Source organism: Botryllus schlosseri, chromosome 10 (assembly GCF_051294905.1).
Source record: "Botryllus schlosseri isolate E-star chromosome 10, Bs_hap1, whole genome shotgun sequence".
Classification (NCBI taxonomy): domain Eukaryota; kingdom Metazoa; phylum Chordata; class Ascidiacea; order Stolidobranchia; family Styelidae; genus Botryllus; species Botryllus schlosseri.
In genome coordinates, this window is record NC_137245.1 from 27,436,067 (window position 1) to 27,550,543 (window position 114,477).

The window sequence follows — 114,477 nt, forward strand, 5'->3', positions numbered from 1 at the left end:
CTTTCGCGTGTTTGGCAAAATTTGTTTCGTTGTATACACAATCCTCGCATTAACAGTGTTGTAACACGATTCGACGCATGATCTGATTGATTTGGTGAATCTATTAGAAACAGAGCCAAGCCAAGGAAGGTGTATGTACACCGGGCATTTGTTAGGGCCGAAAACTGTAGGTTGTCTGAATTTGCGCATTTTCTCCGCAATAGCAGAGTCAATGATGCAATCGGGATATCCATTTTTGGACAGAATGGATCTAATCCAATCTAATTCTGTGGACAATTTGTCTTTAGAGCAAATCATAAGTGCTCGATGCACAAGGGTGGAGATCAAATTTAATTTACGCTTTTTCGGGCAAAAGGAGTTCCACCTAACATAATGACCGGTGAATGTTGGCTTCCGATAGACTGATGTGGTGAATTGGTGACCCGTTTTTTCCACCAATACATCAAGAAATGGTAGGGAACTATTTTGTTCTTTATCTACTGTGAATTTAAGGGATTGGTGCATTGAATTTAACGTATCGAAAAAGGCATCACACTGTCGCTCACTTTGAAAAACTACAAACGTATCATCAACGTATCGATAATACATGAGAGGTTGATCAGGGCCCGAGAATAACTTATTCTCATGGAACCCAACAAAAATATTCGCGAGGGTAGGTCCCAATGGTGAACCCATAGCAATGCCGTCAATTTGCTTATACATCATATCGTTGAAACTGAATTCAACCGACGACGTTGATATTTCAAGCAGCTCCAAGAAAATCTCCCGCGGAATTGGAGGAGGTTCAAGATCACCATTGTAAAGAGTGTCAGCGCAAATATTGAAAGTTTCAGTCAATGGCACATTAGTAAATAAACTAACAATATCGAATGAGCTCATATATACATCATTGGGATCAAGGCCGAAATTTCGAATTTTCTCAACAAATGTGAAGGAGTCACTTAAGCAATTATCTGAATAAACAGACCGAACCGGTTCGATAATTGCGTTGAGCCATTTTGCTAAACTATGTTGTGCCGAACCAGACATAGAAAGAATCGGACGCAGTGGCGTGTTAGCTTTATGTATTTCCAGTTCTCGACAGAAATAAATCACACTCCGCTTTGTTGATTGCAGCGGAGTGACAGATGTACTCCTTAACTATTATCGCGGCTCGGTAATGAGAAGCAAACAGACGTGGACAATGGACATATACAAACTTTTCAGATTTTTAAAAATAGATAGGAATTAGAATTGTAGCTGCACAGCTTTTTCCAAAATTAGAGTAGATTTAAAATTAATGAATTCGAGTAAACTTGGACATTGAATCACGTTCAGTTAATATCTAATCATATAGTTCATTCTCGTGGGCATGTGAATAGCAAATGTCTGTACAGCAAACTTGGCTCGTTTCGCACGATACAGTTCTCCTGTAGTATTCACAGAAAAACCAGGAATTTGATTAGAATTAAAATTGCAGCATGAAACAATTTCTCAAATTAGATTAGAAATACACTTAGAGCAACGAAATGTTTCATAAATTAGATTAGGATTAGATAGCGGCATTTCGCTCTAATTAAAGCAACCAGAATTATACAGTTGTCAAGTCTGATAGCGAAATGCTATACATTCGCGGCATCGCCGCAATATGGTACAGGACTTAGAGAGCTATGTAATTCTAGTTATTTAATTAGAGCGATATGCCGGCAATCTAATTATAGTCTACTGGTTTTACTGAAAATGCTACAGAAGCATTGTATCGCGCGAAATGAGCTAAGCATAGTGTACAGATATTTGCTATTCTCATGCTTATAACAATCAACTTTGATTTGATGTGAACTGAACATGATTTTTGTTGTATTTGTTTCCCATTCGGAATTTCATTCATTCAATATCCAAGCTATTTTTTGAAATCCGTAATTCCGATTATAAGCTAATTAAAAACACTGTATAGCTATCATTCTAATTCTACTCTAATTTGGAAAAGCTTGAAACTTTCCAGTCGCCCAACTCTCTTCTATGTTATAGCTCTGTTAGGTCGAAGATCCCATTGAAATAGTTTCATACCGGTGCTGGTCACATTAGCAATTGCGATATTGGCGGACTGAATTATTTACTCAAATCCTCACGCAGAAATGCCTTTATGAAGGCAAGCACGGCTTGCAAAAGCATGGCATGCAGGTGCTGTGTAAGAAGTAAGGTGTGATTCATCCTGTAGTTTATATTAAAGGATAAAGTTGGCGAAACTGTCGTCCGTAGTGTTTTTGTCGATGCTGTTGTTGTTGTCGGTATACGGTGGACCGAGTTATTGTGTTGTGACTCAACATTCAACAAACTCGACAACAACCTTGGGTCACGCTGGAATATGGTACGATCAAAGTCGGGCAACTATATGGAAAATATTAAGCTTTTCCAAAACAAGATCTAATTATAATTATAACTATACATTTTGTGAAATTAGATCCTAGTTAGGATCACTGAATTCGCATAAACTTGGATATAGAAATAAATTCCCAATTAGAAAGAACTAAGCCTACAATCGTAAATATTGAACGACAATGGTCGCCCTATCTATAAAGCTATATTGGTATACACGCCAGTGTGTTTTTTTTAAACATTTTTCCTTACAGTGTTCTCTTTCAGAAATTTTCATGGTCTGGTACCCCCCTCATATTTTATGGGTTTTACTAAAGACGATTGGGCAGATATCGAATTCGGGTTGGCCTTGTCGGGTTAGGACTTCACTAATGGAACTATTTCGGAGTGGAATCGCTCCCGATGACCACTCAACTAATTAACGATCAAACAATTGTATAGTCTGTTTTGGGATCAAATCGAGGTTCCTATAACCCTATAGGGAGATTTTGCAATCTAAAAGTATGCGAATGAAGCGTAAAACCCGCATTTTACACGAAATGTAGTAGCTACTGCATTTGTGGAAATCATACATACACAGTCGGTATATTTCGCTCGAAGCGCGACGAAAAATATCGATATTTGACGAATTTGCATTTAAATTTGCATCGAGATCGAGATAGAATTATAGTTGTAAGAACTACACCAGGGGTGGACAAACTACGGCCTGGAACATCGTTTTGTGCGGCCCGCGGAAGCCTCAAGAAAATATAATGCGTACAAAAAACGTAATTATTGAAGCGTCATGACAAATATTTTTCTTAATATATTTCACCATGGCAATAATAATTATAGTCTTACTAACTTATTGCTGACGCAATAGCCCGATTGCAAGGCCCACGCATTTTCGTAGAGTTTCAATTGTCAAACATCACAGAAAGTCGAAATGAGAATGACATAATCGGATGAAAAGTGTGATTTTGAGTGCGTGAGTGTCATTGGCAAATCCCTCAAGTTTATTACTTTTAGCGCTATACTTGGGAAACCTATTCGCGCGTGTGTTAGGTACATTCGTCCTTGATGTGTGTAGAATTATTTTATAATTATATTATCTATATATTGTAGAAGTGCATTTAAGGCAACTAGATGCTGTCTGCATTGTGTCTCCTGGAGGTAAACCAAAAGTAGAATCAGCAAATCAATGTACAGACCGTTCGTCACAGATTCAACTTCACATCCTCTTCTAAGAATCGGCACAACCGACTTTCATCCCCAATTTTGACAAATTCGTTATTGAGGATGACCGTCAGTTAAAAAATATTGTCAATGTTTCTGACGCGTGTATGTTATGATCAAATCAATGTTCGGTTTGGTTTGTTTTATACATCTACTTGTATAATATCTCCATATTTACTCAGTCACTATATAATAAATTAAAAATAGTGCGCTAATAATCTCAATTTGCAAAAGTGCGGCCCGCGAATGAATTCGGATGTTGAATGCGGCCCACGAACTGAAAAGTTTGCCCACCACTGCACTATACCATCGACATTGTTAGTTGTTACTACATTTTCTTCCCCCACATAGCTTCCCAGATCCCACATATCGCCCTCCGAGTGTTTCCGACCCTTTGAAATGCAAATCGACCCCAGACCGGCCGCTGACGGCAAGCTTAAAAACCGCTGATCTTATACGCAATACATACAATCACTGAAATATTTGTTCGGATTTGGTATGTCCTCGCTAAATTTCATGTGCGCGCCAATATTTTGTGACTACAGTTCAGCATTGCCTCACCCGTCACTTTTTTATCGTTTACTCGCTTTTCGGATCGGGGACAAAAGTTGAAAAGTAACCCCTGCCTTAATCGGGCCGGACAGCCAATCGACAGACTGTTCCCATTTTCTAATTTGTATGAATTTCTTTGTGGATTTATAGCGCACGCTACAATCGCTGAGGATACAAATATTTCATACAAATGGTCTCGCACGGTATCATGCAACCCAATACTATACTTGGGCGTAACTTCCAGGAGTTCCAGCTACATAGGAGGTAACCTGCAATGAGCCCGAGTGGCTAGTATAGGGTTGGTAGTCACTTCTATATTGCAATCATTAAAAGACAGGCGTACAGCTGCAAATATCACTCAACATCTCGCGTACATGTATGATTTATATTAGCAATCGAATGATTACAAAAATTTAATCCAAGGCGATGGGTTGCTTGAATAGGCTTTGTAAAGAAATGCTGCTTGTCATTGTTCTTCTACGAGCAAACGATATGTTCGTGACCAGACATATGGTCCGTAACGCAGTATTGCTTGTTAATATTATTTCGTAGTCTTTGTGAAACTTAAAATTTAAGTCAGCGTCCTTTTACAAAGCAATTGGTTTTATATGCAAAATGATAGATTGCGATTACTTGAAAATGTTGTAATCGATTGCGATTACTAATCACGATTATTGTATTTCCTGACATGTGGCATTAGGCTATTGAAAATGGTCGGTAACAAAATGAATGCTGCGCGCTATTCCTAATATATGTATATCGATAGTAGTTAGATATGATCAATCACCGAATCTACGTTGTTTCACGTTTGCACTAACTAACAATGATGCCGCAAGTTGCATGTTATACCAATGAGCGAAAACCGTTCATTTTCGTATCTTTCAGTATCAGATTCCGTTCAAACAAAATGTTTCGCTGACGCAAAAAACTGCTCTTACTGCCAGGCGGCAGACTGGGATAACTATAGCAAATTTTCATCTTTTCCCCGTTTGATTACAATTGAATTAAAGCTGCATTTTTTCAGAATAGAGGATAATTAGAATTACAGCTTCAAGTTTTTTTCAAAATTGGATTATATCTAGAATTATAGCTACATATTATTTTCAAAATTAGATTAACATTAGAATTATAGTTAGTTTTTTCAGAATTAAACTAGAATTACCGAATTCACTAAAACTTTGACATCGAATCAAGTTCGGTCCATATCAAATCAGAGTTCAATGTGTCATAAACACGAGAATAGCAAATGTACAGCAAGCTTGTCTGGTTTCGCACTACACAGTTCTCCTGCAGCATTTACAGGAAAACCAGAAATTAGTTCACTATTAAAATTAGAGCAAAAAACATTATACTAATTAGATTAGAATTAGAGCAAAGAAACAATTCACGAATTTCATTAAAATTAGATTACTGGCATTATCTAGTTGTCAGCAACTAAGAAAGAATATTGCATACTGCTTTCCGTAAACACGTGGGTATTGATTAGGTGTAAAATAATCTTCATTTTGTGGATGAACATGATACTCCCGCGGCGTGGCTACAGATACTTGAAACTTTGCGTGAGATTTTGTTGAGAATGACCTCTTGTTGATTTGACACGCCACTTCTAATCTAGACGTAGTTATAGGTGGGAAATTATTTTCCTAAGCGCCCAAATAACCAGAAAATACTGAATCATGACTAGCCAAAAGTTTAAACTATATTCCGGAGCGTATTCATTTTATTTCTAAATGTAAAGCATCGAATGACATGATTTACAATTTGCATGTACTGCTCAGTGATGTGCTAATATTAGGTACTGAGAAAGTGAGAGTTTCTTTACAGATATTAAAATCACGGACTGCGTAATTCGTAATGTAACAATGGCAACCATCAGCTTTGAACCACACTATACAAAAACAGTAACGCTGAATTTGGAATCGACATTTATTCAAGTTGAATAATACAAGTTTTTGCAGACTAAAAAGACTTTCTACATCATATGCAAATCTTACATTTGTATTGTATATATTTATCCATCATTACTGTTTTCGTATAGCACAGTTCGAACCGTTTTGATGCGAATTGTCTAATCTGTGACTTTAATTGTTACGGTATGCTTTGGTGTGTCGGTTGTATTTTTCATACTTATTACGCATACGACGTACGTGGGATATTCGTACACAATTTACGCGTAGAGGCAGGTCTTAAAGTGAACTCATTTCCGGTTAAGTTTATACACTTATACACTGTAACCTATGGTTTTAATCCATGCATACACATTCAAAAGTAGTTTTATGTTCTAAATTCAAAGCAACGTTACGCAAATTTAACTGATCATCGGTCATCGGTATATATTGCTGGATAATTCTGTTTGTGCAAAAGTTATCGAGACGACAGATTTCGCGTCATCGTGAGAGGCCGTTCACACTTTCTTTTGCGTGCCTTGGAGCTGACTTTGATCAAAATACGGCAACCTCGTTTGTGCGAATAGAGGGGGTCTGTGTACCATTTACAATAGTACATTGAGCTCAAGCGATCTTTTCGCCTCGATTATTCAAATTTCATGCCGGTTACGCCATATTTGGTGATACGATTGTTGATATACAATGCTATTCCAATTCTCTACTAATTGTTTTCGATTACCCCTGACGAGTATAAGCAAAATATTGAATATATATCATTCAATGGCATGTTGAAGTTCTGTACCTCCGAGAAGCTCTTTAAGTATATATTGTCACGAGTTGTTATTCTGTGATATTCGACGATGTTAGTATTGTATATAATGATTACCAGTTCAAGTGATATACATATACCACTACATTGCTATTTCTATAATGCCGACCTGGAACTATCAAACTTGCCGCCCATTGACTGTGGAAGCTCTTGAGATCGATCATCGTTTCCTCATGACTGTTGAGCGGTTTTAAGCTGATCAAATAATTATCAAATTAGGGCGAGATCGCAGAGGGAAATAGCCATGCTTAGATCGTCAACGATTTGCCCTGCTAACGTGCGATGATCATGATTTGATCACAGAATACGAGGTATTTGGTGACACGACCGCTGATATACGATGTTCTTTCCAATTATCTGCAAGTTGCTCACTATTACGCCTGCCGAGTGTCAGCCGAAAATAGTTTATTTCAATAGGAATATAGTATTCGAAATTCTGTACCTTCAAGAAGTCCGTTAGAATACGAGGAGTAAAACGCAAAAGTGCGATATGACACAAGGAAAGGAAAGAAAGGTGGTTTAATGCACCTTGGCGACAAATTTATTCGCCACATTCCTATCGTAAATTAGGAAGCTTTATTACAATTTAATTATAAACACTGTGATATCTCACGACGGGATGAAATTATCCTCGGGTTTCTCGAATGGTTCTATTGCGAGCGCTAACGTAGCTTCATTTCGTGCTTAAAAATTTCAATATTCGATGGATGGCAACGCAAATCGACCCTTCGACTTTGCCGAACTTTTTGAGATAACTTACTGTCTTGTCGGAAGAAAATGTTAAGAAATATCATTACATAATCAGACTTTATCACTTTATCAACCTTTCCAATCGCGACAAGCCCCGTAGTTGCAGAGAAACACTATGAAATCCATCGGTCATTTCGTAAAAGGTCATAGTCACTCGCTAAGTTCTTACTGATGAAAATTTTACGAGGAATAATAATTTCCAAATGCTTAGCGACCAGAACGTGCAACATATTCGATATGCAGATGAAGAGAAAGTTTCGTAAATCGTAACGAGTTCCCCTTTCTGCAGATATTACTGTATCCTCTGCGCACTGTTCAAATTCGCAAGGTGATGTCGGAATATATACCTCCCATACCCATTTATCATTCCGAAATATGCGCTTGTGTGCAGTGAGGTGTCAAGTTAATGTACGCATACTCAATATATTTTGCTAAAAACCAGCTCCATAAAGCCTTGAAACTGACTGGCTTGGATTCGACCGGGCGTTCCAAAATTAACTACAACTACTAGTTTATAATCACTGGTCTCGAGTGGTCCTGAGAACTTGATGGAAGCACTATCGCTTTGATACTGTCCGCCTTTGATAATACTGGAGATTTGGGCGATTAGAGGAATTTGTCCTGAGAGAGTCGATCAACATTGAGCAAACACCTTTGAAATATACATTACTGCGATGGTGGCGATTGCTATTTTCGCGCCGTTTATAGTTAATGTGTTTTCGTTTCTCAAGTGTAAGTGTAGTTGGCAATAAATAACCTCAGCTATGCGGCCGCCATTCGCAGCGATTGGCTAAACCAATACATATATTTCCAAATTGTCCGGTTAGATATACCCTTAAGTACGTTTCTTGCATGCAATTTATATAATTGCTGCTATAAGTTACTATAACTAAACCTACTATGCATGTACTTGTATGGTGTATAAATTGACCTCTAAACTCGAATCTATCATCACTATCCGATAAGGAATACGGTGTCTGAGTTTTTCTCGACAATACTTTGATGAATTGTCGCACGCCCGACAAGTTTTGCAACGTTTAAGCCCTGTTGAAGAACACACGCTTCTGTTGTAACGTGATTTTCATACACTCGGTGCACCGAGTCTAATTAGAGGGAAATGCCGCGCGGTAGTCTAATTCTACTGTGAAATGTTTCTACGCTATAATTCTAATTCAATTCTAGTCTAATTTGTGAAATTTTTCTATGCTCTAATTTCGATTCTAATCTAATTTATGCTAAAGCGAGAACTGTTCGGCACAGACATTTGTCACTCCGTCATTTGAGAACGAACCCTGATTCGCGAATTCAGTAATTCTAATTATATTCAAATTTAGAAAAATAACTGTTAAGTTCTAATTCTAATTCTAATCTAGTTTCAAAATAAATATGTAGCCATAATTTCAATTCTAATCTAATCTGGAAAAGCTGAACATTCTCTAGTTGTCCAACTCTGGTTGAAACCAGATTAAATTAAAACAATATGCTTAGATTGGATTAGGCGTAATAACAACAATTTTAGATACTGTTAGATTGTGAATATTGACTTGCAATCATGTTAATCGAAAAATGAGGCCACTCGCAACGCACAAAATGATAGCATTTGAGCGCATAAACCACAGTTACACGCGTAACGTAGAAATTGCGACACGTCTTCTTGAACATAGCGAAGAGATCGGTTTGGACGCACGACGGGTTGTCGAACCGACGCTCGAACCAACCAATGCTTCCCAACCTTTTTTAGTGCGCGACCCACTTTTCATCCAAATTTCATTGAATAGTATATTCATATGGAAATGAAACCCGACTATTTTCGGCTGACACTCGTCGGGGGTAACCGTCAGCAACTAGTGGAGAATAAGAAGGAACATTGTATATCAACAATCGTATCGCAAAATATGACGTCACTATACGATACGTGATACGATTGCTGATATACAATGTTCTTTCTTATTCTCTACTAGTTGCTGACGATTACCCCTGACGAGTGTCAGCCGAGAATATTCGGGTTTCATTTCAATACGAATATACTATTCAATTGTATACTGAAGTTCTGTACCTCCAAGAAGCTCTCCAAATTTCATTGTGCGGCCCACCATGAGATATAACAAAACGGACTAAAGCGTGATTCAGCGCCAAATGCGTCGTTGTTTTTGTTTTGTTGTATTCGTGTTGTTTTTGAACTGAGATGGTCAATTACACCAGGACGATATTCTTTATTATGATTCCGTAGCTTCCGACTTCTAGCACGGCCCACTTCTTGGCCTTTTAATCCACCGCTTACGCGGATGACTTGGAGGAGCCTATGTATATATAATAAGTATAGGGCAAGTTTTTTCAGCTTTTGCAACTCTTTTTTGCAGCTTCCGTGGGCTTTCTAAATTCTCAGAATATATGTAGTATGGTGTCATAAGCTGTTTGGAGGAATCTCATATTGCAACTTTTTGCTATTATTTATGCGACTTTTTAGTGCAACTTTTATCAAGTTTTGCGCAAATACAAAGTAGGGTTTAAAAAACATGTTATGAAACTGTGTCTAGTATGGTTTTCTATTTGATTTGCTTAACAAAGAGATATGTAGTGAATTAGCTTGCATCTCAATAACATCTATGACGCAATGGCGTGCGAGAACAAGCACGAACCTGGACTATACCTGAACTATATGTATATAGATCGCTTGATTAATTCACTGTCGCTAAAATTTAAAGTCCTTCCCCCGCCCAGGCGAGACCACCGAAAATTACATTTTCACTTGGTCACAGTTTGAGGCTATTGGTTTTGTTAAAGTCGCCAACACTGAATTTTGATGCATTGCCTTGGCAACGTTTACAGACCATGGAGGGTTTGGGGTATGGTATTTGGCTTGTTTACCGACATCTCTTTGTTGTTTGGCTATTTGCGGAAAATTGCTTCCATTACACTGGTCGACATGATTTTTGTTTTTTAGCCAAAATGGTGACTACTAAGTCAATTTTCGTACGCTGATTACGAATATGAAGTCGCTTTTTGTCTATCACGTCAAGAGTTTTTATAATCTGTGATTTCAAATTTTGTATTTCAGTGCTAAGAACAGCCTGTTGTGTGACGTATTCCTTGCTGTTTGGTCATAGCTATAACTCTTGTGACGTCATCAGAGGTGCTAAAAGTACGTACCTTAGGTACTCAAGTAGAAGTAAAGAAGTAACGGTGTCAATTTCTACTCAAGTAGAAGTAAAAGTAACTTTTTGTAATCATGTAAAAAAGGTAGTGTTCTAGGCCTAGTTTTTGATATAAGTATCAATTTATTAATATTTTCCTCCTTTCAAAACATCACAAGATTGCGATACAATGAAAAGATAGAAAGGCGTCGAAACGACTTGGAGTAGTCTCTGAAATCAGACACCCACATGGGCCTAGGTGATGTAAAGAAGACATGACGGGATGAGAGAATTGTGACGGCAAATTCTGAATCAGCATGGTCAAATTAGATAAACTAAGTTAAGTTAAAAACCAAAAAAAGTTGAAAAATGTCGATCGAGTTATTTTCTTGCTGCGTATCGTAAATGCTGCTTATGTAATTTTGGCAGTCTTGCCAGGCCGTCCGTAAAATATTGAATTACCGAATTTGCCAGCTCTGCAGGAGCTGACAGCGAAATGCTGCCGAGTGTCATGGAGATTTCAAACCTGACTGACATGAAAATGTATGCATGATCGATTGAATAGCGAAGACAGAAATGAAACAAGCAGATGGCATGTAAATCTTAGACTGTTGTGTTACACAACGGACCTGTTCGAATGTCTCATACTCAAACATTTCTAAAAATATATAAATGCAACTTTTAACTGCAAATTTCGTTAAAATTAAGTACAACTTTCACATGATTTTTAGTGCAACAAAAACTTGCCCTAGTAAAAGAATTCAGTGGTTCTCAAAGGGTGGGCCATGGCCCACTGGTGGGCCACGGAGCAAATTGAGGTGGGCCACAGAGTTTAGAAATTAGAAATTTAGAAAATTTCAGAATTAATGTAAGTTTAGTTTTATTTCTTATGCTATTCGATAAAAATATATTCGTATTATCTAATTATACGTAGGCTACATAAAGCTTTTCATCCGACTTTGATTAGACGTAGTGGCGCGTATGAAGTCAGCCTGTACAAATCCAAACGCTGGCTTTTTCTACTGGCTATGACAACCTACGGCTAACAGCAACTAAAATAGTTTCAAGCGTATAATAACTGGAAGATAATGCTGAAGTAACCAAGTATTCCGGTAGGGTCATATGTCGTATGCCGTTGAAAGAGGTATGCAATGAACTCGCAATGAAGTGCAATTGATGTACAGATTTACTGTACTTCGGCACGCCGTATTATTGTAAGCTAAAAACAGCCATAATTGCAAATTATTAGTAACTTCTTGCGGAGGTATACTGCACCTCCACAACGAATCTTATTGGATTGAGGATTTATCGGAGCGCATTAATCTTTGAAGTCGGTTTAAAATGTCCGGCCTGGAAATCATTGTACATATGAAAGAGTCACAGGAATTGATTGTATCATTGGATTGAATATTCTGACATAACAACTTCAGTTGGTTTGGTACAAGACATACAAAGTACATCATGCATATTGAAAAATCTTTCTTCACTTCCCTGTAGTACCCCATTCACCAATGAATTGTTCAATGCTGGCCCAGAATGATTATGATATTCCCCGCAATAGTATCACTAAAGTCTCAATCACATAGTGGGGGGATCTGATCATTGTGTTTCGCGACGCGAATGGAGCAGCGGACGAAAATAATCTATACTTAGGAGTTTTCGCTTATGATCTACCAGGGCCGTAACTGCCGCACCCACACACCCACTTGGGGGAGCTCGAAGGGGCCCAAGATCATTCCACTTGCAATTTTTTTCACGCTTCGTGCGAATTCATATCCTGGGAGATTGAGATTTAAATATCATCAGTTAGAGAAAAATGCTCATATTTTAGAGAAATAGGCATATGGGCGCCGTCCATGACCACGCATTAAACAGGATTATGACTCTAAGATATCAGGTGGGCCACGGCACATTTTTAAACCGGAAAATGGGCCAAGGCCAATAAAGGGCTGAAAACCCCTGAATTAGATATACCCCAAACACTTGTGTAATGGGATTATGGAGTTGACCTCTGTCGGACTCAAACCCGCAACCTATTGGTGTTGCGGCTGCGAATCGCAAACATGTATCGCCACGCACAATGCGTCGTATGGGTACAAGATACAAGTTGCGCGATAATTCGGGAATACAGTTGTATGAAGCAGACAAGAATTATTACACGTAGCATATGATTGAGAAAGCCGTATCTTTTACGTTGAACACAATGGGGTTCTGATTAGCTTGGGTCGCGGCAATTACCTAATTATAACACCAAATCCAGTTGGATTGCTGCATTACTCGACCAACGTACGCAAAGCTTCTGGAAGAAGGAATTAATTCAAATTCTCAGGCACACACAATAACACACTGTTCAATTTCTCGCTCCAATGAAAATTGCTGTCACGAAAAACTGGCTCACGAATTATGGTGAGCACGAGAAAGTGACTTATAGGCGCAAAAACAACTTACTTGAGAGCAGAGGTCTCAAACACACGGCCCGCGAGAACATTTTGTGCGGCCCGCGACTGCATTTTGGAATTTCAAGAATTCAACAATATATTCAGGTGCCATATATCTTTTTTAGATATAAGAACTTAAAGTTCACGCTAAACCTACTATGAAAATTACTGAAATCTCAACGAACTTCACTATCACGTCACTTTTAAAAGCTACCATGCGGTAGAAGATCAGCTATTACGTCACATTTCTAGTTCATGATGATAAAACAAGACGCGTTGATGATTCGTGACTGAAAATTGTGATTTGTTTTGGTGCGACCTTTCGTAAAATTACTCGATTTCGGATTGACTGGGTGATAAAGTAAAACGTTAAAATCAGAGAAGGACTGGCGACTCGGAACGTTGACTTGGTAATCCTACGGACTCAATAATCTATGAAGCTGTCATGGGAACAGTAATATATCAAAACGCCGAGGCTTGCGTTGCGTAGGGTATGTAGCTATCTAGCTATCTAATCAGGTCAGTACGGCAACCATTGGAATTTTGTGACCCCCGTGTCGTATAGTTGGTTACATGCTAGGTGTTGTTTATTCTCTTTATCCATGTTATTATCGGTAGCGAGCAAGTTAGTAGTATATACGCTCCATAGCTGTAACACCAATGAATTCTTCGGCGATTGGACATTTCTATTCCAGGGGTTCTTAAACAGGGTCCGTAGACCCCTTCGGGGTACGAAGAACCACATTAGGGGGTAAGAGGTGTATTGTGGAATTATTCCTATATGGTGTGGAATATTTCCTTGGCCAATTTATTCCACTGGAAAATAGTCTTCGGGCCACGCGCGATTTTATGTGAATGGGCTTTCTGATTTTAATATAGGTACCATCAGAAATTGTGTTGAAAATGGACAGGGGCTACGAGTAATCTAATTGGAAGCGCAAACGGTACGATCGATAAAAAGGTTAGGTAGCAATGCTATTAATATTGCTCAATAACGATTGTATTTAAGTTGTTATTGATATGTTCCAATCATAATCGAAGAAAAAATCTAGCGCTGATTTAATTCGACTTTGGCAATGACAGTAACAATTGCAAGCCAGGATTAGGCTACACCGCTCAAATGCTCTGATATCAGAGCAATCTTCAGTAGCTTTATAATATTCTACATCAGGGGCGGGCAACTTCTCCAAGTCGGCGGGCCGGATATAGGAAAATCAAGTACTTGGCGGGCCGGATTGCTGAATCGATACATTATTCGCCCATTTATCTACGTATACAAGGAAGAAATCGTATTTAATGAATGTATTATTTTAACGACAGCAATGCAACTTCAAAGCCATTTCTCGCCAATAAGGACGAAGACAATGTGGATTTGAGAACAGCACTCTCATACAGCAGAGGTGGCCAATCTTTTTCCCAGTCACGGCCGCATTTCGACTACTCATGTAGCCTACGGCCGCATTCCAGAAATAGTCGTAATGAACTAGCAGGACGCCAAATACTCATGTTGAAGTGTCTATGTTTATTTCCGGCGAACTCCGTACTAATCTATTAAATATTGTAGGCTGTTCAAGTGTTCATAGTCGCGCAAAGCGCGAAAATTTTTTCAGATTCATTAATGAATTTCGTCATGAAAATTAGTAGTTCTACATATTATTTCTCATCCCATGTGATCAGATTCACCGGTAGAGTTGGTGGAGGGTCGGTCAGGGCAGGCCAATTATTATTAGTCACTTTGTTGCATGCTGTTCTTTGCATGTCTTGACCTCCAATCAGGATTGTCGGTATAGTGAGGAGAACACGATTCCGAGTTGGTATTTCTATATGTGTCGCATCTGTTCGCAACTGTACTGTGGGGCTCTGATTGCAAAGTGCGCAACTATATTAAAATCGAAAAATACAGTCGCATTGAATCGCGCGCTGCGCGAAGAAACTTTCAAGAATAATTAAAATCTTTCAAGAAATCGGGAGTCAATTCAAATTCCACGTCGACGGCCGCCAACACCTACTAATTGAATTACAGGTCCACGGCCGCACAAATTTGCTTCTACGGCCGCAGGTTGGCCACCCCTGTCATACAGGTACCACCATGTCTGCTTCTCTCTGATCAATCAACACACGGTGCAATCCTTCATCAAGATTTCAAGGCGTTCAATAAGCCCGGTACCCCAAATTTACCAAGATATCAATGCATTAGGATTAAGTAGGTGACGAGATAGCGTGGTTGTTAAACTGTGCGGCCTGTCTATCTCGATATTGAACTCATGCGGGCCGCGGCCTCGAGATTTGAAATTGGCCCGCGACCCGTTTTCAGTTGGCGACACCTGGCATAATCGGTGTCTTACAAAAGCCTAGAAGTGTGGGACGTGCTACAAGTCGACGGTTACGGAATCAAAAATAAGAAATATCGACCTGGTGTAAATGACCATTGTCGTCGACAAACACCATTATTACCACAAAGGACATTAGGGTTCGGTACATCGTAAATGCCGATAATGCAAGTCTTCTCGCTTCGACGAACTTACGCGTAAGCTCCACCCTCGCTCGCTGTGCATACATGTGTATAAAAACATACAATCACTAAAATGTATGTGAGCAACTAGTGGGGAATCTCGGAACACTGGGGCCGGCGGGCCACATTATCATGTAAGACGAAAAACTGTCCGCGGGCCGGACAAAATCCCTTCGCGGGCCGGATCCGGCCCGCGGGCCGTATGTTGCCCACCCCTGGTATAGGCGATCCTACCCCTAACGTTACACTGAAATTTTCAGTCAAATATCGGATTATGGATGTGCTCCCGGCGACAAGTAATGATCCGAAGGTCATTGATAGGGAGAACGCCTTTACCCTAACTGATGGGGGCTGATCCATTGTCATCCCGATCAATCTATGGGATAGACAAGCCATGAGACCATCTCTGGTCGACCAGAACACTAGGAAAGAAGCAAACACTCCTACGATAGTGTGAAAGTGAAAACTCAATGAAAACGCGGTTAAACCAATAGTTGAAATTGCAGCAAAGCCAACAAAAGTCCCTCTAGGGTTTGAAAACGTGTCCAATATTTGACCCGCTGCAACCGAGCCTAACGATCCGAATAATATCCCCACAATCAACACAGTTCCAACGTCCTGGTGTGTCAGGCCCGGAAACTCATTCAGTACCAAAGAGGGCAGTAGAATCGAGCCTAATGAATTGTCCAAGACAACAAAACAGTGTATGCATTTGCATATATATAACAAGATACTGGATTTGCTAAACAAATGCGCAAGTTCAGATAATTCATTTTTAACACTGTAAGACTTGACATTTGCAATAATTTGTATTTCTTCATCTTGGCGCTGTACCTCGTACGGCGGGGGCTTATCAGTGACAAATGTCCATGATATCAGACAGCACACTACTGACGAGATAACAAGTGTACCAAATATCGCGATGAACGTTGTTTTGAATTGATGCGTCAGATCCTGTGAGTGGCCTATCGTCGTGGTTGTTACGATATTGGACACAAATGCTGACAGTCTCCGAACAGCCCACGGTATCGACGAAGCTTTTCCTCTTTCGTGGAGCGGGAACCAGTCTGAGGCTACCGTTTGGATGAGAGTCATAAGTGCAGCCGAGGATAAACCATTCAGGAACGTTCCTGCCACGCACAAACCGATCCACCGTTGCCACACTCCGACAGCGTTCATGAGAGATGCAATCGCTATTGCAAGGGAATCGCATATGGATACATTTCGAAGTTTCATCCAACCGCCGAACATACACAGTCCTATTCCGCCAGTCATTCTTCCAACAAAGTTAAACGTAGATAGTAAATCCGTTACGACTGGCTTGACTCCAAAGTATTCCGACGCCACATCGTTGACGAAAGAGTAGCAAATCGAAAAGATGTCCAGAAACAGTATAGAACAGATCAGCAAAAGAATAGCCCATCTTTTCCTGGAAACGTGATACTTGCCTCTTGATGTTGTGACGGGATTATTCCCAGCTCCACCGTCAGAAATCGATACGTACTCAATCGCCATAGTGTGTCGTGAATATAAATCCCGACTGCGTACAATTTATTCAGAGTAAGCGATTGGTTTCCTAATAGTATTCAATCTATAATTTCGAATTTAGAAACGCACAACCCATGTGAGAGTATATAGTCTCTAGCAGTGCTCTTCAACCTTTTTCGTCGTGATACACCCTTTTCACGTTTACTCAAAACTCGTACACCCCTGACCACATACGATATAGGCCTACACCGATTCCGTATAGTAAGCCGCATTTCGATGACATATATAGCATACTGCCGCATTACAGTGGAGTGTCTTCATGGCCCATATGTGCAACAAGTAGCCTACTCACTACTCTGTTAAATTGACTACTGGAAACTTTACACCACTGATGGCCCTTGAGGTGTTCTGTGTTATCAGTGCATGATTTCTTAAGATCATATACCTCGCGTACAAAAGTCGATCTTATTCGAAAGCTACTGTCGCGCTGATTCCGAAATTGTTCATTAAAATTTCATCAGGGTAATGGAACCACCCTGAAATAAACTTCAAAGTATGAAAATCGCAATTGTTCTAACTAAACAATCGCAACGAAGCAGTACAATGACCTTTGCGCGGTTGCGTTTGTATATTGTCGGACAGTAGCTTTCGAATAAGATCAAAGTTATTTAATTTGAGCGCTCGGATCGCCAGCCATGGGATTAGAAATTATGTTGCTTCAAGATTGCTGGGCAGTAAACATCTCCGGGCAAGCAAGCGTGACTATAAGAATCGCGTATCCATCGTAGGTTGGTAGGTTATTTATCTATAGAATAAATCAACCTACAACATTAATTGTCTCAAAGTGCAATGAAGTATAGGCATATGGTCGACAAAATGCCAAGTTATCTTTTTATGATGTAGAACTTATATGGCATTATGTTCTTTCTCGTCGTATAAAAGGCACATATTTGAATTTCTCACATATGGTTCATATCAGCGATGAACGGATAGTGCTCTTCGAGAATCCGAATCCCTCCGACAACTTTATAATCTCAGAGGAAATCTCCCTCCGACTCCGAAGAGCTCAATCCCAGACTCTGAGATAATCCGAAGAATCTCGTCAACTATCCGAAACATCTATATCGGTAGAGGTAGGCTATTCAATAACATTGTCGAAGAATCCCAAATGTACATCTCCGATGAGAATAGTTCTGCATTAGAATGTCATAATAGTTGTATATCTCTGAAAGCAAACGAAAGAAAAAATGAATCGAAAGTTGTACTGCCAAGCATAGGAAGGAACTAGCAAGGGTAGCACACAGAGAGAATACCGTTAACTTGATGCTGTGTAAATGAAGTTCATCTCCCTTGGGAGGTATTGCATCTAAGACCGTAGGCAAATGGCAAACAAATGATTATTAGAACAACAATGACAAACCATAGGCATTATTAGAACAGCAATACGATTCCCAGAGATTATTAGAACAACAATGAAAATCCCAGAAATCGTTAGAACAGTAATGTCTAATCACAAATATTTTTATAACCGCAATACAAATACGTAAGGAAGAATGTGACTGTAGAAGATTGCAATGACACCAACGTGGAAGATTCTGGAGATCTTATGTCAAAATATGGTGACATTCAGCTATGGATTCAAAGACTGCTGCATCTCAATGCAGAAAGCAAATGATGCTATGCGAATGATATTGGGCGCCTTCAATTTTGTGAACTACAGACACTTCTCTACGAAAATGTCTTTCTAGAGCACTAGGTTAATATAGCTCATGGCCATGGCCAATCGTACCACTTTAACCAGTTATCATTAGAGTGGCAAGCATGGTACACATGGTTATGTGTTTTACTAAATGAATGTGATAATGTGGTTGGCCTTATAGTATTGTCTACTCTCCAGTCCCCAATTGCAGTGCAGATGGCTGCTTTTTATTCACTTGGATCCTTGGCAAGCATTTTTGCATGTTGCCCGTCATATTACAAGGTGTCAACTGTCTGTGTTTTGGTTTGTAATCAATAGTCACTTCTCGTCAGAGCTATCCAAAGATATCCGAGGCAGAAGTTACAACACTCCGAAAATCTCCGAAAAAATATTTGTAATTATATCCGACTCCGCTCCGAATGTCACAAAGTCGGCAAATATCCGGTCCGAATGCTATCCGAGTCCCTCCGCAGCTCACCACCGGTTCATATACTGTTGTGGTGTCATAATGAATGATACTAGAGTCGAAACCTAATACCCGATTCGCAATTGAATCACTTAGGTAATCGATTTTGCCCTGGCCTGTAGGCCTACTTATATCGAAAAAAATTGTCTGTTTTGGTGGGGCGAGAGTGTAGATTTGATGGGTATACGTACGTAGTCGGGATAAAAATAGGGTTATTATCTTGTACAAACTACCAATCTAGTTAGGTGACGGTCTAGTACAGTGGTTCCCAAACTTTTTCGGCTTTTGACATGCTGCAAAAGCTAGAAAACTCTCGCAGCACACTTGGTCCGGGAAAAGATGCTTTCAAAAGGGTCGATGTTTTTTTTTATTACGTGAACCGAACATATACAATAAAAAGGAGGCTGAATTGTTCACAAACTTAACCGCATTTTGTAATGCGCGACCCTATATATTAGAAGGATTTTTGTATATGGCGAACAAAACCACTTGCGTTGTAATTGCTTAACAAACATAATCAACAACAATAACCCGCATTATGTCATTGATTCCTAGCACAGAGTCTCTCGTTTACAGATTTTGATCTCACTCAAATATGAAAAACCATGCCCACCTAGTCATGAAGATGTACATTTTAACACAATATTGATTGCTTTTGCACCGATTATGGAATAGCATTTGCTAGCAGACAGCTAAAAATCACACAATTTCTTTTCAAGAAATAGCTTTAAATTTTCGTAAATCAATTAATTGCTCTTCTGTGGAAAGATTGCTTGATTTATTAGGAGGCCATAACTATTTCATTGTCACTTGTGCTTATTTATCAGCTGTTTAAGAAGATAAAACGTCTGTAAATCGCGTATACTAGTCTTCGGGCTATGTATACAGTTATTTTCGAACACCCCAAAAATGTTTGCGGTATACCTGAGAATCTGTGGCGGTACACTACTGTGCCGTGACACCCATGAGTTTGCGAATCACTGGTCTAGTAATTACTGGTTTTCAAGTAGATCCAGTTCTAGTTGCGGATTGAATAAATAATTTAGCTCCCTAACAACTAGAAATCACGTGTCGTGTGGCGTGAATCATGGTACCATGTAGCGATATGTTGTGTAATGCTCCCGAAGCATCCCGAGTCATCACTACTAACAGTGGCGTAGCCACGGCTTGAGTTTTGGGGTAGGAACCCCGTCTATTTCAAACTCGAAAGCCCGTCCTTTTGAAATGCTGATTAGATCTCCAATATGCTAAGCTCTTTTGCAATTCATTGATACGTATTATCGGTTATCACTTGTATTTTAGTTAGTTACGGATTGTTAAGGGTCGTTAGCGCTACTTCTAGTTGCTCATTTATGGAGTGACTGATCCTTGTGACTTGATGAAAAAATATGTCACAATTCACAGATCGCGAAATAACTACGTAAGCGCTTTTGAGGGTTTTGTTATGACACTATTGTATTAGGTTTAGGAATTCTCCTCGCACCTTCCAACTCCCACCCGAAAATTCGTAAGACTAAGCAGTCAGTTTTTCTTTGCAAATGATTCGACTCAAAAGACCTCCTCTGATTTACGACGTTACCGATTCTGAAGGAAACCACGTTCTAACACTCCTGCTTGCGACTCCGTGGACATTTTCCGACGGCCTATTATGCAGTGATCCAAGATCGGTTATATAACTATAAATCTAATAGTTCATGCACCCTGAATACGTGACAGGAAGAAGACAATAGTCGTAGAAGAAATCATCACAATTGTATAATTTCCCCGTTATTGTAACATGATGTTTTATTTTGTAGCACACCCAAAAGTGTACTGATCTTAGCGACTGCGGTATATTAGCGCCATATTAATCACGTTTGGCGCTTCGTTCTAGCCAACATCATGATGAAAAGTGACAATGTCGTCTTCACGTAGCAAACCTAGCAAAGAATTGCTGTGCCAAGAATGCCACGCCAGTCAAGAATTAAATTGCTATTCCGCGAATTTCGTAACCACAGATGAACATACACTCTCGGAGAAAAAAGTTCCCATTCGCACCCGTGTACCTCCCGTGATATACGGGTGGGATTATGCACCTGTGATACACGAAACCGGAACCTGCCTCAGACTTACACCACGGTATAAATCAAACACAAAAATGAGTATAGCCATTTTCGCGACTATAAGAGAATGGTCGCTGGAGGCTGTTGGAGTGCTTTATTAGTCCAGGGATGGGAAACCTGCTTGTACGGAACTACCATACACCGACATTGGGGCGCCGGCCGTAACTTCCCAGAACTTATCAAGACCTATATAACGTTTCGGACTTTCGGTCCGCCTGCGACCAAGTATAAACTGCATTGCCAAAGTGATTGACGGCGATAATCATTTGTCCTCAAAAACACAGCACGCTCTTCTAAGCGTTCGATGTTAATATCTCCTGTACCTGAAATCCACATATGTTGTGTCGATAACTCCACGGGCCATGGCCAGTGGCCATGACCATTGTCGGGGGTGGACTTACAAGGTGTTGTTTAGATCCGGATCCTGGAGGTACGAGAATCGTTTCATGAGATATAAGGGATACGACCGGTATAAAAGGTTGAGAAACACTGAAATAATCTCATTGTAAATACATTTTAGCGGTAGCTCGAGACCGGAGAGTCGAATACTCGTCAGTCCTCAAGAATACCGGACCTCGATCTGACATGCATACCAACCTTGCCGACACATGCGTCATTCATTTTCATCACTATAGTCGTTTTACATCATCCCTTATTTCTTTCCATCCAGTGTACATGCCTCTCCCCTAGGATATGGTGCGTGTCTGATTTCAAAGACTAGGCTTATACGCAAGTCATTTCGACGCCTTCCTATCTTTTCATTGTTCCGGAGACTCATGGTGTTTTTAAATGATGAAAATTATTATTAAACAGATTTTTTTAACTTTCTGAACTCATATTGATCACCAATTCGGAAACATCACAATTTTAGCACGTATTATAAATTTTCGTTTGCCTGATGACGCCATCGGATTCAACGCCCAGTTGTTCTCAACGAGCTCTAATTTCTGCACGCATGATGTCGCCAACGAACTTCAATTTCCGAATAAGTCTTCACCACAAAGACACGGATGAGGGATTGTTGTCACAGATAAGTATGGGTTCGGTTCACCGCAATCAATCTGCCATATATTTATTTATTGATGCGGAAATGTCGTGACTGGGAAAGTCGCAGAGGTTTTATTGAGCAAACACGTCCTTTATATGAATTCCTGGTTTCGGTAAACAACATGAAAGACAGTTTCCTAACTCAAATACGGTTCCAGATGGAATTTTAAGAATTGTGTCAGGCCGAGTATCATCTTCACAATTCAGTTCTTTCAAAACGCAATTCTAGTCGAGCATTGTTAGTTTGTCAGTCCCTGAGTCCGTAGAAATAAGCTGACACGAGAATGGGGCTATAATAACGGTGCTTACTTGAATTAATGTCGCTCGGTAAGAAGACTATTAAGAATTGATATTTAAATATAGTCACAGGAAATGACACTAAGAAACAGGAAAGGTCAGTAATCCATCAGAGCCGAGATAGAGATATTGTCGAAACTTTACGAAACGATCCTATGACACATATAGCGCGGAATTTGACAATAATTACGTTTTATTGGAGAGTTTTGGATAGCGGTTATTTTAAGCTCTAATCGACCGGTAATAATCGGCTTTGTCTACGCGAAAGTGTTGAATTATGCTTTGCGTGCAGGCTAGGGGCGTGTATTTAGTTCTATAACTTATCGACCGTAGTCCTTGTGTTCATTGCGTTTTTGTATTGCGATAGAGTTTTGTGGTGTTTTGAAAAGATGAAAATATTAATAAACTGAAACTTATACTGAACAGAAGCGTCTCACAGCAGAGAGAAACGTATGTTCCACATTCGAGTGTTTTAGTGTCCATCATTAGATCGGCTGTACGCAGGTCCATCAGAATGGCAAAGAACATTTTTTAGTCCTGACTGTAGCGTATACCTCTATCCGGTCAAAGACAGGTCTAACAATCACTAATATTAACTTTCCAGCTAAAATGGAGGTACGACGTTGTCTTGTTGGTATCGTCTTCGTCATCAGCTCTCTTTCGTTGACATCATGCATGCCGAAGCCCAAGGAATCGTTCAAACAGCCACGTGCTGTACGATCCAGGCTTCCAATCACAACCGTAGCGGTAAGAAGACCAGTTACTTGCTTCTGTGATAAGATATAAAATCGCATTTCATCAAAAGTCACGCATTTTTGTACGTTTGAGGAGTACTCAAGTGGGTGGTTTGACTACTTACAGTACTTGCTTAGGTATCAATTTTTTCTGGGTAATTCCGCGTATGGGTGAACGTAGTTTTCTAGGCATACCTACTTGTTTTTTAGAATTTTTATTTTGTAAAGTCGAAAGCAGTTTTAGTATAAATTCTGACCCTTTTTACGACGGAAATTGACGTAGCAATTGCATGAAATAGCCCCTACATCACGATAAATGAATATATTTTCGAGGATTGCACATATTTGTCTTGTCTTCTTGCTCAATTTGGAATTTCTGCATACATACATTATCATAGGCAAATGTAAGCAGTGCGTGACATCTACCTACACCTTTTCGCGACTATGTCCTCACACTATGTTTACCACTGTGTAACAACAGAAATGTTGGGAGAAAATCCTCAGACGCAACGATGTGTTCTTGCGCAAACAAACAACTCCAAATCGAAATATTTGTTCGTAAAGTGTGTCGTGATAGTGGCCAGTTCTACATCACAGGATTATTTGGTATTTCTGGCCGTATTTCATTACACGTTGTGACAATCCCGTGGGTTGATCACGACTTCAATGAAATGTCGTTTCCAGTAGCCTAACGTACGTAGCATTGTACTCTACACGTTTCATATGATGCGATACGACCAATCGAGGGGTAAAGCCTTCCACAGCGGAAAATAGTCTCGAAACTAGAATTACCGTTGATAAATTAACTTTTAGTGGCAAGGAGCGCATAATTTCAGTACTCGACAAAAGTCATCTCTCACTAACCAACTCGAATCATAAGATCTATTACTGTATTCAGATTTGAGTACTCCAATCATTGTACCTAGCCCTATTAGTGACCGCTCATCTCAAAATGCTTCATCTCTTTCAGAGGTACCTCGGGAAATACGGGTACATGTCACAATCGTCGACCACGCGAAGACTCGCTAGCATCACGGATCTGCTCCCGAGTCAAATGGCGGGACCAATAAGGTAAAATATTCGCGGACACATGAATCGATCGCGCGTTTGAATCAAAGACAGTCATTGCTTTACGAGGGGTCTCTAATTTCCGGAGGGCTCAAATACGCTTGCTACTTACTCAATTGGTGATGCTTCTATATTAATTCCACTTCCAGTTTACAGATTTTATGCAAAACCACTTACTTTTCGAAGTTTGAAAGTAGTTTTGGTATGAGTTTGCTTGTCTTTAATGAGTGAATTCGTGATAAGAACCGCGCAAAATATTGCCCTCGTATATTTTCGAAGATTCTACCCATTTGTAGTGTCATTATAGTCGCCATTACCTTCGAAAAGGTGTATGTTGCAATTTCGAAAGAACACACATCCGATTAACTGCTAAATGTATTTGACAGCTCGACCAAACCTACTTTTGAAAATACCTGCTTGATTACTTTAACGCGAAAAGACTAACTACTAGGGTTGTTCAAAAATAACTTTTTCTTCGTATTCCGGGGATTCACTGACTAAATTGTTAGGCTGTCTAAAAAATCGCGGAACACCCAATTTTGCTCGATCTCAACTGATAGATATGAACGCACGGGAATTTATATAAATTTTGAATTTGTTATAAAAAAATCAAATAATTTTCTCCAAATTTGACTGTCAACCCCATGATATTGCTATATTGCATAAAAGAACGATGCTCAACAATTTTTTCTCACTTCCAACCGGTAGAAGCGAAGTTATTGCAGTTGAAAATTTTGGATTCGCAGAAATAGCCTGTACGATGGGCTATCCAGGAATTATTGAGGGAAAACTTAAATAACTTCGCTTCTACGGGTTGGAGTTGCGTCAAATTTGTTTTGCATCGTTTCCGTAGACAACTCAATAATTTCATGGGTTTGACAGTAAAGTTTCAATTTTTTTTTAATTTTCTCATTATGAATTCAAAATTTTCAAAGTCTTGAGCGTTCACATCAACCAGTTGGAATCGAGCCAAATTTGGCGGGCAGCGTTGTTTTAGGCAACCTGACAATTTAATCAGTGGATCTCCGGAATCGGGGGAAAATGTTATTTTTGAGCAGACTGACTATACTCTGACCACCTCGGATCGCGACTCAAATTAAAATTTATTCCCGAACCATCAGGGTGTTCCAGAAGATGGCAGGTCTGGAGGAGAGCGGAGTTCTGGATGACGAAACCATGAGGTTAATGACATTGTCTCGATGCGGCGTGGAAGACACTGTGGGGTCGCTTTCGATGAGTTATCATGGTGAGTGTTTTGTATGACTTTTATGAGGTAAATGTTCATACAGTGTGCGTGTGCTGGCGTAATCGGTCAGTAACAAACTCTACTTCATACGTTTTTGGACTATACTCAAGTAGGGTTTTCCTATAATTGCACTGCTTACTCAAGTATTTTAGGCTGTTTTCAATCTACTTGAACAATTTTCAGGCAAAACTTCCTGCTTTTCACACTTTCGATTTTGCAAACTAGAAAGTAGTTTTTAGATAGGTTACTATCACTTGTAGGAGAAATATTGTCATATCGTCTTGGTGGAATATATTTTTGAAAATTCCATCATTTGCAATGTCATTATATTTACACTCCAACTTGTATGGCGTCATTTTAGGCCTCGTTTTGCCTAATTAACTAGTCTAAGATCAGAAATACTTGAAGAAGTAATGCGTCAGGGTCTAACATTTAATTGAATTCAATCCAATTCGAATAAATTCCGAATTAGGAAGAAATATAGCAAACGTCAGGTTCATGCAGCTCGTTCTCTTGTGAGCACCTGAATCGCAAAGATCTGTTTAGGCCTACACCAAGCTTGACACATTTCGTGTAATATAGTTCCCTTGTAGCATTTTCAGGATAATCAGAACTTAGATTAGAATTACAATGAGATCATATAGAAACATTACACAATTAGATTGAAATAGTATGACCAGCAATTTGCTCTAATTACAATAAGACAACTAGAATGATCTGTTGTCCAAGTTTGTTCTGTTCCTGGATCTTTTTACAGTCGGTTCCAAGTACACATCCTTCATCTGGTCTTTCTCTGGGCGATTTTTTGTAACTATTAGCACCGTTTGATTATGCTTGTGGCATTACAAAATCTGCGATATATGGCAGGATATGACGCGCGGGGAAAGTACGAGGATAAGACGAGGAACCGGAGACGCCGAAGAAAAGGCAAAGGCAGGGGAAAGGGAAAAGGAAGAGGGAAAGGCAGAGGGAAAGGCAAAGGCAAAGGCAAAGGCAAAAGCCGACAGAAGCGCTACGACTTAGCGGGTTGAGTAGAATTTTACATTTTTTGTCATTTTTACATCCGGCACGACCTTATCGCGTTCGCGGGGTCGTGAAACGTTTTGAATTTCAAAATAAATAGTTACCATCTCCTAGTCTTAAACTTGAAGTCTTTAACCTTGACAAAGTAAATAAATAAATTTAGAAGTCAATAAAAACACTAGTGCAGCAACAGGTTACTTGTTGATCTCAAGCATCACATTACCTTGATATGTAATAACTAATTATTGTACAGTACTATCATGTTTATTGTGTGCTGTATTTATATCATTTTGTCATTCTATATACCGGTTGTTGTACAAACCAATGCTCTAAATAACATAACGTTTCTTAATTTAATTTGTGTTAATCAATTAATGAGCTATCATGTTTATTGTGTGTTGTATTGATATCGTTTTGTCATTCTAACTAACGGTTACTCTATTCACCATTTTTTAAACTAAAATAACGTTTATTATTTTAATGTGTTGTAACTAATTAATTATTAACTATCATATATATTGTGCTCTGTATTTATAGTGCTTTGTCATGCTAAATACAGTTTACTGTAGAAATCAGTTTTTTAACTCAAATACCTGTTCCTCATTTTTATAAATGGTTAGAAAAACATAATTTTCATTGATTTTTCAAATTTTACCACCGTTTAAAAAAGGTTGGGAACTCCTCGTCTAGAGCTCATGTACAATTGTGCAATGTATGCGTTAATCTCGCTTCGATTGTTCTTTCAGGCAGCTCTTGGTCTAAAAAGAACTTAAAGTACGCGATCGTCAACTACACGCCGGACATGAGAAGGCCAGAAGTGAATCACGCTATTGAAAAGTAACATAAATGTCACCAAAGCGCGTAGTAGACCGACCAATCACGTTGTCTCATGTCTTATAACGTAAACAGAGCGTTCGAGTACTGGTCTAACGTGTCGTCGCTGACTTTCGCGCCAGCTAATGACCCGTCGAAAGCGGACATTAAGATTTCCTTCGGCGAGGCTAATCATGGAGACGCGTACCCCTTCGACGGCGAAGGTATGTTGCAACTATTAGAGGAATCTAGTTGTCATATTGGGCCAACTTCAGCGAGATATCGGCAATATAATTCTAATCTTATTTGTGAATTATTTTTCTCTGCTCTAATTTTATTTCTAATCTAATTTCTGGTATTCCTGAAGATGGTACAGAGGAACTGTATAGTGCGAAACGAGTCAATCCTGCTGTACAGACATTGCCATTCTCATGCTTATGTGACTGAGCTGTGATTGATACGAACCGAACTTGACTTCTGTTTCTAGTTCGGACTTCGGAATCGAATTCAATTTCCAAGTTTATGCAAGTTCTGTAATTCTATTGTAATCTAATTAGGGAGAAACTGCGTAGCTGTGGTTCTAATTCTACCCTAATTTGAAAAAGATGAAAATTTTCTCTCCCTCTTCCGCCTAACAGGAGGCACGTTGGCGCACGCCTTCTTTCCGGAAAGTGGCGAGGCTCATTTTGACGACGCAGAAAGATTCAGCCCGCAAGGCCAAGGTCAGTTCAAATGACTGAAGATCCAACTAAACGACCCCTAATCAATGGAATAATATATTTATATTGAAATAAACACGAATATTGTCGACTAGCCCTCGTCAGGGGTGATCGTCAGCAGAGAATTGGAATGAAAGTTGTATATCGACAATCGTATCACTAAATATACACTCCTAATCAATTCCTTACTCCTCCCGTACAGGAAAAAATCTGCTGATCGTGGCAGCGCACGAATTCGGACACAATTTGGGTCTCGGCCACTCGACGGTACCGGACTCTCTGATGGCCCCGTTTTACCAAGGATACGTCAAAGACTTCGAACTAGACCGTGACGATGTGGCGGCCATTCAGAAGCTATACGGTTAGTGTTCAATTTCTTGTGGCCTTCGCCTGTTGGACTGGAGTTCGGGTTATGAATAATATTTTTATGATTTCCAAACATCACAATATTGCGACAGAACGTTAATAGGAAGCAGTCCAAATAACTTGGATCAGATACCGTGAAAGCCTTCAATTCTTTAATTCCTAACTTGGAATCCTTGAGACCCCGATTAATGATATCACAGCCCTCGAGACATACAGTAAAAAAACTACACAGGCTAGCTGAATGAAATTTCTGTGAAGTCGCGATCATCGCACAGCATTGTCACAAAGTGCAATGAAACAAGTATATGTTGGGAAAAACGCCAAATTATCTTCGTGCTGTCGATTGTCATTATGTTCTTCATGGTCGGTAAAGTTAATCTGAGCATGCCGTATAGTCCACAATCTCCTGACGTCATGTTGAGATACTCGAACTCGAATTTCGACTCGAAGCCCATTCGGAATCGAATAACGATTTCGTCCAACTGTATAGTTGTGTACAGACGTCTGGCCGATATGCTGCGTTCGCGCTTACCGCTATTTTTAGCCGCGCCGTGAAGCCTGACCAACACATCAATATCCGCACGCTCATGCACGAATACAATTCGCAGGACACTCCCCATAGATAATATGACTCATCGCCGAGCAATACGCGAGGTTTCGTTGAGCTCCGGTGAACGATTCGATTCGGGGGCTTTGTCTCATTCATTCATTTAGTCGTTTATTATTATTGTTTTCATCTTTTCAAAACACCATCAGATTGGAGATACAATGAAAAGATTAGAAGGAGCATTATTTCAATCAGACACTCACCTTGACCTTGAGTATGTAAATAATAATAGGCATGCAAACTGAAATAAAAGTAGCAGAAGATATCATAAATCGGATAAACGATCAAAATGCAGTGACGTGTGTCGGGAGGCGAAGTCGGTCGGTATACCAGATCGTGGTCAGGTAATCTCGATCGCCGACAGTATTCATTCAGGAGAATTTGCTTATGTCTTGACTTTATTTTGGTCTTGGGCAAGCTAGAACTATGTCTTAGTCGTAATCTGACGTACTCAATATAGCAATTTGCTTTCATGTGATTCATGCCGAACATGTGGTAGTTGGACGAGGACACTCGTATGTTGCACTGATGCGCTTTGGTAGTTAAAGCCCTTTGAATTCGAATTCTTCAGGAAAAAACGTCAACAGAGATCTGGAACGTCCGAGCGATCCGCCAACACGACCCCCCACCAAAAGACCGCGTGTCACAAGGACGACAGCGAAACCACGGACAGATGAGCCAGACAAATGCCTCACCGACATGGACGACGTGATATCTTGTAAGCTAGATTTCTGGTTAAAAAAATATCATTCGTTTCATTGACGACTGCTACGTTGAAGTACCAATCAGGCGTGGCCAACATAGTAAGCGTTACTACTCAAGTGAGAGTAGAAGTAAATCCAATAAACTTTACCCCAATTACAAGTAGAAGTATAGCGATAGCGATGTACAGTACTTGTCGAAAGACTGCATCAAATGGGACTAGAAATGGAATTATCTGAATTCTTGAACTCGACACCCGGAAGACCCGGTCTAACGTTATTTAGGTTGTGGCTGACTATTTTTAGTAATCCTTGCCTCGAATTCCAGAATTCGCGTCATTTATAGCGTTTTTTAGTTGTGCCTGTACAATCGCCTAAAACTATAAAGGAGGACGTTCTGCCAAAAAGGATGACATTTAGGCGTCCTCGGAGGACATTACTGAATCCTTGAAAATGGAGGACAAATCCCAAAACAGGGCGAATGATAACCCTACTTTTAGTCGTCAATCGTAAGTGGCAATTTTCGTTGTAGAAATAGAAGTTGCGATGATAAAGACGTGTCAAAACTACTTCAAATGGAAGTAAAACAGGAAATGCCTGAAAAGTAGTCGAGCAGTTTCAAAAATTATATAGATTTGACCGAGGGGTCGCATAATTTGACAGGTAATCAGAGGTGGATACTTTCGAAATTGCATGATGTATCGCGACTGACGCGAAACGACTGTTGACACTACAAACAGACGCATTCACGAATGTGTATTTAGTCACCGGGCTATTTCACGCGGTTTTCACGATAATTTCTTTCGTGTATGTGACGCAAACTTACCCGAAAACTACTTCCTGCGTTTCAAAATACAAATTCTATTAATAAGGTAGTTTTGTTTAAGAAACTATCCAAGAAAAAGTGTAGGCTGATTCAGAGATATCTGGCTGTAGTTTCGAATATCTCCGAAAAGGCATTCTTAACGCACAACCACTACTTGTGTAAGTGATGCATGAACCTGGTTACACCGGCCTAGTAGAATTATTTCTGTACTGACCAACAATACTTAGTCAAAAACTATTGCGGTATTGTGAATAGATCTGTGGCGAGGTCTCGAAATAAATATGCATTGGCCGGGAATGGAACCCGGGCCTCCCGCGTGGCAGGCGAGAATTCTACCACTGAACCACCAATGCGCAACGACTACCGCTCGGACCACATTTGGTGACAATACCATTGCGGCCGCAATTAGGATATCACGTATTCGTCTAAATATGAAAAGTTTTTTTACGCATTCCGGGGCGACCAAACCGCGCAAAATAAAGTTATGTGACGCAAGCTGACTTCGGTCGGTTTTGCGAATCTTTTGTGTGTTTGGATTTGAAGCGAAACGGATGGCGTTGGCACGACAAGCGATATTAGGGCCACCGCGGGACCGGAATTTGCTTTAGTGTCAAATTCCACGGTTCAATAAGCACTCTTATGTTATTTATTTGCAAACATTAACTCGAGACGAACTTGATGTTTGTCAACCCAACCGACGCTTCTGCAGATCCGCTCTTGACTCTAGGCTGCATCTTGCTACATTTATTTTGGGAAATGAGGCGTGTTTGCCGCTCTGCTCTATACGCAAGGTCGGTTTGAATTCGGTTAAGTAGCAGAATCTTGCCGGAAAATTAGTTCAATTCATAGTCACCAGTTCAAATCACCACAATGTTGCGATTAAATGAAGAGATAGTAGTAGCCGCTCAATCCAACACTCGCCTTGGCCTAGCTAAAATCGGGTTACCATATATACGTCCCCCTTTTTTCAGGAAATCGACAATGTCCTCCGAGGGCGCCTAATATCCTCTTTTTTGACTTTTCGTCCTTCTTTATGGCTTTGGCAGCCAGGCCATTGTTTGCACAACTGAAAAAACGACATAAATGACGCGATATCTGGAGTCTGGAAGTGACCTTTTTTAGTCAACACAAGAGTGTTGCCCGTAAAAAAATTCAAATCAACTGTTTTCTGGTCTGGTTATCTAATTTTTGTGATTTGTAAATATTGTCCGCTTTTCCGGATCCCAAAATTTGGTAGTAATCCTAAGCTGGAACAATAGGTCGACAGAGTAGTCATAGTTGGTACTCAAGTAGAAGTAGATTGTAGGGTCGTAAATATTTACTCAAGTAGGGGAGATGTGGTACCGATGACACACTGGGACCGAAAAAACTTGAAAAATTCTCCGTGATAATCCCATGATCACAGTACGCGACTTCGTCTACAATGGCATGCTGGCAGAATATTTCCTCACATGCAAAAAACTTCGTCTTGCGTGAGTTATGGGGTATGTGACAAATGATTTACGTTTTAGGGAATGCAAAGTAAATTTGGATCGACCGATACATTTTTCTGTATCACCTCCCAAGCTAACAAACCCGCAATAGTTTTTAAGGTGGGGAACCTATGGTACCATAGCCAAATCAAGCAAAATAGTTGGACCAACTAATCACTTAACAACAGAAACACGTCTATACATATATAAAGGCTGTAAATCATAGTTACCTGTGGTGTTTTATCGCTATTACGAGGTATTTGAAAGTCAAAATGCCGATTTCCGGTGATATGTAGGTGGTATTAATTTTGTAAGTTTCGGCGGAAATCAAAACGTGATTTTATCTCAACATTTGAGTTGATATAATCTATTTTATTATTGTAGGTGGCGACGAAACATTCTTCATTGGCATGCTGTAGCTTAGATTATAGTGCACAACAGAACAAGTTGAAAAAATTGAGTCTTGAGCGTATGTCTCATAGGTCCCAGGGTCGTGTGCCATTGGACCCACCGGGTGGGGACCGATGACACGTTCGAGCAACAAATTTCAAACGTTTATAAATATTTTTTGAAATGGAGGATATCCATGTTAATGTCCGCGATAGTTACATCTTGTATCAAAGCGTTTGGACAGCAAAAGATCCCCTATTCTCGGCAGAAGATTTGAGGACCAGAGATCATTTTACAATTTTTGATCCATCGGTACCACATCTCCTCTATACAAATAGAGGTATAGCTATGCCCAAGTAAGTAAAAATTAAGTATATTGCAAGCGCATTTGTGCCTGAATAACCGTAGACCTCTAAGTAGAAGTTGTCTAACATCATACCAGCTTGAGTAAGTAATGCAGCTAGGCAGAACCTACTTGAGTACTTCGAAAAAGTAGAAGTACTTCGTTACTGACCACCTCTGCCTATAACTCAACGAGTTATACAGGAATATCAGAAGTTATTTCATGAGCGGTGGCGATAAATTGTGTTTGGTCTACAAATCCGAGCATTCATGAATAGGGATGCCATTGTATTGCCATATGGAATTGACCCTTTCTACGAATTCAATCGCACGTAACGTGGATCTTGTACAGATCCCCTTAAATGCTACTTAACTATCTTGCGTGTACATCATTGGTTCTAAACGGGGTTCACGAGAATCCACGGATTCACTGAGCCAGTCTCAATGATTCGCTACATATCAATAAGACGCATACCCTGATCATAGAACATAATTCGCACTGATCTGCGATATATAATCATTATAATATTTCTCTTTTGTGTGAAAACCGTGTTCAATGGTTTTTTTTTTAATCTAAGAACAGTTCATTCTATGTACCAGCGTTCAATAGTAATCTATTAGGCGTGAAGGTCCGTCCATTTTTTGCGACTATAAGCGTATATTTGGGGTTCTCATGACGGCTTGTAGATTAACGTATTCGCCAAGTCAGTAAGTTAAGAACCACTGATGGTCGAAGTCTATCATCACCTTCAGATTCCAATACTCGATCGGGCGTGACGACGTACGCGTTCAAGGGCAGGTATTATTACAAGATAGACGACTACGGCGTCGTTTCCGGCTACCCGAAGAAAATCAGTCGCCGTTGGAAGGAAATGAAAAGCAACATTCACGCCGCCGCTTTTTCGTCGAGGACAGGAAGGACTTATTTCTTCTACGGTCGGTTTGCATGGCCCCTTGGTTTCGGCCGACTTGTGGTCAAAACAGTTGCAGCAAACTGGTACAAACTACTAATGCAGTTAGCTAACGGTCAACTATAACAACTGTTTTCGGGGTAGTTCTGGTGCTAGTTCAAATTGTGGATTTTGAGAAGTGAGTAGTTCTAGTTGTAATTGCGAGTTTGGAAAAGTGATTAGATCTAGTTCTAGTTGCGCATTCTGAAAATGCAGTTGTGCAAGTCGGAGTCACTGATGCGAATTACTCAAGAACCCAAGTAATCGCCAGTAGAATATAATAGGTGTTTTGAACGACGGCGTGCCAGTATGAATGACATGAAAAGATCAAACATGCACCCTTCATGCGACCACGAAGAATATATTGCCAATTCTACATCACAATAAAAGATTGTTTGGTGTTTTTCGACCATACCTATTTCATTGCACTTTGTTAAAATGCTTGGGATTGATTGCAAATTCGCAGATATGTCATTTCCAAGCGCACGTAGCTTTGTATATACTGCATGTTTCATATGCGATACGAGCGATACGAGCAATCGAGGTTTCAAGGCTTCCACATCAGTAGAAAATACTATCGACACTATAAATCTCGTTGATAATTCACCTCTTAGTTTAAAGGAATGTGTACCTTAAACTACCTTTAGTACTCAAAAACATCATCTATCACCACTGGATACTCAACTCATTGCGCGCAGCCCTAGTAGATATATCAGAGTCATTACCGCCAAGGCAAATACGCCAGGAGCATCATAATACAGAAGTCATTACCAACAAAACTTTGAGGCTATATAGGCCTACTATATACGCTTCAGATCCATAGCGAAACTATCGTAAGCCGTTAAAGGGGTGCCAATCTGATATATATTTCGTTCTCTCATTGAAGAAAAATAGTTTTATGCCTATAGCGTGAAAGTACTGTGTCGATTTCAGGCAAGGTCGTCTACGTCTACAAAGGAACGAAATTTATGAAAAAGCTCTCCGACGAGCTCACGCGGATATTGCCAGACCACCCGAAAGCCGCCCTCACGTACGGAGCCGACGGCCAGATCCACATTTTCAAAAGTAAGTCCACAAACCAGAATTTGACAACAAGAAAAGCTGCCCAGGTTTGATTAGAATCAAAATTACTAAATTTGCAAATACGACAGAAAATATGCTCAGTTTATATTAAATCGAAGTTCATTCTCGTAAGCACGAGGCAAATATGTACGACAAGCTTGGTCCATTTTTCGCTTTGCAGTTTTCCTGTAGCATTTTCAGAAAACCAAAATCATATTAGAATCCAAATTGGAACACAGAAACATTTCACAAATTAGACTGAAAATATATTAGACAATTAGAATTGTCTTGACGTCCAAGTCTGCTAGAAACGTCGAGTATAGTCTCCATCACCGCGAAAACTTTAACCCTTTTCCACAGAAAAGAACGTCTACATCTTCGACGACTACAAAAGGAAGGTGTCTCGAGCGAAACACATCAGCAGCGGATGGAGCGGCGTGCCCGAAGACATCGACGCTGCTTTTACGTGGGAGAGAAACGGTGTGTTTCGCGGGAATTGTGAAAAGCACGATTCATAACCATATTTCTATTACAGGAAGGACATACTTCCTGAAAGGAAACGACTATTTCCGGTTTGATGACAAAGAAAGACGAGTTGCCGACGGATATCCGAAAAACTTCAATCGACATTGGCTAGGCTGCGCGAATCGACGCGAATGAGGTATTCATTATCTCTGGCACGACCTTGCAAAATCGGCAATTTTGATGAGCTGGACCCGCAATAGCGGGAGGTGATGTGTCTGAGGTGTTATGTTTTTATTAATGACAACATAACAGACTATATAAAATGAATGTGGCATATGCCTGTAGACGCGCTCCATATGTCTGATATGTTGTCTGGTAATCTTGAGAGCTGCTTTGTATTCAGTGGTTTAAATTTATGGGTTAAAATGGTGGTATGGTTATTCTAATCTATAGCATGGTTAATTTAAATATTGCCTGTGAGGGAATTTAGTGAATGGCGATCTTATTCCAATGCTTTTACCGGTGTGTTTCCAAATCCTCAAATCTAGACTGACATATACGCACTACCACTAATATGTGTTCAACATTGTGAAATAATATAATTTTCATTTCGTACAATGTAATCATTTGATATTCTTAAAAATGAATCTTCAAATTTTACCAGGATCGAAACAACGGACTAAAGCAAAGGAATGAATTTCTCGCATCAACAACATAAAAGCGGATTTTCTGCAATGTCTACACGATATTAAACAATACAACGGGGCATTTCCTGGGAAAATGGGCATTTTCGACGTTTGTGGAAAGTTTTTCTGAACTCATCGTGTCGTCGTAAAACACTGGATTAGGGACCAAATTATCTCGTTGTTTAAAACATTTCCAGCTTCTACATATCGTATATATTTGGAGTCGCTGCGATCAAGTAAATGCTAACGTAGAATAGCGACATGCAATGACGTTCGGGTCATTGCTTCGACGTATATCACGAGAAAGAATATACACCATTTTTATATACCATATTACCGAATCACGTTGTTTTTAGCGGCAACTTTAATATTCTCAAAACATTGATCCAATATGTTTCAATGGTAGATTTTGGTTATGTGCAAATTTCAAGATGCAACTTTTGCTTTTTATCGTGCAGTTAACGATTAACCGGACATTTCTAACTCGATTGACATGAATTCGTTGATGAAACAGATATGAGCAGATGTCCAAATCTAAAACCAACTCCGGTAATGGTCCATAGTCCATATCCGATCCAGATTAACCCTATCCAAATCCAACCTGACCTCGGATGTGTGACTATATAGGGCACATATTCAGTCTAGTATGCCGCATTTTCAGTCCATTCCAAGTGGTTTATATATATTTGTATGCTATTTGAGCCCAACTGTATATATAGGTCTATTGTTTTCTTCCAGTAGCGATATAACTTTACAATAACTGCTTCTCAATACTTTCTGACCTCTAACAATTCTCGTCTTATTTCACGTCTTTACCTACGACCTACGATGTATGAATTTGATATTTCAACAGCCTATCCGTACAAGTTCCAACACAAGTATTATTATTCTATGCGTGTCTTTGATTGTAGTGTTGCCAAGACTACAGTAAGGAAAGGATGTTTGTATTGTGTGTCCCTCAGGGCCAGCCTGCTCCTCTTAAACTTATACAAATGAGTTAAGCCCAAATGCACAGTGCACACTGGCTCTCACGAAACGACAAAACAAGAGAAGCGCGCCTTTCCACAACGAATCTATATGCACAAATTGTAATGGTTACAAGCTCATTGAGAAATCATAAGGTATGAAAAAACAATCAGTCCCTAAGGAGAAAACGGAATGATCCCCACTTGATTTCTGCGGGCCTATATGTGAGGCCAGACGGCATCGGCATAGGCTTTCATACATGAGTTCCGTGTTGCGTACTGAGTAAGGTTACCATATTTTGAGCTCAAAAGAGGACACTTTTTATAAATGCTGAAAGCTCCAGCGCCGGACACTAAAACTGGTGATTTTGAAATTTTTTCGACCGATAGGAAGGTGATAGGCTCGAGTCGCGATTTACCTGATTTTTTTTTTACGAAACTCTGACGTTCGCTGTGTCGGAGTCGCCTTATTTCATGGTATTTTAATCCTTTGAGAAAAAGAGGACAAATTCCCCAAAACGAGGACATTTAGTCGTCCTCCGAGGACATCTTCCTGTCTATTCTTTGTATCGCATTTTTTGTGGTGTATTGAACTGATAAAAATTGCTAATAAACCAATGATGATGATGACTTTCAATTTATTTTTAAAAAAATAGGACAAAAACTCTTGAAAGAGCACGTACGGTAACGCGGTACTGAGGCCCGGCATGATCACCATGATGAGGCTCAAGTGTGTACTTAAATTGAAAGACACACAAAGTGATGGGTGATACATCTTGCGGCAAAACGAAAACGAGCCCACTTCCTAGTTTCCCTAATTGCGCGAAGAGTCTCCTCAACTGGGAAACAATCGGTTTGCGACTGTTGATTGTTGCAACCCGTTTTATACACAACACCGACAAGACAAAAGTTGGAGAGCGATGCAGGTTTTTGTGACGCTTATCCGTGTAAGGGTTAATAACGATCGCTTACAGTGGTAGGACTACAAAACACATAAACTAGGGTTACCATATTATTGTGAAGCAAATGCCGGACACTATTGAGCGCCCACTAGCGGATTTTAAAATGAGGTATAGCACATTGTCTGTCAATATGACGTCACACTAGCAAAGCATTTCCCATCGACTGTATTCAGAAATGGAGTAAAACATATGTCATCATTTGGGCCACTTGTAATGGGAGCTCTGGTGATTGCTATACTTGCTAGAGTCTGCAATAGATTTTTTCACGGGTCGGATGAAATCCTCTGGAGGGCTTTATCTGACCTGTCGGAATTTTGTTTGACAGTACCGCTATACTGTTAGGTCGGTGCGTGTGTTTTAACTTGGTACGAAACAATATTTTTCCAGCCCCTTCCGCCAGAATAAGCACTGATCTTGGCAGGGATATCTAGAACTAGATATCTAGAAGTTCCAGATATCCCTGGATCTTGGGCCCAGTCAAAAATATTGATTCTTCCATATATTAGGCTACTATAAAATGCACCAGCGGGTTCCGCATACGGCGATTTCCAACCTTTTATGGGCGAGACCACATTTCCAACTTGAAAATATTCCGTGGCCCGGCTCAAAACTTGATAAGCTGGTTACTAAAAAAATTCAACTTGCCCGGACTTCATCATGGCCTATTTTGGAAGCTGATTGCGTCAAACATCTCCGCGATACCCAAATAAAGGCAAACGACCCAAATATTTGGAACCAATGTCTGTGACTGAAGCATCCAATCGGCCTTAACCAACTCTAAGAATATACCGTTAACTTATAATTACGATTTGAGTTAAACTTATTTCAATAAACGATGGTCAATTTTGATTGCATTTTTTGCGAGGGCGGTGCCTGGACCCCATACTAATATCATATAGCCTTTATAAAGGCTATGCTAATATCAATATGCGTAGCACTACCTCGCGCGTAGCGCGAAGAAAAAACTCGAATAACATAAATCAGCTTGAAAATAATATAATTATGTTTGTTTACGAAAAACTTTTGAGCCTACTTCAAGCCTTCAAAATTACGGACATCCGGGCATATTTTAGAATTTCCTCCCGGACGCAATTTTTTCAGTGAAATTCCGGACATGTCCGGGAAATTTCGGACGTATGGCAACCCTAACATAAATGCTATTTAGGAGACCAGCGCACCATTCAAAATCGGCAACTCCCGCGAACCGAGCCGGCTTTCTTCATAGCTGCGTGTGTTAGGCTTACCATATTTTGGAAATCTAAAAAGAGGACACTTTTTCAGAAATTTGAGACTTGCAAAACCGGAGAAAAAAAAGGTCACTCCGTTTTACACTCCGAAATACCCGCCGGTGCGTCAGTTCTGTGCTAATTTACGGCATATCACTCGCAATTTGTTCTAAATCTTACCTAAATTTTCAAAAAAGAGGACAAAATCTCAAAAAAGAGGACAAAAGGGCGTCCACCGAGGACGCTTTCAAAAAAGTCAAAAAAGAGGACAAATCCTCTAAAAAGAGGACGTATGGTAACCCTAGCGTGTGTAGCATATTCTGTTGATCGGAATCAGTGATAGGTATTTCTCACCTTTCCGATTCTTTGTTGAATCCTTAGCGAGTTATGTATATTGTAACTCAAACAGTGGGCCTACTTGCCAATATATCGGCTAGGATTCGATTTAGCATTGGTCCTGTTTCTGCTTAGCGATCGGTAACAATCAATGATATTATATATACGCCCTGGAGAGAGAATAATATATATTTCCTGACTTAGTGCGATAGTGGCATTCCATTGATAGCAATTTAATTTGATTTTGCACAGAGACCGCACCTTTCCAAGATTCCAAATGTCACATCCCTCATATCGAAAGGACAGAGAGCAACTGCCTTACGCAGTGAGCCATAGCCATGTAATTTGTTTACGATTCACACGAGTGCACATCGCACTGGACAAATTGAATTGCAGCATTGCAGAGAACAGCTCAACAGCGCAGAAAATTTGGAAGATCAGTTTTGTATAAGCTACGAATAGCTACTCTGTTGTAGTTGCGAAACTCGGACTGGAGTTACTTTGTCCTGTTAAATAAGATAAGATATACGATGCCGATCAAGTCTGAAGCAGCAACCAAAAGGTATGCATATGCGGTCGTATACCGGTATCCCATGTTATTTAATTCAAGCGGATTTCAACCAACAGGATTTACTTGGATTACAACGCCACGACGCCTCTCGATCCAACTGTTGCAGAAATTATTGTCACAAACCTAACTGAAGCGTGGGGAAATCCCAGCAGCTTATACCCAGAAGGTATACTTTTCTCACCTTGAATTATATTAAATAAATTCATATTTTCGGCTGACACTAGTGAGCAGGGCCGGCAGGGGTAATCGTCACTCGTCGGCAACTAGAACTAGTATAGAGAATCGTGAAGAAATAGTCGGGCTTATTTCAATACCGGCATGAGTTATCCAATTTTATATTGAAGTTCTGTACCTCCAACTCCAAGAAGCTCGTCAACACTTCAAGTAAATATATTATTAATAAAATTAGTTAGAAATGATATTAATTTGAATGTTTCAGTGATAATTAGAAAATTCCATTGATAAATTTTGATAGTGTATAAAGCTGGTTTTGAGGTCAGTTGTTATCATATTTCAGTCACTATTAGTTAGGGCTACCATGCCATATGGCATATGTACTCCTTTACCTTTAGGAGGATTTCTCTTCCGAGGACGCCTAAAAATGTCCTCCTTTTTGGAAATTCGTCATCCTTTACAGTTTTTAAAGCTAGGCTAATGGACAGGGTCAACGGAAAATTGCTTTAAATGATGCGAAATACTTAATGCGGACGTTCGAGCGGTTCATTCTGGACTGGAGTCAGGTCGGGGTAATGTCAACACCAGAGAAGTATCGTTAAAAGTTTCTTTCTTAGTCAACACAACAAGATTTCCAGTAATTATTTCAAAATCAGCTGTTTACAATTTTGGTAAACTTACTTCTATGATTTGATAAAAGTGTCCTCCTTTCCCGATTACAAAATATGGTAACCCTACTATTAGTGGTATTGCAATGGTTTCTGATATATTTTCCTTTCACTTCAGGAGTAAAAGCCAAGAATGTAATTGCAACTGCTCGTGAGCAAACTGCCAAAGGTATCGGAGCTGTGGCGTCAGATATACTATTTACATCCGGTGGAACAGAAGCAAACAATTGGGTGATTTCATCTACCATTGAACATTTCAAGCAACGCAGTCAAGCGGAATCCAAACTCAAACCTCATATAATATCAACTACAATCGAACACGATGCTATATCGCTTCCGTTGAGTCATTTTCGAGAGAAAGGAGAAATCGGTGGGTAAATTACTCAGGCTTGTACAAGCTAGTGGATTTTCACCAGGGTTCTAATGACTTGAGTCACGACTCGACTCGAGAGTCTCAATTTTTTGTTGACTTGACTCAAGTCATTTTCTTTAAATTGGATAATGACTGACTCGACATGAGTCACTTTATGTATTGATTCAATACTACTTGATTCTCTTGAACTATAGATTACTAACCTATGGATAGATACGCAACCGCTGCTGGTTACGCTTGGGCAAGCAGTATCTCGTATTGCTGAGCAATCTAAAAGCAGCATAATTGGTAGTGCTGTAGCTGGTGACCAAAGCGCTGAAATTTAATGTAATTGGTGTTAATCGAAAGCTAGTGTCGCACTGATTCCGAAAATACAAATTAAAATCTTGTCAGGGCAATGGGACCATCCCTAAACATCCCGCAAATTCTGAAAATCGGCATTGGTAGTCTAACAATGGCAGTCCCGCGACACAATGAACATAACAATGTCAATTTCGTCAAGCGATTGTCTTCCATAACTTCTATGAATGGTCTTATGTCTAATCTGTCCGTGTTCAGTTCACACTGCCATTGTATTTACTGTAGCATATGCTGATACGAGTCTGAGTGAATACGCCGGTCCATAACAAAAATTCCTACTTTTAGATGTCACTTTCGTGCCAGTCAATAAGGAGAGAGGATTTGTAACTCCAGAAGATGTGGTGAACGCAATCCGTCCCAATACATGTCTCGTCACTGTGATAATGGCAAATAATGAGACGGGAGCTATCATGGTACTGATATTGATTATGATCAACCTTCTTTTCTTGATACTGAAGGGGAACTTTGGATGATAGATGTTGAGTTTGCAACTTTGTTCTCTGAAGAGACACTTGGAGGAGACTTGGACAACTAAATAATTCTGGTCGTCTAATTAGACTAGTTGAAGCAAAATGCTGGTAATCTAATTCTAATCTAATTTGTGAAATGTTTCTATAATTTTAATTCTAATCCAATTTCTGGCTTTCCTGAAATTGCTATAGAACAGTATAGTGCCAAACGAGCTGAGCTTGGTGTACAGACATTTGCCTTTGTCATACTTATGATGAAGAACTTTGATTTCGTATGAACCAAACCTGGTTTTAGTTGTGTTTATATCTGATTAGGAATTGAATTCAATTTCGAAGTTTTGGCGAATACATTAATTTTAATTCTAAAGTAATTTGAAAAGCTATCTTGGATGTGCAAAACTTCAATTAATATTTTCTGTTCTCCCAGATGTCGCCTGCCCACGTGAATTGATTGATAAATCATATGTGAATTTGTTTGGTATTTAAAATCATGAAAATTTCTGTTTCTCAAGCCTATCGCGGAAATTTCAAAACTTGTCAAAGAGCGAAACAGTTCCGTCCTGATTCACACTGATGCAGCCCAAGCCATCGGGAAGATTCCTGTAGATGTCGGCTTACTGGGAGTGGATTATCTTACGATCGTTGGCCATAAGGTAGAGCACCATCTTGTGTTTTATTCTATATCATTCTTCAAAGTTGTGCATTAGCGCTGTTCAAAAATAATTTTTTGTTTCCAAATTTTAGCGGCTACTTGATAAAATTGTTGGGTTGGCTGTAAAAACGCCACACATCAAATTTTGCTTAATCCTAACACGTAGAAGCGCAGCAAAATAGTGGAATATTTCAGATTTGTCATGAAAATATTTTTTCAAATTTTATTGGCAATTCATGAAATCATTAAATTGTCTAAAAAACGACGCGAAACGAATGTGGCTCAATTCCCACCCGTTGTCACTAAGTTATTGGCATAGGCCTACGGTAGATAATTTTGTTCAAAAAAAGTAGTAGCCTATTCATGGTGGGAAATCTGCCATTATCAATTATAGAATTATCGCGTTGGAATAGCCAACATAATAATAGTGTAAACTATCCAGTAAAATTCGGAGAATTATGAGTAATGACACTAAAAATAGGTGAAATTTTCGAAAATATATTCGGCCCTCGTGTTACAGGGGCTATTTTGCTGTGTTGTTAACGATAATTCATTCATATCATCGATACAAACATACAAAAACTACTTTATGAAATCCAAAACGTGCAGAGTAAGTAGTTTTGCTAGAAAACTATGAAGTAGATGTGAAAGTAATGTACAAAGATAGCTGCTTGAGTAATTTAAGTAGTGAAACTAGGTAGAGCCTACTTGAGTAATCCAAAAGAGTAGAAGTACTTCGCTAGTAATGACCACCTGTGGTTGTCTCTAGCGGCCGGAAGTCGGAACATATTTAGCTGAAAGTGAACCAAATATTTATTTGCCAGTCTTGTGCAAACTACTGATCTAGTTAGTTAATGGTCAACTAACTACTGTTTTTTTTGTAGTTCTAGTTCTAGTTAAGCTTGTGGTCATTAGTAGGGCGATTATTTTTTGACATTTTGTCAAAATTTTAGTGTTAGGGCAAAAATTGTCAAAATTTTCCTACTGTGAATCAAAAACCGGTAAAGTAAAATAATTAGGTATTAGGGCAATATGGTGTGTTGATCAATACACCTCAAACATTTTTTCAATTTTTAGATCAATTTTTGTTTGTTTTTATGTAAAAAATAATCACCTCAGTTATTAGTCTTAGTTCTAGTTCTAATTGCAAGTTTTCAGTGTACAAGTGCAAGTGAGTGCTGGTAGTTCAACTTCTAGTTCAAGTCTGAAAATCCAGTAGTTTGCTCGAGAGTGAATCACACCCAATTACCCATGGATACTATGAATATTTTTCAAGATTTATGGTCCAAGAATCGGCGCGCTCTACATTAAAGGCTTGCTGCAAAACGGAGGAGCTCCCTTGTATAAGATTTTCCACGGCGGTGGACAAGAAAGGAATTTAAGGCCTGGCACGGAGAACACAGCTCCGATAGCGGGCCTTGGCAAGGCAGTCGAAATTGCTAGTGACAGTGTGAAAGAATTTGCTGCTGCGATGAAAATGACGAGAGATCATTTGGAAAAAAGACTGAAGGTCAGTGAAGCACCTGTGCATATTCCTCGCGTATTCGACTACAAACAGGGACTGATATGGTCATAAGAGAGAGCTGGGCACAATGATTAGAGTACTCTGTGGTTGTAATGACACGAGTCATGACTCGACTTGCGATTTTTTGCTGAATTGACTTGACTCGAGTCATTTTCTCAAAATACGAAAAATGACTCGACTCAAGGCATCTATGTACTGACTCGACTTGTACTCGGACCAATTCATATGACTCGAGACTCGGGCAACCCAGGCCGAAATTCATTGTGATTTCGAAAATTAGTTGAGTTACCACACTATTGGTATTTCGTCTATTAGCACTGGTACTTGAAAATGCGACCAGAAACTGTGGAAAGTGAGGAAAACTAATATATTGTGAGTGCACAGCATTTGATATCACCGAGCAGAGTTGTTAAAAGTGGGTTTACCAATACTTTATCTCGAAACTGAACACTGGACAGTCAACACAATGACGTGGACTCGAGTCATAACACTATGACACGGACTTGACCGTCTGCTCCCCTACTTGGACTTGACTTGGTGGTGAATTGAAAATGACTCGACTTGAGGCAAAATTATGTAAGGGAGATTGACTTGTGACTCGGATCCTTGCGACTTGGTTGCAACCCTGGAGTACTCGAACCGCGACTAATAATTCTCATGATTTGAGTCGCGTGGTAAGAGATGATTTTTTTGTGTACTGAAATTATAAGCCCTTCTTGGCTAGGGGTTAATTTATTGACAAAAATTATAGTTTCAATACTATTTGCCACTGTGAGGGCTGTAAAGTCCGGTTGGTTGTATCCCAGCAACCAGCATACGAAACAAGTCGTACATCATACAAAGCTACACACGTGGGAATGGCATATCTATGATGTCGTGATGAGCCCATAGCATTGTCACAAAGTGCAGTGAAACAGGCATGGTCTACTCTAAATAATACCGAATATGCTTTAATTCATCGTAGAACTGACATTCTATTCTTTGTGGTCACACGAGAGGTACACATCTGAACTTTTGACATTGATCCTGCTGTGATGTTATGAGTGATAGTCACCTCGACTCAAAGACCAATACTCAATTCAGAATCGAATCACTCTGGGACTCGATTTTGCTCAGCCCTAGTCATACCATGAACAGCACATCCAGCATCTTTTCGAATTAATGCTGTGATTTTCTGTTTTAGGATGATTTTCAGGATGCTGTAGTCTTTAATTGTGCAAGTTCGTGCCGGCTGCCAAACACATGCAGTGTTGCCTTCATAGGTAAAAATCGTGAAGGTAAGCCTTTGATTGGACGTGCCCGTGTGTCTACAAAACTTCACAGTACACATAGTAACATGCGGCAAGTTAGCGCAGCGGCATGATCTACAGCTGCTACAAAACCAAAAGTACAATCAGCAAATCTATGAACATATTGCTGCTCACAGACTCATATTTACATCCAGTTCTAAGAATCGGGACAACGAACTCTCATCAGTCATCACTAATTTTGACAATGGAGACGATCGGCTTATAAATTATTGTCAATGTTTGTGAAGCGTGTACGTAATCATCAAATTGATGTTTTTTAATCAAAGTAGTCAATTTATAATTAGTAAAATCTGAAATCTCTTCAGCAGAAGTGGAATCAGTCTAAAATCCTAACCTCTTCCGAGTTCGGAACTCTACAGCAAATTATGATGGCTGATATCATGAGTGACATATTTTATTGACAGGATACAACCTCGTCAAGAAGATCTGCGGATTTTCATGCAGCACAGGCTCGGCATGTCACGCGAACGAATGCAAACCGTCACAGATACTGCTGGAATTCAATATTCCGTTTGAAATAGCTGCTAATACTCTTCGATTGTCTACTGGCCGCGAGACGACAGTGGCGGACATTGATAAAGTTGTAGACGAGCTGAAACATTTGTTACTACCATAAACGTAGTAATATGATATAAATATTCACGGTGCGCATACTAATATATATATTCCAGGTGTGATTCTGTTGGTTAGAGCTCTATTCGAGTGCAATACATTTCATTTTGAATGACTTTTTCGAAGTTAGGTGGGACTTAGTAAATGATATGGACAGAATTGCCAAAATTGAGGCAGGCCGTCTTCTGTGCTTGAAACGGAAGGGAACCTTATACTAGTTCAGTTCGGCTAATTGAGAATCTCATATCAAGTGCCACAAGTTAGCGACGCAATGGAAAGATAAAATAGGTTCCTCCTTACCTACAAACATGGAAAAAAGAGGACGCATTAGAAGGGAAGAGTCATGCGCAATGCATTCAATGAGAAATACTAGCTATGATGAAATAGTGGCTATTAAAATGGACAGGTGATGAAGTGGCGTGGTATTAGCGGTAATGGTACAGGTGAAGTCGGTCCGGAAATCTCGATACAAACGCTGCTTTTATTAAATATTTTCTTTACTGTACGATTCCGCAGCGAAAAATTCGCCAAATTCAGCGGAATAGAACTGATACATGTGCCAAATAACCGCTGCCCCATCTTATTGATACCCAAAGCAAACGATATACTTGCTTGAGGCTCATTATGCCCGCGCATGTATCTGGGTTACCCTAAATTCAAGAAAGGGAGTTACCTATTCGAACTATTGTTTCAAGAGAAGCTTTCCAAAACTGTTCAAACCAACCCCCTTCTTAGCCCATAGCCTTACAATAGTATATATCGTGACATCGACAAAAATATGTTGTATTATATATTATATTCATGATATCTCCCAAGTATACCATCTTTTCATTTTATCGCATTTTTGTGATGTTTTGAATCGATAAAAGCTGAATGACCGTGCGTATATTGCTGACATCGACAATTAATATCCACCCGAATTACCGTTATCCAAAGCCCGTATTCATTATTCATAAATCCAAATCCTGTTTGGTTTCGAATTCGAACTTTCAATCCCAACCCAAATTAAGTAGTGACTGAAAAGTCGCACCAAATCAGGAAAAAAATAGGCAAGGGATGACCCAGGAGGAATTTCTCGGATTCACTTCAAATATTGGCACTCTTCAACGAAAATAGCTCTAAATTTTCGTGGGAACATTATCGATTTTTATGAGGCCAACGCTCTCGATTTGAGGCCAAACGACATGATTTTGGCCTCAAAAGCCGACTAGCAGCCGTTTGCTGGAAAGGAAGATTGTAGTGGAATATGGATTGGCAAAGATAATGATATAACATGTTGTGGAAGTAAGGGGTGTTGTCGTTATGTCATTTTTCCATTGCATTACCTACGTCTCACATATCCATCAGGTACTGTGCAGCATTTTCAGAATGAATGCTGGTAATCCAATTCAAGTCTAATTTGAGCGAGATAGTGTAATGGTTATGCGTCCGGAGTAGGGGTTAAACCCGCTCAGAGGCCAAACGCCAGACGCCAAACGCCGAGCGGCGGCCGAATGTCTATACGGCGTTTGGCGTCTGGTTTTCCGAGACGCCAAGTAGCTATACGGCGTTTGGCGTCTGTTATGTTCAGACGCCGAGTAGCTATACGGCGTTTGGCGTCTGATATCGTGAGACGCCGAGTAGCTATACGGCGTTTGGCGTCTGATATGGTGAGACGCCGAGTAGCTATACGGCGTTTGGCGTCTGCTATGTTCAGACGCCGAGTAGCTATACGGCGTTCGGCGTCTGGTATGTTGAGTAGCTAATAGCTATACGGCGTTCGGTGTCTCGGTAAACTGAGCAGAGGCTAAATCCTTTCATGGCGCGACTATTGAGTTCTCGCAACTACATGATACCGAAGATTGCATATTGTTACATTTTTTTCATAATAAGCGTTGGCAGAATCCCAAATGATTGTATGCTCACATTCAAAAAAGACCTACTTGATCACCTCCTGTCGTTATACTACTTACTCGACTCACAATTGTTTTGCTGACCTGAGTTATTTTCTTAAAAATGGATTTACTCATTCTATGGCTTATTCAAGAATAGTATATCAGGACTGATAAATGAAAAATAGGCCCTAAACCTGCCTTTTATCTGTTACAATAAACATGTTCAGAGTGGGAAAAATGAACATATGAATTATCCGAGGCCTTCGATATCACCCCCGAGAGTTCCACAGAAGTGACCTGAACTGGATGGGGGAACATTAAACACCATGACTTGGACTCAACTCAGTGCTCTCGGAATTGACTCGGTGGTGAATTGAAAATGACTCGAGTCAAATTGACTTGGTTACAACCCTGTCACCACCCCATATCAGTGTTGGGATGACTCGCTAAAATGACTTGACTTGACTCGAGTGAGTCAAAATGTGCAATGACTATTGACTCGAAGGTAGTGACTTGAACCCAACCCTTTATTTGTACACTTGCAATGAATTTCAGACCCAAGTCTGTAGATACAGTATGTAATGAAACCACAATAAGAAATATGCAACGAATACCACATTAAAAATTATCAAGAAACAAGCAACAAAACCACAGTAAAAGTCACAAAGAAATAAGCAGTGGAACCACAGTAGAAGTCACAGAAAAATAAGCAATGGAACCACAGCAAACGTCATTGAGAAATCAGCAGTGGAACCATACTAAAAGTGACCGAGATATAAGCAATGAAACCACAGTAAAAATCATTATGAAACAAGCAACGTAATCACAGTAAAAGTCATTAGTAAATACGCAACGAAACCACAGTAAAATGTCCCCAATAAATATATCAACATCAGAATTTACATCTGGGTACATAGCATGCAATAAAAATCAGGCTCAGGTATCTGCTGTCCCGACCAACAGTGCTCGTGCGTCCATCGACCACAGCCGTCACACGCATCCTGGAAACAAGTTGGAATCAATATACCTAACAAATGTAATCTCGTAATTGCTTAGGAAAGATGTGGTACTGATGGATCAGGGTTGTAATGACTCGACTCGAGTCACGATTTTTTGATGACTCGACTTGACTCGAGTCATTTTTGAAAAATACGGAAATGACTCGACTCGAGTCAATCTGCGTATTGACTCGACTTGGACTCGAGTCATTGCTCATGACTCGAACCAAGTCATATGACTCGAGACTCAGACGGCAAGATCGACATTTCATTGTGATTTCAAAGAATAGTAAAGTAACCACCGTATTGGGATTTCGTATATTGGTACTGGTACTTGAAAATGCGACCAGAAACGGTTAAATGTGAGGAAAATTGGTATATTATGAATACGAACCATTCGATATCACCAAATAGAGTCATAAAAGTGGGTCTAACATGACCTTAACTGGAAACTGAGCAGTCAACACAATGACTTGGACTCGGACTCGAGTCATAACACCATGAATCGGACTCGAACCTCTGCTCGATGACTTGGACTCGGACTTGACTCGGTGGTAAATTGAAAATGACTCGACTTGACTCGATTCAAAACTATAAAAGTGAGATTGACTTGTGACTCGCAGCCTTGTGACTTGGTTACAACCCTGCGATGGATCAAAAATTGCAAAATGATCTCTGGCCCTCAAATCTTCAGCCGAGAATATATCTTTTGCTGGCTCAACACTTTGATCCAAGCTCTACGTACATGAATATCCACTTTTTCAAAAAATATTCATGAACGTTCAAAATTTGTTGCTCGAACGCATGATTGGTCCCCACTCGGTAGGTCCTAAGGCACACGAGTGACACAACCATGGGACCTGGGACCACCTTCAAGAATAAAATAGATTATTTGATTATATCAACTCAAATGTTGGAGTAAAATCACGTTTCGATTTACGCCCAAAACAACAAAATTATTGGCACATACATATTACCCGTAAATCGACATTTTGACTTTCAATTACCTCGTTATAGCGATAAAGCACCACAGGAAACTATGATTTGCAGCCTCTATATGTGTAGGCGTGTTTCTGTTGTTAAGTGATTAGTTGATTCAAACATTTTGCTTGATTTGGTTATGGTACCATAGGCCCCCCACCCTATAAATATGGTAATTGAATTGAAAATAGTCAACTCGAGGATGGTATTGAATTAAAAAAGATGTGACATTATATACCATGATACAAGCCCTACACTTCACATTAAAAATAACGGCTGGTTTGTTAGTGTGAAAGATTCTGCCAGAATGCATTTGTAGACAAATTCGCGTACTGTAATCATAGGATTATCTCAGATAATTTTTCAAGTATTTTCGGTCCCACTGTCTCATCGGTACCACATCTCCCCTACCCATTTCATGTTTTTTTGGGTTTTGACCACTGCATTCAATGCAATAATCTCCCAATTCTTATTCATCTGCATGCAAAACATACTACGTATTTAAAATGGTTTTAATCCAACATTGACGAACATACCCGTCGCATCAAGTAAGATTTGACAAAACTGCTGGCGGTAGCTTTCGCAAGCTCGTCGAGAATGATCAAAATCCAGGTTCGCATCGGGTAGAGTTCGGCGGCCTATTACGTGAAAGTAGATTGCAAATCAATTTTCTCAAATCTCAATACGTGAACGCATCACAAACCTTCAAAGCAAGTACTCCACAATTTCATCCATCTTTTTGAACATCAATCCTGGTCTTTAACCTTGAACTTCTCACAACCGAAGATCATTTGGAGTATACTTGTGTAGAATTTTACGGAGAAATATGGAAACGAAATTTTAAGTGTGTCTTGAATACGATCTCAGTGACGCGAACTGTTGATTTACCACAGCATACGTGAAGTGGAGATACAAAGGATTTTGCAGCTGTTTCAGTATAGTCTAGAATCAATCACTAACTAACTATGGGCCTACTAGAAAACAATAAAATATCTTGTTACTACACGTCACATACTGTAATCTTCTTGCGGTAGTTAAGTTTCCAGCAACAAATCATGCAGTATCTGTAGTAACGTGACTGACGATCTGTCTAATACGAAACGTGTATGTTCTCAGGCAGCCAGATCTTCAGCGTCGACCAAGCACCGAAGCACACGCGATGTCGTCACTTCGTAGCGTAGCGTGTACGGTACAGTCAGTGTACACTGTAGAGGTACACACGAAACAACCATCAAATCACTTGCCCACTGGCCAATGATATGGCATGCTTTGCTTAGATTTAGCTGCAGAAAACTCCTGTTCAAGCCTCCACCTTCAAATCAAACCCTATTCTCAACATACCAGATGCTGAACGCCGTATAGCTACTCGGCGTCTGAACTGACACCAAACGCCGTATAGCTAATCGGCGTCTGAACATAACAGACGCCAAACGCCGTATAGCTACTCGGCGTCTCAGAAAACCAGACGCCAAACGCCGTATAGACATTCGGCCGCCGCGCGGCGTTTGGCGTCTGGCGTTTGGCCTCTGAGCGGGTCTAACCCCTGTTGTGCGTCCGGCTTCTCGAGCGGACGAGCGGTAGGTCGTGGGTTCGATCCCCGGCCGGGTCATACCAAAGACTCGAAAAATGGTATCCGCAGCTATCCTGCTAGGCGCTCAGCAATCACGGATAGCATGGAGGAGAAAAAAAAACGGGGGCGCAGACTAGATGACCTCATGGGGCCGTATCGCAACTCCGTCGCCAAAAGCATCGATGGTGCAGGCGAGAAAGAATATCATATCTCTCTCTCTCTCTCTGTGAAATGCCTCTGATATAATTTTAATTATAATCTAATTTCCGGTTTTCCTGAAAATGCTACAGGACTAGAAGAACTGCATATGTAGTCACAGTGTGCAACGAGACCACTGTAGTACAGACATTTTCCTTCCTCGCGCTTATGAGAATGAACTCTGACTTGATATGAACTGAAAATTTTGTCATATTTCTTCCTAATTCAATTTCAAAGTTTTTGCGAATTCGGTAAGACTAATTCTAGTCTAATTTGGAGAATAATGTGTAGCCATAATTCTAATCTAATTTGAAAAATATGAAGATTTTCTAGTTTCCCAACGCTGTCTGTACCACCGCGTTACCCGCTGTTACATAATACGGAATACGAGTCTTGCCGGGGAATATATGATCAGCCTTACTCAGTAACTTGATATTTACAGAAGTATCTGCAATTTACATTATTCCTTGTATAGCTTGATATCTCTCCAAAGATGGAAGATGACGAATTGGCAGCCATCAGGAACAAAAGAATGCAAGAACTGCAAAGAATGGGTGGCGGAGACCCGAACCGCGCAAAGCAACAAGCGGAGGCACGCGAGCAGCAAGAAATGCAAATCAATTCGATATTATCTCAAATATTAACTCAAGACGCAAGAGCACGTTTGAACAGTATCGCACTCGTAAAACCGGATAAAGCAAAACAACTAGAAGGCATGTTAATAAACATGGCAAGATCCGGTCAATTGGCAGACAAAATGACAGAAGACCAGCTGGTCAAGGTGTTGGAACAAGTCAGTCAAACGAAGAAGACTACCGTCAACTTTCAGAGACGAAGAGTCATGGACTCCGATGATGAGGACGATTAATGTGGTTTTTCTAATTTTTGTCAGGAACCTGCTTAGTCCTTATCGTATTTGATGTTTTTGTATGCTGCTCTATGATAGTATTGGTTGTGAAATCTAAATCTGCGAGGGAGACACTTGTGTCAGTTATACACTTCGCTATTCAATTGAATAGTATATTTCATATTGAAATACACTTGAATATTTTTAGCTGACACTCGTCACTCGTCAGGGGTAATCGTCAGCAACTAGTAGACAATTGTAAAGAACATTGTATATCAAAAATCATATCACAAATATGATGTCAGCGGCATGAAATTCCAAATAATAAATTACTGTATCATTAGGCTTATCCATTGAACGAGCAATATTATTATTCAAAATTTCATGCGGGCCACGTCACACTCGATGATACGATTGTTGATAATGGTCTTTCCAATTCTAATCGATGACAATTAGGCTACCTCTGACGAGTGTCAGCCGAAAATATTGCGGTTTATTTCGATATAAATGTATAATTCAATGGTATACCGAAGTCCTGTACTTCCAAGATTCACCAATCCATCCACCCATTATTGGTCATTGGTGCACACTCAATTTCTCTTATTGATTGGATGCATAGGTTGCCTTCAAAATCACCGTACCGCAAATGCTATACTGCTGATGCTCGTGCATTACTATAGGAGGAAACTGTTGACCATAATGTGTCCCTAGTCTGCAGGTGATTAGTTCCATATTGCAGCCCAAACCTTTAGTAACAAAAATATTATGCATTGAAGTTCATCTTCCTGGCACACAAGGAATTGCCACAGTTTATTACAGAAAACATAACAAGGTTCTAATGCAAGAGAGTAACTTGTGCTGAGATTTTGACTGTGAAGGTTGATTTGTGATATGTGATTATGGTAGCTCTCGCTTACTTTATATGTATCACCTTATATCCACATCAATTGATTATGATCATCTAGGGAAAAATAATCTTGTTTCTGAGAGGAATGTTAAGATTCCTATGTCTGTGATTATGGATGCCCAGCTGGATAAAATCTTTGTGCTTGGTTTGTCTGATTAGTTATATATAACTGAATTAATGATATCAGCCAATTGCATATGGCCGCGCTGGCAATCGTTCAAGATATAGTCACAGCATGAGATAGATACTTCATTCTTGTCAGCTCAAGACTTCGCTCAAGACTCAACTGAACATGTATTTGGAAAAATTCACAAGTTCTTACCATGCTTTTAGTCATGAAGATCTCTCCCAAACTGGAATATAAGCACAGGCTTGAAGTTTGTGTGTGTCCTGTCATTTGTATTTGCCAATATCTAATTAATTAGTATGTCTAACGCTGCTTTCACACATATTGGATCTCTCGCTACGATATTTTCTCTTGTCTTTAAGATGACTTTACGGTAAAGTACTGTAGTTTAAAGATCATGGTTCTGTGGATGGATGGATTCCATATTGTACAAATTAGCTTCATGATCTTGGCAAGGCAAGTCTCGAGTTCACAGCAGGTGAGAACAATTGTGCTTTTTCGCTATCTCTTAGGTTACTGGTATCTGAGTTGTATCAGGAAATCTGTTGATATACAGACTGACCTCTATCTTCTTTGGTACAAAAGCTACAGTGAAAATTCAAGGAAATTCAATAAAATGAGCTATTTCATCCCTCCATTATAATTGTTGTCAACCTTGGAAAATATTTAACTTAGTTATAAAGACATAAATTCACAGTGTTATGACCAGGGTCGTAACCAAGTCACAAGGTTCCGACTCTCGAGTCAATCTTTAATAGTTTTGACTCGAGTCGAGTCATTTTCAATTCACCCTCAGGCTCCGAGTCCAAGTCACGGGGCAAAGATCAAGTCCGAGTTGTAGTGTAGTTGTAGTGTTGATACCCGAGTCCAAGTCATATTCTTTATTACTGTTCATGTTCAGTCTTGAGTTCTCATATCATTTTATACGACTCCGAACTCTTGCTCGGAGATGGTCATTACAGAAGTACTTCTACTTTGTTGTAGTACTCAAGTAGGTTGTACCTATTTGTACCACTTCCTCAAGTGGCTATGATTTGAGACTAGTAGGCTACTTCTTCTTGCCAATTTCTGTTTCTTAGGCCAAGAATACTTTTTTACTTGGAAATCTCTACTGGTCGAGTCATGTGCAATGACTCGAGTACAAGTCGAGTCAACACGCAAAGTGACTCAAGTTACACCATTTCCCAAATGTAAGAAAATGACTCGAGTTGAGTCATGACTTTTGTCCTTACAACCCGGTTCTGGCTTCCTGTAAATGCTCTCTTAATGCAAAATCCGATTGTCGTGTTGAAGTGTTTGTTGCTTCAGTTCATGCCACAGGTAAACTCGATAACTTGGTACAATTATGAAAAGCTTGATGAAGGTATCGAAATATGAATTCTAGTGTAAATAAAAATATATGATTATAACAAGAGTTTTCATTACATTTCATCAAACTATAATTCAATACTGTTGCTACTTCAGGATGTTTGCTCTTTGGATTCGTGCATCTCGACAAACGCATCATCCAAAGAGTTTGTGGACCATTGTATGTTAACAGCAGGCAATCAAATGAAAGGACATTGCTGTTTCCGTCCATCCTCGGATCAAGTGACAGGGTAAGTTGTGCGATGTTACAATGGTATGTAGACTCAAACCAGGGTTGTAACCGAGTCACAAGGTTTCAGGTCAATAGTCAAACCAGCTTTTATGGTTTTGACTCGAGTCAAGTTGAGTCATTTTCAATTCACCATTGAGTCTGCGTCGTTGTGTTGAGATTTGAATCCCAAGTGTAAATCATAGGGTTCACTGTTCGAATCAAGTCAGGTTCAACTCACTTTTTTCAAACATTTGGGTATTATCAAGGGCCTCTCGTTCATAATATACTCATTAACATTATTTACTCTTGACTCGTTTATTCAAACAAATAAAAAAGTATTTCTGTGCCTACGTATATGAGACTTGAATAAAGTCATATAAAGTGTCTTGAGTCTTACGACTCAATTTGCCACAGATAGAAGTCGGGGTTTGGTTCAGCGCGGCAAACTGTCAAATGCTCACCACATCTCACCCCTTTCTTTCCATTTCAAAAGAAGGTATCTTCAACTGCTAAAAATATGTAAACCCTTGACCAAATTTAACTACTTGAGTGCTTTTTTTGATACCGTTAATTCTCTAATTTTGACATATCTTGGAAATTGCTGCTTCCACTTGTAATTGAGTAAAAATTTATGGGCAGCAAGCCAGCAATATCATTATTTTAATCTCCTGAAATAAATTGTGCGTTTGTTTTCAGAATCGATCTCTCGTATTGCAATCTGAAAAATATCAAATCCCTTCTCCACCCAATGACCAACGTTATGAGATTGTAAGTATTGCATCTACAGGTACATTATACTTCATTGCTGCATTATAACTGAATTATTTTGTGATAAATTGCTTTTAATCCGTCAGATCCGGAATTCCAACATGCTGTTTTCTAAGGCTCATTATTCAGAGATGATTTTTCAATAATATATAATCTTGACAAGCATCTGTGATTGTTTTCAGAAATTTGACGCACAATCCCAATTTGACTTATGAAAACACAAGCTTCGTGGGGTTGACAAAGTTGAAAATGCTGTGAGTATGCGGTATCTTTTTCTAAATATTCATAGATACAGGTAGTTTAATCTCACATATGAGACCTGGGACTGGTACTGGCGTTCTCTTCTGTGTTAATAGTTTTGATTCGCAGAGGTGGTGCAAGCACTCGTCGTTAGTACTCCAGTAGAAGTAACGTCTAGTAAATGTAGAAGTACCGTTTTCCAAGTAAGTAAAAAAGTAAGTATTATAGATATAGGCCTAGATTAGCCTAAAAACTGAGAACTTGAACCACTCGAGTGAAAACCACTTGAATTGACTGACTTGAGTGATTAGTTCCAATAGCGAAAACCTACTTGAGTCAGACTCGAACAAAAACCACCAATCTGTTTAGTTGACAATTAACTAATTTAAAATTAATGAGTTGCTTTGGAATCGCAGCCATTCATTTGTGTTTTAGTTGTTGATAGCGGATTTTTAAAAGTGGTTAGTTCTAGTCGTGAGTTCCGAAATATGAATAGTTCTAGTTTGAGATTTTGAAAAGAGAGTAGTTCTAGTTCTAATTGCTCACTTCAAAATCCAGCAGTCCGTGCAAGTCCGACTCAAAAACCTACGTGAACACTCAAATTTCAAAACATCCACATTTCCCCCACTTGCAAAATGTGGGTGCATCTTTTGAGCTGCGGTCTTTCTAGAATATTGGACAAGTCCGTCGATTGCCCGGGTCAGTGGCACTGGTTCAACACGACGTGGAAACCGTGGAAGCTGGCCGAATATGAAAAGCACACGGTCCGGTGCTTGAATCAGACCGATACGTGCGGACAGCTGAAAGAGTTTAATTGTAAGGTTTGAATCACACTTCAGTTGTTGAAGCGATAAGTGCGGATTTTATGATTTCCTTGAAAGTAATCATTAGGGCGATTATTTTTTACTTCAAAATGGAAAATTTTAATCTAAAAAATCAAATTTTGACCTTAACAATCTTAAATTTGACCTAGCGTATGCAAATTAGGTGCTTTCCCAGATAATGTTAGAATTGTAGTACTTATCTTCATTTCTGCTTAGAATTGTCTGTCCTTGCGTAGTAGTTTGACCTGAAAAAAAACTGACAAATTTTTACATAAAAAAAACTTTGCTTCAACGAAATCCGGCCCTATAAAGATTTCCAGTAGTTACATTACGCATTATGATAAAAATAATTGAAAAATTCTGTAGTACAACGAAAGCTGCTTTCCTACATTCTCGGGTAGAAAGTGTCTGTCCTTACTAAGTAGCTTGCCAAGAATTGTAAGCAGTTGTTGGCTGACAACACTGAAGACATGCGTACACTGCTGGTGACAAACAGTGTTGCTTCATTCTGGCAATGGTTTCTACTTGACAATTTTTCAACATGCGCATCTTGATATAAGAACCATGCAATGCCCACGCAGTCTTGCTTCAGTTGGGATATTGCAGTATGTTGAGCATAACACCATGTCAATGTCAACCTATTTGTTTCATTTGAATGTTTATGGTTCACAATGGGCCGTCTACCACGGTAGCCCTATAAAGTCACAGGCTACAAGCTGTAAAATGTCAAATGATAAGTTCGCCGACAGTGAAAACTCCATGATACAAAGGAAATGCAGGTTGCAAAAAAGTTTCAACTTTGCAAACAATTTTCACATTTTTGGACCTAACGCTAATTTTGACTTTTTTGACATTTAAAAAAAATCCCCCTGGTATAATCATAGTCAAAATTGATTGCATTAATGAAGGCACCAGTGCCTGGCTCTGGCTGATGTTATCCGTCCTTGAATGTTAATCATTCTGTTATCATGTTTACCATTGTTATTCAGACACCTGTCCAGCTCATTCAGAATGCGAGAACAACGGGCCTGGTAGCTTCTCATGTCGCTGCGAACATGGATGGGGCGGCTACCGATGTATGCGCAAAACAAATCACGATGTAGCGCTCACGATTTCAGCTAGTATTACCGGGGCAACACTGTTTTTATCTGTCCTTTTATGGGCTACCCAGAGAAGGCATGTGCAATTTTAAGTCATTGTGCTCTTGAAGGAAAAGTGCTCCTCTTTCGTTAACTCTGCTGACAATTTCTGCCTGTGCTTGCTATTCATGAATTTGTTTCTGTTTTCATAATGTCTTTCTTGGTTGAGGCTGTTGAAAAATAACTTGAAAAAAAATTCTACTGGCTACTTGATAAAATGGTTAGGTCGCCCAAAAAACGATGCGCATCAAACTTGACTCAATTTCAACCCATAGAAGCGAAGTTATTGAGGTAGAAAATTTTGGATTTAAAAAAAATAGTATTTACGGTGGCTAATTCTTCCATTAAAAATGAGCGTTTTCTGGCTCTCTAACAATTTTAACAACTAGCCAGTATAATTTGAGAAAAAGTTACGCTTGAACAATGAACAACCTTATTGTTGATATCCTTTTATTGAGCGCCTTTTTACCCTATTGTCGGCCTTGTACAGACTACTGTATTATCAAAATGCGCAACTAGAACTGCTCGTTTTTGAGATGGCTCTTGATAACAGCGATGGCTGCGAGAACAGAACACCGGCATCCCGATGTGAGGTCGTCCGTGACGCTGTAGAACTTCGTGTAGAAGTATTTCGAATCTATTTGGCGCCACTTCTTCCAACGATTATGATATTAGTCTGCTAGTTGACAATATTCAGTGTTTTCTAGTGCTACAATTGAATTATTTTTAGGTGCGCAACTAATACTGGAACTACTCATTTTTCAAAATCCGCATCTCCAACTACTTGAAAATCCATCAACTATCTAGATTGATAGTTTGTACAAGTCTGTCAGTTGTTCCTTTCCTTTGCAGTCATGTTAAGACTCGTTCTCTTTTTTTTCGTGATCGTGCAATATTCAACGTTTGCTGATTTGTGACAAATACATTTTACACTTTGTGTTATTCGGTGAGCGGCGTTGCAGTCCAGTCTATACGAGTCGAGTTGACTTTGTATTGGAATCTATTATGGCAGCGTTCTATCCGATTTGAATAGTGCTGTGATATCGGATCTAGATCCGAAATGTTTGGACAGGGGATGTCATGGGATTGGAGTAAGCAGTTATAGATCATGCTCAATTAGGGGTGGTGCCTCGTACTTGCGGACGTTTGCTAGGAGCAGGGGGTATCGAGACGTGCCGTGATCGTCAAGTGGCAAGTTGGGTTTGTGTTTTTATCGTTTTAAAACACCAAAAGATTGCGATGCTATGAAGATATAGGATGGTGTTGAAGCGACTTGGAGTGGTCTTTGAAATCAAACACTCACCTAAGCCTATACGATGTAAAGAAAAGACATGTAGCCCAGTGTTGGGATCAAGTCACTACCTTCGAGTCACGAGTCATTTCGAGTCATTGCACATTTTGACTCGAGTCAAGTCAAGTCAATCGGTTTTCGAAGGTGACTCGAGTCAAGTCAAGTCACTCGATTTTTGGAGGTGACTCGAGTCAAGTCGAGTCAAGTCAAAATTCAAGTCAAGTTGCTATTTCGCAGTATGAGGCATGATTACGTCATTACATTTTTCTAGTTGTCTGAAATACAGGTTGAGTGGTCATTGATTGTGAACCGATGAACGAATATAGAGTTGAATATACACCCAAGAAGGCGCTGTATCGCGAATTGATAAGATGCAATACATTTTCCTTTACCCATTTACATGTTTATATGAAACAATTCGAGCCTGCGCCAATGGTTGAGGAGTATATAAACTATATTCGAATTTAAATCAATAAAACAATAGGTTTGGTTAAGGTAAGAACAGAGAACAGAAATAGATAATTTTCTATTATATTACTTTACTACTAGTTTACTACAACGTAAGCTGTAACCTTCGATCACTTCGTTTGTGGTCAATATATTTGTTAGAGAACAATGGAGGACAAGTAAATGTACGATCATTGAATGTTTGGTCGCTCTCACGGTTTACACCAGCGTTTTGCGAACAATCCGAACATATGCAAGATACAGTGATTTTTATCGACACTGATTAATTGATGACTTGAAATTGACTCGTGAATTTTGCTCCGAGTCACGAGTCAATCCACATTTCTGATACACCGAGTCAAGTCAAGTCAAGTCATTTTAGCAAAGTGACTCGAGTCAAGTCAAGTCATGCGAAAAAGGTGACTCGAGTCTGACTCGAGTCAAGTCATGACTCGAGTCATCCCAACACTGATGTAGCCTACTGTACAGTGTACAGCAGTGATGAGCGTCGGAGTGGATTTGGAGCGGAATTTTGCCGATTTTGTGACAGTCGGAGTTTACAGATATGTTTTCGGGCAATTTCGGAGTATTGTAACTTTTGTCTCCGATATCTTTGGATAGCTCTGACCAGAATACACTCTTGATTATGATTACAAACCAAAACACAGACAGTTGACACCTTGTAAAGTTGTAATATGACGGGTAACGTGCAAAAATGATTGCGAAGTGTATAAAAATCAGCCATCTGCACTGCAATTGGGTACTGGAGAGTAGACAATATTATGAGGCCAACCCTATTATCACATTAATTTAGTAAAACACGTTACCAAGTGTACCATGCTTGCCACTGTTTCCGATACTTGACGAGATTCATCGGAGTATCTCGGAGTCTGGGATTGAACTCTTCGGAGTCGGAAGGAGTTTTCGTCACACACTAAAGTTGTCGGAGGGATTCGGAGTCTCGAAAAGCACTATCCGCTCATCACTGGTGTACAGTGTACGCCTACAGCAGTTGTGCACGGAAAGAATAGACGATAACACAAAAAGACCGACCAATAAATAAGGCGAAATGCGTAGGAAGGCGAAGTCGATATACGACGATTGCCAGAGCCGACTCACGGATGAGTCTGGCTAAAAACGTAGATATGTCCTCTCGTCTGATGTTGGCAGGAACTGTGGCCTCCTGTTTCAATAATGAAGCAAACTGTAGCCTCTCGTTCGGTTTTGGCGAGAAATATGACCTCCGATTTCAATTCTGAGGTAACCTGTGGCCTCCTATTTCACTTCTGAGGCAAACTATGGCCTCTTGATCGATATTTACGAGAACAGGGCCTCCCAGTTCAATTCCGAGGCAACATGTGGCCTCTCGATCGATATTTGGGAGAACTGTTGCCTCTGAATTCAATTCTGAGCTAAAATGTGGCCTTTCGTTCGGTTTTGGCCAGAAGTGATCCTGCGATTTCAATTCTGAGTTAAACTGTGGCCTGTCATTCGGTTTGGGCGAGAACTGTGGCCTCCGATTTCAATTCTGGGCTAAACTGTGGCCTCTCGTTCGGTCTTGGCGAGAACCGTGGCCTCAGATTTCAATTCTGAGGTAAACGGTGGCCTCTCGTTCGGTTTTACCGAGAACTGTGGCCTCCGATTTCAATTCTGAGGCAAACTGTGGCCTCTGGTTAGATATTTGCGAGAATTGTGGCCTACGAATTCAATTACGTGCTAAACTGTGGCCTCTCTTTCGGTTTTGACCAGTACTGTGGCCTCCGATTTCAATTCTGAGGCAAACTGTGGCCTCTCGTAAGATATTTGCGAGAACTATGGCCCACGAATTCAATTACGAGCTAAACTGTGGTTTCTTGTTCAGTTTTGGCTTGAGCTGTGGCCTCCGAATTCAATTTCGGACTATACTGTGGTCTCTTGTAGGTTTTGGCGAGAACTATATGGCCTCCGATTTCAATTCTGAGGCTAACCATGGCCTCTCGTTCGGTATTTCCGAGAACTGTGGCCTCCGATGTCAATTCTAAGCTAAACGGTGGCCTCTCGTTAGGATTTGGCTAGAACTGTGGCCTCCGATTTCAATTCTGGCCTAAAATGTGGTCTCTCGTTTCATATTGGCGCGATATGTGGTCTCTGATTTCAATTCTGAGGCAAACTGTGGCCTCTCGTTCGATTTTGGTGAGAACTGTGGCCTCTATTTCATACCCGACCAGTTAAATATAATACGAGTCTCCGAGGCAGAAAATTTTATATATACACAATACACATAGAAGTCAGAAAATTAGTTACTGTATAGCATTTATCAAACAGTGTGTATACGGTGAAGATACATTGCATAGAAAAGCTCACACACATACCAGGAACGAAAAAATGGTGCGACGAAACAATCTTATATTAATTGGTCACGCTCACTGTTGTATTGACAAGATCGTTCATACGTCAGAAATATTATGAATGCATGTAAATCTCGTACTAACGAAGAGAATGTGCATAATCCAACCAACATTTGCCCGGATCAAAAGATGTTAATCTGCATCGAGAAACATAATAACCAAGAAAACGGGATTATGGTGCAATTCACGGTTCGACGTGAAACTCTACATTATCATCATTCGGTTATCGAACACAATTTGGCAAGACATCGTAGACTTTCCATGACTATGAAAGACATAGGACCGAAAGCCGTAGAAATATGTGCAGGGTGTTGAGTTAGTTCTACCTGACAAACTAAGACAACTAGAAAATTTTGAGTTTTTCCGAATTAGATTAGAGCTAGAATTATAGCTACACAGTATTTTTTCAAAATTACATACTGACTGAATTCGCAAAAACTTATAAATCGAATTCAATTTCGAATTAAAAGGAAATACGACGAAACCAAATTCAGTTCATACCAAATCAAAGTTCATTATCATAAACGTAAGAATGGTAAATGTCTGTACGACAAGCTAGGCTCGTTTCACACTATACAGCTCCCCTGTAGCGTTTCATGACAAGAATTTAGATTAGAATTAAAATAAGAACATATTAACTTTCACAAATTAGATTATTGGCATTGCGCTTTAATTAGTCTAATTAGAAAATTGAAATTATCTAGTTGACCAAGTCTGCTACCTGAAGTGTTAAACTACCCTGTTTGCGATATTTCAACCAAATATAAAGTCTTGTGAATAGGTGTCGAGATGCGGGGTCTCCAGCCCGTTCAGTTCAGTCTGCGGCTTCGGTGCGAGATCGCAATAATGGCGATTACACTTTGCTGCTATAACCCGCCAGCGGGAGCTTCGAATTCCGGAAATAATATACCGCGACTCCGATTAACACGACAGCTAGTAGAAGACCGATCACGAGACCTGAAAGAAATGGAAAATCGTAAACATTGCATTGCTAACAATTTGTAGATGATGAAACAGATACTCTTTCTCCAAGTAGCTTGGCTTATGACAGTTACACATATAAAAGTAATGATAACATACCCAAAAACTAGTTTTCATTTAACAAAATCAAAATTATAACAAGTAATTTTGGCTAAAAAACTATAAAATTGAAGCGGCAACCGTCTAAAAACATAGCTACTTGAGTATTAAGTAAAAAACCAAGTTGTGTGAAATCAAATTCCGTGCTCCAAAAGTAGAAATACTCCATTATACGCCCGCCACCTAAGGATAAAACATTGCTCGCATGATGAGAAAAGTTAAAACATCCGGTTTTCGCGTCCACGAGTTTTGAGTTAAATCAGGTCCGGCAAGTACCATTTTCGAAAACGCCTAATAACATATATGAGAAACATTGATATAAACATGCAAATTTCAAAAGAAATAAAAACAATATTACAAAAACTATTTGAAGAAACCTGAAGAGCTTCTTGGAGGTACACAACTTCAATTAACAATTGAATATCATATTGATATTGAAATATACCCGAATGTTTTCGAGTGACACTCGTCAGGGCTAATCGTCAGCAATTAGTAGAGAATTGGAAAGACCATTGTATCATAAGTATATCAACAATCGTAGCACCAAATATGACGTCACCGACATGAAACTTCGAATAATCCGGACAAAGAGATCGCTTAAGCTCAGTCTACCAATTTTAGATGGTACGCGGACTCCTTCTGATGTTCCAAATCACAACCAGGTTGGCGTATTTTGATACGTCGACTCCAAGGCACACAAATGAAAGAGTGGAAGGCCTCTCCCGACGACGCAAAATCTGTCGTCTCAGATAACTTTTCGCACAAACAGAATTATCCAACAAATGTTTGCCGATGGCAGAATTCATGGTATTTGAAGAAATTTATATTAACAAGACTCACCCGCCATGGGTCCCGGGTCGACCTCACTGACCACAACAAAATGGCCGCCGGCGTCCGTGCGAAACTTGACTGCGGAAGAATCGGCTTCGTCCACGGTAACGCTGATCCAAGAGCTGTCGTCTCGGGTCCGAAACACAGTCGGCCGATACAGACTTCCCACCGCTACGCCGTTCTTCAGTTCGATCGTCATCGCTAGGGGATTGCTCGAGTCGACTTGCAACTGAAATAATAGCGGGTCGGGTTGAGACCTAATCAGAATAAATGCTGCAGGGATGGTCTGCAACAATGTACGTCTACTTTTCGAAGTAACTTCATTAAGATTTTTGATACTTGCATAATTTCCTCAAATATGAGTTTAGAATACTTCTACTTTTGTTTGACGATGATTACTTTGACAACTTCTGCAGGTGACGTACTTACTGATGCATTACTATTACTCGTCAACAATGGGTACAGGCGTAAATTATATCGTATGGATGTGTTGGTGGGTTGTCTATTCCATCATGTCAATTTGTCTCAACTCTTTGAAGTTTCAAATTCTATCATCTGTTTGGCGGACAGTTACCGACGTGGCCTAATAGTTACGCCTTCTGCGTATATGTGAGCCATACAACGCCCCGTAAAAGGAGTAATCAACTCGTCGTTCGTTGCTCGATTCACAATTAATAGTGATTCAATCTATACTTCCAATGATCATGCCTCGAACTTCGAGAATTCGTCATGATTTTTAGACTTGACTTGACTCTAGTCACCTCCTAATATCGAGTGACTTTACTTGACTCGAGTCATACTGTGCAATGACTCGTGTTGACTCGTGACTCGAAGCTAGCGACTTAATCTCAACACTGGTTCGAGCAGGGAAAATTTACTTGTATACGGCGAAAAATAACAAGATTTCGTTACTGACCAACTGTCACACTTACGTCGTTTGACAAATGTACGAAATGGCTGACGTAATCGGTGTTGGGCGGTCTGCTCGACAACGTCAGTTCGTGTTCGGGAATGACTTCTATGGACACGAATTGTGCAGAAGACAAACTGCTTGGCGGCACCGATACTGAAGTTTGACTCGAACTTCTAGAAATAAGATCGAACAATCATCGTTTAGCCGCTTATACGAGAAGAGGTTGATAAGTGGGGAAGCAATCGTAAATATATACAAATTACACTTGAAGTGACATTTACAGTAGGGTTACAATACGTTCTCTTTTAAGAGGATTTGTCCTCTTTTTTGACTTTTTTGAAAGTATCCTCCGAGGACGCCCAAATGTCATCTTTTTAGAGATGTTGTCGTCATTTTTGAGAATTTTGATTAAACATAGAGCAAAATTCGACCGAGATCCAGCAAATCAGCACCAAAGGAACGCTCCAGCGGCTATTTCGGGAGCTGAGTCGGAAAGTTGACCTTTTTTTTAGTCAACCAACTGATAAAGTGAAAGAAAAACTGTATTTTGGGAGCTGAGTCAGAAAGTTGACTTCTTTTTAGTCAACCGACCACGAAGTGCAAAAAATGCACCATTTTTTCATGATTTACCTCCGGTATTGCAATACTGAAAATTTTAAAAAAGTGTCCTCATTTCAGATTTCCAAAATATGGTAACCCCAATTTGCAGGGTAAGGCACTACGTAGAAATATACAGAAAGGATCATTCATTACATAACAGGGTATTGCACGAATTAAAATTGTATAAAAATCAAAATCTTTGAGAGCGATATCACAGCGTATTGCACTACATTATACAACTCCCTACTGAAACCTGAGAGATGACCTCGGGAAACATTTGCCGGAGAAATCACGCGCCACTCAGACAACAAAACGCTTTACATCGAGCCCGGTGGATCACGGCAAATTTGGTCAATTAGATAATAATAATTACAGCGAAATACCGATAATTGAATTTTTTTCAAGGTTTTTGCCCTCTCATTTTAATTCTAATCCAATTTCTGATAATGTTAACTGTATAGTGCGAAACAAAGACAAGCTTGCTGTACAGACATTTGCCGTCTTCATACATACGAGAATGAACTTTGATTTGGTGTCGACTGAGCTTGATTGATGTTGTACTGCTTTCTAATTCAGAATAGAATTCAATTTCGAATAAGCTTTAGCGGATTCTGTGATTCTAATTCTAATCTAATTTGAAACAAAAGACACATGTAGCTATCATTCTAATCCCGGTATAATTTGGAAAACCCGAATATTTTCTATAATTGTCCAACTCCGGGTCACGGAGATTGTAAAATATTGCATTCACGCCATTCACGTTATGACACTGACGTCGTCCGTTGTAAGGCGCCTTCCCTACTGATTCAATACCGTTTCCGTTGCTCGAAATCTCCACAATACAACCAGACCAGCGATAAGCCGGGCTGTATGAATTTCTTGCATTTGTCAAACGTAAAGGATCGTGTTTTAGCCTGAGACTCTATAGTACAGGAAGCTGAATCAGACCGGTGTTATATGGAGCGCGCATGACGGAAATCATAGTCGAACCGATGCGACTCTATACATAGTGGAATCGTATATCTACTTGGAAATGTTACAGCAATCAACACTGTATTCGGCTTTACATTGCGAGGGTTTGACATCGTAATGATTATGGCTATGGAAACTCGAGAAGCTGAGTGATTTTGATTCAGAATTAGAGCCCGGCCGATATTGGATTTTTGAGCCGATACCGATATAACTGATATCTGACACTTTCACCGTTTGCTTTGAAGTTTTACCGGTCCGCGAGGTCAAAAAGGTTGAGAACCACTGGCGTTGAGTGTTTTAATATGCAAGCTTAATGCTACCACAAAGAATACAATGCCAGTTTACATTACACCATTAAAGATAATTTGGATGTTTTAAGACTATAACTACTTCACAGATGTCATTTCCACTAACGTTCCTATAGCTTGTACTACATGTTCACATACTGTGATAAGACTGGTCGAGGTTTCAGGGCTTCCACAGTGGAAAATAGTATCGAAACTATAATTCTCGTTGTTAAATGAACTTTTAGTGGCAAAGAACGCATCATTTCAGTACTGAGAATAATATTGTCTCACTAAACGACTCGAATAGTTAGAATTAACACTCCATTCAGTTTCGAGTGCTCGCATCATTGTTCCTAACCCTATTTATGATCGACTTGGAATTCCACCAATCTCATCACTCACTCTGATCCAGTGACTGTCAAGTTTCCTCCCAACTCGCCCATGTATTGATGCGCGACCTGGCCCTCCCGAACTACGATCTTGCCTTTTTGGCTACGGTTCGAAAAATTGTTGTTTCTCGTGCACATGTAGTTGTAGTCGCCGGACATAGTCACTCTCTGCGGCCCGATGTCGTAGTAAGTTCCGGCGTCGTCTAGCTCTTCCATATCGCCGCCGAATTGAACTGTGCGGATACATAATATGCATATATATTATATATCATAAATGCATTCCGTAAACAATCGGGATACGATAACCAGACTCGGACAACAAGCAAATTTTGACTAAATAAAGCGAAATGCCGGTGATCAAATTTTAATCTAAACTGGGAAATGTTTCTACGCTCTCATTTCATATCTACTCCAATTTCTGGTTTGCTCAAAATGCTATTGTAGAATTGTATAGTGTGAAACGAGCCAAGCTTGCTGCACAGACATTTGCCATTCTCGTGCTTATGAGAACAAACACTAATTTAATACGAAGTGAAGTTGATTTTTTTTCTATTTCGGAAATGAATTCAATTAAAAAGTTTTTGCGAATTCAGTGAATCTTATTCTAATCTCATTTGGAAGACAATGCATAGCTATCATTCTAATCCTATACCATAATTTGGAAAGGCTGAACATTTACCAGTGTAGAGGCGGTGACTTGGCGTGTTTGAAGTGGTCTTGACGAATATTAGACAACAAACCGCTATCGATATAAATATTTGCCAGGCAGGATCAGCCCTCAACAAAACAAACACGACGCTCCGATTCTCAACCACACAATGAATGATATTCGAGCAGGTTTGTGCAGACCGAATTTTGAAAATGCCCAACTAGAACTAGAACTAGAACTATACACCTACTCTTTGTCAAACTGAGCAACTAGAACTTTACTAAAACCAATAGTTAATTGACCGTCAGTTAACTATATCGGTAGTTTGCACCATCAGTCTGCTCACCGTTGTATAAACTGGCCAATTTCATCTTCGTCTCGCCGGAGAATCCCAGGAAATTGGCTTCGAGCACGTTGCGGGGATAAGCCACGCCGGCGTGGCCGTTCGTGTATGTGGCCGCCTGGTTCGGATCTCCCTCCTGGTAAGGCTGAATTGATTTCAAAGCAACGTTTGATATGATACGCGAATGGTAGCACATAAGACGCATTCACGCCAAAAGGTTCGCACCAAACGCGCATCATTGCACACTTGGACAACTGGATAATTTTAGCTGTGTCTTTTGACTAAATAACGAGAAATTCCCGTAGTCTAATACTAATCTAATATGTAAAATGTTTCTTTGCTGTCATTAAAATTCTGATATATTTCTGTTTTTCCTGAAAATGCTACAGGAGAACCGTATACAGAGGAAAACGTGCCAAGCTTCTCGTCTGCCTATGATAATGATCTCTGATTCGATGTAAATTTAACTTGATTTTAATTGTAGTTCTTTCTAATCAGGTATGAAATTAAATTTCCAAGTTTTTGCGAATTAGGTAGTTCTAATTCGAATCTAATTCGAGAAAACTGTGTAGCCATCATTTTAATTCTAATCTAATTTGTGGTTTTCGTGAGAAGTTTTCCACGGGATAACTGTATATAGAGCGAAACGAGCTAAGCTTGGTGTACTCACATTTGCCATTCTCGAGCTTATGAGAATGAAATGATTTGAAATAAACCGAACTTGATTTCTTTCTGATTAGGAATTAAATTAAATACCAAGTTTTTTCGAATTCAGTAATTCTAATTCTTATCGAAATTGGAGAAAACTTTGTAGCTATCATTCTAATTGTTATCCAATTAGGAAAAAACAATGTAGCCATATTTATAACTACAATCAATTTGTAAAAGCTGAGAATTTTCTAGTCATCCAAACTTGGTCTAAAACGCTATGTAAAAGGTAGTTGTACTAACTCGCAGTCCCATCGGCACCACGTTAGAACGATCGGTGCCTTGGCGACCTTGGCCGTCGTTGTTGTTCGGATTGTCGTTGGACCCGGTCCATTGGAAGTGAACGTAGGAGTCCTTGGCAACGCGGCCCGAACGAGGAATAAAGTCATACTCAACGCCCGGGTAAACCTGAATGGATGAGATTCAGTCGCGCAAACGCAGACTTACGTATGCAGTTCGATTTCATGAAATTTCGCACAGAAATGTAACAGTGATACTGTATAGAAATGGTACATCAACACACCCCAAGGTTGTGCAAGAAAAAACACCCTATACACTCCTAGAGGTCTTTTTTTTGCCACGATTCAACCCCATCATAATATAACCATAGACCAGTGGTTCTGAATCTGTGGTAAACGTACCAATAGTCATTACATGTGAAACGTAGTAAATGCATTTCTTTTATATTACTGTTTTTTCAAATCGTTAAAAATAATAGCCATATCGATAACGCAGCAACAATAAGCATGGTGCAATTACTAAGAGTAAAACAAACCGAACTTAAAAAATAGCGCAACAAAGACGCGAGCAACATTATTTAGTAGCTATACAGTCTTCAACAAAGTCGTACTAAAAGCCGTGTAAACATGAAAGGGTCGGATTCAGTCACGCAACAAACCTATACTGGCAGATCTATTTCCCGAAAGTTCATACAAAACCGTAACGGTAGTAATGATAACATAGCTTTTGGCCTCAGGCAAAATGCCTCGAAACACGACGGACTGTATATCACGTGAAACAGCCAAAGAGTCACGAGACATTTCGCCTATGTAACATTACGTCCAAATATGGGAGTAAAGACATCTGATCGTACAGTTTGAAATCTAAATTTAACATTCTATAAACATTACACTTGTTGAGAGTCGCAGAAAATGTTGATGATAATAACATTTTAATGGATAAAAGTAACTCTACCTGTACGATATTCCCGCGCTTGCCCACGACGTTGAAGTTGTTAATTTCGACATCTGCGAGGCTGGCATCGCGAGGTTGAATCATGAAACGGTGTGACCTGTCGACATAAAACGTCATAAAGATTCGACGCAGATATATGTACGAGAGACACAGTCTTAGGTTCATAGTTGGAAACTACATAATTTCCTGATTAGATTAAAATTAGAATTATAGCTACACAGTTTTTCTAAATTAGATTAGAATTAGTATTACAAAATTCGTAAGAAATTGTAAATCAAAATTCATTCCCATAAGAATTAGAACGGAAAATGTATGTACTGTACACTAAGCTTGGCTCGATTCGCACTATACAAGTCTCCAGCATCATTTTCATGAAAACCATAAACTCGATCAGAATGAAAATGAAAACATAGAAACATTTCCCAAATCAGATACGAAGTAGATCACCGGTATTTCTCTCGAATTTGTCTAATTAAGCAAATAGAATTATCTAATTGTCTAACAGTAAATGCAACCTCTGATTGAGTACAAAGTACATCGTTTGCATATAGCCCACCTGTCTTCAAAGGTCCGGCCAAACTGGGACGTGTCGATCGCCAGCGCAAGCTTAAACTTGGTAGAATCGAACACTTGGACTTGAGGGTCGTTTTTGAGATAATACTGTCGCTGTTTCGCTTCTTGCTCCGTTAGACCTGCGCGACAAATTGCGTCATTTCGAGAAATAAATGATGAGCTTCTTGTAGGTACAGGACTTCAATATACTATTGAATGGTATATTCATATTGAAATGAACGCAACCATTTCAGCTTACACTCGTCAACGGTAGTCGTCAGTAATGCCAGACGAAAATATTCGGGTTCATTGCGATATGAATATACTGTTCAATTGCAAAAAGAATGATGATGGTCAACATTTGGATATCGGGTTGTTGTCGCGTTACCGGAAACATAATGGATGTATGAAATTTTGGCATTGTATCCGTAAAACGCTTCAAACATCCAGAGGGAGTCGGTAACGCCGTATTTCTACTTGCAAATATGTAGTTATGATTGTTGACTACTTCTTGCCCCACTTAATACTTCGGGGGAAAAGCCATTAACTTTTTTGTAGTATCAAAGTATACTTTGCCTCGCACTACTTACTCAGAAGGTTATGGTGTTTAACCGCTACCACTCTGCTTAACAGTTTTTTGGCAAAAATAGCTACCTTTTCGGCGTACGCAAGTAGTTTTTGCATACGTGCACTACGTATACTCGGGTGTTTATGATTTTCGACTATTTCCGAACCCTCAAAACCTTTTATTTTTTGTAAATCTGTCTACTCTATATAGAAAGTTGTGTTGGACTATGTTTTCATCGTGTTTGCAATTGAAATTGTTATAACGACCTGGTGTAATTGCCCCTGTACAGCCCTAACCGAAGGTATTTTTGAAGATTGCACCTCTTAATTTTATACTCTCACTTGAGATTTTTACATGAAATGGAAATCGATACTTCTATTTGTAATCGAGCAAAAATTTACGGTGTTACTTATACTCCTACTCGCGCAAGGAAAATGAGCACTTTGACAACCTCCGCAAACATCTCACCGAGATCAGACCAAATATCCGGGCCTGTGGACGGCTTCAAGTTCTTGTTGTTGAGAGCTGAAGTCGCGTTCCATCGAAACTCAGCCGTTGAAATGTTGTATCTGTCAAAGCACAGAAGCTCGCAGAAATTCTACAGTGACACCGTCGCGAGCGGCGGTACCTGATTCTCATCGCGCATCGCTGGTTCGGGTCGTCGAACACGGTCCAGTTGAAAGTGGCCGGGTATCCTCCGAGAGAATTCCCGAGGTGGTTGTCTCGACTGGGGAAGCTGTTGCCGCAGATAGGCGCCGGCATACCGTGAGCTTTGTATTCCCGCCACACGCCACGTACCTGGGAGCGCAATGGCGAGTGAGTGAGTGGAGTTCTTGATTTTAGAGACCAGACTTGTGTAATCGACTGTATTTTCAAAACTCGCAACTAGAACTAGAACTGACGATCATCAATAATAACCGCAACTATCTAACTATAACACAACTAGAGTCAATTCCGAAGCTACTCATTAATAGTTACTTTATCGGATCGGACCGGATGAAATGGTCGGGTTTTCGATCCCAAAAACCCACTCCCGGCTGCGACACTGTTAGTAGCCATGACTCTGATCCAGCAACATCACAAAAACATCACACAACATAACACCGGTCTCACGATTCACGCCAAACTCATATACTCAGATAGATATGGTCTACTCAGCTAAGGCAGTAGTGTCTTCAGACGCGAGTCTACTATTATACTTTGAATTCCGGAAAGTACGGAGTAGTTTCGGGACTTGACAGTGAATTCGGCACTTGACGACCCGCCATGCGAATCCTAACCTATCCCCAACACCTTACCTTAATCCTATAACCTAACCCCGAACCCGAAACCGAATACATCAATACATACCTACACCCCTAGCGAAAAGTGAGTGTGTTTGATTTAAACCGCGGTATAGGTCTTGGGTCTGGGGAAGGTTCTGGTTTCGTTTGTAATGGGTGTATACTGTATATATTCACACCCGCATATCACGGGTGGTACACGGGTGAAAATACACAGTCTTTTCGCTAAAAGTGTATCAAGCGCCGAGTGCTGATTTCATAAAGCGCCGCGCAGCACAATTGGGGATCATATTCAGTGAAACATTCATTTCCGAATTCAATAATACAATATTGATGCATCGCTTTCATCATAATAATAGATATTGCATTCCTGATGCCATGAATACACCGAATTTACTTGCAACCATTCCCGGACTAGTTTGCTTCACTTTTACGACTGATATCGTGCTAAGAACCGAGTGAAAAGGTAACTAAATTTATATTAGATAACTTGACCTTGATCATAGGACAAAGACAATTGAGCAATAGTGATAAGTAACGCGTGATTTCTACGAAAACAACGTTTCCTTATTACAAGCGATTCGAAAAAAGACTTATAAAATGCCTGTGGAAGATTTGATCTCTGAAGAGCAGCGGATATTTTAAAGTCCGCTTTAACTGACTCAACTATGACGCATACTACGTTTTCATGAAAGGTACATATATGTCATACAGGTATATGCACTATACAGGAATAGATGTGCATGTGCCGCGCTTAAGAATAACTGTATATTACGATAGTTGTTTCGTTTAGCTGCATAAAGTCGCGAGTTCGTAACTGTATCACACCGCTTGCTTACCAACTGCCCACAAACTTGTTTGATTTGACACACGCCGTTAAAATGCGTCTCATTATCATACGTGACGGCATTCTTTCTCCGGCGTGGGCGTTTCATCGGTGTAATTATATTTCCATTCAAATATTCCCGACTCTCATCGGCATGTGCGCAGCTGACTTTTCGAACAGCAATGATACGGCATGACGTAATCGGTAAGATGATATGATGGATTTAGTGTGGTGCCCTTATAGTCGGTGTTATGACGCAATCATGTTCGTCAGATCAGACTTGGACAACTATAGATAATTCCAATTGTCTAATTAGACTAAATATAATGAATTTTGTAAAATGTTGCTATTTGTCTAATTCTAAATCTAATCTATATTCTGGTTTTCCTGAAAATACTACAGAAGAACTGAATAGTGCGAAACGAGCCATGCTTTCTGTACAGACATTTGCGATTCCTGTGTTTATGATAACGAACTCTGACGCTTATGAACTTGATGTTTGCTGCGTTTCTCTCTAATTCGTAAATTTATTCAATATTCAAGTTCTTTTTCCGAATTCAGTAGTTCAAATTCCACTCTCATACGGAAAAACCGTGTAGCCAAACTATAATTATAATTCGATTCTAATTTGGAAAATCTGAAAATTCTCTAGCTGTACAGTGAACATTGTACAACTCTGCAATCCAGGTTAAAATCGCCTTATTTCATTTGGCCGACGGCACACACGCATTTGCCAACAGAAAACTTGAAGCTATATGTTTGCGAGTTAGTATTCTCTGTAACCACAGATGCCGCAGAATAGACAAAGAAACACCACAAACATCAAAACGAAAACTCACTTTTTGGCCTTCGACAGGCCCGTCTGCTTCAAAGGCTTCACATTTTTCTTTCTCGATAGGTATGTAATCCGTCACTTTCTTATTAGCATTCTACAGATCAAAACAGGAAGTCAAAATGTGTCGATAGCATCAGTATCAGTATAGTAACAATTTCATCATTTCAAAACAGCACAAGATTGCAATATAATGAAAAGATAGAGGTGTCGAAGCGACTTGGAGTAGTCTTTGGAATGAGACACCCACCTGCGCCTAAGCGATGTAAATAAAAGGCATATGTACATTGTACATATTACACTGGGTCTGGGTGTAAAGAAATATGGGATAACATAAAACGACTTGTGATGAAATTGAGTGATGCACGTGTCGATAGGCGAGGTTGATAAATTGATATGTCAGATCGAGGTCCGGCAATCTTGAGGACTGATTATTATTCATTCGTGCCATAACAACTGGACTAATCGAACTAACCTTCCACAAATGTTGGTAAGGCACGTCGCAGTAATAGCGCGGCTTCACGTTTTGACTTTCCGACTGGTAGTACGCGCATCTCGACACGTCATTCGTGAAAACGGCTATATCCTGAACGATAAAAAGAAGTGTTAGATGAGCTTCTTGGAGGTGCGGAACTTCAATATACAATCCAATAGTATATTCATGATATGGAAATAAAATAAAGCCGAATATTTTCGGTTGACACTCTCAGGGGTATAATCGTCAGCAACTAGTAGAGAATTGGAAACAATCTTGCATATCAACAATCCTATCATCAATTATGACGTAGAAGTAGAAGTTCGCTAAGCATTCCGTACCAAGTTTCGGGCACGTTTCTCGAAAGCGATATAATCATGAAATCGATCAACACTTCGATTGCGACTCGACGCAGAAATGTAAGTAATATTGGCACAAACTTGGCTGGCATAGGACGAATGGAAATATTCTTTGTCATAAGATCACTGGAAGGTTTGCAACACGCAGGAAACAAAATACCGATTTGAATGTAATGAATGGTGATACGACTGCTGATATATACAATCTTCTTTCTCAATTCTCTACCATAGTTACTGACGATTACCCCTGACGAGTGTCAGCCGAAAATATTCCAGTTTATTTCAATATGAATATGTAATTCAATTATACATTTCTAGATGTTAGTAGCCTATCTGAATAAAAGCGAAAAGGAATCTCATATCGAGAAGGTCGCAGATATCATGTCGAAAAATATGAAATAGGCTTCTGGAGGTACAAACTCTAATATCGCAACTAATAATGCTCATATTGCCCAATTTATTCCACTAGAAGCCACAGCCCGAATGTACTCTTAGACAACTAGATGGGTCGTTGAATCAACCGTCACAAAGCTGCAACAGCCACAAATAACGCCTCTAGAGAATATTTGATGAGTGTTTTGTTGTCATTTTTATATTCATATCAGTCGTTGTTGCATGGTAACTGTGCGTTGCTTGGTATCACTATTTTGTCACCACCACAAAATTCTTTCCACATTCCGAATTTGGGTAACCGCATTTACAGGATTCGCTCCTGATTAGAGTCAGGCAAACAGCTTCGAGGGAAATATGAGAAACCGTGTATCCACGGACAGAGGGCAAAATGTCGCAAAGCAAAAATAAAACTGAACAGACAAATCTACGATGCTGCTATATTTAAAAACGCAGTCAGTACGAAAATTGCCGAACCTTCCATGGCGTAGGATGCCAGTACGGATAATAATCCCGTTCCTCCGGACATTCGTATCCTCGTCTCGTGCCCTGGTTGTTCTGGCGAGTATATTTGGCCGATTGACCTTTCAGATTCTGTACGAATAAGTATGATGTCAAAGAACGCCATTGGATAGTGCTACTGAATCACATGGACGAAAATAACGACGTACAGTGAGGTCTGCTCAATTCGGACACCGGATAATCCGGGCAACCGCTTTATTCGGCAAAGAATGATCCGGAACGGAACAACAGTAAAAATTGCACTAAAAAACTCGGGTTAATTCGGACACAGGCTCGCAATTCGTATCGTATGGCACAATGTACATTATTTCGTTCGTTTTAACACATTAGTGTAGGTGTGCCGCTGCCGCTGCTGCTTAGTAAAGGTCAAGAACTATTGTTCTAGATCATGGTGGGTGTCTGATTGAAAGACTACTTCAAGTCGTTTCGAGGTATTCCTATCCTTTCATTTTATTGCGGTCTTGTCTAATAACAAACTGAAATTAACGCGTCGCACTTCAAGCCGTCACGTACTTCAAATTTATTCACGGAGAAGCCACGATGCATGTGTGTGAAAGTAGGGTTTTATTTTGCCGATAGCATTTATTACAGGTCACCGAACGTTTAATGCAATCCTCAATGAAATCTAAATAGTTCTACACATTGACACAACAGCATATCATTAACAAAGACACAACTAAAGGGGTTCGTTTACGCGCCGAAGTCGGAGTCCCGAAGCGTGAGACTGCGCTGACATGAGAATATTTGTAACTCCTAATAATGCCATCAAATATTACAAAAGACACGGATATCGTGAATGTACATTTTATGACCCAAAACTTAGAGGTCATCGCTTTCAAGTCGGTGGTCAATACATGATAACTGCTCCTTTAAGAATCGTAAAGACGGTCGAGCTATTATAGCTGAGACCTGATGTTCACTTGGTCAGTATGACTATAATTTACGTTCCTATTTTCCATTAGCTGCGATTGCGAAACACATGCGACTAATATAGACAGCTGCAACCAATCCGAGCCAAAATACTTGACGCAAAACATTTGATTTGCACGGATGATGACGCAATCCGTAATTACAGCGGGAATTTTCGATTCAGAGCTGGCGCTGGGCAAAATGATTCGAGTTCTCGAATTAGAATCGAGCATTAATTCGGATGAGTCGATTCGAGTAATGATAGATGATTTTTCAGAGTACCGAAATTATACGCTACTTGCCATTAAAAGTGAATTTATCAATGAAAATTGTAGTTCCATGCTATTTTTTCACTTTGGAAGGCTGTGAACCGCGATTGGTCGTGTTGCAGCATACGAAATATCTAGTACAAAGCTACGCACTTTAGTTGAAATGACAAATCTATGAAGTCGTGACCAACCAACGGCATTATGAAAAAGTGTAATGAAATAGGTATGGTCGAAAAAATACCAAATCATCTTTAATGTAATGTAGATCAGGAAGTATATTCTTTGCGGTCGCATAAAAAGTATACATTTTGTGAAAAGCATTATCGCTCACCCTGTTAGCTGTGAATAATCCTTGGTTCCTCGTCCGTAATTTGCAGTTCGCGTAATAGTAATAATCCTCATGCATTCCATATCTCAAATCTTTATCGCAATTCCCGTCCTTGCACTGATTCGGATTTTCGGGAATAGTCGTTTGGGTCGTGCCGTCTCTGAGCAGATCGCTGCACATGTACTGCAGTATGACCTCGCAGTTGCTGTTCTCGTCGCCACACGAATGCTGATTTGTCCTGAAATAGAACAAAACCTCCCTTACACCAGTGCTGGATAACTGGAAAATTTTCAGCGTTTTCAAACAGTTTAGAATTAGACTTAGAGCTACACAGTTTATAAGAAATTAGATTAGAATTACAATGATAGCTACGCACTACACAGTTTATACGAAACTTGACTAGAATTAGATTTATAGCTATACCGTTTATACGAAATTAGATTAGATTAGAATGAGTTATAGCTACACAGTTTAGACTAGAAGACTAGAATTAGAATTAGACTAGAATTACAATTACAGCCACACATATTTTTACAAATCAGATTATAATTAAAATTATGGTCACAGAGATATTTCCAAATTAGATTACAATTAAAATTATGGCTACACATTTTCCAAATTAGATTAGAATTGGATTGATAGCTACACATTATACCAAATTAGACTAGAATTACAATTATAGCCACACAGATATTTCCAATTCAGATTAGAATTAAAATTATAGCTACACATGTTTCCAAATTAGATTAAAATGAGATCTCTAGCTACACCGTTTATACGAAATTAGACTAGAATTACAATTATAGCCACACATATTTCAACAAATTAGACTAGGATTAGATTAATAGCTACACCATTTATACGAAATTAGACCAAATTAGAACGAGAATTATAGCTACACAGTTTATACAAAATTAGACTAGACTTAGAATGTTTGCTACGCTGTTTCTGTGAAATTAGATTAGAATTAGAATGATAGCTATGCCGGTATAGTTTATACGAAATTAGTCTAGAATTAGAATTATAACCACACAGATTTTTCCAATTCCGATTAGAATTAGAATGAGAGCTACACCTTTATTTCCAAATTATAGTAGAATAAGAATTACTGAATTCGCGCAAACTTTGAAATTCCATCAAGTTTACTTCATATCGAATGATAGTTCATTCTCATAAGCATATAATAACAAATGTCTGTACAACAAGCTTGGCTCGTTTCGCACTATAATACAGTTCTCACGCACCATTTTCACGAAAATCAGAAATTATTTTAGAATCAAAATGAGAGTATAGAAACATTTCGAAAATTACATTAGAATTAGTTTACCGGCATTTCGCGTTCATTAGTCTAATTAGGCAATTAGAATTATCTAGTTTTCCAAGTCTGGATGACACTTACCATTCTATCGGTAGTTTCGAGCGGACGTAATAGTAAAGGCTTCCAGCGTTGTAACCTCCTCGGTCGTTGTTTTGCGAATCGAACATACGGTTGGCGTTGTTTCTATTGCGACTATTCTCGAAAAGACGATTGTTACTTCCCCTGGAATGATATTCATAAAAAATAAAACTTAGAATCATGCATTTTCAGAGGTAATAAATAGTATAATTATTTGCAGTTGAATAAGCCTAATATATTTTGGTGACTAATAGATTTGGTGCTCCGATTGTTTAAATGCATTGTTCTTTCCAATTACTAACTAGTTGCCTACGATTATTTCGGGTTTATTTCAATATGAACATATTATTCAATACTATATTGAAGTTCTGTTCTCTTAGAATTATTTGCATATGGTAAAATCCATTTTACTAGACAGGAGATTATCGAACAACAATTCAATTCGTGTTACAATGCTGCGAGACCTCATTTGGTCCGCGGTTAACACCGTGTACGGGGTGACACCGAAGCAACTGCCCGAAATTTTCACACTCGCTACACCTATGATTGTATCCGAACAAAATGCGTTGCGTATTGATTATTTCTATAGACACAAACAACAGATCACCAAATAGGGATTCCTGTACATTCGCATAAAAGTCGTAAAGCATTGCTATGTAAATTGTACAGAAGACCTCTACGACAATCAGATGCACAATGCTAATCACCTGGGATTGTGCAGGTAGACATCTCCAGAGACAGTCATCATATGAACAGTGATAAACAGAACACATAACTTATCCGACACCATTTCTAATACAGTCGTGTAAATATACTACTAAAATCTGCTACAATGAGGACGAGTCGCTACTGTTAAAGTAATTCTGGCTATAGCTCAATTCTAGCTATAACTCACTACAAGGTACTCGCTCACTGGCGTAACGTAGGTAAACACGAAACACATGACAACTCTCGTGCGCTGCTTTGTTTGAATGCAGTCAATGCGAAGCATGACAAGGCAATGAAGGCATCGACTGACGTCTGGCAGCTTGCTCACCATCGCACTATTTCTCGACGAAGCTCGCAGATCATACACACATAACTCGTGACGGCGAAGTGCTATCCAGCGGCTGTCAGTAACACAGCCGAATTCAAACCTATGACTATACTGGCGGTACCCGGAAATAGCTAACAACTCATCGTACGATAGAATATATCAATAGGTATGTGCGCTTTGTGGTCATACATAAAACTAGCGAATACCCAGAAACTCTAGTGACAAGCTTATCTACAAACTATATGGTTTTCTTGAGCGAGGCGTCGACATTAAAAATGCATGAATACCACAAATCCCTCAAGATTACCGGACCACGATCTGGCCCACCAACCTCGGCGACCGACACTGCCACGTTCATTTTCATCGCTAGTCCGTAATTATTTTTATCCAGTGTGCACTGTGCATGAGTCGTAAAGGTTTTATGCTATCTTCTATTATATTTCATTCGGTGTACAATGTACAGCCCCTTCTATACATCGCCTAAGTCCAGGTTGGTGTCTGATTTCAAGACTAGCCTACTCCAAAGTTGTTTCGACACTTTCCTATCTTTTCATTGCATCGCAATCTTGTGGTGCTTTAATACAAAGGATGAAATTAATAATATACTCATTACTCATACTCATACTGACTAGAAGACTACCCCTAGGCTAGTCATTTCGACACCGTCCTAACTTTTCATTGTATCGAAATTCTAGTGTTTTGATCTGGCGAATATTTCAATAAAATGGCTGCATGACTGACACAAACAAGGCCCTCAGCCTAATTCGACATAATTGACCGAACGGTTTCTTTCTTGCTAGGCGCAATCGCATGATTCAAGTTGGGGGAAGGCAAAGCCCAGCGGCGTTTTCGAACATGTGACGTATCGCAGCTATTTTAATTGCCTATACGAGCATCTAGGTCAGATAAAGATATGTAAGTTTTCGTCGCCGCAGACCGTATGTTTTGAACGTTGAGCGTAAGGCAAACGGAGCCCCAGAGCTGCCTCGGTCAGACCTCTCTTATGGTATCCTGTCCTGACTTGGCATCTAGATAATTCGAGCTGTCCAATTAGAGTGTACTGCCGGTAATAATTTAATTTGTGAAATGTTTCTATGACCTCATTTTAATCCTAATCTGATATCTGGCTTTCCTGTACAATTTTACATGCTACAGGAGAACATCGTGCGAAACGAGCCAAGCTTGCTGTGCAGACATTTGCCATTCTCATGCTCGGGGGAACGAACTACATCCATAATTCCGATCTAATTTGGAAGTTAACTGCGTCGATGTCATTCGATTGGTAAAAAGCTGAGCTGCTATTATTCTAATTTCAGAGACTACTCCCAAGTCGTTCGACACCTTCCTATCTTTTCCTTGTATCTCAATTTTTGGGGTGTATTGAACTGATAAAAATTGCCAATAAACCGAACTGAATTCAAATTTAATTTGTAAAAGCAGAGAATTTTCTAGTTGTCCGAGTCTGATCCTTACCCTTCTGCCAAGAGAGGTGAGAGAATTTTCTAGAGAAAGAATCTTTATTTGTCAACCGTACAAATCAAGTATAATGGCATACATAACGAAAATGCAGTTGATGAAATACGATTTACATATATGCAAAGTATAGACGAGAGGCTCGATATAGTCATCAAAATCCTAGTTTTGCAAAAGATTGAAAACTGTCACGTGGAAATGGTAGTGGTCTAAAAATAAAATCACTGGAGAAATCAGTGTCAGTACGCAAAACCAACTGGAGCAGTGGTTCTCATACTCATTTATTTTATACACGCCCCCCTTGACGGTAGTGAAAAATGTTGTGCCCCACCCTTATCGCAGTAGCAATGTTTGCGTAATTCCAACTCGAAGGTGTTGAGCGAATTCTAGAACGTAAAATTCGGAATATACAAGGAGCAATATCGTTAAGTCCGAGTTGATCGCGCGGATCGTTCAAAAAATTTCAGTTGACCGTTCTGTAAAAATAAGCCTGTGCATTGTGCAATGGAAGCTAGTAGTATATATATATAAATATTCTAGCGATTTGGGTGTTTAAGCCCCTTCCTATTACCCCACTTGAGCTTTGCTCAAACGTAGTTGACTATAAGTTGAATCAACAACAAATGGCACAGACCGCGTGCCATTCAAATTCGGTCCTTTTTGACAGGACAAACATTTTTTCTCTACGGGTCGCAGGTGTTTGGCAAGAATATAATTCAATTGAGTGTTTTTGAGCTGCCATAAAATGCGCTTCGTAGGAGTGACATTCTAGAAAATATGTCCTAATTGAGCGGTTACTTCGACGTTGCAAGCCAATTCTATTTAAATATTCGTTTCTCAGATTCAAAATGTGCATATGGCACGAGCTTAAGGTTGGTATGACGCAAACATGACATTCAAAATAGTAGTGGTGGCGATAAGCGCCTACTAATCTGGCGGCTCCGGTTCGATTCCCGTCGGAGGTTTATCTGGGCTCCTTTTACCCCGCCGTTGCCGTTCTTACGGCGACAAAAAAGCCCAGAAAAAGACCCGACGAAAGAAAGCACTCACAAGGAATGGAAAGAACTAGTAGAAAGGGCCGCGGTTTCAAAAAGATCAACATCGGGTACTAGGTGGATGTTAGATTAATAGGATCGCTACTGATGCGTGTCGTTCGACATCCTCCCATCTGTTCATGACGTCGCATTGTGTTTCATAACATTGTACATTGTATGTGAATTATTCAGATGAAAAATATAACTCAACCATTATTATTACAAGGATAATTGCCGTTGAAACTGCCAAGTTTCAGCATAAATTAAATGCATTCCGTCAGTTTGAGAACCACTGCACTGAAGAACGCTGAAAAAGTAAAAGTAGTTTCTAGATGACCACAAGTGTTCTAGACCTGGTTTCAAGCCTAAAACGGGAAAACTGTCAGGTAGAAGTAAAAGTATAGTGCAAACAGACAAAACTTGAGTAGGCTACTCCGAAGTAGAAGTAGCGACTTGTAAAACCAATCCGTACGCTCCAGGGTTGTGTTGAATTGAGTCAAGACTCGACATACAATTTTTCGAGTCTCGACTTGACTCGAGTCAATTTGGGCAGGGTGTTCGACTTGTACTCGAGTCATTGCACATGACTAGGACGGCTAGTATAGGGTTGCCATACGTCCGGAATTTCACTGAAAAATCTGCGTCCGGGAGGAATTTCTGAAATATGCCTAAATGTCCGGAATTTTGAAGGGTGGAAGCAGGCTCAAACGTTTTTCGTAAATCAACATTAACAATATTCTTTTCAAGCAGATTTATGCTATTCAAAATTGTTCTTCGCGCCGCGCGCGAGTTAATGCAACGTATAATGATATTAGTATGGGCACCAGTCACCACCCTCTCCAAAAATGCAATCAAAATAAATATAAATAACCATCATTTACTGAAATAATCTGATTGTAATCGCAATTATAAGCTAACGGTATATTCCTAGAGTTGGTTAAGGCCGATTAAATGCTTCAATCACAGTCAGTGGTTCCAAATCTTGGGGTCGTCCGCCTTTATCTGGAGATCCTGATGATGTTGGACGTAATCAGCTTCCTAGGCCGTGAGTAAGTGTAGACAAGCTGAATTTTTTTAGTAAACAGCTTATCAAGTTTTGAGCCTTGCCACGGAACATTTTCAAGTGGGAAATGAGGTAGGTCGCGACCATAAAAGGTTGGAAATCACCGGATGTGCAACCTGCTGGTGCATTTTATAGTTGCCTAATATATCGAAGAAGCAATATTATTGACAGAATTCATACATAAAATTTAACAGCCAAATGCATGTAGTAAGTGCCCAACAAGTTGCATCGACTACCCTATGGTGGGCCCAAGATCAGTGATTTTTTTGGGCGGAAGGAGGGAGAAAAAAAATGTTGTTTCGGACCTGATTAAAACACATAAACAGATAGCCGCACCGACCTAACTGTATAGCAGGGCAGTCAAACACAAACCTGACAGGCCAGACACGGCCCGCCAGATGATTTCATCCGGCCCGTGGAGGAATCTATTGCAAACCCTGGCAAGTAGGAATCACCAGAGATCACATTACAGATGGCCCATTCATGACCTATGTTCCACTTCATTCCTGTATAGTGTGTGTACCGTCGATGGGCAATGCTTTGCTAGTGTGACGTCATATTGACGGTCAATGTGTTACACCTCATTTTAAAATCCGTTAGTGGGCGCTATAGTGTCCGGAATTTGCTTAACAGAAATATGGTAACCCTAGGCTAGTACATGCATTTCATTGTAACTTCGCAGAGTAAATTTTACTCATTATTGGTTATTTGATCTATTAGTACTGGTTTGTGAAAAACAGGGCCAGAATATGTTACGAATTAAGGAAATTAGTGTATTATAAATGCGAGACCATTTCATATCACCCAAATAGATCTGTAAAGTGTGTTGAACATGAACTGAGCTCGAAACTGAACACTGAACAGTGAAGGCTATGACTTGGATTCAAGTCTCAACAGTACGACTCAGACTCAACGATTAATTGAAAATGACTCAACTTGAGTCAAAATTATAAAAGTAGGAACGAATCATGACTCAAAACCTTGTGGCTTGGTTACAACCAAGATATGACCTCATGATATCCTTGTGTATCCGCATGACCGCATTTCCTTGCGGTCGTACACAAAAATGCGAGAAAATCATAATCAACGACAACAAACATCAAATCATTTCTGTCCTACTCCAGGCAACTCTGTCCGTAGCTTTTCAAAGTCCGGTCGTTCCGTGGCCTGTTCGTGCCAACACTGTAGCATGATATGATAAAGGTTATCCGGACAACCGTCGGGCTTTGGCATCCTGAATCCTGTATGGACCTTTCTTATGACATCTTCGTTGGTCATTCCTGAATAAAGTTCAGTTGTAAAATAAGTACATCATCTCATTTTGAATTATGAGTTGCTAACAGGCAACATGAGCCAGTGTTATATGCCACGAAAACAGCAAGGGACAAAAAAATAGTCGCAAAGGCGCATCTTACAATTTCAAAAGTAACCTATTTCCGATTAGCTGCTGTATGCTGTATGTATGCGACCGTCAGGGACTGGACACGTTCTATATGACCGATTCGAGTCTCGTATATCAGGACAGATAATTGAAAAATAGACCCAGAGACGGTCTTTTATCTGTTTGAATAAACACGTTTAGAGTGAGAAAATGCATGTATTATGAATCCGAGGCATTCGATATTATCCAAGAGCTTCACAGGAGTTAGTTGAAAGCAGGCTCGTAGCCAGGGGGGGTCAAAAAACCCTCTTTTTGAAACGCAAAACCCCGCCCTTTTGAAATGACCATTCTTACACTAATATTCACTAGCAACTCAATAACCATATTATCAGCGTTGCACGCGGCCGCGTCCAATTAGAGAAAAGCCTGTTGCCAATTAGCGAGATTCGTCAGTGCACAATGTAACGCCACGCGATCTCCCGCTGAGATGATTGCGAAATTATATCACTGCGCTGCGCAATTGTTACTAGCCTGATTTATCGCGTCTCCAATAAGCCTAGTTCCACTGGCTTGAAGAATTGCATCTGCAATAGGCCCGGTGCGCACCATACCATCGCTGGCCTGCACAATCGCATCTCCTTTGCCTGGTGCGCTCGATATCATCGTTGGCCTACACCAAGGGTCGGCAACCTACGGCCCGCGGGCCGGATCCGGCCCGCCATGTGAAATCGTCCGGCCCGCGGCATCATGACTAGTTATCACGAGAATGCGGCCCGCCGTTTCTTATTGAATTGAGTTAGCACTGTGTAGAAAACTTGTAGCATTGTCACGATATAAGCACATTGTCTATTGTCACGGCATAAAACTGGTGCGTAGCCGGTATCGGCCTACTTCTAGTATGTTCCACAAAAACTGGATCAACGACAGTTTCACCACATCTTACTAGAAGCAGAAAACCTATATGGCGATGTTCTGTATTTCTACGATGTTCGCTGGCTAAGTCGAGGAGTTATGGTTGCATGAGTGTGTAAGTTTAGAAATGGAAGAGCAAGTTTCCTTGAAAATATAAACATTGACGCCACAGAATTTCGTGATGCGAAATAGGTATCCTAAACTTGGTTTTCTTATTAGATTTAACGTCACATCTGAATAAATTGAATTTGCAACTTTAGGGGAAGAAACAACTGATGCATGAGATTTGGCGAGGCATACTCGCATTTGAAACAAAACTGACTATGGGCATGTAAATGGGACGTAAATTGGACAAAAAAATCATGCTCACTTTACTACACTGGAAGAGAGCAAACCTATTTGCAACACTGTATTTGTCACTGCGATACGAAATTGAGTAACAAAATTTTCCTCACGCGTTTCCGACGTTCGTTCTCTAGGGAATAAATTCAGGCTATTCAGTACTCCGTTGGATGTGGACGTCAATAACATTCCCACAAAATTTCAAGTGCACCTTATTGAAATGCAAGGTAGGGACGGAGGAAATATTCCATACAAGGGGCATATCGCGGCTTGACGTTTACAAAAAGTACCTCCTTGAAAGTGGTCCCAGCTTGACCAAACATGCAAAAGAGATGGCATCTATGTTTGGTAGCAAATAGGCTACACATGTGAACAATTGTTTTCAATAATGAAATTCACGTAGGGCAAACTAAGATCGCGCATGTCCGACGCCCATTTAGAAAATGTTCAGTTTCTTGCTTCATCAGACTTGGTGCCACATGTTGAAAAAACTTTCAAAAAGAAATCAGCATCAAGTGTCACATTGATGCTCTGTTGGTTAAGCGTAAATACATTTGAACTTTTTATGATTGAGATCGCTAAAATGTGGCGTAATATACTGCAGTGAGTGTGAATTATAGTATGAAAAGTCCGGCCCGCCAACGGGTTCTGCACTCGACATTTGGCCCGTGACTAGCAAAAGGTTGCCGACCCCTGGCCTACACAATTGCACCTGCAATAGGCCCGGTACGAAATCTATCATCGCCGCAATAACTGCCGCGTCTCAGGCCTAGCCGGCTTTGGCTGCTATCTCTCGATGGCTTGGAGACAATGCCGTGACGTGTAGGCTGATTAGCGGTGTTGATTAAAGAGTGACATCGAATGTCCACAAACATGTGAACGCGTAGATGCGTATAGTTGATTTACTCTAATACATGAGCATAACCATCATAACATGTGTGTCAAGGCTTGAGTTATAAAAGATGAGAAAGGTTTGAAACACCTGAAATCAGTGCCATTATAGAACAGATTCCATAACAACTCGGACATTTTGACTTGCGCAAATTCGCACGTAATACGCACCCGTTGATTAGCGGGCGTATTCAATTGTTAACAAGAGATTGGAGACTCGCCAATTGACAGCACTTCCGGAATCGTTGGCAAGCTTATCATACGCTTGAGATTGTGAACGCGAGGAGATTGTATAATCGTCATTTACGCATGTGCTAAACTCTAATGAATTGATGCTACATTAGTAAATTCGAAACCCCCATTTTTATTTCAACCCCCCCCCCCCATAAGTTTTCGGCTGGCTACGCGCCTGGTTGAACGTGATTCGAGATCGATATTGAACAGTTAACACTATGACTTGGACTCGGTCCTCACTCGGCTGTGAATTTAATATGACTCGACTTGACTCGACCAAAAACAAATGTTAAAGCAAAGTAAAAGTCAAATTGATTTGTGACTTGGTTGCAAGCCTGGCGACCAGCGACCAAATCTGCTTCAATTTAATTTGTGAGACACTTCTGCGCTAAATTCCAATTGCTGGTTTTCCGGAAAAATGTTACAGGAGCCAAGGTGTAAAGGCATTTTCCATTCTTTCAATTATGAGATTGAAGCCTGATTTGATATAAACTTAACTTAGATTTTGTCCTATTTCTCATTAATTGGGAATTTCATTCAATGTCCAGGCTTTTGTAAATTCAGTAATTCTAATTCTAATCCAATTTGGGAAACTGTGTAGCTATTATTCTAATTCATTCATTCTGATAGTGAAGATGCTAATAATCGGTACAGGCTCAAAAATTCACCATCATAGGGAGTCTTCCCTCTACTGACAATCTCCGCCATTAAAACCCCAAAACTCCACACGTCAGACTTGACCGAGAACCGGCCTCCGACCGCGGCTTCCGGCGCCGTCCATCTGGCAGCAATCCTTTCCTGCCTCGAGACGTAGGTGCCGTCGTCTTTCATGCAACGCGCCATATGAAACCCGGACAGTTTGCATACTAGTTTCCGGCTCACATAGACGTTTGCAGCACGTAGGTTACGGTGGACGTACTTATTTTCTCCGACATATGCCATTCCTGAAGCAATCTAAAGAAATAATTGAATCCAAACAAGACGGCTCGAACATAGCTGACTGATACCAAGGACTAGAGCTGGGCAGAACGATTCGGGTCGTGTAGCAAGAGATGAATATTCAAGTACTAAAATGGTACACTCCTTTCCAGGGCTGCAATGACTCGAGTCACGTTTTTCTGATGATTCGAGTCATTTTATCAAAAAACGGAAATGACTCGACTCGAGTCAATCTGTGTATTGACTCGACTTGGACTCGAGTCATTGCGCATGACTTGAACCAAGTCATGTGATTCGAGACTCAGACGGCCAATACCGATATTTCATTGTAATTTCGGAGAATAGTAAAGTAACCACACTATTGGGATTTCGTCTATTGGTATTGATACTTGAAAATGCGACCAGAAACTGCTAAAATTGAGGAAATTAGTATATTATAAATGCGAACCATTCGATATCACCAAACAGAGTAATAAAAAGTGGGTTTAACAAGACTTTAACTGGAAACTGAGCAGTCAACACAATGTCTTGGTCTCGGATTCGAGCCATAATACCATGACTCGGACTCAATCATTTGCTCGCTGACTTGGACTCGGACTTGACTCGGTGGTGAGTTGAAAATGACTCGACTTGACTCGAGTCAAAACTATAAAAGTGAGATTGACTTGTGACTCGGAGCCTTGCGACTTGGTTACAACCATGACTAATACTCTATTAAGAAGCGAATTACTTGGGAACTCATTTTGCCCGCCTATCTATAGCCCCGATATATTCAGCCCCACAACCACCATACTGTTGTGACGTGATACTGATTGAACACTCCAAGCCTACCACTATATTTGCAATCAAATCACTCATTTACTAAATTTCGCGTAGTCCTGCGGACGAACTCTGTTGATATCCAACTGACCTGAAGAGCCATATTTATCTTTTCCCGCAGATTCAAATCCTTCCCGCACTTCAAATACTCCAGCAAACTGCCGCTGTGCATAAACTCCATCACAATCCCAACAGGATCTGTCACAATCTGCAACATATCAACAAATCATTAACTGTCTCCATAAATGTTTGTCTTTTCAAGTTGCTATTAGCCATTATCAAAGTATGTAAGCTTGTGTCTTACCACACCATGAAGAATTACAATATTTTCGTGTCGCATTTTATCCAGGACATTGGCCTCTTCCAAAAAATCTTGGGAGGATTGTGTATCAACAGTGTTTAACCTTATGGTAACATCATTTGTACCTTTCCATAAACCTGCAACCAAAATATTGTTCTGATTAAATTCTCTCAGACAACAGAAAGATGACATTGATTGTCATTGAAGAATTACAAAACTACTTCAATCTTGATTTTATCATTCAGGTCACAAAATGATAGGAGGCATGCAATGATTGGGCAAACGGGTAACATAAAATACTGCATCACCTAGAGACAGCACAAAGCAAATCCATAAAAGTTGCTAGAAGACATTCATGAAATAAACGAATGAATCTGAACACAGAACGCCGAGGCAAATACATGACATCAGAGTTCACATCAAAAATCAACACGTATACCAGAACATTTTGATGCTTGAAATATTCTCGGTCTAAAGTATGGCGCAGAGAAGTAAAAATATCGCAATTTCCAGGTTATAAATCGTTATGGGTATCCTTAGAGACCCATTTTGTAAAATAATCCAACAATATTCTATATTAACATGGCATACACAGAAGTGAGACATCGAGGGGCAAGGATGTTAATGCAACTGCAACCCCACCAACTACAAACATAAGAAAACGAACCCAATATAAATGAGTATGAAAACAAAAAACACGATGCTATCAACATGAACACAACATGGTGTCGAGCAGACATGGGGTGATTACTTCATGATGGTAATCGATTGCGATTACGATTACTTCTGACTGACGCGATTACGATTACAGCACAATCAGGAAGTAGTCGATTTAGATTACGATTACATTGGAAAAGTAATCACGATTACTCACGATTACATTTATTTTGCATCTTAGAAGGTATGGTGGAAGACAATATATGGATTGTCCTGAAGAGGCCTAATGAGATAACAAACTCCATTTAAAAGAGATGCGTCATTTTCTTGTTACGTCATAATATACCCATTGCCCAATTTTATAGAGGTCAATTTATCGTGCCCAATGATTTGCATTCTTGCCAGGGCCATAATTGCCGCACCCAAAATTTCCCAATAGGGTGGGGAGCGAGCTCGAAGGGGACTCAAAAAGTATTTCGTAAACCAACATAAGTTATAGAGTATTTTCGAGAGATCTAATTAACTTGGAAATCCTCTCTAGATCAGTGATTCCCAATCGCGGCTCCGAGCTAGCCTACTTGCGGCTCCCATTGACGTTAGAAAATCCAACAAAAATATTATAAAATCAATTTAGAACAAACAAACAAAATTGATATTCAAAAATTACACTTGCTTGGCTTGGAATCTGGAGTTTATAATTAAGGGTAGAGACCAATTCCTTCGCTGTCGAGTAGCGATTCTTTACTCAGCAACGATTTCGTTGCTCAACTCACGTCAAAAAGTGTGCTCTCACTTAAATGCGTTTGGATCGTCACTCAAGTTTAAGTCTGCTCATCATCAGACTTAATTAAGTGCAGGTGGTGTTGCAACACGTTTTACAACGCTATCTGACCATCAAACCAATGGATTATTTGACTTGATTGTCAAGTTCAACGGCCGCATTGACGGAATGAATGCTTTTTTTCCCATGATGAAAATGTTTTCAAGTCCTATTGTAGTTTATGTGGCCACTGACCCTGGTAATTTACAGCTTGAGTTGCTAGACATGTAGTCAGATATAAAGACATGACAATTTGTTTGTGCGTCTAACGAAAGTTTTTCTTCTAGTCTGCTACGCTTGAGCCACTACAATATCGTTTGATTATATAACAAACCGGAGGTCACGAATTAACAACATGTACTAAAGTAATTATACCAAGATACCAGAGGTTATAATTATGAATTATGTGCCCCCAGCTCTACATGTAGGTAATTGTGTGGCGATATAGCGCAGTGGTATAATCCACGGCTGCAACGCCATTGGGTTGCGGGTTCGAGTCTGACCGAGGTCGACTTCTGAATTACTTTCTAAGTGTTGAAGGTTTATCTCGGCTCCTCCTCGAAGCTCATCCGCGTAAGCAGTGTCTAACAATAAGCCTAGAAGTGGGCCTTGCTACAAGTCGGGAGATACGGAATCAAAAATGCAGAAAATCGGCCTTTTGTAACTGACCGTTGTAGTCGACAAACACCAAGATTACCTCAAACAAACAAACTCTACAGGTAAATATGACCATCGGGGGCTGAGAGAGGATTAAAAATCAATAGTAATATAATGCAGTTATTGACGAAATTCAGTCTTCAACTTGCGATTACCACCCTATGGAGGACAAATTGCTTTTTCGGTCCTGATTCCAGCTACAACCCATGGTAACATGATATATAAGCCCATGACCATGGCGGCAGGTCCCAATGTTGAGTAAAGAATTGTGAAATAACGATTGGCACCCGTTTCAAGTAGAGTCATATGAGAATAAGACGAAGCGAACATAAAATTCTGCCTTCAACTCAATACAGATATTGTACTGCAAGCTGCCGTTACGAGAAACGGCAAAAACGGCTCGATTTTGATATATATATATCACCAGCTGTTGATTTTTACTGCTTCGTTGGGGAAATCCCAATGTTTTAGTTGACGGGTACAAAATTTCAAATTTTTGTCCGGTGTACGTACGTACTAGATAGGCCTACTGCTCGCCAAGCAGCTACGGTCAAATTGCGTTTAACTAAGCATCAGCATAACCAAACATCAACCATAAGTTACTATTGTAAACTAGGCAGAGCGGAGATAAATTATACTACTGCGAGGTAGTGGCGTGTGGAACGTGTTGATAACCTGATATACAGCACGGCGGGTGTTCTTACAATGACACTAATGTACGACGTACGTACACCGTACGACGTACGTACACCGTACATCGAGTATCTATTTAGTGTGGATTAGGGTGGAGTGAAAAATGGAAAATTTTGAATTTCAAAACGGACACTTGATATGTGGTGCCAAATTAAAAAAAAATAATTTCTATAATAATTTTGGGCTCGTGCACCCTCTAGTGGTCGTGCAATTGCACTGAACGAGCCAAAAATAGCTAATTTCGCTATATATTGATTACCGCTTATGCTAGAAAGCTGGTTTTGGGCTTAAGAGATGCGGAAGCAACAAGTTTCTATCTCACTTCCACAGAACTTTTGTCTTAAAAATGAACAGAAAAAAAGTTACAAGCAAATTATTGATTTTTAGGCTGTTTTTAGGTAAAATTAGGCACTGAAGCAGTGGCTATGATGCCAAAAGCTTGTAGTGATTGATCTTATGACTGACAACTCCATATTAAAAGCACATAAATTGCAAATCCATATTGAAAACATAAAAACATCAATTCTATATTGAAAAAAGATATATTTCGAATATGGATTCACTACCAGAGTATTAGTATGCACAAACTTTAAAATCTTGTTTCGTAATAAAGGATTTCATCTGCTTTCGAGATTTCAGTCTTTGTGTGATGAGGCCATCGCTACATTCAAATCCCGACACATGAGCAATGGGCATATGCTTCGGTCACCACTTTAACGTCTCTTTCCACTGCCTGGTTGTGCCAAGGATGATTGATCCTTAATGGTGATAATGGTGATGACCTTAGATTTTTCAGCTCACGATATGAAAAGCTTTCGATTGCTGGTGGATGTTCCGCATCTTTTAGATGCAAGTTGACAATTTAGTGGTATGACTTGGCCTTGATGTTTATAATTGGGATTTTGAACAATCTGATTCTAGTGTCAACGCTGTTTTTAGGTTTCGGTTCATTAACATATCCTCCTTCGAAGTCGCCGATTGGAATCTGATATTCTGTTTGATCAGCTCATAGTTATAGACTTGCAAGTATTCTGAGGCCTTCATCATCATCACCGAGCATTCCCAGATGTGCAAAACATGCCATTTGTTGTAGCAAAGATAGTGCAAGGTTACGAATTGTGTATTAGAAAGCTTTTGGAACATGGGAAACTGTTGCAGAAGTTTTTAGCACCATCAACAATGGAATTGTGCCTTTTTATTTCAAACCATGACGGAAAATAAACCTCAATGCAGAATTGAGCAAGATTAGCTCAGATTGCTTGATGGATGACTTTGTCGCACATAGAAACTCAAAATTCGGCATGTTCTATGTGGGACTGAGTCATCCATAATTGTACCTTTTTATTTCAAACCATGACGGAAAATAAACCTCCATGCAGAATTGAGTAAGATAGTTCAGATTTCCTGATTTTTGAGGTTCTATACATAGCATACCTGTGCGACAGAGTCATCCATCAAGCAATCTGAACTATCTTGCTTAATTCTGCATGGAGTTTTATTTTCCGTCATGGTTTGAAATAAAAAGGCACAATTCCATTGTTGATGGTGCTAAAAACTTCTGCAACATAGTTTCCCATATTACAAAGCTTTCTGATACACGAATTCACAACCTTGCACTACCTTTGCTACAAGGAAAGGCATATTTTGCACATCCGGATAATGTCTTTTGGGAATGCTCGGTGATGATGATGAAGGCCTCGGAAGACTTGCAAGATTACAACTATGAGTAGATCAAACAGAATACCAGATTCCAATTAATGACTTTGAAGGAGGATATGTTAATGAAACGAAACCTAAAAACAGCGTTGACACTAGAATCAGATTGTTCAAAATCCCAATTATAAACATCAAGGCCAAGTCATACCACTAAATTGTCAACTTGAATCTAAAAGAAATGGAACAGCCACCAGCAATCAAAAACTCACCATATCTCGAGATGGAAAATCTAAGGTCATCTCCCCAAACATCCTTGGCACAACCAGGCAGTGGAAAGAGACGTTAAAGTGGTGACTAAAGCATCTGCCCATGTGTCGGGATTTAAACGTAGAGATGACTTAATCAGAGAAAAACTGAAGTCTCAAAAACAGATGAAATCTTTTGATACAAAACAAGTTTTCAAAGTTTGTGCAGACTAATACTCTGGTAGTGAAATCATCTTCGAAATATATCTTTTTCAATATAGAATTGATGGTTTTGTGTTTTCAATTTATGTGTTTCCAATATGGAGTTGTCAGTCATAAGATCGATCACTACACGCCTTTGGCCTCGTACCCTGCTTCAGTGCCTGATTTTACCGAAAAATGGTCTAAAAATCAATCATTTGCTCGTAACTTTTTTTCTGTTCATTTTTAAGACAAAGTTCTGTGGAAGTGAGATAGAAACTTGTTGCTTCCGCATCTTTTGAGCCCAAAATCAGCTTTCTAGAGGAAGCGGTCATCAATATATAGCGAAATTAGCTATTTTTGGTTCGTTCGGTGCAATTGCACGACCACTAGAGGGTGCACGAGCCCAAAATTATTATAGAAATTATTTTTTTTCAATTTGGCACCACATATCAAGTGTCCGTTTTAAAATTCAAAATTTTCCATTTTTCACTCCACCCTAGTGTGGATACTTCTTACGCAATGACGCGCAAAGCTAATAGGCTGCTTCTGACGTAATAATGAGCTGTGGCGTTGGAAAATCAGACGTTTGTGCTGTCACAAGCCTGGTATAATATCTCTTCCCTGTTCACGAATGTTCAGTTTATGTCATAGTCCTTGAAAAAATAAAAAGTAATCGTTCTTTCACAGAGAAATCGATTAGATATAGGAAGTAGTCGATTACGATTACTTCAGAATTTTTTCGAATGTAATCGATTACGATTACTTGAAAATGCTGTAATCGTCGTAATCGATTACGATTACTAATCGCGATTACCCCATGTCTGGTGTCGAGTGCGTCATGCTTACATTTACCAAAATTTGAATTTGCAGTTTGACAAGCTCCGAAAATATAAAGTATTCCTTTCCATGACTGGCAACTGATCTGATTCCTGGTCGTATCCAGACTATGTCACATAACAAGTATGCTGTAAGTGTGTCAAAGATTTCAAAAAGAAAATACATGTACCAGCGGGTGCTTAGGGAAAATAAGCAGCCAATTAACTGGAGTTACGGCCGGGCATATTCAACGCTTCAAGTCGAGTCAAAACAGTATAATTTTCTCCAGGGTTGTGACCAAGTCACAAGGTTCCGAGTCACAAGTCAATGTCACTTTTATACTTTTGACTCGAGTCAAGTCGAGTCACCAAAAATCGTGACTCGAGTCTGACTCGAGTTATTACAACCCTGGTATTCTCATTGATAAATTAACTCTTAGCAGCAAGTGGCGCATAGTTTCAGTACTCGGAAGAATCATTAGAATTAACACTTCATTCAGATTGCAGTAGGCCTACCCGAAACATTGTGCCCATCCCTGCTAGCAGTGTTTGTAGAGCATGAAACATATTAAACTATATCAGATATGATCAAATGGTTCATGTCTTGCAGCTCCCTCAGACAAATTCAATTTTTTCTTGATCGTTACAAATTCAAGCCCATAAGCGACTAACAACAAAGCTTTACAATTACCTTTCCATATTTCTCCAAACTGACCCGACTTGATCAAGGCCTGCTGATTCAGTGATTCTCTTGGGATTTTCAAAACTTCTCTCAAACCACGATCAACATCATCAGTGCGCTGACAAGGACGTATCAGTTTACAGCACAGTCCATCTTGTACATCTTAATAAAAATGCATTGTAAGGGCCTTCAAAAATAACTTTTTATAGGATATTGTACTGGCTAGTGACTCGAGTCTAGTTGAGTCACCAAAAAATTGTGATTCGGGTCATTACAACCCATATTCTATCCAATGCGCAAAGATGGGCATGGATTTGAAAATGCGATATTTTTCAAGCAGAACATGGACTTGACATGTAATTTTCAACTTTCATAAACTTTTAGCGGATAATCGGAAGTGGCTACTTTGGAAATTGAAAGATGTATGCTCGCGACTAGCGCTAAGTGATTGAGTTAAAATATATTCCATCATCATGATAGAGAGAATGAGTGATACAAACTCATCCCCAAAACTACTTTTTACATTTAAAAATCCAAATTGCAAAGAGAAGGTGGTTTTGCCCTAAAAAACTAATTGAGTAGAAGTGGAATTAGTCAAAAAACATATCCACTCCAGTAAATAGTACAGATGCGCAAAACCTACTTCAGTACTACAAAAAGTAAAATTGCATCGTCATGACTTATGACCGCCTCTCGCAATATGTTGTACGCTTACCCATGTAGTGTTGAACAAGACTCTTCAACGAGTCAAATTGTGCTCTCTCTATGATATAATATCCGCCGCCGTCTGATTTAAGCACACGATAATGATCTACATCAGTTTCCAGACTTCGATTCCCATTCAATATCGACAAGGAAAAGCTTCCTGCATCTGAATGGGAAAAAAAAAATCTCTTCAAAATTTGTCAACGGTTTGGAAAAAACTTTGAATTTGGGGCATACAAAACCATAACAAAAGAAGTAGATTTCTCCCGAACCAGAGTCGGACAATTACAAAATTTTCAGCTTTTACCGTGATTAGATTAGAATTACAATTACTATACCGTATACCAAGCTACACAGCTTTTTATAAAATTAGAATTATAGCTGTTGTGTTTCCGAATTAGATTAAAATTAGAATTACAACAAAATATTTTCTACAAATTAGATCAGAATTACAGCAAAACAGCTTCTACAAATTCCTTAGAATTTAATTTACAGCTACACCATGTCTTGACATTAGATTAGAATTACAGCTAGGTACTTAGTTTTTAGAAATTAGATTATAATTAAAATGATAGCTGCACAGTGATTCCAAATTAGATTAGAAATAGAATTACAGCAAAATAGTTCCTCCAAATTCCATTGGAATTTAATTACAGCTATACCGTTTCTCGAAATCAGACTAGAATTAAAGTTGCACAGAATTTCTAAATTCGATTAGAATTAGAATGATTGAAATTGTATAAACCTGGGGATTGAATTAAATTTCAAATTACAGAGAAAAACACCGAAAATCAAGTTCTGTTCATATCAAATCATAGTTCATTGTCATAAGCATGAGAACGGCAAATGTCTGTATACCGAGCTTGATTAGTTTCACACTGCACAGTTCTCATGTGGTCATGTAGCAATTTCAGATATTAGATTGGAATTAGATTACCGGCATTTCTCTCTAATTAGCCTAATTAAAGTCACAGATTAGAATTATATTATACGTAGTTGTTCAAGTCTGTCACAAACCTTTGAAAGTTTCACTCTCCCGAATCAGGAAGGATCCTTTTGTGTTTCCAGGCGCAGTCAGCCAACGTTCCGCTTGTTTGCGGTTTATTTTTCCAAAGAACCAACTGAATGAAGGAGCAAACAGAATGTCAGAGAAATGCACTTGTGAAAAATTAGTGCCAGTCAGAGAAAAAGATGTTTGACTGGACCTTTCAAGATGACATTCCACAGCCATCATAAAAATGTGATTTACTATGCAGCAATTGACGCTGGGAACGAAAAATATCAAAGATGCAGCGGCACTCACTCATCACATTGAGCTTTGTTCTCTGCGGGCACGCTGTTGCTACGTTGACAAAAATTAATGACCGGGCTTCTCAAGGGTCCTGTAATCTGTGATATTTTACTGAAAATATCCATCCGAGAAAGCAGGAAATAGAGTTCGGAAAGTGACGCGTACCTGCGCATATCCATCTCGCGAAAGAATATTCTCCATGATTTTATGATTAAGAAGGGGGGAGGGTGGGTTTCTTACTATTCCAATTCCATCTTGTCGGCCAGCTATAGTCGTTTCTGCATCGTTATTGGCACCTTGATAGGAGAGAAGTGGTTTACAGAACATGTATATGAAGAGCTTCTTGGAGGTACAGAACTTCAATATACATGTTCTTGAATAGTATATTCATAATGAAATATTCATCATGAATATACTATTCAAGAACATGTGTATTGTATATTACCGCCTACCCCCCTCCTGATAGTGTTTGAGCACAAATTATCGCTGTGGTATCAAGTCCCTTATAATGTCCAATGTCCAAGTTTGAGAAAAATACCCATGTCTAAAGTTTTCATGATCTTCATTGGCCATGGCCATGATTAACTTTGAAAAAACGTCATGAACGTAAACATGGCCTAGATATGGTTAAAAAAAATTTTACAAAAACTTGATTTTCTATGAATTTGAAAAATGGATCTCAGAATTTGAAAAATGGACATCAGAGTAGACTTAAAATTATAGCTTAGTTGTTTCCAAAGGAAAATTATAGCTATTTTTACAATTAGAATTACTGAATTTGCGAAAACTTGGACATTGAATCAAGTCTCGTTACCATTAAATATGGTTCATTCTTGTGAGCATGAGAATAGAAAACTTTTGTACAGCAAGTTTGGCTCGATTTGCACAACACAGTTCTCATTTTCAGGAAAACCAGAAATTAGATAAGAATAGAAATTTGAGCATAGCAAAATTACTCAAATTAGGTTATGGGCATTTCGCTCAAATTAGTTTAATTAGACAACCAAGATTATCTAGTTGTCCAAGTTTGCATTCAATGTATGCAATCTTACTGTCGGAAGCAACTGGTGCCGAATGATCCGTGATGCTGAAATTGAATCTTGCGTTCGGCGGAATGTCGGTCCTAGCTGGTGCTGTTTGACAAAACGTGTTTCGATTGATAACAACAACTTCAATAGAATAAAACTGACTCAAAAAAATTGCCCAAGTAGTGATTTCCAGGGTTGAAACCAAGTCACAAGGTTCCGAGTCAAACTTAAGTTTATAGGTTTCACTTGAGTCCAGTCAAGTCAAGTCATTTCCAATTCACCGCCAATTCAAGTCCAAGTCCAAAGGGCTAGTCCACGTCATAGTGTTGAGACTCGAGTCTGAGTCCAAGTCATAGTTCTCACAGTATAGATTTTAAGTCAGGTTCTACCAGGGCTGCAATGACTCGAGTCACAATTTTTTATTGACTCAAATTGAGTAGAGTCATTTTTTCAAATGTGTAAAATGACTCGATTTGTACTCGAGTCATTGTGCACGACTAGAACCAAGTCATGCGACTCGAGACTAGGACGGCCAAGACAGACATTTCATTGTGATTTCGAAGAATAGTAAAGTCGCCATATTGGTATTTCGCCTATCAGTCCTGGTACTTGGAAAATAGACACAGAAACTTTTAAGACTGAGGAAAATTACGATATTATGTACGAGAACCATTCTATATCACTGGAGGTGAGTTGAAAAAATGAGTTGAGCCGGATTGAACTCAAAACTGAACAGTGAACACAATGACTTGAACTCGGGTCACAACACTATGACTCGAGTCAAACCAATAAAAGTGAGATTGACTTGTGACTCAGAATCTTGTGACTTGGTTACAATCCTGCGTTCGAATTACTTTTTTTTAAACTAATGGGGGATATCAAATACTCATTATTGTCATTCTTAATTCGAACAAACAAACACTGTTTCTGGGCCCACTCATGCGTAATGACTAGAGCACAGTTGAGTCAATACAAAATGTGACCAAGTCGAGTCGAGTCATTTTACGTTGAAGAAAAAGACTCGAGCCCAGTCAAGTCAACCAAAAATTTTGACTCGAGTTGAGGCATGAGTCGAAGTAGATTTGACAAGCCTTGAAAGTTGTGTAGAAAATTATGACATTGCTTCTACTTGAGCTATTAATGAAGTTTAGTGCAATAGTATATTAATGCAATACTGACCTTGATTGGCAGGTACAATGTGGAAGTTGTAGACATGGAAGACATTTTGAATCACATCTCCAGCTGCCAGGTTGACAGTGCTGCCAATAAAGCATTGAGTCACATTATCTCCTTCAGCCAATAGTGCGGTATCTGCAATAAGTGGACAGACTGATCATCGATTGGAGTAGCTTGTGTTCAATTTTCAAGTTTGAAATCCATTGTTCAAATTTCAAGAAGTTTGAGTTTTTATAAAATTTTAATTTTTGGCCACATCTTGGCCATGTTTGTGTTCGTCCCATTTTTTCAAAGTGAACTGCGTGGCCAAGATACGGCTGAAAGAAAATGAAAACTTTACCAGAACTTGATTTCGCTCAAAATGTGTTCATTGGACATAAGCTAGTCCACAGCGCCGATATGAGCCGACGATGTCATAAAAACCAATCAATGTTTGAATCGAGTCAGATGACGTCATTAAAAAAATTTTCAAGTCATCTCAAATTTTTTTAGCAGATAGGTTCAGAATGCTTTGCGGAGTAGAATATTTGATTACATCAAAATTGCCCTAAAAATTTGAATTCCGAGTCATTCCACTTTTCTCGCACTTCGAAACCAATTCAAGTCAAGTCATTTTAGTACAGTGACCACAGCCGAGTCACTCAAAAAATGTGAGACTAGTATTGTCAGAAATCGAGTCTTCCCAACATTGCCATACATCTCATATGCAATATTGGAAGCTTCATTTAATGCTGCTGTTTTGATATTAGATACTTTACGGCAGTGATTCCCAATCGTGGCTCCCAGCTAGTCTTCTTGCGGCTCCCATTGACATTTGAAAATCCCACAAAAATATTAATTGAATAGTATATTCATATTGAAATGAACCCGAATATTTTCGGCTGACACTCGTCAGGGGTAATCGTCAGCAACTAGTAGAAAAATGGAAAGAACATTGTATATCAACAATCGTATCACAAAATATGACGTCACCAGCATGAAATTTCGTGAATGAGAGAGCGTTCAATGTACTATTTTTAGGTGGTACACGAACTCCTTTTGTTGACAGAGTTTTGGTTGGTGTATTTTGATAAAAACCGACTCCAGGGCACACAAATGGAATTGTGAACAGCCTCGCCCAACGATTCGAAATCGGTCGTCGGAAATCGGATGCCATCGGCAAACATCTGTTAGATAATCTGATTTGTGCGAATAATTATCGAGACGACCGATTTCGAATCGTTGGGCGAGGCCGTTCACAATTCCATTTGTGTGCCCTGGAGTCGGTTTTTATCAAAATACACCAACCAAAACTCTGTCAACAAAAGGAGTTCGTGTACCACCTAAAAATAGTACATTGAACGCTCTCTCATTCACGAAATTTCATGCTGGTGACGTCATATTTTGTGATACGATTGTTGATATACAATGTTCTTTCCATTTCTCTACTAGTTGCTGACGATTACCCCTGACGAGTGTCAGCCGAAATTATTCGGGTTCATTTCAATATGAATATACCATTCAATTGTATATTGAAGTTTTGTACCTCCAAGAAGCTCTACAAAAATATTACAAGATGAATTTATAACAAAAAAATAAAATTCATATTCAAAAATTACCCTTGCCTGGCTTGGAGTCTGGACTTTAAATTAAGGGTGGAGCTCTATTCCTCTTCTGTCGAGAAGTGATTCTCTAGTCAGCAACGATTTCGTTACTCAACTCACGCCATAAAGTATACTCACACTCAAATGCATTCAGATCGGCGCTCAAATTTAAGTCAGCACACCACCAGACATAAGTGCAGGTGGTGATACAACACATTTTCCAACGGGATCTGACCATCAAACAAATCATTTGATGCATTTAACAGGCTTATCAGCAACTTTATTGATGAGTTTTGAAATGCGGCTCCAACACCAAAATAGGTTGGTAACCACTGCTTTACGGGGTTCTAATGAAGGTTCTGCAAGGAGAAGTTTGCGAAGTCCTGTTTTAAGAGGACACTTGTTAGCGATTGGTCGGTTTCCTTTAAAAGCAATGCGACTTTGCTACTTGCTATGGCCTCTATGATATTGTCAAGTGTGGCCTAATCACGCTGTCAGAAGTTAACAAAGTTTGAATAGAAGTCTCCTCATCTCATGTATGGCACTGTACAATTGTACATAGTAGGATGATAAAACTGCCGATTGTACTGAATAGCAATATCGTAATCTGTTGCTCACTTCTAGTCGAAGTCCTCAAATGATTTTCATCATGGCCTTGCTGCTGACCTTCCGCCATAGTCCAAGTTGAATTTCAGTCATCAGCCGAGTCGGGCATTGGCAAGATACTTGGTGAAAATCCAGATGGTATTTGCATAAGCATAATATATTCTTTGAATTAGGAAACACAATGGTTCACTACTACATAAATTTTTGTTTTCAAAGTGCTTGCTAAACTTGATATGATTGAATAGTAGGTATATATATTCATATTGAAATAAAACTGCATATAATTGTAATTGAAAAGAACATTGTTAATCAACAATGTGAATATATCAACACTTTCTTTTCAACTCTCTACATAGTTGCTGACGACTACCCTTGGCTAGTGTCAGCAGAAAACATTTGATTTCATTTCAACATTTGATTTCATTTGAACTGTACCGCCAAGTTTCTTTAAACATGATATAGCATTAATATATAATCAATGCTCGCGACTTGAGTCACATAGGAATAAATATTATTTAAACCACAACAAATACCAGTGGCGGCTCGTCCTATAGGGCAACTGGGGCACTGCCCCACCTAAAATTCTGTTCAATAACAATTCTTTACCATTTATAGACGCACAGCAATCTATATATACCGAAATCAAAGCGAAAATCGTATTCTTCTTGTCCTTTCGCTTGTAAATGCCCACCATATATAGCGAAGTCTCTGCGAAAATCGAATTCTCTTCCGTGTTTTCGCTTTGCGAATGCCTAGCCGGGGCATGCCCCGGTAGCGCTCATAACAAGCTTTCACTGTCTATTCTCTCAATGCCGCGCACAATAAAGAAACAGTGATTTACTCTCTCCTATTCATAAAATTACCGAGCAGGTGGGGCAACATAGCCTGGTTGCCCTTAAGGTGTGATGTAAAAATCGTATCTATATCTGAACTCGGTTACCGTCATATGCGTTTAGTCGATCTTTGCTGGTATAGGTCGATTTTGATGGTGTTTCACACCATGATAATTCTTGAAACTTGGTATGTCATGTCGTGATGGTGGTATTTAACACTGTCCCAAGTTTCAGGGTTTCTACTCAAAGTTTAGGGTAGTACTTCCGTTTCTGAAGTTGAGTGTGTGCTGATCCGTCATGTGTTGCAAACAGATTTTACTCAAAAGTCGGTATTGGTATCCATTGAATTTGACGATGTTCCATACCGAGATCGGTCATGACATTTGGTACGGTAAGTTAGTATCGAATGCTGTACCAAGTTTCAAGTTTGTCACTGAACTATGTAGTGGTAATTTCGTTTCCTAAGTCGAGTGAGAGCTGACTCGTCATTTATCGCAAACATATTTTACGCAAAGCCGGTATTGGTCTCCATTGATTTTAACGATGCTCCTTAGCTAGATCCGTCATGAGCTTTTGCATGGTATGTCTTGACTTTAGTATCGAACGATGTACCAAGTCTCAAGGTTGGCACTCAATAATTAGGGCAGCAATTTCGTTATCAACGTCGAGTATGGTAGAGATGTGCGCTGATCTGATGTACCTACCTAACGCATTGCGGATTTCACGCAAAAGTCGGTGTATCTGTGTTAACGCTAACTGCGTTCCGTACTGAGATAGGTGATGAGATGATGATATCATGAAACAGTTTGAGTTTACTAACATCCTCGGTTTGCATTCAAATATTTAGTTTTATTTTATATTCTCCAATGTCAATTTCACCGTGAAATTGTGGCCTTCAGGCCATTTGCTTACAATTACAACCCCTGTCAAGCGCGATAGCTGTTTCGTTTTCGATGGCGGCTAACAGCTGATCGCTTGATCAGCCTATTCCTCAGTAAATTTTACGCAAAATTCGGTGTTGGTCTGTTCGTATTAATTTTGACAGTGTACCATACCGAAAATGGTCATGAGGCTACTTCTCGATGATTTCATGTAACAGTGTACCAAGTTTTCGGCTTTCATCCACGTATTTATTCGGTAATATATTTTCCAAAGGCGATTTTGCAGCAGACATATAGACACTATAGACCAGCGGTTCTCAACCGGGGGTCCGCGGACCCCTTGGGGTCCCCGAAGCAATTTCAGGGGGTCCGCGAGACCTCTAAATTTTTAAAATGGTTGATAACCTAATTTTTATTTTATTTTTTAATTTGAGAAAGCATGAGGCAGTTTCGCACCACAACTGCTAAAACCTCATGACTCATATCATCATAATAATCGTCTGACATGAACTATCGTAGTGTGGAAAATCATTTTCATTGCCAATTTATCAATAACCTGGTAATACAAACAAATTGCTGTTTAGAGACGTTCTGTTGGGGTTTGTGGAAAAAATAAAAATATGGAGATAACGTCAATCAGGGTGACTTCGTAATGTCTGCGAAACCTTCTCGGTGCGAAGTTGTCAGTCTCATAAAATTAGTGAACAGTAGTTTGAAATAAAAATTTCCGAAGTATTTCCCTAATTTGTCCCAATGCAGGGACTGAAAACTTGCCACGAAATCCATTTTATCCTGTGATATACATAACCAGTATTTGAACAGCTTCTTCGAGGTACAGAACTTCAATATACAATTGATTAGTATATTCATATTGAAATGAACCCGAGTATTTTCGGCTGACTCTCGTCATAAATCAGACAATGATACCTGCCCTTAATGCTCGGCTATCAGATTTGGCACATTCTTATTGCGGATTCCCTATCGACAAGGCTGGTTTTTTGATGAACAAGGAGTGTTTCGGTGCTATCAAAGCATCATGCTCCAACCCTGAAATTCGTATCACCAGTTATATTGGTATGCAGCCTTGTCTTGTTAATGTTCAATTGTTCATGGTTGAAAATGTTTGCTCGTAAATATATATGTAAACCCGAACATAACAAGTCGTTTCCTGACAGTGTTTCTCAGGTTGGGAAACTTGGATCCATTCTTTGGCGCATAAAATTTGTCCGTACTTTTAGATTAGGATTTCACTTTGACGATAGAAACTCTCTGCGGCTCACGATCCGTATGTTGCCCGTCCCTGCGCTAGATGCTGGACGTGATATGTTCATAAAATATATGATTCTTAAATTTGGTGCCATAAATGTTGCGATCACACCAAAAGTATCGTCGGAAGCGTTATGCGTTGATATTGCATTAGCCTCCATCTATCTTTGGGAAATGGTTTTTGGCACTCCTCGTTCATATCAAAACGAAGTCGCGGATTTTCAAGACACGACCTAGTACTTCAAGAAATGCAGCACCAAAATTAGCTTTGAAATAATAAAGTTTACCAATTTTCTACATAAATGGTATGAGGTTATTTTCAAGAAAAATCATCATTTTGCTGTTTATCACAAGCCTACAGTTCATATTTGCACAAGACAGATAAAGGTTGCACCATAATAAAGCTAAAATTGAACTAAAACTTGAGGGGGTCCGCGAGGGTCCGTGACGGTCAAAAGGGGTCCCCGAAGCCAAAAAGGTTGAGAACCACTGCTATAGACCGTAAGCCGTATGCGTCGTGTGACAGTCTCCAGCCTCAGGGCCAAAATCTCCTATGCCAGGGGTTCTCAACCCGCGGCCCGCAGAGGTCTGATTTGCGGCCCGCGGCCTCTTTCATTACGGACGCAATTACTAGTGGCCCAGCATTATTGCATATTAATTTAGCTACTTAGCTCTCTTATCGCACCGTCGCTGTTTCGTTTGAATCCCATTCTTTGACGTGTTCTGGTCTCTTGATATGTACTCGAGTTTAGATTGTTATTGTTCTGAATCAGTATTGGTATGGACCTTTAATTTTTCACTATAGTCTGCGCGCACTCACCAGCTCACCGCGCGCTCCCTTGGACAACAGTGCGTAACGACTGAAAGAAAGGTCATTACATCGGCTTTTTTGTGCGCCGCACCGATTTTCTGTGCGTGGCGACTTTGTCAGAAGTGTGCGGCTGCGCACGCTCGCAGCTTGAATTTGATGAATTTGCTTTCTCATATATAAATAGAAAACCTATATTTGTCATATTTATCGAAGAACAGTTGTCATAACGAATCGTAGAAGCTTAAAACGATACCACTAAAATTTATTCTAGGTTACATATCACCTGATCTTAGAAAAAACGTTACCACCTAGGCGTCAAGCCCAGTAATCCGTAGCTCGAGGAAAAATATTAAAATTGCCGACGACGTTACAGACGCTTTGGAATATCGCTAAACCCAAGAAATCTGCTAGAGAAGGTTGTGATTTCACGAATACTTTAACATACTGTGCGAATATTCGCTGTTTCCGGGACTTAGCAGCAATGTTTCCTCCAAGTTGGGCACGTGCGCAAATGCGCAGTGCTGACACGATCTGTGCGCACAGAAAATCTAAGTTGCGCACAAAAATCCGAAATAGTGACATTTTTTATAGTCTTTACGCACGATTGTCCAAGGGTCTGCGTTAAGTTGGTGAGTGTGCGCAGACTCGTCAAAAATTAGAGGGAACTCTGCTTAGCAGCAAGGACAACATTACCTGACAAATTTTGAAGCTAAAGTTGTCCGATTCAACCGTGACCAGAAGAGTAGCACGCCGACATTTTATCGCATGTTCTGAAACACGTTGCCGCAGGCGCGTATACTACTTTAGCCTAGCATTGGACGAATAATCCACCGACTTCACAGACATTGCATGGCCAATATTCTTGGTGCATTTTATCAGAGTGGACATATTTGCAGAAGGAATGCTGGCATGGCAAACGTGGGGAGGTGGCCAGCGAAAAACATCAACTTGACAAAGTCGACTTCTGTAACTAGTGGTGGAGGGCTCCAGCTATGGAAGGATAAGACATGGGTTAATTGGTCTGCTCTGAAATGACCCCGAAACGCCAGACATCTTCTCATTTCACTGATAGCTCAAAGTGATAATGGCCTCTGTTGTAACAAAAAAGTGCGTGTGTTGTGACGCACAAGGCCTAAACGGCGATAAGCGTCACAGTAATACCGTGTGTAATAATAATAATAATAAGGTACATATACCGAATTGGAAATGAATGCAATGCACTCTAAATGAAATGATTTACTTGCGACGCCAGAAGATGCATATTCTCACAAAAACAGCGATTGAAAACATACGAACGCTGTCCAAGTGACCATTAATGCTTTGAAATGCATAAAAATGGACTATAGACGCCCGTATACGACTAATAAATAGGCTCCAGTAGCCTACATTTGATAAAAGCTCACAAATGCATGGTAATAGTGTTTTGCGGCCCGCGGCGTCTATTGCGGGCAAAATGCGGCCCGTTGTACATGCGAAGTTGAGAACCCCTGTCCTATGCTGTACCGGGACCGAATTTCCGAGGCTGCTATCCGTAGTTCATCAGAATGATGTTTTGGATTCAATATGACATGTCCAATCTATGAGATAACAATTGCGTATGTGTCCGAACTCGTTGACCTTTCCAGTTAGGCTTACGCAATCTCTCGAGTTTTAGTCATTTCCATTTCTGCAGATAATTAGTCAGGTATAGTGCGAACATGAACCTTGTCGAATCTTTGTTTCGTACGCCGTTTACGCAGTTACCACACTTCAAGTCACAGCTGACCGGCATACCTCTCGCGGCACATACGTTAAAATCACTGTTGTCGGGAAGTTCGTGTTACCGTACCACCAAGTTACTTGTTTACGTTGGAAAACGCCATCGCGACGTCATCTTGATAAAAAGTCGCTTGCAGCCCTTGCCCCACCACCCGATATTGTCACGAGCCGCCACTGACAAATACTGCCATTAGTGGTGACAGAAACCAGTAGTCTTCGGTTAAAGCTAGCCATGTAATATAAATGAATCGTCGGAGACTGAGCAAATGTGTTTCACCAACTTGCGGCCAGGTATGGAATAAGCTGTATAGAGGGCTTAAGCCTACATCTTGCTGAACTTGAAGCGATTTCGAACAAGGTGGATGGTAGCAGTGGCAGCCCCAAAAATATATAGCCCAAGCAAAATATTTGCAAATTGTGGACTGTGAAGCTATATCATTAATCAATGGCGCATATAATAAACCTACAAATAGATACGCAGTTTCGGTTTATATGCTTGAGCAAGCAGTGTTTTTTACCGTGAGCAATCTAAAAGCAGCATAATTGGTAGTGCCATAGCTGGCAACCCGAGCAATAGAAAGTAATATAACTGTTCTTAAACGTAAGCTACTGCTGAGCTGATTCCGAAAATATAAATTAAAATCTGATTAGGGCAACAGAACCTCCCAAAAACAGCCCGCAATCGGCATGGTTCCAATAATGGGAGCGTTGCATCACAATGACCATAACAATGACGAATTTTGTGGAGTGATTGTTCGGAACAATGCCGATTGATTTTCAGGGAGTTGTGTAACGATCCGTAGGTTAGTAATCTATAATATGTTCGTCTTTATTATTATCTCCAGGGCTAGGCCGAAGTGGTTGTTGGATTTGAGGACTATCAAATCTCAGGATGTCTTTAGACCAGTCCAGACCATGTCAAACTGTAACTTGTAATCTAGAAACAATTGTGTATATTGCACTATTCATATATGTCAGGCAGGAAAAACCGGCGGTTGCTCGAGAATCAATAAAGGCTGAAATTGTAAAAAATTCCATCCTGTTCTACTCCAAAAGGAACGATTACTTTAATCAAAAATATTCATGAGGATAGCACTAGAGAATACTAGGCCGCCCTCAAGACTACCGGATCTACTACTACTAAATGAATATTAGTCCATCCTCAAGATTACCGGACCACGACCTGACCTATCGATCTCGACTTCCGTGACATGCCACCCCATTTTTGTCGCTTGCTTTTCTATACTATCTTCTTTTACTTTATATACAGGCCACAGGGTGTATGCCTCCTCTTTAAATCGGCTAGACCAAGGTGGATGTCCGATTTCAAAGACTACTCCAAGCAGTGTTGGGATGACTCGAGTCATGACTTGACTCGAGTCAGACTCGAGTCACCTTTTTCAAATGACTTGACTTGACTCGAGTCACTTTGCTAAAATGACTTGACTTGACTTGACTCGACGTATCAGAAATATGGATTGACTCGTGACTCGGAGCAAAATTCACGAGTCAATTTCAAGTCATCAAGTAATCGGTGTCGATGAAAATCACTGAATCTTGCATATGTTCGGATTGTTCGCGAAACGCTGGTCTAACCGTGAGAGCGACCAATCATTTAATGATCGTGCAAATAAATTGACCGCAAACGACATGATCGAAGATTACAGCTTACGTTGTCGTAAACTAGTATAATAAAGTGATTAATCTCTGTTTTTGCCTTAACCAAACCTCTTGTTTTATTGAAATTGAATTCGAATATATGAAATTGAATTTGAATATTTTTTATATAGTCCTCATCCATTGGCGCAGGCTCGAATTGCATCATATCGATTTGTAAATGCGTAATGTATCGCATCCTATCAAATCGTATCTATTCTCTAGTTTGGCTGGTAACTATAAACTGTGGCTTAGCAGTTCTACGTATATATGAGCGATACAGCGCCTTCTTTCGTGTATATTTAACTCTATATTCGTTCATCGGTTCAAAATCAATGACCACTCAATCTGCATTTCAGACAGCTATCAAAATGCAATGACGTCATCATACCCCATACTTCGAAAATGCAACTTGACTTGAATTGTGACTTGACTCGTGACTTGACTTGACTTGACTTGACTCGACTTGACTCGAGTCACCTCCAAAAATCGAGTGACTTGACTTGACTCGAGTCACCTTTGAAAATCGATTGACTTGACTTGACTCGAGTCAAAATGGGCAATGACTCGAAATGACTCGTGACTCGAAGGTAGTGACTTGATCCCAACACTGACTCCAAGTCGTTTCGACACCTTCCTATCTTTTCATTGTATGGCAATTTTTGTGGTGTCTTGAACTGATGAAAATTGCTAATAAACCGAACTGAACAGCAGTCATTAGTCAGCTCGACCACTCGTACCGGTGCGAAGAGTCGTCACTCTAATGACATCATTATCAGAATAAATTAGTACTAGTTCACTACATAACTCTCCACCACCTTAGTAGGCGCACATAGCCTAAATAGCTGGCCCAGTGTTGCCAACTCCGGACGGAAGAAAATCGCTAAAACTGGTGGTAAAAATCGCTAGATATCGCTAAATATTGAGAAAAAAGCGCTAAAAAATAGCGCTAAATCTGCATTGATTGCTAAAGGTGTTAAATTGAACCATAATATCAATACATTCTTCTCAACTATATTTTATTCGTCTGGGTCCTAAGTCACTTATCATATTTCCTGTTTATAATACGTACGAGCCATCTCTAAGCGGGACAAAACGTGCAGTGCATTTCGATAAAGCAGATCGCTTTGCGCAATGATCGCTCTGCGTCACCACTGACCAGGTTTGCAAGCATAACCGCTCACTATATAAGCGTGCCTAGCTCGATGCGTCCGTGAATACGTGATGCGATGTACCGTGGAAATGCGCTATACATCTCTAAACTGTGTTGGGGTAGGCTACTTGAACACGACATGCGACTTGACACACTTGTACACGACATGCGAGTTGACCAGACACAACACGACTTGAACCGAGTTTACCAGCGACTATAAGTGGAGGCCTTGAAGGAAATATTCCGAGGACCAACCCGGGGTATGAAATTTAATTAAACTGGTCTTAAACGAAAGCTAGTGTCACACTGATTACGACAATACGAATTAAATTCTTGTCAAGACAATGGAGCGACCTCAAAACAACCCCCAAAGTCGGCATTGATCAGAAAAATCGCTGGACGAAATTGGTCATTGTTATGTTCATTGTGTTGCGATGGTGCCATTGTTGGAGCAATGCCGGTTTTCACACTTTGAGGGCTGTTTCGGGGTGGTTCCATTGTCCTGACGAGATTTTAATTTGTATTTTCGAAATCACTGCGACACTACCTTTCGATCAAGACCAATTATATTAAATCTCAGCGCTCAGGTCGCCAGATGTAGCACTGTCAATTATGCTACTTTTAAATTACTCAGTAAGAGGAGAGACTGTTTGCCCATGCGTAACCGCCGGGAGTTGCGTATCTATCCGTAGGTTAGTAATCTATAATTTATCATCGTAGTCCGCACTCTGGTGGCCGATAAAGCCAATGCCGTCGTCGGCCAGAACTGATTTTTATTAGTTATTTTCGGTAAAAAAGCGCTAGATAATCGCTAAATACTTTTCAAAAATCGCCAGATTTATCGCTAGGCGCTAGATCCATATTTTTTGGCGCTAAACCGGATGAAAAATCGCTAGATCTAGCGCGAAAATCGCTAAATTGGCAACACTGAGCTGGCCTAGCGGAGCTTCGACACCCCAACGAATTGCCGCGAGCTAAACCCAGCAGCAGCAGATAACCGCCAATCGTGACTGATCACAGAGCTCTGCAAATTACATTGTCGGAACTCACTGAAGCATGACCTTGATATACTGAGCTTCAGCAGCAGTAAATGAGTGCAAAACAGAAATTATCAATATGCTCCTGTATTTGGATTCGAAAGAACCGGATTTGATGATTTTAGCTGCATTTCAATCGTATACTGATCTGAGATTAATTTGAAAATGAATTTGGACTGAATTTTTTGATGCAACCCTAGTGGAGACTTTACGGCAGGGGTTCTCAACTTCCCTTGTATATAACGGGCCGCATTTTAACAGCAAAAGACGCTGCAGGCCGCAGAAGATTATTCCCATGCATTTGTAGGCTACTATTGAATATGGGATACTGTAGAACAGGGGTTCTCAACTTCTCTTGTATAACGGGCCGCATTTTAACAGCAAAAGACGCTGCGGGCCGCAGAATATTATTACCATGTATTTGTGGGCTACTACTAAATTTAGGCTACTGTAGCCTATTTACCAGTCGTATACAGGCATTTAGTACATTTTTATGTATCATAAAGTATTAATGGACAGCGCTCGAAAGTTTTCAGCTGCTGCTTGTTGTGAGAATATGTAGGGCTATCTTCTAGCGGCGCAAGTAAATCATTTCATGGAGCGTGCATTGCATTCGTTGCCGAGTCGGTATATGCAACTTCAAACCCTACCACCAGAGAACCGAATTCAGTTTCAATGCGTGAGCGAGCAAATATAAATTACGGGGACTTTTGCGTTACAGAGGCCATCATTACATTGAGTTCTGAGTGATATGAGAAGTCTGGCGTTCGGGGCCGTTTCTGAGCAAACCAATCACCCCTTATCCTTTCCTTCCATGCATGGGGCCCTGCACGAATAGTTACAGAAGCCACCTTTGTCAAGTTAATATTTTCGCTGGTCCTCTCCCCACGTTTGCCCAGCCAGCATTTCCTCTGCATATTATGCAAAGTCGGTGGATTCGTCCGAGACTGGGTTAAAATAGTCTATGCGGCAACGTGTTTCAGAACATGCGATAAAAGATCGACTGGTATTGATTTTACTCGTCTGGTTACGATTAAATCGGACGACTGTATCTGAGAAATTTGTCAGGTGATGTTGTCCTTGCTGCTAAGTTCCGGAAACAGCAAATATTCGCACACAATGTTAAGGTTATATTGAAATCACACCTTCTATAGCAGATTTTTCGGGTTTAGCCATATTCCAAGCAATTTTGAACGATGCGTCTGGAACGTAGTCGGCAGAGTCAAACACTCTTTAAAAGTGTAGGCCTACTACATAGCGGGATTCTCTTGAATCCGAGTCCAGCCGAATACCGATTCAAAACAATAACAATCTGAAGTCGAGCATATATCAAGAAACGACCCATTAAAGCAGTGGTTCTCAAACTCTTTTGGACACACTCCCCTTTTTGTTAGAGAAAAATTTCAAGCCCCCTAACGTCATATAACAAAATGCAACCAGAATGCTAGCAATACAAACCGCTAGTTTGATGGCATGGAAGGTTATGGCTGTTGATGAGAGAATTCTCAAATATGAAACCAGACTATACACATGTGACATAACTATGAATTGGAGATAAATTGCGCCCAGCGCGAACATTTTTTCTGTTGACCGTAGTTTCGCGCCCCCTTCAGATGCTTTCACGCCTTAGGGGGCGCGCGCCCCAGTTTGAGAACCACTGCATTCAACAACGAGTAATCAAACGAAACAGAGACGGTGCGATAAAAGTGTTAAGTATCTAAATTAATTTGTAACAATACTGTGTTAGCAGTACTTGCGTTTATAATGAAAGATGTCGCGGGCCGCAAAATAAACGTCTGCGGGCCGCGGGTTGAGAACCCCTGCTGTAGAATATATGACATAAGACGTTCTTCTCATACGAGAAAACGCAGTACTCGAGCATTACGAAACAATGGTTGTAAAGATTAGCCAATAGGGAAAACGAAATGTCAAAAAGTCTCAGTACGAAAAAGGCATTGTGAAGCTTGCGCAATACACAAATGATTGTGGCTTTGAATAGTAACAGAAATGTGATACAATGTATGTTGGTCACCCGTTGTACGTTGTTAACATATATTGGGAGTATAATCCTGGGTCAACTACAGTGGTAACTTTCCGTTTTCATGAGACTTTTTATTCAAAATTCATCTATTACCGGATTTGGTCTTGAATCTCAAATCATATATTTGTTAAATATGTAAATCTATTTTGGATAACCTAAGACTGTGGTTCGAGCGAGATAGTGTAATGGTTATGCGTCCGGCTTCTCGAGCGGGTTCGATCCCCGGCCGGGTCATACCAAAGACTCGAAAAATGGTATCCGCAGCTATCCTGCTAGGCGCTCAGCAATCACGGATAGCATGGAGGAGAAAAAAACGGGGGCGCAGACTAGATGACCTCATGGGGCCGTATCGCAACTCCGTCGCCAAAGCATCTCGATGGTGCAGGCGAGAAAGAATATCATCTCTCTCTCTCTCTCTCTCTCTCTCAACCGGTGTGCCGCGGCACACTAGTGCACCATCGCAAGGGTGTAATTATGCGCAAAATAATTCTACTATATATAG

General features: G+C 39.8%; 7 protein-coding genes, 2 long non-coding RNA genes and 1 other non-coding gene across 12 annotated transcripts; 5 read left to right on the top strand and 5 right to left on the bottom strand.

Moving 5' to 3' along the window:
- Positions 1-12,474: 12,474 nt before the first annotated feature.
- Positions 12,475-17,186, bottom strand: LOC145447719 (solute carrier family 49 member A3-like). Its single transcript, XM_080325971.1, has 2 exons — positions 16,506-17,186; positions 12,475-12,498 (listed from the first exon to the last, which is right to left on the bottom strand). The coding sequence occupies exons 1-2, from the start codon at positions 17,184-17,186 to the stop codon at positions 12,475-12,477; spliced, it is 705 nt and encodes a 234-aa protein (XP_080182097.1).
- Positions 17,187-23,280: 6,094 nt separating this feature from the next.
- LOC145448421 (matrix metalloproteinase-28-like) lies at positions 23,281-37,132 on the top strand. Its single transcript, XM_080326804.1, has 14 exons — positions 23,281-23,517; positions 24,475-24,575; positions 25,694-25,818; positions 26,686-26,844; positions 27,588-27,678; positions 27,751-27,878; positions 28,293-28,376; positions 28,576-28,734; positions 29,918-30,064; positions 33,831-34,013; positions 34,961-35,092; positions 35,450-35,569; positions 35,625-35,750; positions 36,219-37,132. The coding sequence occupies exons 1-13, from the start codon at positions 23,380-23,382 to the stop codon at positions 35,747-35,749; spliced, it is 1,692 nt and encodes a 563-aa protein (XP_080182930.1). The 5' UTR covers positions 23,281-23,379; the 3' UTR covers position 35,750; positions 36,219-37,132.
- On the bottom strand, positions 31,156-31,226 carry Trnag-gcc (transfer RNA glycine (anticodon GCC)). Its single transcript has one exon. It is a non-coding gene; the product is annotated as a tRNA-Gly (tRNA).
- A 2,975-nt stretch (positions 37,133-40,107) lies between the features above and the next one.
- Positions 40,108-46,559, top strand: LOC145448860 (selenocysteine lyase-like). The gene is made up of 8 exons (XM_080327303.1): positions 40,108-40,291; positions 40,357-40,466; positions 41,261-41,512; positions 42,161-42,288; positions 42,858-42,998; positions 44,274-44,507; positions 45,706-45,799; positions 46,237-46,559. Exons 1-8 carry the CDS (start codon positions 40,260-40,262, stop codon positions 46,446-46,448), a joined length of 1,203 nt encoding a protein of 400 aa, XP_080183429.1. The 5' UTR covers positions 40,108-40,259; the 3' UTR covers positions 46,449-46,559.
- A 2,304-nt stretch (positions 46,560-48,863) lies between these two features.
- On the bottom strand, positions 48,864-51,142 carry LOC145448636 (uncharacterized). The gene is made up of 3 exons (XR_013917981.1): positions 51,001-51,142; positions 50,834-50,935; positions 48,864-49,319 (listed from the first exon to the last, which is right to left on the bottom strand). It is a non-coding gene; the product is annotated as an uncharacterized LOC145448636 (long non-coding RNA).
- LOC145448637 (uncharacterized) lies at positions 50,833-51,201 on the top strand. The gene is made up of 2 exons (XR_013917982.1): positions 50,833-50,948; positions 51,009-51,201. It is a non-coding gene; the product is annotated as an uncharacterized LOC145448637 (long non-coding RNA).
- A 1,270-nt stretch (positions 51,202-52,471) lies between these two features.
- On the top strand, positions 52,472-53,077 carry LOC145448513 (programmed cell death protein 5-like). Its single transcript, XM_080326912.1, has one exon. The coding sequence runs from the start codon at positions 52,559-52,561 to the stop codon at positions 52,931-52,933; it is 375 nt and encodes a 124-aa protein (XP_080183038.1). The 5' UTR covers positions 52,472-52,558; the 3' UTR covers positions 52,934-53,077.
- Positions 53,078-54,215: 1,138 nt separating this feature from the next.
- On the top strand, positions 54,216-58,694 carry LOC145448512 (all-trans retinoic acid-induced differentiation factor-like). 2 transcript variants are annotated; one of them, XM_080326910.1, is made up of 6 exons: positions 54,216-54,424; positions 55,411-55,544; positions 56,222-56,293; positions 56,476-56,547; positions 57,204-57,349; positions 58,347-58,694. In XM_080326910.1, exons 1-6 carry the CDS (start codon positions 54,344-54,346, stop codon positions 58,547-58,549), a joined length of 708 nt encoding a protein of 235 aa, XP_080183036.1. In that variant the 5' UTR covers positions 54,216-54,343; the 3' UTR covers positions 58,550-58,694. The 2 variants fall into 2 exon arrangements, with proteins under 2 accessions (XP_080183036.1, XP_080183037.1); XM_080326911.1 differs by having other exon boundaries at positions 57,204-57,354; positions 58,347-58,607.
- Positions 58,695-62,459: 3,765 nt separating this feature from the next.
- LOC145447694 (protein DD3-3-like) lies at positions 62,460-80,211 on the bottom strand. The gene is made up of 16 exons (XM_080325945.1): positions 80,004-80,211; positions 79,300-79,440; positions 77,904-78,138; positions 76,350-76,466; positions 75,124-75,234; positions 74,656-74,745; positions 72,336-72,505; positions 72,176-72,276; positions 71,144-71,279; positions 70,588-70,684; positions 69,637-69,801; positions 68,689-68,830; positions 67,707-67,926; positions 65,465-65,618; positions 64,542-64,761; positions 62,460-63,578 (listed from the first exon to the last, which is right to left on the bottom strand). Exons 1-16 carry the CDS (start codon positions 80,084-80,086, stop codon positions 63,475-63,477), a joined length of 2,286 nt encoding a protein of 761 aa, XP_080182071.1. The 5' UTR covers positions 80,087-80,211; the 3' UTR covers positions 62,460-63,474.
- A 4,670-nt stretch (positions 80,212-84,881) lies between these two features.
- LOC145447695 (tyrosine-protein kinase Fyn-like) lies at positions 84,882-103,057 on the bottom strand. 2 transcript variants are annotated; one of them, XM_080325946.1, is made up of 12 exons: positions 102,552-103,056; positions 100,354-100,485; positions 99,199-99,279; positions 98,312-98,442; positions 98,159-98,244; positions 97,873-97,976; positions 96,866-97,021; positions 96,160-96,312; positions 89,725-89,858; positions 89,512-89,628; positions 88,331-88,616; positions 84,882-85,182 (listed from the first exon to the last, which is right to left on the bottom strand). In XM_080325946.1, exons 1-12 carry the CDS (start codon positions 102,607-102,609, stop codon positions 85,007-85,009), a joined length of 1,614 nt encoding a protein of 537 aa, XP_080182072.1. In that variant the 5' UTR covers positions 102,610-103,056; the 3' UTR covers positions 84,882-85,006. The 2 variants fall into 2 exon arrangements, with proteins under 2 accessions (XP_080182072.1, XP_080182074.1); XM_080325948.1 differs by lacking the exon at positions 99,199-99,279 and having other exon boundaries at positions 102,552-103,057.
- Positions 103,058-114,477: the final 11,420 nt, after the last annotated feature.

Excerpts from the sequence above, each read along its gene's own strand:
- LOC145448421 (XM_080326804.1), top strand. The coding sequence starts at position 23,380 with ATGGAGGTACGACGTTGTCTTGTTGGTATCGTCTTCGTCATCAGCTCT. Across the intron at positions 30,065-33,830 it reads CATGGACGACGTGATATCTT|ATTCCAATACTCGATCGGGC; the intron begins GTAAGCTAGATT and ends CATCACCTTCAG. Across the intron at positions 34,014-34,960 it reads AAGGACTTATTTCTTCTACG|GCAAGGTCGTCTACGTCTAC; the intron begins GTCGGTTTGCAT and ends TGTCGATTTCAG.
- LOC145447694 (XM_080325945.1), bottom strand. The coding sequence starts at position 80,086 with ATGGTGTCGGATAAGTTATGTGTTCTGTTTATCACTGTTCATATGATG. Across the intron at positions 75,235-76,349 it reads GGCATCCTACGCCATGGAAG|GATATAGCCGTTTTCACGAA; the intron begins GTTCGGCAATTT and ends TTTATCGTTCAG. Across the intron at positions 68,831-69,636 it reads TGGTGCCGATGGGACTGCGA|CCTTACCAGGAGGGAGATCC; the intron begins GTTAGTACAACT and ends AAATCAATTCAG.
- LOC145448512 (XM_080326910.1), top strand. The coding sequence starts at position 54,344 with ATGGTTCTGTGGATGGATGGATTCCATATTGTACAAATTAGCTTCATG. Across the intron at positions 54,425-55,410 it reads AAGTCTCGAGTTCACAGCAG|GATGTTTGCTCTTTGGATTC; the intron begins GTGAGAACAATT and ends TTGCTACTTCAG. Across the intron at positions 55,545-56,221 it reads TCCTCGGATCAAGTGACAGG|AATCGATCTCTCGTATTGCA; the intron begins GTAAGTTGTGCG and ends GTTTGTTTTCAG.
- LOC145447719 (XM_080325971.1), bottom strand. The coding sequence starts at position 17,186 with ATGGCGATTGAGTACGTATCGATTTCTGACGGTGGAGCTGGGAATAAT. Across the intron at positions 12,499-16,505 it reads ATAAGCCCCCGCCGTACGAG|GATATGAATTCGCACGAAGC; the intron begins GTACAGCGCCAA and ends TCAATCTCCCAG.
- LOC145447695 (XM_080325946.1), bottom strand. The coding sequence starts at position 102,609 with ATGGCGGAAGGTCAGCAGCAAGGCCATGATGAAAATCATTTGAGGACT. Across the intron at positions 98,443-99,198 it reads GGCACCAGTTGCTTCCGACA|GTGCCAATAACGATGCAGAA; the intron begins GTAAGATTGCAT and ends TCTCCTATCAAG. Across the intron at positions 89,629-89,724 it reads TTGTAATTCTTCATGGTGTG|ATTGTGACAGATCCTGTTGG; the intron begins GTAAGACACAAG and ends GATATGTTGCAG.
- LOC145448860 (XM_080327303.1), top strand. The coding sequence starts at position 40,260 with ATGCCGATCAAGTCTGAAGCAGCAACCAAAAG. Across the intron at positions 41,513-42,160 it reads TCGAGAGAAAGGAGAAATCG|ATGTCACTTTCGTGCCAGTC; the intron begins GTGGGTAAATTA and ends TCCTACTTTTAG. Across the intron at positions 42,999-44,273 it reads TTACGATCGTTGGCCATAAG|ATTTATGGTCCAAGAATCGG; the intron begins GTAGAGCACCAT and ends ATATTTTTCAAG.
- LOC145448513 (XM_080326912.1), top strand. The coding sequence starts at position 52,559 with ATGGAAGATGACGAATTGGCAGCCATCAGGAACAAAAGAATGCAAGAA.